Source organism: Aptenodytes patagonicus, chromosome 1, assembly GCF_965638725.1.
Source record: "Aptenodytes patagonicus chromosome 1, bAptPat1.pri.cur, whole genome shotgun sequence".
NCBI lineage: Eukaryota > Metazoa > Chordata > Aves > Sphenisciformes > Spheniscidae > Aptenodytes > Aptenodytes patagonicus.
The window spans coordinates 152,774,752-152,909,637 of NC_134949.1; the positions used below are offsets into that span (position 1 = coordinate 152,774,752).

General features: G+C 41.6%; 2 protein-coding genes across 9 annotated transcripts; one reads left to right on the forward strand and one right to left on the reverse strand.

The window, feature by feature from the left end:
• Positions 1-11,219: 11,219 nt before the first annotated feature.
• Positions 11,220-66,279, forward strand: UBE3A (ubiquitin protein ligase E3A). Of its 7 annotated transcripts, none has more exons than XM_076359031.1 (15): positions 11,220-11,567; positions 15,428-15,517; positions 19,867-19,934; positions 27,336-27,482; positions 28,099-28,217; positions 31,681-31,725; positions 42,196-42,506; positions 46,436-47,691; positions 56,186-56,330; positions 60,073-60,278; positions 62,457-62,621; positions 63,012-63,167; positions 63,262-63,335; positions 64,274-64,417; positions 64,631-66,279. In XM_076359031.1, exons 5-15 carry the CDS (start codon positions 28,198-28,200, stop codon positions 64,749-64,751), a joined length of 2,643 nt encoding a protein of 880 aa, XP_076215146.1. In that variant the 5' UTR covers positions 11,220-11,567; positions 15,428-15,517; positions 19,867-19,934; positions 27,336-27,482; positions 28,099-28,197; the 3' UTR covers positions 64,752-66,279. The 7 variants fall into 7 exon arrangements, with proteins under 7 accessions (XP_076215146.1, XP_076215172.1, XP_076215137.1 ...); XM_076359057.1 differs by lacking the exon at positions 15,428-15,517 and adding an exon at positions 28,850-28,930; XM_076359022.1 differs by lacking the exon at positions 15,428-15,517.
• Positions 66,280-77,888: 11,609 nt separating this feature from the next.
• Positions 77,889-112,675, reverse strand: CNGA3 (cyclic nucleotide gated channel subunit alpha 3). Of its 2 annotated transcripts, XM_076359089.1 has the most exons (8): positions 112,553-112,675; positions 102,163-102,294; positions 99,645-99,761; positions 92,951-93,130; positions 86,702-86,830; positions 84,442-84,549; positions 83,426-83,532; positions 77,889-79,931 (listed from the first exon to the last, which is right to left on the reverse strand). In XM_076359089.1, the coding sequence occupies exons 2-8, from the start codon at positions 102,261-102,263 to the stop codon at positions 78,523-78,525; spliced, it is 2,151 nt and encodes a 716-aa protein (XP_076215204.1). In that variant the 5' UTR covers positions 102,264-102,294; positions 112,553-112,675; the 3' UTR covers positions 77,889-78,522. The 2 variants fall into 2 exon arrangements, with proteins under 2 accessions (XP_076215204.1, XP_076215194.1); XM_076359079.1 differs by lacking the exon at positions 86,702-86,830.
• Between the last annotated feature and the right edge of the window lie 22,211 nt (positions 112,676-134,886).

A 134,886-nucleotide genomic window follows, 5' to 3' on the forward strand; every position in this document is an offset into this window, starting at 1 on the left:
ATATTCCATCATTCACATGACTTGCATATAGTCTGTGGCTTAAACAGCATAGAAAGTGGGCTTCTCTTGTGCTAAATATATATTTTTTTTAATTTAAGAGAGCGGAAACTGAAATATGAGCAGAAAGGACTCGTCAATGGGTGTCACTCTGTGAGGTGGCCTCTCCAGTTCTCCCTCACCATAAACACGTGTGTCTGTGGAAGGAAGATAAAGGTTGCATGCCCTCTGTGTCTGTGATGGGACAGCATGAGAGGCGTTTTCCTCTTCTAAGCGAAGTTCAACATGAAGTATAGAGCTGTTGTTCCTTATGTATTCCTTACCCAAATATTTGCAAATTGCCACAGTAAGACCGAGGATCACAACTTCACTTGGTGTTAAACTTCAGAGCTCATATCTAGTCCGGAGTGTTTTGACACTAATTTTGATACTATTTTCAACTACTTTCAGTTCATGATTTTACAGATTTGGCATCACTTTATTCGGGGGGGGGGGGGGGGGGGGGGAAGAAGATTTAGGCATGATAGCTAGTGTTTCGGCTAGTTATGTCTTAATTAGTAATTAAGTGTATGACGCACTTACAACACACTGTATGAAAGTACTATTTCCAGCATCAAAAGCATTATAGCATTAGAAATCAATCTACAACTCTAATTCCAGTTCATAAATGATTACAAGCACTTACTATGCTATATAACTCTTAGCTGAGGATCCTACATGCTTATAACTAAGCTTTTGAGAAGCCTGGAGTCTTGGCAGAGAAATCAAACCACAGTATTCACTCTCAGGGCAAAGATTTTCTTGTGTAAATCTTGCTTTCAGGTTCAGTAGGAGTGTTTTTATGGAGAAGGAAAAAAAAAAAGCAGGGAAAGCTACTTGCTACATTTAGGAACTCATTTGTTTAATTGAACAGTGGAGAGCATAACGGTCTGGAGTTATGGAATTAACCAAAATAATAAGATGAAAACAGAAGGATGTTCCTTCTGGAGCCAGTCTTAGAAACATCAATGTGGATACTTTAATGAAAGACAAACCCCCATCCTATACAACGCATCTTACCACATTTCCCCTCATTCTGAGGGACAGACCCTTCAGCAATTTCCAGCTGTTCACTCCAAGCTGGAGAGGGTAATTTGTGCCTTGAAGGAAAAGTTCCCATTCCAACACAGAAGTTCACACTGGTGATTGAGTCTCAAAGATGCAATTCTTATGGCTTTGGCTCCAACACCACACCAATTTAAAATTTACTGTACCTTTTCACCTCCTTTACGGTCATTACAGATAAGAAGTCCTAAATAACAGACAAGCATCCAGCCTTGCTCATACAGTAAGAACAAGAAACCAAAAACCGGCAGTCTACACTGTGATGTCCGCCATTACAGAATCTACATCGTGTAAGGGTCTTACCCTTGAAGTTATGCCTTGTGAGTGCTCATCCAGGCATACAATGCCTTTATGTCTGTAATGACATCAATTTTGATCAATTTAGAAACATGTAATGCTATTAATTTTCAATATCCTCTCTAGGACGGTGAGGATACCATGTGAGGTACTTCTTAAATCAGATGTCACTTGTGAAAAAGCATATAGGCGCTCACCCGCTGCTTCCTTTTGCAAAAGCGGTGTCAGTTCAACCTTTCAGGGTTACAGAATAATCCCTGGGCACAGAATCACATCTGCTCTGTGATTTTTTTTTTTAATATTTCTTTCCGTAATTGCAAGGCTGTCAGGGAACTTGTAGGCTTACAAAGGAAAACCTGACAAGAAGTCACAATTAACGTTTATTATATCTGTTTGAATCTGATCCTCATGTGCATGAAGAACATTATATTTCTTCTTCAATGTCTCTAAACAGTGTGAAGTAGCTGGTTTTTTATTTTTAAGTGCCTGCAATAAATGATCACTGTAGGTTTGTAAAGAAACTAGTTCAAAGGAGCTTGTCCGGTCTTTAGCAACACAATAATTTACTCACAAGTTTGGCCTTTCCATATAAGTAAAGTAAAATCAGTATTTCACAGTTCACACAGATTAAACATCAGCCTAGAAAATCAGCACCAAAAACAATACGCTGTTTCATACCTGAGCAGACTTTCTGAGAGACCAGAGAATGAAGATCCCGTTCTAAAAGATACTTATTTTTAGTTCAAATGAGTTCTGCATCCATCCAGCTCCAGTCATCATATTTGAAAGAGAAAAGCAATGGGAACAAGGACCTCTAAAGCACCTTGGTAAAACTCCAAGGTCTATTTCCATCCCAAGGGCCAAAACTTTCAGTACTTATGCAGGCAAAACTCCCACGTATTTCAACTGGATTTACCTCTGTCATGTAGGATTTCACTTTCTTGGTAAAAATATTTGTATTTCTTCAGCATGCCGGACAGAACGTATTATTTTCTAATATTACAAAATGTAAAATTAAGAAAGCAAAACTGTGAAAGCAAAATCACAAATGCAAAGAAGACCATAGGTCTATGTTTGGGCAGTGGTGGATTGACATGTATGGGATAGATGTTCAATGCTTTTCCAGACAAAACACTTATTGAATGCATTTGCTGGGTACATAATGACCTGGATGATCTCTTCTGCTATATGGGTATTACCAGTCCAGAGTATATTTCAGCTCTGGGGTCAAGAGGTGTGACATGGCCACATGCCAATGCCACATGGGGCTGAGACGGAGATTATATAGTAGTTTCCATAGAAAGGCAATGCAGGCACGTGGGTCAGACGCAGCCTGCAACACGCTCTAGCAGGACCCCAAGCATAAAATGACATACTCACGTAGATTTCTGTATGGTGCCTCCAATCCTACACTTCTGTGGTGAGCTCAACACTGGGGATGGTGGTTGTGTGAGGAGACAGACAATGGCTATGGTACTTTTAACCTCTGGGTTCAAACACAATTCATCCCTACCTTGGTAATAAATTAACATTTTCATCCCCTTCTCCCCAGCTACACTCTTTCAATGGTCAATGCCTCCAGCATCCTCATCCCACTGCCCCCTCCTCTGACGCTCCATGGAAGTAAGGCAGGGAGCAAGAGCCAAAACACAGGAATTAAATTTCCACCTAATACCAAAACCAGGCAATTCACTGGGACAAGGCATGTGAGGCAGCTTAAACTCTCCTTCTTCTCCCCCATCCCCTCTTACTTCTGTGTTTTCCTGCAAGCGGCAGCCAGCCAAGCATCTGGTGTTTATATATTGATGAAAAAACGTTGTGACTTGTATATTCTACCTTTCGGGTAAGGACATACTGCAGGGTAGGTCCCACTAGCTACAGGAGGTTGAACCTGGTATAGCTGACTCTGCAGCAGCAAGAGCTACAGTAAAATTAGTATTGCTGCTGAGGAAAGGAGGGGAGCTGGGCTTCTCTTCTAACATCTTCTAGCACCAGGGCCAAGAGAGGTTGGAGCTGTGGCTGATGCTTTTTCTTCTCAAGCTAAATTAGGTTTCATCTTCAAGCAGATACCCCTTGGGAGTGCCCTCCTTTTCAAATTAAAACCTCCCCAGACAACAGTATTACTAGTGCAGCTGTATAAAAATACTGGGTGTGGAAAGCTGCATATTGTATGCTAATTACTTGAGCCTTCAACTTTTCAATTATGTCATGACAACCTTTGAAACATCATTTATTTACTGGAAAAAATATGGATAGCTGGTTGGACCTTATTTCGCCAAGGTGCCGCTGCAGTGCTAATAACCAAACCATACTTTGTATTCAAGGAATGAGCTGTTTAAATAGGAAAGTAATTATGACATTAAAATGCCAAAGAAAAAAAATTGAATTTGTCACCCTGTAGTATAACCCAAGGGTAAAGTGAGTTTCTGGCATGACACAAGTTTCCCTTGGAAAAATAGAGTGTCTCGTCTCAAAAGCAATATTACCAATTGGGCATTGTGCAGTCCCTTGTTTTAGAAAAACATGTGCTGTGTTTGTGCTGGGATTGCTTGTAGAATATTTTTTTTAGCCTTGGCAGGTTGATAAATGCAGATGCCTGCACCCTTCCAAGCATTATTAAGCATGTCACATTAATTGCACAAAGTCATTTTGCTCTGCTCAGCGAGTCAGACTTCTATATATATCTTGGAAAAATAACGTAGGCATGTGGTCAGAAAAACAGCTGTCAGTCAGGCTCCTCTTTTACAACCGAAACAACAGTTAACCCAAACCTGCATAGCTATGTGACGTAAGGCAGTTTCAGCTGTGCTGCGTGCTGCAGAACATACCAAGATGTCCCCATGAAATCTCTGAGTAAACAAAAGCACTGCTCCTAAGCATCTTTCACAACTACAGCAACTGCTCAAGACTTCTTTCTGAAACCAGACACCACGTCAGGAACCAGGGCCAGGCTGTGAATGTAGAAAAGTGCGTGATACAGCACAGCAGAGAGCAAAAAGGCAAAAAAAAAAAAGGGTTGAAAATCCCTGCAGTGCTGGGGTCCTCATGGCACAGAACCAGGAAGAATGCAGAATGGCCAAAAAAAAGAGCATTTCCAGTTCATCTGAGGAGGTGACCAAAGGAAATATCGTGGAGACCTGCAGCGAAGCGCAAACTCCTCACCCCATGGGGAAGAACAGAAATGTCTATATTCTGCTCCTTCAAGAAGACTGGAGGAGGCAAGTGCAAGGCTGGCAGAAAGATGGTACACTAGACTTGGAGGCGAAGGGGTGTGCAGGAGCTGCTTCTCCTTTCACCCTGTTTCTTTCCAGAGGCCACTGTGCTGGGCAAAGCATTCAGGGAAACAAGACTCTCCCCTGACGAGCTTATTTCAGCAAAACGCAGCGGGAAATCTCCCTCAGCTCACAGGGAGGAACCAAAACAACCTCACTCGATCAAGATCAGTCTTTGGGCCAGAAATGAGAACTGCTTCAAGATAACATGAACCTCCACCACCTTAAACAAGAAACCAGTTCGCCTCTTCATGTGGGGAAAGGGGAGAACAAGTATGCTTTTCAGGACTCAGAAGCATGCACAGCCCTTCAGAAATGCCCACAGAAAAGTTCAATCCTTCGGGTTAAAATGAAGAACCGGAGGTAAGCAGCTCAGATCCTAGAATGAAATATTGAAAACCGCTCTCGATAGTATGTTCACTGATCACTCATCACCTTTTCCTTCTCCAGTGGGAATTTACGTTAATTGGAGGCATACTTGACAAAAGTGAATGTCAAGTTTAGTCAAGGAATGAAATAAACTTTTCTGAGTACTGCTTGCATTTCGCTTCTGTATTTTTCAAACTACTGTTTCTGTCTTGTGAATAAAAAGAGCAGTAATTTGGTAGAGTTTAAACATTCTCTTTGCCATTCCTACACACCAAACCAGTAACAAAAGCTAAGACTGGTTTCAGACATTAAAAATCAACACTGGCAAAAAAACACCCCTGTATAAAAACATATGGGAGGTGGGGGGAACCACATGTGGGCCATGCCCAGAGGACTTTGAAAAGTGAAGTGCCTGTTTCCCTATTTCCACTTGCTTCACTCATATCTGACTCCACTAAGAGTTTTACCACAGCTCTCAATACAAGGAGGGTCACGTTTACCGTAAGTGGCAAAGGGTGGAGTGGCCAGAAGGGGCTGGACAGGTTTTAAGATTTTGGGGGCACATTACTAACCACTTGAAATTAGTTAACTCCTCACCATCATGAGAGGAACGAGAGGAGAAAAGGTTAGAAGCAACGCCCACTTCAGTTGTGACCTGCCTTCTCCTACATCCAGGGCTCGAGCTCAAAGCATCTTGCTTGCCTGCCAAGGCCTGGCCATGCAGCTTCCACCACACTGTCTTAGCTTCGCCGCCTGCTTAAGATAAGGATTACACTGTATTAAGCCAACTGACTTGCAGTCCCCTATAGACAGCCTTAAGAGGTTAAGTCACCCTGTCTGTGTCGAAATTGAGGAGATCTGAGTCAAGAGTGTTATCCCCCCCCTGCTGCCCCGAAATTTCTACCAGGGAAAAAGAGAGGAACAGATGAGAGGACAGACCACCACAGTCCATCATCATCACCCAGTCACTACAGGGGTTTTTTATCTCCCCATTGCCCAGACTAAGCTCTAACTCAGAACCTCAGTATTTCATTATATTGCTGATGATCTTTTCCCCTTCCTTATCTTTTTATCTGCAAAGGGAGGCATAAAGCCTTCAGCTATCAGCAAGCCAAAGCATTTGGCTTGGGTCCCAAAGGCTCATAACACTTCAGTGTACTCCTTCTGTCTAAAAAGGATTAACTAAGGTAGATTGTTCACAAAAAGATGCCTATCATCTAAGGGGTTACACTTACAGAGCTTCACAATCTAATTTTCACTCACATAATTATTTGAAATCAACACAAAAAAAAAGTATTATCAGGTCATTTGTATTGGGGTTTTCACATGAAATGAGAACAGGATACACGCAGCATTCTGTGTGTGTTTATGAAGACATCTCCAGAGGAAACTATTTTCTACAAAGCTCTGAAGTGAGACATCAACATCTACTGAAATTAATATGCAGCAGACGGTTCACGATGGCATTTGTCCAGCATCACAAGTAAATGGTGAACAAGGCTTGGGATTCTATTTTTAATGTCCTTTTCCTCCTGCTGGAAACCGCTGCTTATTCCATACAACTTGTGTATGAGGCGAGTTGTATTTGTTCCCCTTCAGCAGTTAAAAAAAGACACTTGTTTCCAAATGTTCACATGCTAAGATTAGATTTTCTGCAGGGATTCTATGTAGCAACCAGGTTATTAGCTATAATTGTTGATTTTTACTTTTTTACCCAGCATTACTTCAGTCACGTAATTGATGCATCTCACTGGAGCCTGCTCTGCGGAGGGGATCGCTGCAAAATACAGCCTAACCACTTGTTCTCCTCAGCTGCAGTCCACACCCAGGCAGTAGAGCTGCAGCAGGGATTAGCGAGGAAGCAGGGAGGGAGTGGTGGCTTTTCCACAGGGAATTCCAATCAGATTTCTCCAAATTCGGAGTCTGCTCAGCTGGGCAGATCCAGTTGCTTTCCAGCAGCTGGCTATACCAATGTAAAGTAGCTGAAAGCACTCAAGGCAGCAAAAGCATTTCTGTACCCTAATATCTGAGCACTTCGGAATATGTAACATACTTAAATGAGGCAGGAAAGCACAATTTTGTAAAAGAAACAACTTGGGCACACCAATGGCCACAGTTAATCTATGGCAAGTCAAGCTACTTCAGTGTAAAAAAAGTTTCAGATGCATGATATAAAACCAAAAAGTGATTTAGTACTTCCCCCAAAATAGCAATTTATCCCTAGCAGAATCAAAGTGAAATCCATCCTGCAGCTTGGTCATCCGTGCACCACTGCTATAGAGCAATTTGCTTTGGGTATATTCCTTAATGTATCATTCTTCGCATGTCCACAGCCAACGTGATTTGTCCCACACCTCCTCAAACCAGAAGGAAGGCTGAGTCTTTTCATACCTGTGTCCTATTCAGAGAAGTCTCCTTCCCATACCTCTGCATCCAGCCAGTGCAATACATAAACCCCAGCATCCACGTCAGCCGGATCCATCCTGCACATTTCCTCCGTCTGCTATCATCTGCCTCTTCCTCACAATTGCATCGGTTTCTTCAGTGGAAAACCTGTGACATGTCTAAGCGATATTACCTCAGAGCTGTGATGGGCCGTGAGCTGCCCGTTACTAACCAGGGGCAAGATCTCAGGATTGCAATCAATAGTTCCATGGAAAAAAAATGCACTTGACGCTCTGCAAGGGCCAAAACACCCAACTCCGAACCAAGTGTCAGCTACTATATGGAAAGAAAGAGGGGTAAAAAAGACCATCGTCATATAAAGCCACAGTGTCCCTATCTTGGATATTTTGAGCAGTCCTGGTCCTTCCTGCTATAAGGATGCAAGAAGATGACCAAATGTCCTGATAAAAGTTACGGAGACAGCTTCCATGCAATGATTGACTGGAATATATTCCAGGAAGGGCTCTAGGAGTATCATCTAAGCATGCAGGGATAAAATAGTGAAGGTCAAAGCTAGGCTGGAGTTGAAACTGGTGAGGGATGTGAAGGACAGTAAGAGCATCTGTCGGTACACCAGCAGCAAAAGGAGGACTAAGGAAGTTGTGGCATTGCTGCTTAATGGGGCAGAGCACCTAGTGGCACAGGACACGGAAAAGACTATGTCAGTGCCGTGACTACTGGCAAGGTCTTGGGGCTCCCAGATCCCTATGGGTAGTAGCAAAGCTTGAGGGAGAAAGGTGCTGCTCACAGAAGAGGAGGATGAAGTTATGGACTACTTAGATAAACTGGACATATGTAAGCTCATGGGATCAGAGGGGAAACAACCAAGCACACCGAGAGCTGGCCAATGTCATCGTGAGGCCACCTTCTGTCATCTCTGAATGATTGTGGCGCTCATGGGAGGTCCCCAAGGACCGGAGACAATGAGGATCTGGGGAACTTATGGCTGATCAGCTTCATCTGAAACCCTGGGAGGTTATTTCCAGACTCAGTAAGAGCAAAAGGTGACTGAGAACAGCCAGCATGGATTTACCAAAAGCAAATTACACCTGACCAGCCTGAGCACCTCTGTGATGAGAAGACTGGCTCTGTAGGCAAGGGGAGAGCAGAAGATGTTGCTTACTTGGACTTTAGCCTGTGACATGCTTCCCCACAGCATCCTTATAGTCAAGCAGGAGACAAGGACTGGACACATGGGCTCTGCAACAGAGCAAGGGAAAAGCAGCAAGAGAGTGCATCTTCCAGATCCAGTTTTCTCAATATTATTATTTCTGAGGTAACAGGAAATCTCATGGCATAATAAACTTTGTCCTGAATCTGAAATTTTAATACATCAAAGTTGGCAGGTTTTGCTACTGTGTGGGAGACAGCCTCCGGATGCAGAAGTTTGTGTTCATTTCAGCGATTATGTTGAGATGAATACCGATGTCCATCTGAGCACAGCAATGCACCCTGCCTTCAGACCACACTGAAGTACGCCAGTGCTTCATTCAGTCCTAGTATTTCAGTTATGCATCTGCCCACCGTATTCTTTGTGAGCACCAGGACTCTCTGCACTGATTTGTAATGATGTAGTTTAAATCCACTGGTCTTACCAGCTATTACCCTGTAACACACACGTTAGGTCTTCCAAAACTGTGCTAAAAACTCTAATGTATCCATGTCTTAAAGATCTTAAACACACATTTCCTGGCCCAGAACAAATACTTGGCTTCAGTATCACGCTTTTGAGAATTTACGTTTATGGTTTTTAAAGCTTATTCTAACACTTAAGAACTTCTCATGCTTCTAGATTATACTTTTTTTTAAAAAAAAAGTATATTCTCTGCCAGGGTAGAACCACCTCTATTTAATTCCCTTTATTAAGGGATAATGTAAAAACGATTCAGATCTGTTTTCCTTTTTTCTTCCTACTTACTCCTTCCCCCCCCTTCTATGCTTGCAGCTCCACATATTCAATGCCTAAAAAAAGTCAACATCCCAAAAAGTCGAATTTTGCATGCGTTGCCCAATTTTGAAAGTATTTGATCAACCTGCTTTCAACATTGACCTGCCAAAACACAAATTTTACATGCGTTTTCAAATCCCTCAAAAAGCATACTTGCAACGCATGGGCCTGGGTGTAGGTAGGGGAGGGAAAGAAATGACCAGAGAGGCAACAGGAGAATTATTCGTAGGGGCAGACGAGTGAGCCAGGCAGCAGGCAGGGCTGTGCAGGACCAGAGGGTTTCCTGCCCACCCTTAGGGCCGCATGCCCGGGCCTCGCCGCTCGCCGACCCTCCCAGCCCCGCCAGCCAGTTCTGCCCTCTGTGCCCCCCAGGGTTGGGTTTTTTTAACATTTATTTAGATGCATATGTTACAAGAAAAAAATCAGTGATTCAAGAGTGAAAACATCGATGGTTTGGATAACATCAGGCTCTGGGTGACCTAAATTCACACCGTGGCGGCCCTCTGCCCACCTGCCCGCCGCTGCGGGCTGTGACGGCGAGGCCCTCCCTGCGCCTCGCCGCGAGCCAGCCGCCCAGCCCTTGCTCTCCCCGTCCTCTCCCCCCTCGCCTGCCGCCACGGCAGGGCCCAACACGGCTGGGGCGGCCAGGCCGGGCGCCGCCTGTCCCCGCGTGCCTCGGCTGGCCAGCAGCAGCGGCATATGGCTCGAACGCGGGCTCCCCTCCAGAGGTCACCGGCCATTCCCCTTCCCGCGCTCCCTCCCGCTGACCGGCCCTGGCACCCTGCCCAGACTAAACTTGATAAACCCTGGGCGGGCTGCCATGGGGGCCCGCCGGACAGGGCCGTCACCGCAGCGGGGTTTGGCAGTGGCGGGGCTCGGTGCGGACCTCGCCCGGGGGCTCGGAGGTGGCGGCGGCTGCTCTCCTTGCCGCAGCACCGACGGCCCCTTGCTGTGCCACCGCCCCTGGGCTGTGCATGTGCCTCGATGGCTGCGTGCCCGCGGGCCGGCAGCTGGGCACGTGCACGAGGTGTGTGGGCGTGGGTGTGTTTGCGTGCGTGCACGCGGAGGTACGTATGCATGTGCATGTGCACACGTGTGCCTGCACGTGTGTTGTGTATCAGTGTGCATGCACATCTATATGCATGTAACATGTGCATACACGTGCGTATGCGCATGCATGGGGACACGTATGCCCACGCGTACGCCTCCATACATGTGTTCCTGTGCACGCCCCCTGCATGTATGCCTCTATGCATGTGTATACGTACATGTGTGCGCCCACCAACGCACACACGTATATGTGCCTGCGTGTCGGTGCCTGCATGTGTACTCTTATGTATGCGCGCCTGGGCGCGTGCCCGCGGCTGCCCCGCGCGCCCCGCCAACGGCCGCGCTTCTCGCTCCCGCACCCCGCCCGGGGCTCGTCCCCGGGGCGGCCTGCGCACGCGCATGACGCGACTCCGAGCTCCGCCCCGCCCGGCGCGTCACCACCCCGCGCGCCGGGCTGACCGCCGCTCCATAGGGAAGGAGCCCCCGCCCCCACGCCGTCGCCCTCTTCCAACATGGCGGCTCCCGCCTCAGGCATGCAGGCACGCAGGCGCCGCCTCCGCTCCCTTCCGCCGGGCGCCGCGAGTGAAAAAGGCAGGAAGGAACCGGTCCGGGAACTCTATGGTTTCGCGCGGTGGGTAGCGTGGCGCAGCCGCCTCGTCCGCCCGCCCCCGCCCGCGTTGCACGCCGGGACACAGTGGGTCCTCCTTCCTGCCCCCCTCACCCCCGCCCGCCGCGAGTCCTCCGAGCTTGCGCCGCGCCGATATCCGCGTTGCTCCCAAGATGGTGGAGCGGGGCTCGGGCTGAGAGCGAGCGAGTCCGCGAGAGGAGGCGCACCCGCGGGCCCGGACCGTCCTCCCGCTCCTGCGCGCCGCGCCGCCGGCCTCGCCAGGCCGCTCGACTCTCCCTTCCCCGCCCCGCCAGGCCGCGGCCCCGTCTCCTCCGTCCCGGGGCCCCGACGGCTGCACCGGCAGCAGCAGCGGCGGCGCCTCCTCCTCCTCGCCTGCGGCCCGGCCCCGAGCGCGGCGCGGCCCCCGCATGAGCCCGGGCGGCGAGAGTGACCGGGAGCAGCAGGCCGCGGCGCCCAGGTCGGTAGGCGCTGCGCAGCACCCGGCCCGGGGGAGGGCCGGGAGGGGGGATGGCGCCCGTCTCACGCCGGCTCTGAAGGGGAGGGGGCCGGCAGGCGGCCCTGCCCGCTTCCCTCCGCCGGGGAGGTCCCCCACCTCGGGTGGGGAAAGCGGGCGGGAGGCGTCGGCGGCAGGGGTGCCTGGCCTCGGTGGTCCCTTCCCTCCTCCCCGTGAGGCACATGGGTGCGGGGCCGCCCCGTCCCTCCCCAGAAGCGGGAAGGCCGGGCGGGCGGGTGGCTCCGGGCTTCAGCCCGCCTCCCGGGGAGACCGGGCTTGCTGGGCGACCTTGGGTGAACCCAGCCTGCCCCTGCCTCAGTTTCCCGGCTCGGCCGAGCGGCGCAGTGGCCGTGCCTGCTCCGCGGGGCTGCTGTGGGCATGGAGTGCTCCGGTGCCTTCGGCATGGCCAGCTGTGGCGGTTGGGGAGGTTCGGGTATGTGAAGTACTGCCAGGGTGCATAACTAGTGCGCAAGGCCTGCTTAACAAAGTAGGTATGTTCACTTGCTCGTGTTACCTTCTATCCAGCCTGAAGAGTTGGATCTGCTAACCTGTGAACAGGCTGCTTTGCTGATAAACGTGATCTGTCACTCCTGGCTGCAGAACTTGCTGGGTTTCAGTTTTCAAGTGTACCTGCAGTATTTCTTTTAGAGGAACTCTGTGGGTTGTTATCGTTCACAGTCGATTTGTAAATCACATGTCTAAGATGATGTGACATGGTCATTCAGAAGTTACTACTGCTTGGGGAACAAAACATGTTCCACAACTCTCCTTTAAGTGGCAAGAACCTGCAATCTATAGACTTGTAGTTATGCTTTTTTTCCTCCGGTTAATGGAAATACTTGTTTATGTTTCCTTCTGCGTAAGCAATGTTCTAATTCTGAGACAAAGCCTGCGTCTTGCACATCACTTCAGGGGTGGTCCCTCTGTGTCTGTATGGAAACTTCCCTACCTCAGTAGGAGTCTGCAAACCTGAGGCTCTGTGAGAATCAGCTTGTCAGATTAGTTTTATTATGCCTCTTGCAAGTCTACCAAAAAGTTCCTCAGTGGAAATTGTACCTGATTTTAGCTTTGATTTCCTAAGGAAGTAAGACCTACGTGATTGTATTGTCAGTTTATCTTTTCTTTTTTTTTTTGACTGGTTTGAAAGGGAGAGGTCTAAAAGATAAGATTAAGTTCCTAATTCATGCAGATAGCATCCAGTTAGAGAGAGATTCCCTGCTAAGGGAGAAGCTACACTCTAAGTTTAACTGCATTGTTAGACATCTATGACTGGCTGGGAGAATAATGGAGATGGTGAGAGGTACCTCTTGATAAGAATGAAAACTGCTGGAAAATGGGCTTTACAGTTTTCACAAACTACTTGGTTTGGGTGGTGGCACTAAACACCCTGTGCCCTTTCATCTTCGAAACAGTTAAAGGAACTTTTTTCTTAATTTGAAAATATTATGAAACTCAGAGTTTATTGAGTGTGTTGAACTGAAAATATGTGTGTTACCAAATTGCTGTGGATATTCGGTAGTTTTCCTCACATACGTTTGTCTTTTAAAACAGATGCAGTTTGCAGTGCTTATGACTTGTCTTCATAACAGTAATGTTCTCTCAATTCAATACAGACAAACCTTGGAAGAAAAGCTAGACCACTACTTTGGTTTACAGGGCCAAAAAATACTTTTAATTGAAATTATTTCCATGCAATATTACAGATACTTCATCTCTCTTGTATGAATACCTTCCAGTCAACTCTAAATTTTTGCTATTTAATGTAGCATCTTTCATACTGGACTTAAGTTCTTTTTCTGTTTACCAGAGTTGTTTGCTATTTCTCCTCACTGGAGTATCCTGAGTATCTCCCAAGAATTTAGAAATAAAAGCACCAAGCTAGATGGCAAAATAAATGGTTTGATTTGTTTGGGGGTTTTAGGGGTATGATTGTGTGACTGTTAAAAAAAAAAAAAAAAGTTACTGAAGGAAAGACAGGCTTGAAAAAGCAGAGGTGTTAAACTTTTTCTCAGCAGTGAGTTTCAAAGCCTAGATATCTCAGTCCAGGTCCTGTTCAGAATTCTGATATTGTGGCGGTTTGATCCCGTTTTTAATAGCAAACAAAACTTTAAGCAGCAGCAGTAATTAAAAAAAAGACTAAAAGACATATGCAAATGATGATTCTTTTGTGAATGGAAGTTAAAACTGTGTGTATTTGTTAACTACATCTATGGATGTTCTCAGCTTGTTAGTCCCTGTAAGAGCACCTTGAGTTTGTCTGTTTTAATCAACTTAAGAAAATAAAACAGGTTCTCTTTATTTTCATTTAACTTTGCTTTTTGTAGGAGAAAACCTGCTTTGGAAATATGAAATGACATATGTACCCCACTGTAGAATCATGCTTATTTCACTATGAATATGTACTTTGTTGACATGCTCTTCACTAGTTCTCTATGAATTCATGGGTTCTACTTAACCAAATACATAATTGGGGGAGGAAATATCCTTGAGTCAAATTTTAATAGTTATAAATATGTTTAACTGTGAACATGTTTAAGCATATAACACTTTGTATAAACAATAATTAGTGTAGTACATGATATGACACTTATCATGAAATGAATTTAGTGTTTACATTTTGTAAATTTGCATCATCTTAGTTTTTGCTATGCAGGAAAGATTTATTTTTTTTATTGTTTTTTTGCCTCTGCTACTTTTGGTTTCAGTTTACTTAGTGAATGTCCAGAGAGAATTCATCTTTTTTTAAACGCAGGAAATGTCTTTCTCCCTCCCCACACCAGTGTATTCATACACTGGAAGGTAAAAGCCACTGATTCTTAAAAATAGAACATGCAATTGAGGGACGAGGAGAGAATTCCTAAAGTATGTAGGCATATATCTCATTTTAAGTGTCAATCTTCGTTTCTGGTACTGTGGGCCAGGTCTTTGCTTCACTTTAGTTAATGAATTGATATTGATTTTTAAACAAAGGAGGTGTGTTTTACACTTTTTCTGAACTATCCAGTATATTTAAGGTAGCTATGAGTTTTATAGAGAAGCATTGTTGAAAGATTTTCTGTCATTAATCAAATTCTGATTTGTACATGGAAGGAGAGGGGTAATACGTTTGCTATCAGGGTCTGTAACAATTTGCAGCAATGAGCAAATCGCATGTTTGAAGTGACTTTTGTCACCTTAAATACTTTGACCTTAACATTTACTGCATTAACTTCCTGTATTTACAGGCAGTGCCTGACAGCCTCGTAAGGCTGTATTGCCCATGAATGAAAGTTTTGGGGAAAAAGCTAGTTCATATGAATAGTGATGTGTGTAATGTATCTGGTTGGTTAGCAGAAAGTCAGCAAATACAGTGTAAAGGTAATATTTTGTAACAAAGCAACGCTTCGGTAGCTATACCAGCTGGTGAGACATTTCTTCAAGAAAATAACCTCATAGGAGAAATATAAAAGAGATAAAATCAAATAATGTTGAGATCCAGGATTCATGTTTGGCAATGTAACATGTGAACAAATAGCACTTTAAATGGCTATTTTTGAATAGTTCCACCTTCTTGTGGCTAGGAGTGACAGAACTTACTGATGACAAAATAACTTACTGGTTGCAAAATTACATTATAAATTAAATATTAGCATAGTGTTCTGTCTCACAAATACTCTTATGAATTAATCTCTTAAAGGAAGCATTAACTACTTCTTACTTTTAATAGGTTGAGCCTGCTTCCCTGTATTATGCAAACTGCTGAATGGAGGAAGGGGGCGGAAGTCAGTCTTTACCGATACTCTTTCCGTTACCATCCTGCATGGTTCTTTACCCATGTTTTACAGGGTGGTGAAGAATTAGGAGAAGCTGCAGTTGTTCAGCTGAGTGGAACTAAATGGGTGGCTTCCCTCTGGACCCTCACTTCACTGTCTTAGGTAAGAGGGGTGACCTGCTTCTTTTGAAGCAACTTGCATTTCCTTAGAACAGAGATATATGTGTTTTAAGAGAAACTTCTAGTTAGCAAAGTGAGGTTTGGACTCTTGGTTTTGGGGATTTTTTTTGTAATCTGGTGGATTGAAAAGGATATTCACAGTATGCAGCTGTTCAAGACTTTTCATCAAAAAGCGTTACTCTTTACATCCATCCGAATAGCTTTAAAAACATGCTCTGTGTTCACATACTTTACTTTTGAGAATCATGCTTATCTTGTGTAGTATGTCAACAGTGGGACTGTACCTAGAGGTGAATTACAGTGGTGATGTTTTAGCACAAACTTGAACTGATGTACCGGTTGGCTGCTTGATATGGAGGGTGCTACTTTTTTTCACGTTCAATCCTTGTATGACATAATTTCAAAGCTGTGGCCTAAGTAACTGAGTAACACAAAATTTAAGTGTCTCAAATTGTAAGGTACAGTATCTCAGTTTGAAACCCAATGGAAATTTGGTCTTGGCGGGCCTTGCATCAACTGGTGGGATCAAAGCAGAAAATCATGGAACCCATATTTGGGTTTGGTGGTTGTTGCATAATTGTCTGGCAGCGATTAGTCAGCATGGTTTGCTTTTCATTCTGGTGTCCTGTGAGGACTGCAGCAGGACTTCTGCTGTCTTGACCAAGCTAGAGTTCTAGGGGTGAAGCCTAGTTCTTCATCTTTCCTTCCTAGAGGAGACCATATCTTACTCCCTTTGGTGGACCCCTTTTTGGACTTGTTGATACTTCCTTGATAATCATTACACCAAAGAAATTGGTGAAATGAGGAGATTAGAATGACAAACCCCCCCTCTCCCTTACCTTTAGGAGCTGTGTGCAGAGGAGGCACAAGAGCTGTCGGTAACATGTTGCCAAGCTTGCGCAGTGCTGAGAGATGCCAGACTTGTCCAGGCAGCCAGGCTCTGGCACTACTTGTGTACTCCTGCTCTGGTATGCTCTGTGGGACCCAGGTTGGAGCAGCTGCAGTTCAGCAGGCTTGGGGTGTTAGAGGGTGGTGGAGTGGCTCTTAAAGGAGCTGAACTTCTAAAATGGGCTGCGGGTCAAAATACTTCAGGAAATGCTGCCATAGTTGTAGATGAGTTTTTCTTTTGCATTATGGTTAGTCATGTGTTTGAGCCGATTACTTTAATGCTTAAAATATTTTCATTTTACGGTACCGTATTTTTCGTTGTCTTAAAAGGTATCAAAACTTTTACAAAGCTAGATAATACCGAAGAGGTCTATCACTACTTCAGAATTTCTATTTCCAATATGATGTTTTTATCTTTCTTGTTTGTATAGCCATATTCAGATAATTATTACTTTTTATTTCACAGTGAAATCTCATGTCCAAAGTCTTGGTGATGAACATTGTGGTGTAATATGTGTATATACCCTATTTTATTTTTAGAAAGTCCAGGGTATACTAGCATACATTGGCTGCAGTAGCAGCACCTAGATGTATTTCAGCTGTTATAGCAAAACTTGCCTATTGTGGATGATAGAAATACATACTTGCAGTCCACACAACCTGCAAGTCCCATGAGGAGTTCAAGGACACGGGAGCTCTTAAGAGAGTGATCACTTCTGTGAAATATTGGTGTTTCTTGGTTGCAAAGGTTGAGCCCTTTACATTGTAAGGTGGTGATAAATACTCCATTTGCATGGTTCCTATGACCTGAGTATCTTATTGAAAGAAGGATGTTTGTAAATACTTGGTTTTTATTTGGCTAATGTTATTATATTAAGAATGTCAGTCATGGAAGAAAATTATTCTTATTTGAACTTATATATTTGAAATTGTGTGAGAGAATCTATAATATTAGGTAAAATACCTACCATTTTCTTTAGGGTAGTGCGCTCAGAATTTTTTCTTCTACTCCTGTCTTGTGACAGTTATTGGGGGGAAAAAAAAAAGAAAAAAAAAAAGGTGGAAAATGTCGTTTAAGCACCTGATAGAGGTGACTTCATGATGTCTTTCATCAAGCCAGACATGAGAGTTGCAAAGTATTTTTTGTAATTTATAATTCATTTCTTAAATGTTCTGCAGTTTTGTATGCTACAGTTTGGTTAATTCAGTAGTTTACCATCTTTGTTAATATCATTCAGTGTGCCTTGAAGTCTGTTTTTCTTATTGAAAATGTATGACATAGTTGTAAAAAAGCATCTCTTTTGGCTCTGGTCATGGAACAGATCAAGATTTCTTTGTTGAGTGGAAGCAATAGTGGTAGCCATGCTTTTAGTCACATCTGCCATTTGCGTTTTTTTTAGGCAGATGTGGCTTAATGCTAATTAATAAGTATACTAAAGGTGAATGTTGAAGCACATCTGACTTCATGAAATTATTTTCATTCCTTTTAGACAAGCATTACAGATTCCATATTTAATTTTGTTATTGTTCATGTAGCCTTTGAGCAAATTTTTTTTAGTAGACTGCTGAACTTCTGCTCTGCCTTGGTGGTAGCTGGTGGGGGGAGATTGAGGAAAGAGAATTGGAAGTCCAGGAGCTTCGGTTTTGTGCTGTTGGAATTAGTTACTCTGCTGCTAGCTACTTGTTATAAAGCAAATCCCCTGTCTCCATCTCCTCCACTGTGGTCCTCTTTCTTCTGTAAATTGTACTGTCTTAAACGACATAGCTTCAGTTATGTTGGGAACCTTTGCTTTCTTTTCTCCTATTGCTGGGCAATAATCATAAGATCCCTGATAGATGTATTTGTGATACTTTTTCATGCTGTACTTTGTGCTCTGCTCGTACTCTGTGCACACTGAAAGTTGGTGCTTTTGTACCTTAGAGGAGAGTGAGTGAATTTTATGTAGATGACATTGGTCTGTGTGTGTACGTGAACAAATATACATTGGCGTTTAAGCCAGAAGTCCTGTGATACAAAGTGTGAAAATACTGGTCACATTTGTCAGAATACTTTTAACTGAGTTTGCCTAATGGCGTCACAGTGAATGAAGAATTATTCTTTAATAGAATATAAGATGGATATTCTGGATTTCTGCTGTTGGTATGGAGTGGAAGTGCCACCTCTGAACAGGAAAATCTCATATTGTTCAGATAAATTCTTTTTTTTTCTTCTGAATGGTAGTAAAGCTTTATTGACACAGTTGCACAACGTTAACTCATTAATCCTAAGTGTACATAAATCCACATAATTATAATTGTTGAGATAACAATCTTGTTTCATGAAACAGGTAGGGTGCCCTATTTAACTTTTTTCTTTAAATACAAAAAATTGTGTACAAACTGTTAGTGCTGTAGAGCTTTACTGCCATGACTGTGTCAGTCCAGGATCACCCCATTTCACATCCCTGATAAAGAATTGGGCCTTTGGTACTGGATGGGTTCTCTCTGGTTTGACATCTTTTAAGACAAACCTGAATGTACTCTTAAGGTAACCAGATCAGGGTTTCCTTTGTGGGAATTCTGATCTATATCGGAGATGAGCCTAAATCAGCTGCATTGGATTTGTTTGTTCTTAATAGAGTTTTAGAACCAAGAAATTAAGTATTAAATCTTCACAGTACTAAAAATGTGATACTCTGTGCCAAATGAGTAACTTCTTGGAAAGTAATTATTAGATTTCTTTAGTTATATGCCTATACGCCTGTTTCCGTCACTTTTTCCCCTGAAATTGGTTGTGCTTTTAGGTGTTTGTTGAAAATGTTTGGCGTATATTTTAGTCATGCATCCCTTGTTAATTATAGCTTCCCTGAAAATGGACAATTTCTAGAAAAGCTTATCAAACTCCAGCAATTTTGTGCAGCTAGGACAAAGATGTTCTATCTGTGACTTCTTTTGAGTGTTGGTTTTTTTTTTCTTATTGTAAATACCAATTCTTAAAAAAAAAAAAAAGGGGGTGGGGGTGGGAAGGAGAAACCTTGCCAGAATCTTCCAGAAGAAGGAAATGGATACTTGTAATGAACTGGATGAATGGAATTGTAAAACTCTATTGCATCACTAGAGAGGAAAGAATAAGGAACGTTGTTTCTATGGACTTTCTGCTTTTGTAGTTTCCCTAACATACTAAGTATTTTCTGTTGTGTTTTTTATGGGAAGTATGATTTGGGAAGTCATACGATTTAGGTAGTCCTCTGAGGAGCAGGGAGTTGGACTCGATCCTTATGGGTCCCTTCCAACTTGCGATATTCTGTGATTCTATTCTATGATTCTATATATATATTTCCTTTAGTTGCAAACTTCTGATTAACTGAATGGCCATTCTTGAATGTATCGTTCTGAAGTTGCATTGAGTTTCAGATTGCTATGGAGCATAGTGCAAAAACTGAAATGTAATGTTTTGCATTATAGGTACAAGAACTGTAGAAGTCCGCTTTAGAATTTGAAAGAACAAGTTTCTGCAGCTCTGGAAAGATATGGTATGTTTATATTTTCACTTATATTGTGTGTATGCTAATAATCATAATAACAAATATTTATACTTTTGTTCCCTGGTTTTAAAAAAAAGTTGAAAATAAATTCAGGAAGAAACACACACGCACTCTCTTTTTTCCCATATTTTTTTGACTGTGATGTCTATTACTTAGGCATAGTTCTCTAGAAAACTGAATTACTTGGTTTTTCTTGGAGAAAATAAATACTGATGATACAACATTGGTGAATCCCCTTTTGATTTGTTTCACAAGCTCAGCATCACACTGCTACCATCCATCTATTTCTCCATGGATTGGATAAGAGTCAGTGCTGTTTCTGAAAGATTTTTTTCCTTGCTGCTGAGCATATTTATAGTGAGGCTTGTACAGTTTTTAGGTATGACTTGCAAAGTAAGTTCAGAACTACTAGAAAACTTAAGAAAACATCAGTGTAAGTCAAATTTGTAAATTGGAATGTTAGGAAATACAGAAATGTATCTTCGGTAGCAGTGCTAACGTGAGCCCATGGCACATAGTGTCTCTTTTTGTCTAGGGTCTTAAATGTCCAGCCAGCTTGAAAATATGTACATGCATTACAGCAAGGTTGGAACCTTAACTTGTAGTTATTTTAATTTCCATTTTCTAACTTTATTCTGGTGTAGTCCAGTGGAGATACCTGGTAGTATGGAATAACTGCACCACTCTGTAGTGTCTCAAGTCCCGTAGTTCTGCAACTTGGTACATAGGGAATTTTTGAAACTTTCTGCATTGCTGCATTCAGAATAACAATTATTGTTTAAGTACATTTTTCTACCATATTAAATAGGTCTGTTAATGCATATATAAAATTGTATGTAGTTACTTCAACAACGACATCTAAGCTGTGTGTGTACTTTCTTTTTTAACCACTTAAAATGTGGGGAAGAACTTGGTAACTGCTGATACAAGTTTTATACCCTGTGTGTTTATGTCTAGATTTTTCTTTTGAAGATACTTAACATAAGAACATATTTAAAGTTTTGAAATCTCAACCTTGCAGAAGGGTTGTTGGGTGTCTTTTTTTTTTCTTAAGTTCTGTTTCGTAGGAAGCTATAGACAGGAGCTAAAATGATTCATTCTAAGCTGAAATTTTAAATATAGTGTGTGCTAATTAAAAACTGTAAATCTCTTATAAAGCCATAATGTTACATTATCACAATCCAGATGTTCCTGAGAGAATTGTATAGATTGGTCCTTTACTCTAGCAGGCATCTGGCAGGTAGTATATATTCATTTTTGCACCCACAGCACCACTGGGACCACCCACCTGCTTCTTGCTCTCCAGTTTCAATACCAGTTGTGTGTATGATGGCTCTTCTTCAAACCTAAGCTGTTATTTCTTTATTGCCATTATTTCTGCTGGCTGCTTTTTTCTGAATGTTTAACTGCTTGCCACTGTATGTATGCGTAGAGTCTTTGTGATGGTATGTGCTTCATAAATTGATGAACAAGAATTCCCCTCTGATCCTCCGCAACTTGAGTAATTAATACTAATGGAACATCAGAAAAGCTGAATAATATGCTACAGAATTGCATGATTGCTTGGGCTTAATATGAACTATATATAAACAAATATGCTGGTGACACTGGAGAACTTGGTGAACAGAAAGGTACTTTACATGGAAGGCTGCATGGAATATGGATGGCAAAAGACAGCAAAACAACAAAGCATAAGCAAAAGGACAGATGGAATAAAAGTTTAAATATTAAAGCTGAAGTGAAGCTTGTAAAACTTACCCATTTGGAAAATAACTTAATGTGATACCTAGCCAGTAAAAGGAGAGCTACTAAAAGAAATTTAAGTAGATGATTGGATTTCACCTCCTGATGTAGGAGGGGCTTTCCATTCATAACTGTATATCATTTTGGAGGGAGCCTGAGGTAGCAGGCATAACTGAGAGAAACAAATGGTTCTGCTGCAAAAAAATGAGTGTGTGTAGTAGAAGAAAAATCAGCTATGGTCAAAGTGAAAAATGAAGAAGCTAAAGATAATTTCAGGTGTTTCCCACTTTTACAAAGGTGAATAAGGTACATCTATGATGTTACTGAAATAAGGTACATCTATGATGTTACTGAAATATCAAACCAAAAACAAATGTTGAAGGGAAAATCTAGTATCCAGAGTTGCGCGGGCAGTTGTAGAAGATGAGAATAACGCACAGGCCTTTAGCTTTGGGGTGGGGGGAGCGAATGGGAGCAAACACCAGACCTTTTTCTGTTACTATGTGATTTGTGGAGTATTGACATCAAAGCAAAGTAAGTATAGATTTATATAAAAGCTATAATATCTGTATAGTTGATCTCTGTATATTGAGATGCACTAAATTCTACCTTTATTAAACTCAGTAAGTTGTGTTGTTACTGAAATGTAAATTCCAGAATGGCACCAGCTTTAATTTGAAGATTCAGATCCCCACCCCAAATAATTTATTCAAGTGTTAATTGTCCTCACTATCCTGCATGCTTGTGTTCCTACTCTAATTTGAGTTTGTCAGCCTTCGGTTTCTAGTCATGTGGGGGTTTTATATGCTTTCTTTTAATTGGAGGATCTCTTTCATGTATTCTTTCTGTGCTATGAGAGGACTTAGTTTCTTCCAGTATCCGTATTGATTAGCTTGGTTAACTTTGAACTCTTTCCATTATCTAATCACAAGGCACTTTCTCCCATCTTCATGCTGTCTTTGTGGCTCTTTTCTGCTACTTCTGGAACACTTTTGAAGAATATTGAATAATTGGAGAACTGGGCTCAAGTTTTGTACATGTCTGAAGTACTTCGTGCAGATGAACAGACACCTTTCCAGGAACCCTTCATGAGTCATACCTGTTGTCCTAGCTGTAATACTGGGAGCATGTGTGTGTTTGCTCATCAGTTGTGGCTGCCTTAGTCACTTTAGGTTGGCATTTTCCAGGATAGAACCCAATTCTTTTGGTCTTCTAACTATGTGATTTTGTATTTGTTGTTGTTAGTTGGATGGTTTCGTTTGCCAGGCAGTGGAAGAAAATTCGTATAGATGGCAGTGGAAGAAAATTCATATAGATGCCTTATTACTGTTTTTTTTTTGCAGCACCATTAGCATTTATGTAATGAGGTTTTATTAGTGGCTGTTTTATTTTACTTTAGGACCATTGATGATTTGACCTGCTATTAATTGCATGAAGAAAACTTCTGGAATCTTACATCTTTTCATGTTTTCTGTGTTGGAAGCAGCATGCAGGCAACAAAAGCAATTGATGTTTCCAACCTTATCAGGAAATTAAAAGTCTCAAGCACACCTATTACTTTTTTTTTTTCCTGCAAGTGACAGTTAAGATTGAACTCAGGAATTTGGTGAATATTCTACAACTTCCTCCAGGCCATTTGGTGAATCAATCTCAAGTTATAAAAGGCCAGTTTGCCTATTAGTTGACACTTCCTTTTTTGAAGTAGTAAGCTAGCTAGGGTAGTTCCGAGGGCACCTTTTACTGTATAGATGATGACTGTCCGTTTCATCATGGTACTCAGTTATTCTGGAAATGTATCAAATTTGAGAAGAGCATTCATTCTTGGGGGGTTCAGAGGGATTCTTCAGAAAACATACAAAAGCTGTCTTTAGTTGTATCTTGAGAGATGGTTATTTTTAATTAAGCAACTCAAGTTCTGTCACTAGAAGGTAAGGAAGGTCATGGTACTTCTTTTGTACAGGTGAATCACCCCCATTTTCATTAGATCATCTGTCAAAAAGAGAATCTTAAAAAAAAAAAAAATTTGGATCAAAGATTGCTTGGGTGGAAACTTAAATTCTTTTGTAAAGGAAACTTAAATTCTTAAAAATGCCACCTCCCTGGGCACCCATCACTCAGTAAAGTCAGTAAGAAGTCATAGTTTAAATAAGAAAAGTGTTCCTTCACTCGGGGATCTTCCTAGACCTCAGATACTGGGTGTCAGCTGCCAGCTAGCTGTGCTGTCACAGAAACTGAACATCTCTACACCAGGTAACATAAGGAAAGTAATAGGTATAGGAAATCCATGTAAGTGACAACTTTCCATTAAATGGTTTGTAGCTGGAAGTTTTTTGGCTTTATTTTTGATTGCTGGCAAATAGGTACTTATGTTCTCCATGGTGTGGCTTTAGGTTCTGTGTTTTGAAACTGGGGGCCACTTCTTGGCTCATGTTTGTGATTCCAGACTTTCAAGATTAAATGAAATGTGCAAAGAGAAGATCTCATCAGGCTATGCAACAAAGTTGGTTTTCAGCCCCTTTTTATGCAGCTGAACTTGGTTTCTGACTTCTTGTTCTTTCACTGATTTATTATTTATTTCCTCCCTCTTTTTCAGTTGATAGGGGAACATTCTTTTCAGAAAATCTGCACTTTTGTTACCTTGGAGAAATGGGTGTAGTCTCAAAATACTGCATAAACATAGTTTATCCTGTTCGCTCTCAATGAGTGCTACTCCATGCTATACAGGGTTCTTTAGATACATGGTTTGAAGGCATGGATCTTGTTATTGTCTTGCTAATTATAACAGGGGTTGCTGCAGCCCTGGTTGAATCTACCTCTTGTAAATAGTCACTAGGCAAATGTAGATGTGTCTGTACTGGAGCCTGCCCAGTCCCAAAGAGCCTCTAGTGGCCGTCTTGGGTTTCTCAGACATACTCTACAGGCACAAACTGTGTTTGATACCTTCAGCTGCTCTGTGTGTCTGTGAAAGCCTAAACTGTAAGCCACGCTAATCATGACAGTGAAGAACGGAGAAGCCTGTTTGAGTAACTCTGCTCTAAGAATAAATACTTGTTTTGGGGCTGCTGTTGCAGGGTCCTACCTTCTAGAAGGTAAGTTACATCCAGAGATATTTTGTAAAGGAATTCCTATGACAGAAAAGCAGCTGGTTTAGGTCAGTTTCCTATTCTTCATAATCCTCTTTTCCAAGATGCTAGTCTATTCATCAGTGTGGTTTCCCTTTCCTGATCAAGTAGTGTCCTTTGACTGTCTTACCGTATTTTTTTTTCTGCCTTTTTTGGATCCAGCAGTCAAAATGTCCTTTGTTCAAACTAGACTCAGAATAAGGGATCTTTGATGGTAGTCTCCTTCACCACCCACCCCATGTTTCAACATGCTGGACTTTTTGCCAGCAGACAGTACTCTGCTGATGCATGAATGAGTAAGGTTTTAGAAAAATGAATTCTTTCATCTGTGCTAGGGAATCCTTGCCAATCATACTCTGTCCCACAGGAGTGGCAGCAAGGATAGGTGGGGAAGATAGGACAAGAAGGAGATAGAAGGGAAAATGATTCATTAAGATTTCTTGCATCTGGATTGTTAAAAAGGAGCACAAGATTTTTAGACCCCAGTACAGTAAATCTTGTTTTAAGGTATGTTGTACCAGATTAGAAATGCTGCAACTACCTGATTCAAAGCTCTGATCCACAATAAATTCAATTTGTAGATACAAATTTCACTACAAAACTTAGATGAGTTAACTTCAGCTCGATGAGATTCATGCCAGTTTGGATACTGCCTCTCTTCACGGAGCTGCTGCAGATACTATGTTCGGTGGTGTGGTAAATCTGACTAACAGAGTTGGATCTGTGTCAGGCCTGGGCACAAACTTGTCTTGGCCATGATAGTGGAGCTGCCACCTCAGTGCGTATTCTTTAACATTCCAAAATCTGATGTTTTTTTAATCCAGCACCAACACTTCATGTGTTCCTTCACTGTTGACAATCGTGTTCATGACCTCTCTCCTCCCATATGAAACAGCCTGAGGAAAAACCTGTTTTACTAGGGCTGCTGTCAGCCTGTTGTTCTAACATGCTTCCATTTGAATGGAAGACTACTGTAATTAGCTTTTGCCCATGGTCTGGGTGATAGCAGAGTCTAGGTAGGGAGTGATTGATTCGGCACACTCCAGAACATGAGCTGGTACTTCCAGCAGTCAGACAGAATGCAGGTTTCCCAACCAACGAGGCATTAGAGATTACACCACTGTCCTCTTTGACCAGCATACTAAAAGTTACTTGGGCAAAGAGCTACAAGGGGGTTTAATTTCTAAATGCATTTTTGCAGAGCCATTTCACATCAGTTCAGGAAGCAGCAAGAATTTAGAATTAACTTTAGAAGAAAGCACTGCCTTAGAATAGGCATCTGTTTCTTTAAAGCTAAGGCTTGCCTGAAAGTGGACATTGTCAGGTCTTAAACAATCAAAATGCCATAAGCAGTGTTTTAAGGCTGCTTAACTTTTTCTTAGTTTTGCATCAGCATCATGGGTTTTGCTGTTTGCTTTTCTGCACAGCTGATGGACAGCAAACATTAATTTGAAAATCTTCACCCTGTTTGTCATTTAATGTTGATAGATGAGGAACCTTTCCAACTGACTTTTATTCATTGTGCTGTGTTCCTGGCATTGACTCAGTTAAACTTTCAGAATTTAGACCTGTAAAACATAGGTACTAGAAAACCTCTGTTTTGTTTCGGAGGTTTTCGGTAACCTGCTTTTTCGCTTTCCTTATGTCAACTGCACTTGTGTTTAGATGAGAAGACTCAAATATTACTGATGCTAAAATAATTAAATGGCACTTTTCCTACCTCAAGGAATGTACGCGATAAACCTAATAAGCATCTTTCTGAAACTAACACAAATTTTGTTCCATTGCAGAGTTTGTAGCAGAATGGCAAATTGTAGTAGAACAGCAAAAATCAGCAGCTTTTCTGACAAACTTTAGAAAATCATGGGCCTTGCTTACTGATCAGTGATTTCATATCTCTGACAAGTCAACAGATACAAATTAGCATTGAGAATGCTTGATTGCTCATCGAACCTAAGACCTTACTGAAAGACTCTTGTAGAAGCACAAAAGCTTTCTTTACTGAAACATTTGAAGCTGTCTGATGTGCTCTCTTAGTATTTGCACCAGATTGTTATGACTGCAGGTGTTGCAGAGAGCTGCGGGTGTGCCCTCAATAGCTTGCTAGCCTTTGTGCACCTTGCTTCTGTATGAGGCTTCTGCTGCATGGCAACCTACAAATGTGGGGTTTCATCTGGGTTAGAGCCACAGGAATAAACTTCTCGGATACTGTACAGAGGTCTGTCTTTATAGCTACCGGCTGTTTAGAGAAAGTAAGATAACTATTTACTAAATACAGTAATAACATTTCAATTTTAATCAAAACTTTATATTAACAGAAAGTGAATAATGCTGTTTGTGATGTGACCCTCCATCAGAGGCCTTTTTTCTTTACAGTCTTTGTCCAGTGCACCTAGAAGCTTGGGTGGGAGAGAGAATGGGGTGAATTGAGCGTTGAGGGTTATGTTTGGAAATATTTTATCAGTTAACTTTAGTTTAGAGTAGATAATAGCAGTAGGTAAGAGACTAACTGGTTCCTTTTCAGCCATGGAAGTAATCAGCTGGGGTGGTCCCAGGGCGCTCTGGGCACGAGTATTGCTGAGTGATCATTGGCTGCCACCTGCGTGACAAAGTAAAGGACCAACCCTTCAATTTATACCGGTGGAGCCAGATCACGGGAAACAATTGACAGGTAAAATACACTTTTGAAAATTTAAGGGAGAGGAGAGAGTACATGTGGCATAAATGGAGCAAAGAACCTAAAAGATTGGCCACAGATAGCCAAGGTTGCTCCTCTGAAACTTTTACATAGCTTTAGCTTACTTCATTTTGGGGAGAGGCACACAGCAAAGCACAAGTTACATATTGCTCCCCTGGGAACACAGAGCCTCTTTAGGAACCAGTATTAATTGAGTTGTAGCAGGGAAACAACTAATGGAATTTTATTGTACTTAGAAATTACAGTTCATATTTATGCACATGCTTCCAGATCTTTGAATGCTTGTTGTCTTGACATTGGGTGCTTTCCACTGGTCCAAGAGATGGGCTTTGGTTTGGTTTTTTTAGAGAGGCTAAAAATAAGTTGATAAATTTTCAAGTTTACCAGTTGAGTGTACTGTAGTGAGTTACTCTAGAAGTCTTAGAATGCCATTCAAAAATGAAATAATTTTTGTGCAGTAGGTCTTAAATCTCACAGATAAAACAATGCTTAGCATCAATATTTTTCTTCTGGTTTATGTTTTTTATTTAGTGGACTGGCTGAAAATAATTTGTAAGGACTTTTAACTAAATTATTTTTACTTATTTAGAGTTGTCAAGCTTATGCTTAGCCCAGCGTGATACAGGACTGGTGTGACAACTCATTTTTAATCAGTGACTCAAAATTGTGATCACCCTGATGTCACCGAATGGCCACAGCTTGTAAAAGGTAAGCATAAAGCGTGTTGTTTCTCAGGATCATTTTTAGTATAATGGTTATTTTGAAAGTACTTCATTTGTATGGCTTGAAGTTAGGTTTTTTTAATAGTATTAATGTATATTGTTTGTTTAAGATAAGTCACCTGGCAAAGTTGACTTACCCTCTTGCTCAGAGTGATTTCAAAGCTCACTTAGCTTGTCCCTGACTGCTTTTTAAAATATGAGCACTGTGGTGCTCCGTGGTATCCCTCTTAAGAGCAATACTATCATTTAAAAGTCTCTGGTGGTTTTTACTGACATACTGAAATTCTGTATAAATTGTTCAGCATACCTGTTTAAGCAATTTGTTCAATTTTTTTAAAGTATTTGTCCAGGAGGCTTGATGATGTTAAAAATTGTAGGCTTGCATACCTTTACTTTTCTCTCCTAGGGTGGTACAGTGGAGGTAAAAGGAGTGGCTTGCAGAATGGAGAAGTTGCTCCCTGTGTTATTGGAAGTGAGCCACCATTTGAATTTGCTAGCTCATACTGCAGTATTCAGATTAGTTGGTGTCTTGTGATCAGTATCTATGATCTAATTCAAAGCTGAAATTTATAAGAGCATTTGCTCTGAGATTTTCTCTGAACAGAACTCTTGTTTCAGATTTTAAGCATGATGAAAGGACGTCTTGCCATACTATATAGTTGTTTTTCAGTACTGTTGCCTGCTCAGAGGAATAACAAGGTATCTTGTTTGTAAACAATTGGATATTGCAGAATAAATAGCTTCTCAACAAACTACAATGCCTGTAATTAGATTGACCTTCCACATTGTTTTAATGAATACTGAAAGCTCTTTTTATTTGGTGCTTACATTGTCATTTGAAACCTTTTAAAATCTGGTTAATATGTGCATTAATAGTTCTGCAAATCATAATTATGGTAGGTCTGCTCATGTTATAGAAAACAATAAGCTGAAGGAATTTGATCCTGTTTTCTGTAGAACCACTTACCTTAGAGGACCAAACCTTTTTTTGACTCAGCTAGGTGTTATTTTTTCTGAACTTTCCTGAAACTTTGTCTTCTCTTACATTGTTTGTCTTATAGAAGAAACGTTTTTTGCAGAATAGCATGTACTGAACTGCACTGTTCAAAGCTCAGATAAAACTCACACAAATGATAAGGATAGGAAAAGATTTTGGATATACTGATAGCTGTGTTTACATGTTTGTACTGCAGATCACCAGGCTACCTTTTTTACATGCTAAGTTTAGATGCCAATCTGCTCCTTTTCTGTAATTTTTCATACTGCTGTGTATTTTAAAGGCTCAAAGTGAATTAATACTCATGATGTTTTTGTTTAACACCACTATTTTGCTTGTATTTTCATAGCAACTTAAAGCACTACTCTTACCCAAAGCTTCATTGTGTTGTATTTCCTATGACTAAAACAAGGATAGCAACTGCCTCAAACTTCCAAGCTCTTTGCTATCAGTTTCTGAAGTCCTGGATGTGAATAGAGGAGCTAGCCACTGCTCTCTTTCCACTGCTCCTCAGGTTGTATGGCTTCTAGCACTTACATGCTTAGGTGAATAATCAGAAAAAAAAATAATTGAGGTTCTTTTCTCTCTGCTAAGTATTTAGTGACTTGTTTTGGTCACTGGAGTTGAAGGGAGATGAAATTTTGACTTGTTTTGCTGATGAGTGTTATTTTTGTCAGCAACTATCTCATCAGTCCTGAACTTTAATGAGTAAGGGAAACATCATTTGGAGGGAATAAATAGAGACCAAATTTTGAGATTGGCCAGTTTTTATGTTATTTTCCAGTTAGAGGGTGTTTGCATTTTAAGAATGAGTATGAAGTTAGTTGGATAGTAAGTTCAGAATTCCGTCCCTATTGTCAGTTGAATTTTATAACTTAGTGGAATATAAACAAATAACTTCTTGTGTTCTGCATCATCTGTCACTGCATAGTATCCAGCTAGCCTAGGAATATTGTCTGCCAGAAGTGCTTTCTGGGCACTGGGTCTGTTAATATAGTACAGTTTGGTAAAATCCAGAAAGTTGCTAAGATCTGGTATGTCAGTAGAGGAACTAAGATTTTAGAAAGAGAATTCAGAGAGCAGCCCAGGCTTTAATAGGAGGGACCATCCAGTAAGGTAGCACAATAAAACATAGGAAAAAAGGAAATGTTTCAGGCTACAGGTGGAGATTTCCAATAGCATTTAGAATAGTATAGATAGTCATATAGCAAATAGAGAAATTCAGAAATTCCATTCCTATAAACAAAGATTTTCCCAGTAAAGCTATGGCAAAGCCTGCTTAGCTGTGCTAACTGAAGTCCCCTAGCAAACTGTTGAAACCTACAAAGTGAGTTCTATTTGCAGATTTTAGCTCACTTCTGTTTTGAGAAAGCTCTGTCATGAAAGACATTTTTGTTCATATGAGCTACAGAGTTTTACTGTAATGGCTGTGCTCTATTTCCACTCGTCACGCAATATATCCAGCGTGGCAGTTCTGGTCAACTGTACCAAAATCTATACCCAAGTGAAGGTTGGATAAGGTTCTTCAGGATATGATTTCAAGGCAGCTTAAGATGATTGAAGTCAAAATTGCTGCATTTGTACTGCCTTGTCTCCTGGCTCATCCAGCTACAAACTCTCATCTGGCTACAAATTCACTGGGTAGGGGGAAGTCCCGAAGGGAGGAAAAAAATAATCTGTCTAAAAAAAAAAAAAATTAAATGTTAACTTCTTGAATCAGTGCTGGCATAAGGAAGAAGATGGGAATAAGGAAGAGCTAAACAGCTATAACTTAGCCTACTTAAGTTAATATGGAACTATACCCCTTAAATTACTCTGTAAATTAAGTCAAGTGGGTTGGCAAGCTGAACACAGGTGCTACTTGTGTGTTCAAAAATGCCAGGCAATAACACCTAATTCTGAATATTACTGGCTGACCTGTTGGCTGGAAGGAAGAAACAGAAAGCTGCCTGTGACATTATGTCCATAAATTCAAGTAGAGAGAGACATGAAATTTGTTTTGAGATTCTGTTGAGACCTGCTTCTGAGCTGCTGCTTCTTAGAGTCCAACTGCACAGAGAATCTGTTTGTAACAGTTGATGACTGATAAACTTTGAGTATACATTTTGGTTACAGAAACGGTTATGAAGGATTAGCCCAGAACTGGTGCACTATGCAACCTGAATACAGAAATACTGCCAGCAGAATTCTCCTCTAATGGCTGCTGTTGCATAAGCTGTGGGGGAAAAGTGCTGTCGTCCTTAGAGAAATTTGGCTTAATGATATTATCAGGTTTTATGTTATAAACTGTCTTCTAGAGTTTGGTCAAACAAATTAGATGTGCAAGTGCATAAAAGTTCATGCTTTTCATGTCAATAATACATTATCATCACTTTCCACCTTTCCTAACTCTTCATATTGTAATGACTTAAAATAACAAACAATGCTTAAGGTTTTGTGTCTATATTTGCAGATCACCAGGAGAACCTCACTCTGAAAACATTGAAACTAGCCGAATGTAAGTAAATGAGTGGATGAGTTTGGTCTATCTTGTTTAAAAATGTTTTGAACATACTTTAACAGTTACTCTTGCACTTGCTTAAAAAAAAAGGCAAAAGCTGAGTAGAACTGTGGAATTACGTTAGAAAATTTCAAGTTAGTATTTTGCTATGGAAAAATAATTTTAAGCCTCTGTAGAAACTGTGATGATTCTTTTTCTCTTTTTGAGGGTGAATGGGTTGAAGGGAAAGTTCAGAGGTTTAATTTAACATGAACCAGTAGATGGTAGCATAATACAGTGTCAGAAATCTTCAGGCCTATATTCAGACTTGACAGTAGGGGTGTAATTTTTACCTGCTATTCACTAACATCTTGCATGGGTTTGAAGACACTTTAGTACTAAGGCACAATACCTGCTAATATCTGTTGTGGCAGATGGATTGCTGAACTAAGAATATGAAAAATAAAAGGTCTGACTTAATTTGGCAAATTTATGTACTAGTTACTTCTAGAAACAAAAAACTAGCTTGCTTTCACTAAACAGTATTCATGTAGCATCTTGCTCACAGTTCTGAACCATGTTTTGGTCTGTCTTCATTAGCCTAGAAGCCAAGATTATCTAGAAGCAAGATTGGGATAGGCTGAAATGTTCATTTCAAATTCAAAAGGGTTGCAGGAATGAGAGGACCATTTTAAAAAAAGAAAAAAGTTATTTGAGACTTTATTCTTCTGTGAGTTAGCAAACAGATTCTTTTCTAGCTATTCAAACCATCCTGTCATAGAACTCACAGGGTCACCACAAACTCTGCTTTTCTGGCTTACAGCACAAGTTCCAAAATAATAAAGGGAGCGTAGCCCAGTGTTTAGGGTACTGTCTGAGGCTTCAAAAGATCTGGGTTCATTTCTTTTCTGCCACAAACAACTTCTCTGACTTTAAACTGTCTCCTCCATACCCTCCCCCCGAGTGGTCTAGCATTTTATGCACTGTGGGCTGAATGCCAGTTTCAGGATGTTTTGCAGGCTAGGGACATAGTGTGAATTCCTCAAGGACTTCTCTGCTGTAGCTGCCCAATGTGGGGAGGAGCAAAGCTGAGGTGAGCCCCTCCACATTGGACTGCATACCTAACCTTAAAAGTGATGAGAAGGAAACAAGGCATGCTTTTCCCATGTGTTTTTAGCAATTCACTGCAGTGAAGTCTTTTCTTGCAGTAGGAGGAGCATTTCTCCTGGGACGATGAATTTGCCTTTCCCTCTCTCATGCCATCTGTTACAGAAGTGCTGTCTAGCTGCTTTCTTAGGAGTACAGGCTGCAGTGATCCAGACCTGGGAGGTGACTGGCTGTTGCTACATGGACATGTGTTAGAGACAGAGGTTGCAGGGCAAAAACCCTACCATAGTCTCATCTCTTCTGCTCCAGTAGCAGCCCTTGCTGCATTATGTTTTATTGTTCCTGCAGCAAGTTGAGTTGTGTTCTTTTGTTTCCCTGGCCTAGCCAAACAGGGGGAACCAGGCCGTAGACTGGCTGTAGTCCCCTCTGGATATTGTTAGCTGAACTACTGCTTTTTACACATTGTAAGGAAAAATGTGTCAGAAACAAGGATTCTATAAAGACCTAAGGTAAATCAGAAGAAAAAGGCAGTACAACTATTTTTCCTTCTAGCAGTTTGACAATTCTTTTTTTGTGTGTGTGTTTTATCCTCCTTAAAACTGAACCTGAAAAAATAATCTACAGTAGCAAGCTTTTCTGTGTGAAAGCTGAATTTTTTTTTTTGGTGTAGAACGATATTCAGAGTTGCCCTGACTATGTAGATTTCACGTATCTGTCTAAAATAGATGTAACCCAGTCAAGCTGTAGGGATTCACATATTTGTTTGAGTAGTAGTTATACAGTATTAATGTATGGTATACTTGCAAAACTAATTTTTTTAAAACTATCACAATGGGATGTGTACATCAGCTATTACAGAGAATTTCTGTAATCCTGCTGCATAGTTGCTCTTGCCACATAAGGTGGAATGGCAGGCTGGGTAATACAGTGTGACCTGCAAGCCTACTGTGTAGCTAAAATAGTTACTATGTTATTTACATGCCTATAATTCATTATTAAATGCAGGGACTTAACGCTAGTGGTTTTATTATTCGCACAATGAATGGTTAAGTTGTTTTTGCTCTGGTTGGCTGATATTGCTTTATTTGTTTCTGTGTTTTGCACTGCAAAGCTTTATACCAAAAGCATGGTCACATGTGTGAATTAAAATAAATAAAAACAAAAAAAAATCTACTGACTCTTTCAGACTCTTATGCAGCAAATTCTTCCATGGATAAGTCTTGCTTATCCCAAGCTTTTCAAATTCTGGCTCTGTGTGATGAACATCTTGGTGCTAGCTCAGAGTTAGAAGTCTCTTTTCCTTAGCATTCATTCAAGTCTTTCAGTTTTTAAGATCAACATCTTCTCCTGTCTGCTCCTGTCACAGATCTGCTTTAGTTAGTATAACTTTCTTAAAACCTCTTTAGCACTAAATTACATAATTTTGAATTGTTTACTTTAACTTGGCTTCTTATCAGTTCGTCTATTTTCACTCTGCGTATTGTATGTTGTCATATATCAAGGCAAAGGTTTGGGTATTTTGATATAATGGCTTTCTGTGCATTCCTCTTTCCTTCTTTCTGTTTTTAAGGATGGGATGCTTGGCAATTTTGAATCTTCTCTCTCTCTTTTTAAAGTCATTGAACACCCTTCCATTTAACGTGGTGTTACAGTTATAGTTGATGTATAGTCATCTCACATTGGAGTAGATTTGATAGATGGTTTCTTTCCCTTGAAAGAACGGCAAAATAAATATTCTGCAGCAGCCTCAAAATATGCCAGAAAAACAAATTACAACCATTGCAAATATATACAGTAACTGTATAAGTTTTAGCATTTCATGATACATACTTTCAGATGTCATCCTAATGCTTTCTAGACATAGAATACCTTAAATTACTTTCCTCATAGCTGAAAACACAGGTGGGTTTGCATAACATATCCATGGGACATGCTGATCATGGCCTCTATATCAAACCTTGCCACATACAGGTATTTTTGTGGCATTTAGTGCTTGGTTTATTGCCATTCTTGGAAGGAAAAGATGTAAGAAGTATCTTTATGTACACCTGCAACCTTGCACCATGTTTTACTGTGATCTGTCTAGGATGAATCAAAAAATTTCTTCTCAGCCTCTTGCAATGCATCATTTAGCCAGGCACTGATTCCATTGAGGAAACTTCATCAGTTAATAAGACTGCATTGACTCTACTCAAGAATTATTACCTTCTTAAATTTAGCAACTACTTAAGTTACAATTAAGTATCTGCTTTACCTTTGCTTCCAAGAGCAAAATTACAGCAAGATAAGTTGACTGAATTTTATAATAATTTGAAAGAAAAGGAATTTCAGATTTTGCACTAGAAAATATAACTGAAGCATATGTATTATAGACCTTGGTTCCCATGGAGCTTGGAGGATGCTGTAAGTTTACCAGTTAAAAATAAAAAAAAGGAAAGCTTAAAGAGGAGATATCCACAAATGCTAGACTGTTCTTAAACTGGAAAGTCAAGTGTTTAAGTCTTATGATCCATGTTATTTGCACTTAGTTTCTGCGTGATCATGGTCATCCTTCTAGGACAGTGTCATGCAGAATGAAGGCATAGTAAAAGAATGCTGCCATGGAAACCTGACTTAAAAAAAAAGTTCTGGAGTTTTTAATAACTTGAGAACAGAGTTATGCGATTGTCCCTTTCCTGTACTTTGCCTCTCTTTTACAAGTTTTATAAGGACAGTACAAGGTTGTTCAGCATTTAGGTCTCTTCTCTGCAGGTTGGTCTTACACGTTGCAGTGGTCAGTCCTCTTCTTATATCAGTATTTTTGTCTGAAATGGTTTGTCTCTTATATCATGCTTTCTACTGAAACACTCTAGTGTTCCAGAAGTAGACAATCAGAATCAGTGTCTCCAAGTTACTGTCTGTATCTTTTGATATCTCACTGCAGTGCTAATATTACTCTCCTTTCTTTGGTTGGGCTGCTGATCAGAATACAGTGTATAAATGTCATACTTGACAAATTTAAGCTTGTTCAGTAGAGTACAACGTGAAGTTTAATTGTACTTGCTTGAGTGCCGGGACTTCTTTACCAAGGGAAAACAACATAGAAGGTGCTAAAGAATATGTATTTTGCTTAATATTTGATAACATATTCATTATTTGTTTTGTCCTGAATATAAAAGACAGACTGAAGGATTCCTGCAAGTATGTGAAGTTACTGTCATTTCATTTCTTTCCAATAAAGACAAAGTTGGTCTTATTGTGGCCTCATAGCCAGTACAGAGTATTAGAGTTTGGGACTCCTTACTTGATAATTTAAAACAAAATTTAGAGAACTGTTGAAATGTTTTGTGTGGTTAGATGTGACTATTCTTTGGAAGTTTAACAGCTGACAACAATTATGTACTTTTTTCTTTAAAATATTAAGAATAACAAATTTGTTCAAAGAGAGTAAGATCTTGTAAGTTTATAGTCAGTCCTAAACTTAGTAATAAGCTTATTCCAGCAGTAATTCAAGTTACTCTTTCTTTGTAGTTAAATAAATGTATGGGCTTTTTTATGAAGGCTATATTTCTCCCTGCCTTTTCAGAAGGCACTGATTCTGTAAACGTGAGCATAGTATTTAACAGTCACGCATGCCTACAGTCATTACTATTTACATACGTTGATTGCTTACAATAATTGCCTAGTAATTGTTTCCCAATAATCAGTTATTTAATGGCTTCAAGCCTGTAATGTTGGGGAGGGGGGCAGAATTGGGGATTTTTCCTGAAATTGCTTGGGTTGAAAAGCCAGGGTATAATTGATGCATTATTCATATCTCAATTTTTTGGCTAATTGAATATTGGAGGGATCACGTGGGTGACAGGGCACTGCATGCCTTCTTAAGAAGGACAGATAGGAACCAGGGTGTGAAACCAGTTGATCTGTGGAATGACGTTATCTCTGTAGAGTCCTGGAGCTAATAACCTGAAGAGGAAAGGGCAGTAATGAAGGGTGCTTTTCTAATAGAACTGTAGCAAGGTAATTTGTCTGTGAGACCAGACTGAGATACATGCTGACCATGTCCTTGACCCCCTCTCTCTAGCTGTCTTTCTGCATTGCTCCATAAAGCCAGGACAACTCTTGGGTTCTCAGGTTTGCCCTTCCTGAGGAAGTGCCATACCTGACTTTGTCAGCACATGACATTCCCAGAGGCATGGTGGATCTAGAATACGTGGTGGGGAGGGAGGTCCCTTGGGTGAAGCCAGTATGGTCCAAGGGAGTTCACAGTCTGCACCCCAGCTATCGGGGCCCACCACACTGGAAGGAACGAGGTTTGGAAAATGCGAGCTCCATGCGTGTGTGCATTTGCAGACATAACGTTCACTGGGGTGCCAGTGGCCAAGGGGGCATAAGGTGTTACAACACTGCTGGAACAGAGGACTCAGCTCCAGCTCTGAGTGGAGCATTTGGCAGTTCGGTGTGCAGGCCACTTCAAAAGGGTCTGTGCGGGCAGTGCTTTTACTGGAAGCTTGTCTTCTCTAGCACTGCTGTTCTTACTCTTAGCTAAACAGAAGCAGGGAACCAACATGCAAGGTTTGAAACTGAAACTCTCAGAAAGCAGTGTTTAACTTCACAAAGATGTCCATCCATAACGCACACTTTTTTAACAGTTTTTGGTCTGCTGGTCGTCTTACTTCCACAGCGTAGTACAATTGTTGCAGGTGTGTAAGTCTCTCTATGCTCCTGTCTGTTAAGGCATATACTGAAAGTTGTTTTACTATTAGTACTAAAAAAAACTGGTCCCTGTTTTTTTCCTATCCAAAAGACAAACACAAATTTTCCTTCAGTTTCCATGCGCATGAATACTTTTGTTGGGTTTTTTTGCATTAAGAAAGAAAACAGCTTATGAACATTTTGGCATTTCTGAATTACTAATAGTTTTGTTAAAATAGGCCATTGTAAATTTCCATTTACTAAAATTGGCCATCTTGGAGCAATGTGAGACTTCTGTGTAGAAATAATATAAAAGGTGTTGTGTCCCAAGCAGAAACCATTCAGAAATACATCATTTCATAATGATATTCCCAGACAAGTATGAAACCTTCATACGTATTTCTAAAATTTAGGTAAACTTAAAGCAAAAATGATGCATTTATACAGATATTTTTAACTTCAGGCAAGTTTTGAAACTTGGATGAAAATTCTTTGGTCTGAAGAATTATATGCTTCAGATTTTTCTACAGTTCCTTAAATGTTTAAACATCTGATTTTCTCTCTCGCAGAAGTTTCCTTTATGTAGCATCTTTCTGTATTTAGTTTCAGGTATTTGGGAAATGCAAATTTGATGTTGTTACATAGGAACTTTTGAATCAGTACATTCAATCCCTTGGTTTATATGTGGTTTAGACATTCAAAAGTTACTTTACAACCCAAAGTGCAGCCCAGTGCACCTTTGCCTGAGTCTCTAGAAAGGTAGAGGCTCAGTGGTGCACTTCTCTAGTGATAATCCACAGTTTTGGCGGCATTTCAATTACAAATGCAAAGTACTTATTATCTGGCTTTCTATGAGTTAAAGAACAATTAAAAAGTCTAAAGGCGTTCTTTTTTCGTTAAGTACTACAAAAGTAAGTCAGTGAATACTGTTTTTTTTTAAACAGAAAAATGTACTTGTGAAATTGTTGGACTTTGGGAAAGGAAGATGATGTCTATTTTAGATGCTTCTCCCCCTCACTGAAGTAGTGAGTCTTGCTTGAAGAGGTTATACAAGGCCCACTGTGTGGGAAGTTACCCTTAAGGCTTAAGGATATTCCTGTGATATGTCTGTGAAATGTTTACAACTGCAACCACACCAGTGCAGTTTCATACTCGGATGTGCAACGACAGTGTGAGTCTTTGCAAGTCAGTCACTGCAGCCTTAGCTACACTAGAAGGTGTCTGTGCTAATGTACAGTAAACTAGTCATTGAGTTTATAAGGGACCAGTTACTCTTCACTAGATCCCTGTATAGGAACTTAAAGGGAGCTGCAGTCTTCACTGTATAGCATGAGCTAAGAATAGAGAGGGGGTTTGTGTTACCTCGCTTGATGAACCAGTTTTAATGCCTCAGGCTAAGAACTTAAGTTTTCTACATACTAAATGAGCAGGGGAATGTAGAAAGAGATCAAGTTTTCACCTCTGGAGAACAGAAAAGGTATGCTACATTTTTTTCTGAATAATACAGAAATATGGGCTGTTGACTCTGGACAGTGTCAACAACAATAATCCCTCAAGGGATTCCACAATGGGAATGTGGTATGGAATATTTTACTGTTCTGTAAAATCTCACATTGGCTTACTCAGAACTGCATTCTCTGTAAGTGCTTTTATGGATGGACCCTCAGTAAGGGTAGCTCTTGTGGAAGGCTCAGTAAATTCTGTTCTACCATCTTAGGTCTGTATCCTCGCTTTAAGTCTCCACCTTTTTTATTTACTTAAATAATTTATCTGAGGCCCCATCAAAAGTCTGCAGAATAGCCGCCAGGGAGAGGTGGGGGGAAATTCTAATACTGTTGTATTCTAGTACTGTTGAACATTGTATTGTTTGCTTCCATAGTTGATTTAAAAAAAAAAAAGTCTAACTTTCAGTCAAACCTTCCGTCTCTAATAGAATTTCACAGAACTTGAGTCAGTGAGTCTGCAGCCATGAGTCAAAATGAAAATGTTTGTACAAACAGTGTTATTGTAGGCATGGCACAGTTTGAAGTAATTGGTAGTTAAAAATGGGAAGCAGTCCCTCAGAAGTTAACTGTTAGAGACAAGTCTAAGCTTAGCTTTGTCTCCTGGCATCTCAGATGTGACCTGTTAAAGTGGAGTGTTGTTTAATATGGTAAAATGTGTTGTTAATATATCAGTGTTTATACATTGAAATAACTTTCTTCAAACTAGATGTTATGTAAACTAGAAAGGTGTACATGCTTCTTTAAGACTAACAATTTCTCCAGTTTGAAAACATAAGTTCTCTCTTCTTAGGGAATTGATCAGCTTTTCACAATGTATTTAGTCTGAATAACAACTCCAGCTGCTTTAGGTAAATAAATAAATACACACACACACACCATAATATATATACACTTAGAACAGCTGTGAGAAATCCATTTAACATTTGTAGGTGTATTACATATGTCAGAAAACACCAAAATTATGGCAAAAAACTTGTGATCTCCATGTAGACTGCAATGAAGAAATAAGATGAGAGGAAAATGCAATGAGGAAGGATAAAGTTAAAATGATAATGTGTGTATGAAATAACTGCCTTTTTGTATGCACTGTGGAAAATGTGGTCAGTGAGAGAGGGAGGAAAATTAAAGGAACAGTAAGTTTCAATGTGAGTTGGAAAGAGCTTTTATGAAGGCATCAAGGTAATGCATAGGAGAGACTGCAAGAGGAGTAAATAAGGAACACATTGGTGAGACAGGTGGCCATAGCTCAGGTGCAAAAATTCAATGTTAACACAGAAAGGCTTTCACATTATATGCTTATCTGCTTACAAGTGACAGTATTTCACACTCTAAATTTGAAGGTCTGGAATGATTGAAAGTCAAGAATGATTAAAGCATGAAATCTTGGCATTCAGAAATAGATGTCTGTGAAATCATGTACTGGTCTAAGCTCTATTAAAAAACTGGGTTTTTTTTAAAGCCTCTATACTAAAAGCAGAAGTATGAAAGACAAGATCAAAAAAACCTTATTTTATATGTACATGGAGAGAGGCAGGTGTTCCTAAGTCCATATATAAAAATTGGAGAGGCTAGAACTCTTTCCTTGGATCAGAATACAGCTGTTCCGTTTTATACAGTAGTGGGTTTGATGGTATTGCTGGTGCTGCTTTATTTTTTTTAATGGTCTTCCACATCTGTCTCGAGGTGCCAGGGAAACCTTTCACTTCAGGGTTTTTTTTTTGTCTTGGAACTCACTGCATTTGGAAGGTCAGGCAGACATTGAGGTAGTGGTTTCTTTGTAAGAAATATTTTCTTCTCTAGGATCATGAGATCTTGAAGGGTGAAAGGGAAGGAGCAAAGTGTTATTGCTGAGTAATATACACCTCAGTAGTTGCTTTCAGAACTTGAGGACATTTTCCCTTGTGAAGCAGCTGCATTGAAACTGATGCTTAACCAGCCAGTATTAACACCAGCTAGGTGCAGCAAGTGCTGAGTAGTACCAGTGGGTCTAGCACTTAAGTTCTCAAGTACTTGTTCTGTGCAGAATCTGTGCATGCATCAACATCTGAAAAGGCAACTTTAAGTTAATATCACAATTTCTGATTAAAATCTTGCTTCCCATGTTCTAATCTTTATAGTACCGTATCACTAAAGTTAGGTAAAGAGCCTGCATGTTACACCTAATCAAAATGTTTTAAATGTTTCATAGTTGATATTTTTCATTAATAACTTGTTTTCTTAAATGAAGTGAAGGTTTGGGGGTTTCTTTCCAAAATGTGGTGAAATATGGTGCTCTTGGCACTGCACGCAGCTGCTTCTGTCCCAGTTATGTGCAGCTTTCCGGCAACTTCTTTACCATTTGCATGTTTCTGTAAAAGTCTGTGACCTTATTAATTGGCCAGCTAAATTTTCTTGTGTGTGTATATAGTACTGAGCACATTGACTTGTATAGTGATACAGTTGTAATTCTTCAAAATGCATACTTGCCATGCGTAATTGCAGGAGAAAGGGGAGGATTTGGCAAATAGCTTTTTTAGAGAACCGTATACCTTATTAAGCTGAGGAGAGATATATTCAGCCTTGAGCTCGTCTTTAATCGTTGTTTTGTCATCAGTTTAATTAACCAAGGAATATTTTTCCTACAGATTTAAATAGACTAAATATCAGGTAACTTAGTCATCTGGAAACTTGTTTTAAAAAAAAAAAGTTTACATTTTAAGGGTTTATATCCTATTGGTGTAGTATTGATAGTATTACTAAATAAATGCCTGGGTCATTTGTATTTCACGCCTCTTCCCTCTGTCAGTGGCAACCATACCTCAGTACTATACATCAGACTCAATCACTGTATGAGATCCAGTTCTGTTTCACTTGCAGCCTTGCTTTGCATCTAAATTGTTCTCTTTTTCAGTGACAACTGAGATTGTTCAGAACTGAACAAGATTGTGTCCACTGTAATACTAGAATATAAAGCTGAAAACTGCATAAACAGGATTTACCTTTCACTTACATAGGACCCACAAATTAAATTGTGTGTTAAATATATTTGCATTTGTCAAGAGGAGAATCCTGCATTTAAAAAATCTCCTGATGTGTCCTCTCTGATACAGAAATCTTGTGTTTCAGTGCCTGACTAATCTCTGCCTTGCTGATGCTTTTGAACGAGCTTTGTATGTGAAAGCTCTACTAATCCTTGTACTTACTGTTTGAATGTTTGCTACAGGAAGCGAGCAGCTGCAAAGCATCTAATAGAGCGCTACTACCACCAGTTAACTGAGGGCTGTGGAAATGAAGCCTGCACGAATGAATTTTGTGCTTCCTGTCCAACTTTTCTCCGTATGGATAACAATGCAGCAGCCATTAAGGCCCTCGAGCTTTATAAGATTAATGCAAAACTCTGTGATCCTCATCCCTCCAAGAAAGGAACGAGCTCAGCTTACCTAGAAAACAATTCCAAAGGTGCCCATAACAATTCCTGCACTGACAGAAAAATGAACAAGAAGGAAATGCAAGGCCCAAGAGATGACTTTAAAGGTAAGATGTTATTTTAGAATTTTCCTAAAATAAAACACATTTAATATGCATGAGTATATCCCTACAGAATTCACTGTGGTGGTATTTTGCTGACTGTGGTGGTGTTCTGCTGATTTCTTAAGTAAAATACAATATTCGGCAATCAAATATGTTACTAGGGATTTTGAAAAATGGCTGGATTAATGCTGAACACTGATTCCAAATCTGGATCTTTACCACATCTCTGTTTAAAATCCATATGCATTTGTTGCCTTCTGAGATTACTGGTTTTGCAAATACAGAGAGGTTTTTTTAAGTGCTGTTGTATGACTGTTTTAGTTTTGCTAGTTTTGTAACTTCTGTAGTTAATGAGTTATAAAAGTTATACTTTAACCAATTCCAGATTCTGTGTTAAGAAACTTAACAGATGAACAAAAAATGATACAGTGGATGATAGGCAATACATCTACCAAGCTAAAAAAAGTTTCAGCAAAGTGATTTCTAAGCCAGTGTACAAAAATGAAATACTGTTCTGTATGTCTTTTCTGACTCCTGTTTAGCTTTTCAAACTCTAAAATAGTAAATACGTACTACAAGAATAATTTTAGTTGTCATCAAAACCTGCGGTGCAAACAGAAATCACAAGCTAAATGAAATGAAAGCCATCAACCTTTGAGCAGACCTTTTTTAGGTATCATTGCAGTAAGTGGTATAAACACAGAAGTTTAGATTCATCCATTTTAGCTAAAGAAGGTGAAACTCTTTACAGCAAAGAATTAAAAAGGCCTACAGAATCAGCCATAAAACATAGCACTGTGTAATAAGGGACCTAAGATGCTCCAGTCAATATCTGCATCAGTTTGTTCTTTATCTGATGCAAGGATAAACTTGTCCCCAAATTATTTATGATCTGAGTAAGCAAAGAGGAGAACAGCAGGGAGGGGAGAGGGGAGCCAGTGTAGTGTTAGATGGGCAAGAGGCACATTACATCTGTTGTGTGATTTGTCTTAGTTTTGTGTATTTTTAATGGAGGTGTGCACATACAGGATTTTCCTCTTTTCTCCCTGACCCTACTGTCCTCTATCCCCAAGATAGATATCTAAGAGTCTTCTCAGCCTATCTCCAGAGACAATCTGTTGTCTAAAGTAATGACTCTTCTGACTTCATCTGTTGCAGCATCACAAGTATTGACCTGTCTTTGTAGCTGTATGGACAGAGAGCATTAATGTGTTCTTAAAGCCTATCTGAGACTCTTAGTTACCTTTGGAATTGGATGATGTCTAAGGAATCTAGCGCTCTGAAATTTTTCAAGATCCATCTGCAGAAACAGTTACTGGGAAAACTGCAGTTAAGTTTAAGAAAGCCAAGGAAAAGGATGTGCAGCTTGGTTTTATGCTTGACATAGGATTGAAAGTTCTAAATAAATTGAAAGAAATGCCCTTCAGAAAGAATTATTTAAATTACTTTTCTGTAGTGCTAAGCCCTAAGACTATTACCTTTGGGGGAAAAATGTATCTGGAGACCATTGTCAGCATCTTGGTACTATCTTACATGGCAGTCCAAAAAGAGGAAAGAAATAGAGAAATTGCAAATATGTAAAAAGCATGGGTTACAAATGTAGTCACATATATAGAGAGCCATTTCAAAATCAGTCTTATAATTACCTGGGGAGCTATTTTCAACTTCGATCGCCAAAACATTAAATTGGGAACAGAGAAGGTCAGTGGACAGGCAGTGAGTTCACAATCGTAACAAAGCTTCCATAAGAGATAATGAAAAGATAATTAATAAATTTTCTAATTAGGGAGTGTGTTGTTGGCAATATATAGATCACATGCAGTCTTTTTCACAGTCAAGGATCACTGTTAAAGCTTGACTTCATGTACAGATTTGTCATGAAGTATTACTGAGAACAAGGTCTGAGAGGAGATACGTGTACTTCGCTGGATCACTTAGTTGCAATAGAAAGGGTGAGAGGAGAAGGTGTGTAAAAGCTCACATGCTCAGACACAAGTCAGCTGAAATTGACTTGATTTAGAAGAAAGCTTCACTTAGGTTTGTTTTTCTCCAGCTGTTCTCCCTGCTGTAAAGTAAAAATGGGGCAGACCCTTATGGCAACTCAGTTAGAGGATGGTCACAGGATATGACTTAAAAATGTTATGAAACTGCTGATGGTAATACTAAATATTTTAACTGGAAGTAGCACATGGTTTGTTCCTTCAATACTAAAACCTGTAAAAGAATGACTGGGGAATTCCTGTTGTAAGTATGGAAATCTGAAATGTGTTACGTTGTTAAATTGTCAACTTTGCTGATATTTTTTATCCTATGAATAACCTCTGCAATCCAGAGTCAGTGAACTTGAGGCTATGGACCTCATTTTGAGGAGCTGTGGAATGGAACAGCATCTGTATCAGCAGTTAAATTTCTTTTAGCCAAATCTGCTTCTTGAGCATGCACTGCAACAGATAAAGATAGGAGATGTTGCACTACGCTTGAATCCTTTCATAATATTTTCAGTGCTGTTTTTAACAGGACATTTCAGTTTTGAAGCTTTTTCACTGTCTTCAGATTGGTTGGAAGTCAACCTCAGTAGCATGACATAAGCTTAATCTTTCCTGTGTTATATGTGCTCTAAGAATGGCTTGGGCCTCTGAAAATCAGTAGGTTGTCTGTTTTTGCATCATTTAGTTTGTATTTTTAACTTAATGACTGCTTGGAATGAATGTTAGTGTAGACAATCACATTTCAAAATACGTTAACGTATAACTGTATTAAAATGATATGCTTCCTTCTTTCTGCAGAGGCAGTTGTTCTAGCGTGGTTGGTGAATACAGTGCTGTGATGTGTGCTTTTTAGATTTCTAGAGATGCTATTAAACAGATTCAGTTTTAGTTCTAAATTATGTGTCAGTTTAGAAGAATCTGCTTAAACTAGAACATCTTTTCGGAGTCTGATCATGTGGTAGTCCTACTCTAAATCATCACCTGATGAGAAAGCACCTGTGGGTTCGGTTTGAGAAGTAGCATAGAAAGCTATAAATAATGTTTTCTCCTTCTCTTTTCTAAAGTGAAAGGAAGATTTCAAATAACAAATGGACTTATTCCATATCAGGGGTTTGGGGGGGAGGGGGAACAGACAGGTATTTGGAACCCCTGCAGATGATGTGTGTAAAGCAGTTTGTTCATCTGAATAGCATGTTGATGAGTATACTCAAGTTGTTTATCTCGGTAAGGCCTAATGTACAAAGAAATAACCCACATGCCCAACTGTGTGTGTAATTTAGAAGGCAGCATAAATTCCTGAGCATGTATTGTGGGGTTTTGGGATGATTTTCAGGCATCAGTTTAGTATAAAAACAGTTGCAGAAAGCCTTAGAAATAAGAAATCTAATATTCCCATTAATATACAACAAAACAAATTATTGAATCTTTTCTTCAAGATCTGTTTTTAAGGGAGAAAGAGCGTGTGAAGTCTATACGCGTGTGCTATGTTTTGAAAAGAGAGGTTGATACACTTTAGTTTGTGTATAGTTGAATGACTTACGCATTGATTGTGCAGATTTACCAGAAGACCGTATTGTCACACAGTCTTATTCATTAAGTCTTTTAAAGTTTAAACATCTTACTGATTGATTTAGTTGCTCTAGTTTAGATGATACAATACTGTTAACTGCCAAATGTAGTTAATTGGCTGCAAAACAGTTTTACCATTAAGCATGTTCTCTGATCGACATCCATGAATACAACATTTTACAAAATCATAGTGAATGAAGTCATGTTTCTTCATGGTAATGGAATTATAAAGTATCTGTCTTGACTTTATCTACCACTGACACTGTTTTTTCCAGTGTTAATGATGATCTGATGCACAGATTTCTTGAGTAGAGCAAATTAGAAGTATTTTATCTTCTAAATTTTTATCTTAAAATTAATTTTATCTTTTTATAGATGTGACTTTTCTAACAGAAGACAAGATATATGAAATTCTTGAACTATGTCGAGAGAAAGAGGATTATTCCCCTTTAATCCGGGTGATTGGGAGAGTATTTTCTAGTGCTGAAGCATTGGTACAGAGTTTTCGAAAAGCCAAGCAGCACACCAAGGAGGAGCTCAAGTCTCTTCAAGGAAAGGATGAAGACAAAGATGAAGATGAAAAGGAAAAAGCTGCCTGTTCGGCTGCTGCTATGGAAGAAGATTCAGGCGCATCGTCATCTTCGTCGTCAAGAATAGGTGATAACACACAAGGAGATAATAACCTCCAAAAACTAGGCCCGGATGAAGTGTCTGTAGATATTGAAGCAGTCAGACGGGTCTATGATAGATTACTTTCTAATGAAAAAATAGAAACTGCCTTTTTAAATGCACTTGTGTACTTGTCACCTAATGTGGAATGTGACTTGACTTACCATAATGTGTACTCTCGGGATCCTAACTATCTGAATTTGTTTATTATCGTTATGGAGAATGGCAATCTTCATAGCCCAGAATATCTGGAAATGGCTCTACCATTGTTTTGCAAAGCAATGAGCAAACTACCCCTTGCAGCTCAAGCAAAACTGGTCAGATTGTGGTCTAAGTACAGAGCAGACCAAATTCGGAGAATGATGGAAACATTTCAGCAGCTTATTACTTACAAAGTCATAAGCAATGAATTCAATAGTCGTAACCTAGTGAATGATGATGATGCTGTTGTTGCTGCTTCAAAGTGCTTGAAAATGGTTTACTATGCAAATGTAGTAGGAGGGGATGTGGATACAGATCATAACGAAGAGGAAGACGAAGAACCCATCCCAGAATCAAGTGAACTAACTCTTCAAGAGCTGTTGGGTGAGGAAAGAAGAAATAAAAAAGGTCCTCGAGTGGACCCACTGGAAACTGAACTTGGTGTTAAAACTATAGATTGCAGAAAACCACTTATCCCTTTTGAAGAATTTATTAATGAACCACTGAATGATGTTCTAGAAATGGACAAAGACTACACTTTCTTCAAAGTAGAAACAGAAAATAAATTCTCTTTTATGACCTGTCCCTTCATATTGAATGCTGTTACCAAGAACCTGGGTTTGTATTATGACAATAGAATCCGGATGTACAGTGAAAGACGCATAACTGTGCTCTACAGCTTAGTTCAAGGACAGCAGCTGAACCCGTATTTGCGACTTAAAGTGAGACGTGATCACATCATAGATGATGCGCTTGTCCGGGTAAGTCATACAGCAACGTGGAACTTAGGTTTGTTGGTTCTGACTAGTGTGAACTACATGGGCTTTGACTAAGTGAAAAGGACTGCGTGTGAGTGCAGTGTTTTACGTACTAGACTTCCTCTAGAAGAAACTCAAATAGCTTTACCATACTGAGTTGAATTATAAGCATGCTGCTGAAGATTTGTATGTTCAGCAGAACCACTTCTACTCAGAGTGGTTGCAGACTTAGAAGTTTTAAAGTGTTATTCACCATTAACAGATTCTGCACTGTTACAGCTCTTAATGGTGCAAGCGACCAACTTCTGTTTCAGTACTTTGTCCTCTGGACTGTCTTGGATCATCTTCTGATAGTAGGGTTTTTCAAATGGAAGTTGGAATTAAAGCTTTTCAGTTGTGTACTCTTCTTGTGGACTTCTGAACTTCTAGATATAAAGTGTGTGGAGTGACTGTATGATAAGTAGAACTTCTCACTTCTCTGAGCGTTGTTGCAATTTGGTGTAAATACTGGTAAGACTGAGAAAGGAGAAGTAAGACCTGTTAGTACCTGAGAGCTGAGAGCAGCCTGTTTCTGGATATGCTGGCTTCTTAAAGTAAAACTTAAAGCCGTTTGTTCACATATTTTTGGAAGATGGGAATTCATAGAATCATTAAGGTTGGAAAAGACCTCTAAGATTATCGAGTCCAACCGTCGACCCAACACCACCATGCCCAATAAACCATGTCCCTAAGCGCCGCATCTACATGTCTTTTAAATATTTCCAGGGATGGGGACTCAACCACTTCCCTGGGCAGCCTGTTCCAATGTTTCACCACTCTTGCAGTAAAGACATTTTTCCTCGTGTCCAATCTAAACCTCCCGTGGTGCAACTTGAGGCCATTTCCTCTTGTCCTATTGCTTGTTACTTGGGAGAAGAGACCGACACCCACCTCGCTACAACCTCCTTTCAGGTGGTTGTAGAGCGTGATGAGGTCTCCCCTCAGCCTCCTTTTCTGCAGGCTAAACAACCCCAGTTCCCTCAGCCCCTCCTCAATAAGACTTGTTCTCCAGACCCTTCACCAGCCTCGTTGCCCTTCTCTGGACACACTCCAGCACCTAGAATTTATACAGGCTACAAACTATAAAGAATATTTCACAGTAAACTTTTTCATAAATATGTCCTTTAATTTTAGGACTCTTCCTCCCTTTATTTTTTTGCTAAAGCTGTTGTTTTTCAGAAGCTCATTTTTCTGTGTTCTGTTATTAAAGTACAACAATGTTTGCAAAATCTTAATTTAACCATGGCTTTAAAGCTTGTTGCTGAAGAGCCAGATGGGTATTTGGAGAGACTCAGGGGAAAGTATCTCTTTTTGCCTCTCAACCCAGCTGTTACTGCTAGTTAAATTTGATGACTTTAACTGCTACTGAAGGTCAATTGTGAGAGCCCTAAATGAGCTCCCACCTTAATTTTTCTGTGTACCTCTGAATTTCCAGATGGGTTAGCTGCTTCATGGGAATTGCTGATATTACGATTTATCAGGGAAAACCTTTGTCTCCAGTACCAATAGGAAAAATAAAATTGCAATGCAGAAATGTCTTCTGTCTGTAAACCCAATTATTATATTAGGCAAATGAGAAATATAGTGTTCTAAGATTAAACCCTACTGTGTACCAGTTTTCTAATTTAAAAATACTTTTTGAAATTTCACTGCCTATCAGACTTACAGTTCTATCCAGTTATGTTTTGTCACATTATTGTAATGGAGTTTATTTCCATTTCCAAAGCTCTGTTCAGCTTTGGGATACATAAATACTGGAAAAAAGGGAGGGACAGTACTATCTCTTAAGGAGAGGATGGGCTAAAAGAGGGTAAGAGCTAGTTTTAGGGAGATGTTCATTTTAATGTCAGTTCCATCAGAGAGGAAGCAGACCTTCCTCCTCATACAGATTTTCCTTCCCATCATCAGTAAGTATGAGAAGGCATTCTTCCACATGTTGCTTGTTGTGGAAGGAAGCTGAAATCTTTGAGGACAAAATACATGTTTAGTGTTGCTTAGAAAGCTCGTGGGCAACATCAAGTTGGTGCAGCTACTATATCACGAGGGCCACAGCAGTCATCGCTGTGCACACTCTTGGTCTGTTGGAAATTTAGGTAGTTTAAATCAGATTAAGCTCAAACGTACTAATTTAAATTGTGTTGCACTTGCAGCAGCCCTTGCACAGCCTAGCAGTCTACGAGTACATGGCTGGGCAGTTGCCATGGATCCTCTTATGGCTGTTAATTTAAGCTGTCAGAACATGCTAGATTATGGTGATCTGACTCTGTCAAAGGCCCAAGGAGAGTAAGAATTTTAAACTGTTTATTCTGGGACAGAAAATAATGGAAAAAGATAAAATTGTTCTAAATTCAAGCAGTCTGAGCTGAACTGTAGTGTTAGTCAATGAGAGCAAGCGCAGCCCAGGCATTTCTCGAAAGTGGAAAATAGATTGTATTCAGTAAAATGGAAGTGAATGAAGACTTGCCATCCTAGCTGGAGGATGGGAGCTGTATGTGCCACTTCAAACAGATGCAACAAAGTAGCTGTTGTGAGATGATGTGGACTTAGAGAAAATTGTGTTGATAAATATATGTAGTGGGTACAGAAGTCACCTTTTAACTATTGATACGTTTTAACTGATGGATGATATGAAGTATCAGTGTTCAAGGAAGAGATTTTAAATATTCCTGAGGAAGTGTTAGAAGTTAAGAAAGGAGTGAATGAAACAATACAGTGTTCCTGTTTACTGTGGTGTGCTTAGGTCTTTTTTTCATTTGTTTGTTGTCATTTTAATATCAAAAAGGATGCAATAGGAATACATTTGGAGAGCTCAGAGTCTCTTCAGAGAGACTGTAAAGTCCTCTTGATGGTAAAAAAGATGACTGAGAGGACATAAAAGATGACATGGAGAAGTTGAATAGGAAATACCGGTTTTCTCAACTGGTAACACCCAGTCATATTATCAGGAAGCAGGCTTAACATAAGCGAAAGGACATTTTTTTCCGGACAGTGTACCTTAAAATCATGGATGTCATTGCCCAGAACGTGTAGCTCTTCATGAAAGAAAGATCCATCAAAAGCTAATGGGCATTACAGGCATTTTGATGTGACCCACGCACAAACCTCAGGAAGTCTCTAAGCTGCAAGTCTTGCTGGTAGCTGGAAAAGTATCGTAGGGAAAATACTGTTCCACACTGTCATCTTGCACTTTCTTCAGTGGGTGCCTGATCTGTTTGAATTGCATGCTGTTGTTACACAGGTACTTCCTGTAACAGGTTGAGAAGTGATTTTTTTTTTTTCTTAGTAAATTTCACAATTTGTTTCCACTTCCTAATTGGCCAGTAATTGGTCTGGATGAAGATCTTCAGTCTTATCTCCTAATCCATCAAGTGACTTGCTCTATCTCTGCTTGCAGTCAAAGTTGGAACTGCAGGTCAAAGATGGGTACCATGTGCTTCCATAGTAGCACTGACAGCATCAAACCTAAGTGAAAGCTATGTTGTATGAGTTTGCTTTGGTGATGGCTGCAGTTTGGGGTGCAGTATTGAACTTTGGAAGGGTCTCACTGAAAACTATCAGAAAGATCTTGCCAAGATAATAGTCTTCAATAGTAAAAGTGTATTCTTAGATCTGTTCGGTGACAAAATGTTTCCAAACGTGCTTAAATTACAGGTAAGTAATTATGACTTCCAAAATCTTTACCCTTGCATTGTGCTTCTTACTTTTGGGGTTTGAATACTTATAGACTTGTTTGAATTGTAAGTAATTACATAGTCATGTTACTAGACCTGTGTCTTTACAGAACATCCACTGCAGACTTTTTTGACTGTATGTAGAATAACTCTGATAATTTCATGATAAAAGCATTTTCAGAAATATTGATTAAAACTAGGCTGAGATGGTCTTATTCATATTTTCCTCATTGCTGGATATTTTTCAAGCAAATATATCGATCAGCCTTCATAATTTCTTTTTGCAAATGGACTAAGTACAGGTCTTTGCTAATTAGTCGAGCTAATTAAGTTATCACCAAGCTGTTTTTCTCTTATCAATATTTAATATTTAAACTTTTAGAATTCATTATGTACATCTTCTCATTTTTTGGACTTCATTAAAACCGATATGAGCACTGGTAAGTGATTTTTGTTTTTAATTACTGTAGGATTTTTTCTTTTACTAAGAATTTGAAGCAATACCTTTTAAATACCTTTGAAGCCATAATTTGTTTAAAGCCGCTATTAAAAGAATTGTAGTTCACCCTGGAACAAATATATCTAAGCAAAAATTTTATTTACACATTCATTATTCGATTTCTTTGCATGCATGAAACTTGCATCAAAAACTTATTTTTCGTTTTTTTAATTGAAATGGACTTAATGAAACATGCTTTCTTTGTACTATATACTTATTGTATACTTACTTATATGTATGTTAGTCTGAAAAGTCACTGGGGGGGTGGGGTTGCAAATAGTGAAGTTCTAGTCCCCATTTTTATTAAGGAACCCTTACGTTTGGGAGTTGGTAGCTGAGTTTGCAGTTCTTGAAAGCAGTTAACATGCTTTTTTGTGTCTAACAGGTTTCTTTTGAGATGTTTACTGTACTCCTGCTGAGTCATGTTACCTGAATGTGGTAGTAATGAAAGGAAGTTTATCCTTAAATCCCCTCTTCTGCCTTTTCATTCCCCAACAGCTATTTCTTTCATTCCCTTCCTCTGAGTTTACTTTTTTTTTTGCATAGATTTTATGTGGATTTATTCTCAGGTAGCAGTAATTTAAAGGGGGTGTGTTATGACACACGAGTTCCGCAAGTGAAAATGTGGTGGATTCCTTCAGCAGAGTCTGGCTGGTACTTGCTCGCAAATTAGAAACTCACTCTGACAAATTTCATATTGAATGTAGACGGCTGGCAGGCAGCAAGCCTCTCCTGCTTGTAAATGACTGCTAAATATATTGATGAGCAAAAACTCTTCTGTGACAACTGAAGCCAGTAGGCAGATTCTTGCATGGTACATTAGCAACAAAGTACTCCAGGAGCTTTGAGGTTTTCTTAGACTAAGTCGATGTTTATGTGTGTTCAGTTGAAAATCTCAGCACTAGCGTGCCTTGGTTGCATGCAGAATATGTCTGACTGTGGTGATGTATGCATGAACCGTAAAGTACAGCTTGAGAGGATGCTTCTTAGTCTGTTAAGTATTGCTTCACATGCAGTTTTGCAGAAAATGTAGTGACTGACTTATGTCATGATGTGTCACTGGTACTTTCAAACTTAAATTAGTTGTGTTCATGTCATTTTTGCCTTCTAGCATGGAAAGTATTCCTGCCACTGCCTTAAAGAGAACTTTCATGTTACATTGCTAGAACTTGAGGGGTTTTTTTTTGATAATTTTTAACTGAATAGAGACTATTTCAATTAGTATCAATTTTAAGAAGGAAACCAAACTCTGGTATTACATTAAGCTTTTAAATGTTGTCCTATTTCTGTCATCCAATGGAAGACTCCTGTCTCTCAGGAAAGCACAATTTGTTCTGTAAGCAAAGTAAATCATACAATCTCTTATGCTGTGGCACAATGTCATGTTTCAGCCAACAAAATACAGATGTTCTTTATAATGGCATGTCTCAGCTTTCAGCTTTTCAATTCGTAGATACTCAATTTTTGATGCTACTGCTTCAGACTTGCTACACACATGCTTTCTGGGAAGTCCCTGGAAAATGTAATGACAACTTCATCTGCTTGGCCAGTCAAACCATCATGACAGAAAACATTAGCTTCTAAAACTTCGGGAATTCACACACACACACACACACATTGGGTTTTTGTAGCAATATCTGTGTTGACACAATTGGGGTAGCTCTGATTATTTAAAAAAAAACCCAAACAACTTTAAACTGAAGTTCATACTTCCTTGCTATAGAAACACTGCTGCAGTTCTGCTAAAATTCAGTGCTGTCATGACTAATGCTGTTTTCTGCTGAGTTCCAGTTTTCTTGTGAAGCATCAGTGTTGAGAGACATGGATGTTCAAAGGAGCAGCTAAATTCGCAACCTTCAGTTGAGCAGCTTAGCAACATTGTCCTGGTTATAGAAGCTACTTCAAGGAACATTAGGCTTTGACTCAAAATACTGGCTTTTTGGTAATCCTTTATCTGACTCCCTCACAGACATCAGCACAGTGTTCCAATCTGCCCAGCTGGCATTGCTCAACTAAGAGTGTTTCCTTCCCCTTTTTTAATACTGCTTTTCTTTTACATCACTCATTGCAGTGTAGTTCTCAGCCAAAAAATCATTTTGAAATAGTTTTTTTTAAATTGCTTTATATATATAAAAGCGCTCTCCTTAATATAAGTGACACAATGACACAAATGGCACAAGAGAGCCTTTACACGATGACAAAGGGTTGCTGTCCCAAAAGAAACGTAGAGGCAATACTTGCTTTCTCAGAACTCATCAAAATCCATAAAACTTGCAAAGTAGTGAATTGCTGGTGGTATATATTACAAAGCCAACAGTCATGACTGGGGAGAAAAAAACAAAGTATTATTAGTACCAGTTGTAAGTGGAAGGGATTCAAATAGGAGAACTTCTGTCTGTCCAGCTTGAATGTATAACCTGTACTTATGGTCTTAAAATAAATGCTACTTCTCTGTTTTTAAAAAGTCTCAGTTGTATTTGGAACATGGCTTAAGCTCCATTGTCCTCCTATTCAGGAACAAAATTTTTTTACACATCTCTAAGATACATAATTTGAAGATTTACATGAAAGGCAAGATGCAAAACTACACTGTTATGGGAAGCATGTGATGAGAATAGCAATGGGGGTGGAACTGCAACATGTTTTTGCTGCACAAGTATTGTTGATAAAATACAGTGAACTTCAAACAATAGATGTTATTTGGTCTCCTTAGGGGCAAAATAGTTCATTGCAAATTATATGCAATAGAATACCAAATGGACAGACTGCTTTAGTACATAACTAAGTTTTCCACATAATCTTGTAATTTAATATACATCTCAATCTGCTAATCTGAACTCGCTTGCTCTTGTTCTTAGGGTCTTCATGGCTTAGCTCCATTTTTTTAACTGAGCTTTATATGCTACAGAGTTACACTTCCTCTTCCTGGTTGTAGTTTTCAATACCAGTTAGTGCAGTTCTTTCCCCGCATACTCCTTTTGCATGAGGAGCTTCAAAGTCTTCAAATCCATTGTGCTAACCACCTTAGCTCTGTCACCTGGCTACCCCTGCTGTGCTGCTTGCAACATAGCTGGCTGACTTGGCGGTTACTGGGAGAAAACATACCTTACTGGTGGTGTCATTTTATGAGTTGATGGTGTCATTATTGCTGCCTTTATCCTCTCTGTTCTGTTCCAGTTTTCCTTTACGCTTCTGTAGTAAAATTCTGGGACGTAAACGATGTGTTGGCATGTGTGTGTGGATAAGGTAGGGTAGTGAAATAAAAAGAAATGGTTTGGCATGTTAAGGACACCTGCTGGTAAATAGTTTGTGCTAGCCTGGATTAGAGGCGAATCTTGCCAGTAATATGGTGCTGGCAGAGGGACGTACAGGTCCATCTGTGCCTTACTTTACTGCTGTTGAGTTTTCTTTGCCATGTAGGTATATTAAATGTAATCATGCTGCACAGGTTTAACCAATATGTTTATGCTTTTAAGCAGCATATTCCTTATCAGCTGCAAAATATTCTTGTATAACTTTTGATTTACTGAAAGGATACGTTTTTGTTGGAAGAAAGTGAAAGACCTGTAATGGCCTTTATATAGACATGAAACCCTTTCCTGTGAAATGTCACAACTTCTATTTGACCTTAACTGAATTTTCACTTTTGTGGAAGCAATGCAGTAGATCTGTTTAAAGGCACTGAAGAAATAAGAGCAAGAGACTTCTGAGACTTATTCATTCGGGTCAAGAGGAAAGGGGATCGATTTGACTGTAATATTAGTATCTTTTTATTTCTGGTTTTTTTTTTTCCCCAGCTCTTTGTTTGTGACTAGTCAAAGGCTTGTCTTCTGTCTTCCACCTCCACTACATGAAGGTTCTGAAAACATATCTGTGTAAGCCCTTCACAAAACCGTTCGTTGTCAAACATGTAGATCAGATTGCAGTCTCTTTTCGTTGTCAGATGAATTTAATTATCCCAGTAATACATCTTGTTTTCATACTGTTTTCTGTGAATTTTGTGCAACACAATGCTAACTTCTTTTAAATAAGTGCTTAAAAGAACAGAAATGGAGAAGGCTAACAGATTTAATTGGCTAACAGATCAGAGCTGTGGTAAGTTTGCTGTGTTAATCCCCAAATTCTAATACGCGTTTAGAGTGATTTAGCATTACTGTTGGTTTCTGATGTTTTACTGTTGTTGCTTTCTTCTTAGGTTTGGAGGGTAGTTTTTCATTATTTGATACTCAGTTGACTCTTCTAGTAAACAGATTTCCTAATGAAGTACTTCTATCTGTTCACTCAATAGCTAGAGATGATTGCCATGGAAAATCCTGCAGACTTGAAGAAGCAATTGTATGTTGAATTTGAAGGAGAGCAAGGGGTAGATGAAGGAGGTGTTTCCAAAGAATTTTTTCAACTGGTTGTGGAAGAAATCTTCAATCCAGATATTGGTATGTGTTCTAATAACTTACTAACTTACCAGATTTTTCCCATGAAAGGTTGGACCAGATGATCTTTCAAGGTCCCTTCCAACCTGGGCTGTTCTATGTTTATGCAGTGCTTTTCTACATCTGCTGCTGCTTCTCTCTGAAGCTCTCCAGGTTTCTTGGTGATCATGAGAGTACTTGACCCATTGAGGCTCAGTATTTCATCATCAGTCATCCTCCTAAGGAGGAATGATGAAAGGAATAACTGTATAGTTAGTGAAAGCTACCATTGCTTGTTTAGATATAAATCAGTAGTATAGGGTTTCTTTGCAGGGTTCCTTTGTTTGTTCTCTCACCTTTCTCCTCGCTTTGCTTTGTGATTAGCTTCTAGAATTAGTAATCAAACCAAAGAGGAAGAGCTTCTGCAATAAAACCAGAGTAGGACTATGGTGAGTTTTTGAGTTATTTCCTCCCCTTCCTCCAGCTTAAAAAATCTGATAGTCTCAGTTCTTCTAATGATTTCATCTAAAAGGGGTACAGATCCAAAGTGTGGCAGTAATGTCAAGTTTGATTGTAGTTAGTTTAGAACTAAGAGTAATTTGATATATCAGAGCCAAAGTTTTATATTGGTGTTTTAAGAGTCACATTTTCACCTTACTGTTTCTTCCCTTGCTCCCTGCACCAGTCTTTTATGCTTCCGTTTTTACACATGCAAGGATGTGCTGCTTTTAATATGCAGCTTGTCTGCTGCTCTGAAAAGATTAAAATGTTTTAAAATGTTACAAATACTTGGTGTTAGAATAGAAATGAGACCTACCAGGTTCCTATACTAATTTCATAGTTTGTGAAATATGATGTCACATTGTAGTTCCTATAATGGCTTCCATTAAAGAAGCTCAACAGCTTATGGCCATTAGTTAATTTGGGTTCATTGAACTGTTTTAAAAAAGAAAGCTGTTGTTTTTGTAGCTTAGAAAATTGATGAAGCAGCACAGAAATTCATTTTGACCGGGTTAAAGAGGAAGTCCCCAGAATCAGAATCTTGGCACTTGCCCTTCACTGTACACAAGCCAGTTCTTGTAACAAGTGTAAGTAACAAGATCCATAGACAAGTCTTACTCTGAAAACTGCTATTAACTTAGAGAGATTTGGAATCTGAATTAGCAAGGTTACTTGGAATAAGTTAGAGTATGGCAAAATAAGGAAGTCTTAGTACTTTGACTGACGAAGTTGTACTTCCAATGCGAAATACATTTTTGACCTGAGTTTATCTAAACAGAAGTTGTGTGGGGTGCCTATATTGAAGTACTTCTATTTAGTAATTGAAGTCTGATTCAGCTAAGATCCAGCCAGTGTATATATGCTCCCTGTGTGTAAAGATGGGTAATAGATTAGATATGCATGCATGTTTTAAATTTTACTTCTGTATTCAAAATACAAAAAAATATGTACACTTTTTGTATTCATATCAACTTTGGGAAAGAAAAAAGGCATTTATTGGCTTTTGGCATAAGTGTGTAAAAGCAGAAAATGTAGCTTGCTTTCACAGTCTTTTCTTTTGCACCTATTAATATGCACTGCAGTATAACAGTTTGCACACCATATATACCAGCTGTGACTGTTGATTTGTAAGTCCTTCACTTTCTCTGGTAAATAAAGTAAATTCTTTAAATGGAATTTAAAATGTCTGTCCTCTGATAGGTATGTGTGGAGTGATACTTATTGCTGTAATAGTTTCTTTGCCATTACATTTCAAGTGTTTTCATATTAAACTACCTTAAAGTTTTATTCAAAGGAGGCAATAACTCAGACAAAATATTAGATTTATGACCAACAGTCACCATCGTAAAAGGGAAGAAGGAATAACTTCATATAATATTCCTAGCAACACTGTACAATTGTTTTCCCCTTATTGCAGCTTCCAGTTTCTTCTGGTGTTTTGTTATGTTTTTAATGTACTATAGTTTTAATTTTGGTCAGTGAATAAAATATTGTATTTCGCATTAAAGTGTTTCCAGATGTGGATCTGGGTAAACTGTTAGTCCTTCATTATTAGACACTTGCTGGAGTTGTTTGTTTTGACTGTTTAACTCTTCTATCATCTTCCAGAAAGTACAAGTCATTGCTCTTATTGTGCCAGTAACCCAGAAGTTACTTCAGTCAATTTCGAAAATGGAATACAGGCTTCTATTTAATGTTTCTCCTATATATGCTTGTGTTGCTCATCCATTTCTGATTTCCAGTTGCCTACCTGATGTGTTAGTCTGTTATTTGTGTGCTCCTCTAGTAGCTGACCCTGTCCTAGTACCTTACTGAGATAAATAATCTTCAATTTTGGGGAATAGCCAGAGTCTCTTAATGAGTTTGCAGTTCATTTCCTTACATTGAATGAGAATTCAGGCTTTATCTCTTGGCTGAAGGTGACACCTTATTTTCAGTCTTAGGAGTCATTTTGTGGCTCTGTTCATGTGGCTTTGTAATCAATTTGTACATCTCCATAGGCTGTAAATAAGCATATCTTTTAAGAGCTGACAAGATAAATCCTTGTGGCAAAGGTAGTTCATGTTCTTGACCACATGCATCTAACTTCTGGTGTGTGGGGAGGAAGGAGCCTGGGTGCTTTTCCTTGGATTCTGCCTGGAAATCCTGAGACTTAGCTGTACAAGCAACAGGTCACTGGGACTATACTTGTCCAGGGTGGTCTCTCTCCCTCCACTTAAGTCTACGGGTTTTGCATTTGTCTTGCTTCTGTATCTAGTCAGGTAAGCAATGGATTTTACCGTGGGACTCATTTAAATAGTTTATAGCCTGTACACAAACTCCAGTTTCATAAACGAGCTGATCAAGTGGCTTGCTACAGCCAAAAGAGTAAGGAACTCTTTGCCCTTCACTTGTCTGTACAGTTCTATCAGGTCACTCCAGCTCCTGGCATGTGTCAGTTCAGCTGTTTGTTTGAAGCCTTCTGTGAAGGTAGTCAGCTTGTGAACTTGGCAGGAAATTGGTCACCTGAAATAGTGAGCTGAGTCAGATGAAGGGATAGGGGAATAAAGCAAAAGCTCTCCCTTTTAATGGTTACAAGCTGTTAAAATTGCAACTCCTCCTGTGAAACAACAGTCCCATGTTACATTTTCCCCTCAAGTTAAGATGTATGTGGTAGCTGCAGCAACTCAGTGGACCTTGTTGAGTACCTTTAAACAAACAAACAAAAAAAATCTGTTAGGCGTCTAACTCATAAGTTCATAAGTGATGGTTGATCCCTGCTCCATCATCATAGCTTCCAGTTCAGTAATAGGGCTGCATCTAGTCCTAGTTTCCCAGGAACCGGCCTGGAAAAGCCTTTGGGGAAAGGCTATCACTTTATAGTAATTGGAGTTCTTCAGGCTTATTTCATCCACGTGGGTTTTGATTGTGTTCTTTTCTTGCACTGTTATATTTATCAAAGTTACAGTCTATGCTGACAATGTGCTGCTGCTTCCTCAGTAATGGAAGGGGATGAAAGGTTGTGTATGTACAGCTTCAGTGGGCATTGCAGGATGTTGTATTGCTGGTCTCCTGTGTGCTTTTAGTGGTAATGTGAGTAACAGTATTTTGAGCAGCTCCAGTTACCCTAAGGTAAGTAGCTTCTCTTTTGCCATTAAATTCAGTATAATGTTAAGTTAAACATGTTTTAGAGGTATTCTAATGCAAATGGGTTTATAATGGTATGTTTTACATGTGATTTTTATTGAAATGCAACCATAATTGTTCAACATCATTTTTTTTACAGGGATGTTCACATATGATGAATCTACAAAACTGTTTTGGTTTAATCCGTCCTCTTTTGAAACTGAGGGTCAGTTTACACTGATTGGCATAGTACTGGGTCTGGCTATTTACAATAACTGTATACTGGATGTACATTTTCCCATGGTTGTCTACAGGAAGCTTATGGGCAAAAAAGGAACTTTCCGTGATCTGGCAGACTCTCATCCTGTAAGTTCATTATGTTCTTTGAGTTTATTGATGCAATTTCCATGAAATAACTTAATCTAGATTTAAATTAAGCACAAGATCACTGTCAGAAGTGGACATGGTCACTGGAAGTGAAATAACCAGTGACTTGTGTGAAGAGTCTGTATTTGTTAAAATAAATTAATAAGCAATAAAACCTCTTACTACATCTGGTTTGCAGGAGGCAGAATTGTCAAGTCAACAAGTAGAGCTGGGTATCAATAAAGCTTTATTCTATTTTTTTACATACTGCCTAAATTGCTTAATATCAATAAGTGCTATTAAGCATAAACTGTTATTAATAGTATCTTACCAAAGAGACTTCTAAAATTAGGCTGTTTATATCTATTTATAGAAGTAGATTTCCATAAAAAAATGCAAAGGTAGAGGTAGACATGCAAAGGTGTGATGCTCATATTGGTTTTTGTCTAAAGCAAAAGACAGATGAGGCAGTTCATGAATATCCCTACAGTTTGGGAGCAGTGATCAGTGTCCATCTTCCCCCACCCCTCCCCAGCCAGTGGCTACACAAAAAAACTAAGCCGTGTGCATGCTTTAGTAGATAGAGCATAGAAGCATGTATGCAGGATGTCTTGGCCCTGCTCCATCTTCAAAGATCACCAGTGGCTTTCCCTCATGCTAGCTAGTATGAGTTATTAGTATGCTTCATTTCATCTCAAATGGTGGGACATTTCCCTTTTAATAAGCAGTTATGCAAAGTCTTCAGCTATTCAAAAAAGATGAGTAAAATGATACTGTTGAAAAAGAACTTGCCTTTTATTTTTGTTTAATCAGAAAATGAGGCATGTGTAATCAAAAGAATAGGTTATCTGGTCTGCTTTGGATGGCTACATATAATAGCATGCCAGCTTTGACCAGTTTCTTTGTGAAATAATGTTGAGAAATACACCATACTTCCAGTTTCCTGTAATTTTTGTTACATAGTCACAATTTTTTTATGACAGAAAAAGTGGATTTATTTCTGTGGAACAAGGCAGGGCATTTCTTAATTTTTCTCCCCTACTCTTATGTTTCACCTCTGACACCTACACTGACTTCTTCTAAAATAATCCTTTTTAATCTCTTTGTATTCTAATATGACTTAAACACTTACTTCAGAACTTCTCAAACCAAAAATGAAATTCGGAGTAGTCAAGCCTTCCAATGCTTTTTCTAACGCTATAGGACGTGGAGGATAGGGTGTTCACCAGCCCTCACCACCAACGGTTCCAAGTCCAGTCATTTTCAATGCAAGATATTTTTAAAGGTGCTGTGGAAGAATCAAAGGGGTACAGATAGTGAGAGGATGAGGCTTACATGTAAACTTTCAATAATTAAAACATTGAGGGGAAATTTATTACTTTTACTTCACAATAAAAATACAGTTGCACTCCGTTGTTGTTTTTACCTTCACTTTGTGTTCCTGAGTCCTACACCTCTGTCTCAGCCAAAGAATTGTTCCGTTTCTGCATAGCCTTTGGTTTCTAAGAGAGTCTTGGGCTTTTCCTAAGGCATAGCAGGGAAGAAGGCTGGTTGCTCCTTTGAATAGAGCAACTCTTACAGGTAATTTCAGATTCCACTTGGCAAATTCTGACCTAAACTGTGATTTATTTTTTTTGTGCATAAATGTTTTCTTACTTTAATGACTGCCCCACCTGTGTTGCTTCAAGATTACTTCCTAGTTTGTCTGGGTTTTAAATCAAGATGTAGGAGATAAAAGCCTGCTGCCTGAATTTTATCTGATCTAAAATAGCGTTTTCTTTGATTTTAACACGTGTATGTTCAACTTACTGGTGTAACATGTTCTGGATACCAAAAGTAAATACGGTTTCAAAAGAGTTAAAAGAGGAAGAGGTAACCAGTGGCTCTTAAGCTACGGGTCTGACCATTGCATTTAGGAAGATTCCTGGGCACTGGTAGGCTCTTCTGAGGGAGTTATCACTCATTGCCATGTTTCTTTTTTGTCTTTCCTTAGTATCTGCTATTGGTTGTTTTTACAAACATTGAGCTTTGGTTGGACTGTTATGGCAGATCTTAGGTGACTTGTGTCATAGACTGTAACAACCCTTTTTGAGGCAGATGATTTCATGTCTTCGGGTATTACTCAGTGAAATCTAATGAAACTTATTTATGACAGCTATGTATTTCTTATTCTGTTAGGTTCTTTACCAGAGTTTGAGAGACTTATTAGAGTATGAAGGAAGTGTGGAAGATGATATGATGATAACGTTTCAAATATCTCATACGGATCTCTTTGGCAATCCAATGATGCATGATTTAAAGGAAAACGGTGATAAAATTCCTATTACAAATGAAAATAGAAAGGTACACTCGCATAATTTTTTTAACGTAATCTGTAATTTTTAGATACTTTATGCAGCATGTAGGACTCTATAAAGGTGTGGTCTCACTTATAACTTACGTTTAAAAGCCTTTTAAAATTGTCATAGTGCAGTGTAGTTGTAAGCAGAAAAGGCTTCTCTTCTAAAGAAAGCATCGATACATACATGCGTACATAGCTTCTGGGTGTGGTGTTTGACCTGTTTGAGAAATATTTGAGACTTGTTCTTTATTATTGCTAAGTAGAAGCTGAGCCCAGATAATCTACATAGAATTATAGAATTCAATGTATTTCGAGGTCTTATATTTTTGGGAGGTACTTCAAGTGGCACGTGTCAAAGTACTAAGGTTTTTTTGGGGATTGTTTCCTTACAGGAATTTGTCAATCTGTATGCCGACTATATACTCAATAAATCAGTAGAAAAGCAGTTCAAGGCCTTTCGGAGAGGATTTCACATGGTGACCAATGAATCTCCTTTGAAATATTTATTTAGACCAGAGGAAATTGAATTACTTATTTGTGGAAGTAGGGTAAGAATCCTGAATTTACACCAGAACAAGTGGAGCTTTTTTGATCCTAACTATATAACTAGTGGTCGTTTTTAAAAATGTCATCTTCTTACAGAATTTAGATTTTCAAGCACTAGAAGAAACTACAGAATATGATGGTGGCTATACAAGAGACTCTCTTATTATTAGGTAATTTTTCCTAATTTCTGAAAGGTTAAAAGCACTTTACATGCCTGTTTCTTCATAATGAATTTAATACTGTAAGATTTAGTATTTTTGTAGTACTGGAGATGCACGTGCCTTATGTATAATTTCACTTTACTCAAGTACTGTTATTAGAAAAGAGCAGACAGTATAAGCATTGTTGTTAGCTTCCAGTGAACTTTGGTAAAGCTTAAAAGGGATTTTTCCCTGGGTTTTTGTCTTTCTCTCATACCATATAGTTAAATACTCCCCAGTATAAACAGGGCTGTTTCAATAAATTACCACTGTTCTGTTGTTGTTTAAAAAAAAAAAGAAAAAAAAATTTGACGAACACTGAATTGTTTGACTAGGTCGCATGTGTAGAACTTTCTTCTCTAATTAGAAATCAAGTAAATTCAATGTTTTTAAGAGGGAAAATGTTTTTAACGTCTTTACCTTCTTGTTCCCTTTGACTAGAGAACTCTGAAGACAAGGGTCAGAGAAGTGTGCATCTTTGGTCCTCTAGACTTTGCCAACTACTTAACTAGTTCCCGCTAGGGTAGAAAACATTTGACAGCAGCTGCATTTGTTTACTGTGGTGTTTTAAGAAGGTAGTGGAATCGGACAGTGTAGTGGAACCAGTATAATTCCATAGGAAATAGGAATAATAAAGTAAAGGAAGAATATCTGCAGATCACTTATCAGCCGAATTAACATTTAAAACCAGTTAAACTGCAGTGTTTTGGTAATGTTTCTGATTTTTACTTCTGATTCTCAGCAATTGGTAAATACGTTACTGTTAGGTTTTTTTAGGAGTGCCACTTGTAAACTGATGTTAAGTTTGATTAGAATTACTAAACCTTGCAAGTTCAATTACTTTTGAAAGTTTCATTTATAGCAAAGACAGTTTTCAGTTTACTTACTCTTTGATTTCTTCTTGATAGGGAATTCTGGGAAATAGTCCATTCATTTACAGATGAACAGAAAAGACTATTCTTACAGTTTACAACAGGCACAGACAGAGCCCCTGTGGGAGGACTTGGAAAGTTAAAGATGATCATAGCCAAAAATGGCCCAGATACAGAGAGGTAAAAAAAAAATACATTTTGCTTGTTTGTCTATAAATGGAAGCAAGTTCTGTGCTTTTAATTTATTAACTTAGTTAAATCTGAAGGTTGAATCTTTCAGCAAAGTAGGTTCTCTTTAAATTCGTTAGTTTGGATTTGTGAAATAGTGGTGTATTTCTTGGCAGGTACTGCATGTTCCCAGATCTGAATTCTTCTTTTTTGTTTTCCCCACAGGTTACCTACATCTCACACATGCTTTAATGTACTTTTGCTTCCGGAGTACTCAAGCAAAGAAAAGCTTAAAGAAAGATTATTGAAGGCCATCACGTATGCCAAAGGATTTGGCATGCTGTAATAAATATAACAAAAGGGATTAAAAAAATGATGGTGGTGATGTCCCTGTCCAAAAAGGCCATAAGATAGTGAGCTACAGTAGTCACCTGTGTTTGCGCCTCCCTTCTTTACTGGGGACATTGGGCTGGAACAGCAGATTTCAGCTGCTTATATGAACAAAATCTTTATTTTTTTCTTTTAGCGTGAAAGTGTTACATATTCTTTCACTTGTATGTACAGAGAGGTTTTCCTGAATATTTATTTTAAGGGTTAAATCACTTTTGCTTGTGTTTATTACTGCTTGAAGTTGAGCCTTTTTGAGTATTTACAAGAAAACAAACTGTACTCTCCCAAGGAAAATATTGCCATCATTTGTAGACCATGTAACCTTCAAGTATGTGCTATATTTTTGTCCCTGTATCTAATCAAATCAAGAACTGTACTTTTTGAAGAGTTTGCTTTTGAAACTTGAAGTCTTGGAAAACAGTGTGATGCAATTACTGCTGTTCTAGCCCCCAAAGAGTTTCTGTGCAAAATCTTAAGAATCAATAAAGATGGAAGGGAGAACTTGGAATGTTAAATTGCAGCCTTGAGAACTTTACTTTAGTCACAGCACAACAATTAAAATTCATTTCACTATATGTTGTCTTCACATGTCTTGTAATAAATTGTGTTTTTAATTAGGAAACATTTCTTAGCATATGAAAGGGTAGAAATTTTAGTTACTTTTTTTAAAAAGAAGTTTACTGGGGAAAGTGCATTTTCAACTGAACAGCTTTAGTTAGAGTAGGGAGTGAAGTGTTTGGAAAAAAGATAGGAAGTTTTTGCTATATTATAAACAAAGCATTGTGGAAGTGCACTTAAAATGAAGTTTTATTCTTAATTGCCTATTATGTTGACATTCTAAATAGACAATCCAAAGTCTTCCCTACATGTTGTCATCACCATTTATTTAATGAATCGTTGTTCCTACTTATCAAGGCACATGATCAGTGTTGCAACATAATCTAAAGGGATGGCTACTGCATTTTAATCTCATCTAACAATAAGCAAAATTGAACAATATTAAACGTAAGGCCTACTTCATGTTGTACACTTCCAACCATTAAATAAACTGTTAGAAAGTAAGTACTAAGGTTATGTTCATCTACTACATAAAGTACTCGGTAGGTTTTTAATTTAACTCTACAAATCATATCAGAAATAAATCCTTTACCTTTCGTAGTCTGTGTTTAATGTTAATTTCTCCTGTTGCAATATATGATAAAGGGATTATGCGTTTTTAAGTGAAGACGTAACTGGCATATCTCTTTTATAATACAGGCTGCAGCGGATGTGCAGAGCTGAGCTTGTGCCTTGACAATTGCTATAACTGACTACTACCGATCAAACCCGTGACTGTGTGGAATTGGCATTAAAAGGCATAGTTTTGAAATCATTGGAGAAAGAAAAGATGTCTTTCAGGACTATTTTAATAAATTCTTTCTAGTAATAGAAACAGACAACTGTTATGTAACTATGATGCTGAATAAAACAGTGACCTTTTTTCACCACGGTTCAGTGACAAAGAAAACAAGTGACTTCCTTACTTTGATAAATTGGATATTAAATTATTTGATTAGAAGACGTCGTAGTACAGCATAACTTGAGGGTTACAGGTACATAAAACTCTCTAGAAGTGAACTGTAGCGATGTGGGGTCCAGTGATGTTCCCCTCTCAAATCCAAGCCGATGCAAGACAGCCTGGACGTGGGGACTGAAACTTGCTGGGGAGGGAGAGATTGCTGTCTGTCTTCTGGTCTTTGATCTCGAGGTGGCACTTAGGGCATGCCTTCCTGAATGTCCACCTCATGGCATGTCCTTGAAGAGGAAAACACACGATACCCTGCCTCTCAGTAGGGCGGTTGACAACGGTGCTTGCCGATTCCTTCGGGTTTGGGGCTTCTTTTACTGTAGGTGGAGAGAACAAGATGTGCCGAGTGCCTTGAGGTGTTTTGTTACAAGTATGAACCACATCACGGTACTGCTGTGTGGTATGTACTAATCCTGTTAAAGCTATATACCTATAACTTGGTTTATTCTGATGTAGCTATGGATGGTGGTTATGCCCAGCTGACAAGTGTGTAAGATTCATGTTGCGTGTTTTATATAGGTCCAAAAGCTGGGCAGACCGCATAATTGGATAGCAATACAAAGTTCTCTCACTGAAGTGTTGACGTTGTCAATATGCTTTTTCTGTCTTCCTTTAGCATTAAGATTAAAATAATATGTAATTGTATTGGCCTTTAAAAGCATAAGTTGTTTTTCAAGGAATCATTTTCAGGTAAGGTATAGAAGTACTTTATATTTGACAGATTTCCCGTTTAAATATATACTGCCTCCCCCAAGATGCCACTGTATTGAAACCTTATCTCCTTAGCGGTGTTACAAATGTCCTAACTGTCCAGCAGCAGCAGTTGATAAGGTTTAAAATAAATCCTGGAGTTTTGTAGCTGCAGGCTGCTCTCCTGCCCTACAGAAGTTCCAGTCAGCCTTCTGTTGCTTGAAAGGTTTGTCAAAGTGGGGAAAATGCCGTTTAAATTCTTTTTTTCTGGGCTTCAGGCACATGCAGAATGTCTTTCACCCTCACTTAGTCTTTCCGCAGGGTTTAGTGAATTTTAGGTCTACAAAACTTACCTCGGAAACTTGGGTGTCCTTATGCGTCACTCAAATGCCTCTCTCGAGTGAGCCAGAAGATTCCTTTTCCGAGGTAGCAGTCTGATGCCAGGATGCTGGTGCTCTGCCCTCAAGGGTGTCCTTAACAGGTTAACGAGAAAATATTTTGGGCATTTCAGTATTGTCTCACTTGACAAGTGATAAATGCCTCTGAGCGTTTCCTTCTGCACCCTAACAGACTGCCAAGATGCTTCCAGCCTTGGTGCGAAGGGGATATCAGGCTTTTATCTGCATTTTGTAGTATCTTAAGCCTCAAAAATAACAGTAATGCAAGATACGCTGAAAAGAATCATCTCAAGTACTGAACAAATACGGATTTTTTTTTTTTCCAGATCCCATTAGGAGTGAAGGAATAGCTTTGTTTAGCTCTAAAGGTATGTTAGCATGTGACTCTGCATGAACAGAGCATCACCTTTTAAAAGATGAAGGCTTTTGTTTGTCGCTAAAAAAAATTTTGGGAACAGTCATCAGGAGTGAGCACAGTACATATAACTAAGGAATAGTGTTTTGTGAACTTCTGACTGGGCTTATCTTCTGTTCAGCAGGCAGTAGCCTGAGACGGGACTGTGACAGCCAAGGAGACCCTCTCCAGCCCTGTGTTTTGAGGAAAGCCGATGCTGGAATGGGCTGGCGATGAGCCCGGGGCTCCAAGCAGCTCTGTTACATTAGTCAATCCATGCCCCTCGTCCAACGGTGGTCTTCGCTGCTGAAGCAGGAACTTCATACCATGTGTCATACCACACAGATGCGATGTACCTGATGGGCTCAGCCTCCAGGTAGCCCATAGTGTGGGCTACCCAGATGCTTGCCCTGGGCTTCTGCTCTGTGGAGCAGGCAGGGGGACGCAGGTTTCCGTGCTGCTGATGTTCAGCAGGAGGACAACCCCCACAGCATCAGCTTTAAGGTGCTTCCCTGGCACTGTTGTAGCCAACTGCTGCCAGGTAGATTTTTAATCTCACCAGGGGATTAAAAATTTCCTGGTTGCCTCAAGAATTTTCAGGATGAAGATACTTCAGTCAGGCTGAACGTTTGAGCTGTGCCTTACTTATTATGCAGAAAAACTCCAGCATTTCAGCATGCAAGATGGAGCAGGAACTTCTTCCAAGTTTAGCTATGCAAAATCAAGCCTTTCCTGACAGAAGCTTAGTTTATTACAGTTAGTTTCAGAATCACAAGGGTTTGTGACAAGTTACCTACAGTTCCCATTTGTACTTGTGCACAACTTTAATTAAACTTTCAGAATTACTGAAGTGATCGAAGTTGTCACCAAATTTGTAAGACCATCAGGGACTTGAAATTAATTTTATTAAGAAACTCAGTTTTATACCATATCATAGAAGGGACGCTGCTTTGGAAATAGAGTTGATGCTGGCATTTGCCTTTAGACAGGTCACTTCTGATCCAGATGAATTCATTTGGAAAACCCATGAAATAATGGCATGTATTTTTCTCCAGTGCTCCACCTAAAGATGTCTTCAGCTATTGATTATTATTTTTCATTAACAAAATTGAAAGGGGTGTCTGGCTGCTGGATTTCTCTAAGCAGTAATTTTAAAAGTTATTTGCTAGGTGACTTTGAGCTAGAGCTGCTGCACAGCTCTAAGGTTTCTGTCTTCATAGCTTTGCTGTCATTAAATCACCAAGTGAGGGGCTGGCCTGCAGTCAGAGGGCTTTCCTGCCACCGACTTTTTGTCCTGACGTACCACCTTGTGACTGAATGTGGGAATCTCCCTCCTCCCTTAGTCCTAGAAGTTTCCAGTGCGTCTCTGGTTGTTTCTGGTAAGTGGCATCATGGCCAAGCCTGAAATGGTGCAGCTCGTTCACTGCAACTGCAGACCAGGTGGACCAGGGACTGCCCAGCCTGTTGAAAGCTGCTGTGACAGAATCCACGGGGAGCAGAAAAAGCAACTTTTCCCTTGATGTGTCCGTGGACTGTGCCTCCTGCAAGCTTTGCTCTCTGAAGCGCGGAAAGTGGGGTATGGTAGGTTTCGGTTTGGGATCCCACGTTCTCCTTGAATGGAAAGAAGGAATTTCGCAGGTGTAAGATTGCAAGTAGAAAAGGGCTTGTGATCTTTGAAAGCCACAACCAATCCTTTTTTCGCGCCCCCTCCCCCCCCCCGACCCAAATACAGTATTTCTTTCACTTGGATACAAATTCCCATTTCTCTGAAACCTACTGTATGAAACATTGGTGCCTCTTTTGCAATGGCTGGTTTATGGGATGGGCCCTGAGCGGGAGCTGGGCTTGGCTGGAGAAGTTGCTCGCCTTGGCTGGTGGGGGGAACAAGTGAAAGGGTGAGATGGGAGAGGAGGAGAGGGGATGGGTTGGCAGGAAAAGTAACAGTGGGAAGAGAAGCAGTTGGAAAACAGATTTTGATTGAGAAAGAGACTAGGGAGGATGAAGGAAGTGGAGGTGTGTTTTGGTTTGTTTGGGTTTTTTAACTGAAAGGAGGGTTGTAAAGGATCTTGGGAAGACAAGGGGTGGTGGGAAGGTGGTTTTAATTGCAGATGTGCTGCTTTGCGATATGCAAGCGTGGTTTGGTTTTGTTCTGTTCTGCAGTATCTAGGATACAGCCAGAGAGCGGTCCTGATACGTAATTGAAGTCTACGTAGTACACTTGTGTTTATGGATATCTGTTGCTCAGTATATATCCTGTTTCAGGATTTCTATGCGGGGAAATTTCTAAAAGATGAGGGCATCAGAGATACAAGTAGAGAGCAGGAATCGTTATTCTATTTTAGGATAATAAAACAGCATTAGGAACTGCTATATTATCTTCCTGGGTAGGTTTGTGCATAGTTTTGAGACTAAAAAATGGAAACCAGAGCTGACTCTGAAAGTCAGCCAGTGATCGCTGGAATGGGACTTCTGCCTTTAGAAGGACACGCAGCACAACTAAGCTGTACGCAGCTACGCGTGCAGGGCTGCTGCTGCTCATACGGGCTTGGTTAACCACTAGTACTGAGCAACGTCAAACTGCAGCGGCTTGAAGATTTGTGACTGAACTGTTGTCATGCGCAAAGCTGATGTGAAACCTTTCTTCTTAAAAATGTGGCCGAAAGCTCTGGTGTACGTTTCCGTTGTGCCAGTGGGTTCACGCATGGAGAAAATCCCTTAAATCTCTCTTCCCACTACATCCTTTTGCTTTCAGATCTGTATAGTACAGCAGTGCAAGCAACGATGCTCACAAGTAACTGTCTAGAAAATGGCAACTAATTGAACATTTCTGTTCTAAGTTTTGAGCTGCCCTATGTTATGTGCTGCTACATTTGATTTAGTTATTTCCTGTTGCAAGCACTCGGTGTTTGAGCAGCGAGGAGTAAAGATCAGGTGAGCTAATACGACACAGTTAAGGAGGTTTTATTATTTCCTAATATAATTGATTTTAATAAAAAATGGGAAACTCAGCACTAGGGTGTTTCCTAGATGAAAGCATGTTTTGAAAAGAATCATCTCCCTTGTGCTATGTGCACTGATTTTTTTAATTTTTTTTTAATTGTCATCTGCGCATGAAGAATCCTACGAACTTTGTAGCAAGTCACCTAAAATAAAGCGGGTGACATTTTGGCCTCACCAACACTGATACTTTCTTTTCAAAACACAACACAGACTTCTTTATGAGTATCTGATAAGGGTTGCTCTTGGGCCAGTTTTTTTTCACCTTGATTCTCTCTGGGGAGGGTCTCGTATTCCCAAACTAAAATCCCCAAGTGGATATCCCTTCTAACAAAATTCCTGTCCGGCTGTTTTGGAGTAGGGCCGCAGCCATTGGGCTCTGCCCTTGCCCTGGCTGTACACCCCGCAGCCAGCCCAGGTGAGAGCATCGCTCCGGTGCCAGGAGTCATTCCAGGCGGCAGTCCTCCAGCCTTTCATAGGCAATCCTGCTCCAGACCTGCAGCTTTTTGGATAAGCAGTTTGACTTTGTCATCCAAGCCAGTTTCCTTGCTGGTTTTGCTTTTGGAGAAGAGAGGTCTTCTCAGTGTCCCAGCCCTAGGAAAGGTTTACTGGGTCTGGAACTCTGTTTCTGGGACCACCCGCTGCTGCTGTTGCCACCTTCAGAGCACAGTTTTAGCCCCTTTTCTTTCATTCTCTTGGCTTCTCCCAAAGGGACAGCGCTCTCAGCTGCCGTGTCCCGCTGCAGACCAGCGGTTGCAATGGGAGAAGCTGGAGGTGCAGAAGCAACAGTGATCCACCTGCTGCCTCTGAGCCTTGCTGCTGCAGGGCTGTGGGTGTTAAAAACAGGCTGTTTCAGCAGTTTCTTCCCAGCATCTGCAAGGTGGGAGCCTCCAGCAGCCGTATTCTGCTGTTTTTCACCTTTCCTCTGGTAATCTCCCATCCCAAGGCTGGTTGCAGCCTCTGGAGTCTCCCAGTGGCTGATGGCAGCATCAGTTGGTCTCATCACCTTTTGAGTTTCCTCTGCAATTTCTTTCTCCCCTGTACACGGGTGAGAGTGAAGCCCTATAGGACTGAAACCTGTACGGTAGCTCTGCTCTGCTGCACAACGCTTCTCCCACCCTCAGCACTGGCAATGGCTGGGGAGGGAGAGCGTGCTCGGCCAGAAACGTCCCTGTCACCCATCAGTCTGGCATGGGCCCCTTCTGGCCACCAAAGTTTAAGTGTAAATCAGTTGTAGAAAACTGCCTGGTCAATAGAAAGGGGCTTCCCTGTCTGCTTTGTCCGGGGCTCCAGGTCACTGTGTCTCTTCTGTAACAGCCTCTCTTCCCCTGTGGTGGCAAGCTGAACCTCTTGGTGCTTCTCCCTCGCCCAGGACGGGTCTGTCGCCCTTGCTCTCAGCTGCAGTTTTGAACTGCCACCACTTGCCCCGAGGTGTTGTCATTCTTTCCTCACCCCTCTCCTTCCTCCTCATGCTCATCCTCCTTCAGCCACCAGCACTTGCGGCTGGTGCAGTTAGGTAACAGCAGGTGAAACCTTTTCAAAGCAGTCAGCCTTGAAACCCTGAACTGAAAGTGTTTTGCTTGGAGCAGCTCCTCTGTCAATCTACCTGGTAGCCGGGGGCCTCACCCATACTGTCAGTGCTCTGGCCTGAACCACGCATGGAGAAGCCTGGCCGTGGCTAACGGGATAAACGGGCTGTGGTGGCAACTGAGGCGCTTTCCTAGAAAAGCTCTGCAGCTTTCTGTTGCTAGACATAAGCTTTTTTCCTAACCATCTAAGTGTAGTCAGAGGCAGCTGTGTTATTGCAAGGAGATGAGACACTGGGTTTTCAGTAGTCAGGATCCATTAAAAAACCCACCTCTGGATCGTTTCCTTCGCTGTGGAGTGTTCAAAGCCTCTGCTGTAAGAGAGGCTTCCTTGTGCTGAGTATTGGACGAGTACCCATGAACAAGCAGCCCCAAGGACTTACTTTAAACAGCCTAAGTCAGCAAATAATTTGAAAATAGAGGGAATCCCATTGAAGCTTGTTGGATGAATTATCTGCACCGTTCTGCAAGTAAAATATTTGCACTTCAGTGGGGAACTGGCAAGTGGTTCTCCTAAAAAGAGTAGATCTTTGCAGCGCAGTCGGTTTGATTCATCAGCCCTGGAGGCAAGCTGTGCCAGAAAAAATCCTTTCATGCTTCTCTGTCTCCTCTGGAAAGGCAGGTAGTGCCCATTGGTTCTTGCTGTGCTACACACCTGGAGGGGCTGCTCAGGTGTAGTAACTGCTGTGGGGTGGGCTCCCCTTCCAGGGGGACAGGGGAAAAGAACTGTTGACATAAGAACAGAAGTTTGGGGTTTTTTCTTGACAGGAAACTGTCAGAAATGACATGTCAAAACAGACCAAAAGCTGAGAAATTAACAACTGTTCATCAAGCTGCCCATCAGCCTAGAATACAGTTGTGCTTTTCTGCTTTTCCATGTTACTGTTCTTCAGTTGCCCTGTTACAGAAAGGTTGGTATCAGCCACTACAAACATTAGGGAAAGAAAAATGGAATAGCAACTATTAGTAAATTCCTTTCATGTTTCTGCACTTCTGGGTTTATAACCTACCCCCAACTTACCTATACAAATAAGACAGGTCTCTTAGAGCTGGACGGTGTCCTCCTTGGCCTCTTGGGAGGACAGCCTTTGGCATGGGAGCTGCAGCCATTGGCACTGCGTCCTGCATTCTCCCTGCAGAAGTCAAGCAGAAGTGGTAGAGCTGATGAAGAAAATCTCTTTGTGAGAGCTGCTGCTGCTTCTGGGGTAAAGCTACTGTTTGTGCTCATCCTCGAAGCTGAGGACACCCTGCTGTCCTGCTCTTGAGGTTGCAGAAACCAATTTTGCTTAAATAATGTGAGTCTTCCCTCCTCACTCTGCTCTTAGGGCATGGAGGATTGCAAACACAGAACGGCACAGTTTTATTTTCCATAGTGAAGCTGCGAGGGCAGTTGGCAGCAGCAAACCTCCGCCTTCGATTTGTGAGCTGGAAACGGTTGCAAAATCTGAATTTCAGAAACAAAAGGCCTGACCATTTTTAGACCCAGGGCTTGCATGTGTTTCCCTCCCCTTCCACCCAAGGCAGAATGGAAGGGAGTGGGGCTTCCCCATCCTCCCTGTAAGGACTCCCCAGGCAGCATCCTCCTCGGGCTCCGTACTGTGGATGGGGCTGGGGGGGAGAGGGGGATTCCCAGATTGATGGCTTCCCTCAGGAAAGCTGCCACAGCTGAAATCTTGTGCTGTAGCTGCCTGTACAGTTGCCAGATCCATTTAGTGCATAATTCATTTTGCTCTCAGGGATACACAAAGGGTTTTTATGAATGCTAAATTATGTAAATAAGGGTTTGATTCTTTGTCTGTTCCAGGATGGAAATGTTAATAGAAGAGCCGGGGGACTTTGAAGCCAAGTACAAATGCTGCCATCTCACAAATCTTCAGGAAGAAGAGCAGCTCTCCTTTAGTCAGCCTGACTGCATTATCTTGTTGGACAACCTGGACTAGGTTTGGCCTGTGAAATCCTCTCTCAGCCTCGCCATCAGTAGCGATACAGAAACAAATGTGTCTTCCAAATCAGCAACGTACGGACCAGCTCAGAGAAAGCACTAACGCTTTTGTGGGGGGAAGGAAAATGAACAGTTTGTTTCTTAATGTAAAGCAGAGCCCTCTCTGCTTGTAGGTTAATAAATATTTGGCAGGAATAACACTGTAAAGCAGATGCCTAAGAAAAAAGAATTAAATGCAGGGTTGTTCCTTCCCTGGGCTGTTTTCTGCAGAAAGAGCTGCACAGTCAAGCTAACCCCGACCCTCGGCTGTATGTGAGGGGGGGCTGTACACATACACATGCTGTTCTGCTGTCACCACCATTTCTGTTGTCTAATTCAGTCCATTGAATTTTCCAGAGCAGAGCTTTCTACTGTAAAAACTGTTTAAGTAAAGTAATAGCAGGAGATGAGGGGAAAAGGATGGGGTGCTGCTACTGACTGCGCTCCGAAGTGCTCTAAGACTTGAATCATTTGCCGTTATGGAACAGGGCCCATGACTCGAGGCCCTTTGCCTGGAAAAGCTCACTCCAAGCCGCTCCACCAGCTTTAACCTCCTTTTGCACCTGCAGCAGATGTTCAAACACCTTGGGCCTTGTCCATCTGGTGTCTCGCTCAGCACAGGCAGCTTGGAGCAACAGTACCACCCCATGGCAGCCTGCTTTGGCACAGGTTGGCTCCTGTACCTGTGTGAAGTGAGCGCTGTGGCCATTAAACCCCTGTGTAGGGGACACCTCTTACTGAGCTGTCCCATTCCTTGCTTTCTCTTGTGGTGGGGTTGAAGGACCAGCCCAGCCCATGCCAGGTACTGCCCAATGCTTTTCGGGGCGGGATTTTTGGTAGGTGACATGTGCAAATAGCAGAAAGCTGCAAGCACACTTCTGGACGAGGTGCCGTCCTCGCTGTGCCTCCCTCCATGGAGCCGGGGAAGGGGAGGACAGGAGACGGGTGGCAGTGGCACGAGGAGCCTGGCAGGCTCTGCTCCCCACAGGGCCTGGCACCGCTGGGGAAGCGGGGTGCTGGGGCGCTCGTGCCTGTGCGGTACCTGCAAACACGGTGACGGTGTCAAAACTGGCATGGGACCAAAGCTGTATGCCAGCTGCCCTGCGGTGAGGGGAGAACACCGCCATTCCCACTTGATTTTCTGTCACTTCAGATCTCTGTTCCAGCTAATGATTTTCTGGGCCATGTAATATTGGCATTATCAAAGCCTGTCATTAAATGCTAAAATCCAGGGGGATATGGATAAGAGAAAACACAGAGCTGCTTGAACGTTACTCAAAATATTTTAATGTACATGCTGTAGCCACATTAAAGAAGGGGAAAAAACATCTTACAGAGATGAAAAACGTCAAAGGATGGGATTTCATGCCAAAAGCTATATATTTCGAAGTGACTGAAGCCAATAGCATCAAAATAGCTCTTTTTCTGGCATGTGAAAACCAGACCAAGAGTCACGGAAAAGGGAAGAACAAACGTGTTTAACTGATAGATTAAGCTGTTCTGCTCCATCAGGTAAAGAAGCATTCTTGTGTTTGTGGGGTTTTTTAACAGGTATAAATTTGGTATAAATAATACTTTCAACAGTTCTATTTGTATACACCTAGTAGACTGGAACAGCAGTAGTATGTTGGGTAGATATTTACAGAGAATAATGACTGATGTAGAACATGACGGTAAGTATGAAACTCCTACCAGATATGGTGTTTGAATAACACAACAGTGAACGTCAGCCACGGGCGAGTGCGGCACCTGCCTTGGTTACAAGGTGAGAGTCGCAAGTTCAGCAGCCTGTGACTGCACCGTCTGTCCTTAACAGTGGTACGCTGCAACTAGCCAACACCCAGCCCCACCTCAACCCTGCCTTCCTGCGTGGGAGCGAGAGTGCTAGACCCCTGCCAAAAGCAGCCTCTCTTACCTCTCCCATTTGTCTCAAGCCCTTGGAGAAAATAAGGACAAGATTCAGCTGAAGGACCAAAACTCCCGAACTCTGCTGGCCGCATATAGGTCTCAGTTGCTTTCCAAAGCCCTCCTTATAGGCAGTGGAAATCTTGATAATAGAGGTTAAGCCCAGTCTACAGTAGATACCTAAGTCTAGTTGGCTTCCAGGCGGATGATAACAGGAGTTTAGACATGGGCCACGTGTGGACATCTACTACCTGGCGGTCCCTTTGCCAGTGTTGCTGGCAAAGCCCCATTCCGTACTCACTGTCAGATTTGTCTCTCTCACCAGGCTCAAAAGCGTCAATAGGAGGGGGACAGCTGCTTGCCCAGAGATGAGTGCTTACTCTGAGCAGTTGTACTCAGTTTAGCAAAGGAACTGCCTCTTTTCATTTCACTACCATCTATTTAAACCAGTCTCTTCTCAGTGGGTTTCTCACCAATTTTCTAACAGGCCATCTATTCCCACATGCTGTTAGTGCTCCTAAATCAGGGCTGAGGACAACTAAAAGGCAGAGCACTGACCACGGTAATACCTAATGCCGCTGGAGGATCCAGCCCCCGTGCCATAGATGCTGAACAGCCTCTGTTACTCCAAACTGTTCTTTAGGCAGTGAGGTATCCCAGGCTAAAAGTAACACAGGGAAAGCTACACAACACAAAAACACTGTACAGAAAAAAAATTAAAACTAATATCTTCCTAGTGGGAGAATATTAGAAAAATCCTCTCAGCGGGAGGGAGAGAAGCCTGGAAAGAAACTGGAAGCAGTGGGGTGGAGGAGGCCAAGAGGTGTGTGTAAGAGGGAAATCCTGAGGTTGCAGCGTGACAGAGCAAGAAACCTCCTCAGTACCGTTCTGCCCTGAATGTCACGGCAGGCTGAGTGGACCAGACCTGTGTATTCACCTCAGAACCAGACTGTCAGCAGAGACAACTATTCTGCAGCAAGTAGAAAAGCAACCAGCACAACTAGGCTCCTATCAGCAGAACCTGAGCAAATGTGGCCTTCATTCTCCCTAACTAATGGAAACACGGTAGTGCGACAACTACTTCGGAGAAAAGCTGGCACTAAATAGTGGAAGGACGTGGAGCAGGCATCATTAAATGAAATAAAGAGGAAGAAAACATAGGCCTAGTAGCAAGAAAGACTGCAACACAGGGCTTGTTCTCATCTTGCAGAAACCCTGCTGGGGGGGAAAGCTGGGGGGAACAGGCTGTCCCTGCCTGCCAGCCCACGCAGTTTCTTAGTAGCCTCCCTCTGGGACTGCCCACTTGCTGAGAGGGAATTTACTCAAGACCCTACATATAAGGAGCTGCAGGCACCAGGGCCCTCTTTTCTCTTCCCAGGTTTAGTGAAGCCGTATTGCCACAGATGCCTTCCACCAGTGAGCTTTTCGGGACTTACTTCCAAGTGAGGGTTTTACCAGTGTGGATGGGCGGGGGGGGGGATGGGGAAGGGGATCTCCCACTCTCTCCCCAAGCGAAGCAGTTGCAGAGCAGCAAAGGCTGTCGCAGACCACGCCAGAAAGGACGTGAATGAGCACTGCTACTCTGTCAGCATGGTCCTTTGTGCAGAGCCCAGCTGACTAGCAAGAATCAAACTAAAGCATCCGGGTGCACGGCTATTTCACACACGTGCAGGGCCACACCGCATAGGCCAGGTACGTGCTGCCGCTTAGCTGTAGTCCAACTGTTTGCGCAGACGCTTCACTGTGAAAGAACGAAAATTTTTGAGGAGCCTGGATGTGCGTCCATGCATTTAATCGGCTACTAAGGTAGCAAGGTAGAGCATGTACCCTATAAATATTTTTTAAGCCCTTAAAAAAAACCAGTCTCTTCTACTTTAAGTACAATGCCTTCTTAACGCAACATACGTGGGACGAGACAATGCATCAAGACCTACGCGTACCATACATAATAGACGTTCCGAGCATGACTTGTAAGAAACCCACTCCCAGTACAAAAAAGTACCCAAATGCCAGACCAAAATCTCCCCCTAAGAAGGTGACAATGTTCTATTTACAAGAAAATACCGCTTCAGTTAAAAATGCTAAAAACCATTCTCTTGAGTTCATATAAAAATAATCATGTCTATGTATGCACACACATATTTACATACATTTATGGCTTCCACATGCTTCAACCTTCTCCAGTAAATGAGGAAATATAAATTCTCCATTACTGCTTTTTCTCCTCCTCAGACTTTTCAGCCTCTGCTTCTCCAACTGATAAGGTGCCACTACCATATTTTTTCACTCGGGTTTCTACTCTGGCAAGTCTCTGCTTCACTTTTTGTTGAGATGAGGTGTATTCTGCCAAGAGCCTAGCAAACCTAGTCTGCAGCGTATCCAGAGATGCTTCAAGTCTTTCTAGTTTTTCTTCCAAGTCTTTTGGGTCAGCTCCTGCTTTTGCTGCTTCCTCATCTATTAAATTGTCTTTCATCAGAATTTGTCGCCCTTTCTCTTCCAGAGCCTTTTTGGCTTCTGGATATTCTGTGAGGGCTTCCATTAAATCATCTTTAGACAAGCAGAACAAATCAGAATAACCAATACTCCTTATGTTGGCTGTCCTCCTGTTGCCAGATTTGCTACCTTTGATGTTTAGGATGCTGATTTCACCAAAGTAGCTGCCATCGCTTAGGACTACAAATTGGGTTATGCCATCATCCGCCACCACAGCCAGTTTTCCCTCTTTAATAATGTACATTTCTCTCCCAATATCGCCCTTTTTGCAAATGTAGTCCCCAGGACTGAAGACCGTAGGTTTCAGTTTCAGTACCAGCTCAATGAGAAGTCCAGCTTCACAATCCTGGAATATACGCACTTTCTTCAGTGTGTCCAAATGGACATTGATGGCAATTTCAGCCTTCAACTTGTCAGGCAGATTTTTGAGAACTTCCTTCTCATCCACTGTTTTCTTGTTGGTCCAGAGGTAGTCAAACCACTTAATAACCCTGGCTTCCAAATCCTTAGTCACTTTTCGGAAATGCATGTACTGTTTAATGGAGTCGACCTTGGCCTGGAACTCTGCCCTGGAGGCATTCATGTTGGAAATCATGGAGCCCACGTTACCGACAATGGTAGCGAAGATCAGCACACCCACCAGGAAGTCAATGACCACAAAGAGATACTCTTCATCTTTCACCGGGGGAGGTGTTTCTCCAATGGTTGTCAGCGTGAGCGTTGACCAGTACAGACTGTAAATGTACTTTCTAGACAGGCGCCCGTACTCTGGAACGGACACGTTGGGGTAGACCCAAGAGTCAGTTCCAAATCCGATGACCTTCGAAATTGCAAAGTATATACATGCGTTCCAGTGGATGATGATAAGAATGTATAAGACAAGATTTCCAATACGAAACATGTTTGGATAATTTGTCCTGGTTTCTGTACGGTCAAAAAACTCAAAAAGCCGAGAAATCCTCAGCAAGCGGTTAAATCGCAGTTCAGGGTAGTTCAAACCAAGCTTCAAATACGCCAGGTCTGTTGGCAGAAGAGACAGCACATCCAGTTTGAACTGGGAAGTTTTGGTATAATGTTCTTGTAATTTCTTTTCATCCCGAACTAGCAAGCCTTGTTCAAGGAAGCCTTCAAAGAATAAAAATACATATTTTACTTGTTAGAATAAAAGCACAGCTCACAATTACCATCACCAGTACTGAGTGACTTACGTTTCAGATACCTGAGAACATTAAAACTTGCACTGTTATGCATACAGACATTGATACACTATGAGTTCACTTAATGAAAAATATTTAATTGCAATTTTAAATATCTCAATGAAGTTTCAAAGCTAATATATAATGATGTAGAGCAATGACTCTGTTATTACCACAGTGCTCCCCACAGTTTTCCACGCTATTCTGGGACAGCGGTATCTTTGTCTTTTAGGTATCTTTGCAAAAAGAAAGGGGAGATTTGAATGTCTCATTTTTCATGAATCATTGTCATGAGTCATAACTAAAGTTAAGCAAGTGTTAAGCAATTGTGTATAAAATCGGAGTGGAATATTTTTAAATAAATACCAAGAATAAGTAGGTATAATGGACTGTTGGAAATGTTTTTAGAACAATATAGATACCCTTGAGTTAACGAAATCCAGTTCCCCCCCCGAGCCATGTTTTTCCTCTTTTGTCCAATGTTAAAGCTGACAGGATTTTCCTTTTCATTTGGGGAAAATGGTTTGCACTTTTTTTGTGTTTCTAGTGAGAGAGCTACTAAGCAGAATTTTGTACGTTGCTATTTCTTCATTCAAAAGACTTTGGAAAGTATTAGATCTTAAAAATTATCAGACGACGTAAACTGCAGTAAGAGACCTTAAAACAAACTGCATCTGTGTAAGAGTTCTCATAGAAAGGCTGCCTGAGCGGTACAGCTGCAGCGCTGTTTTGTACCTCCGAAAGCTCAAGGCATTGAAAATGTTCCAGAGGGAACAGCCTATGCACTGCAAAATACTTGCTGCAATTGCAAGTGGAGGTGTCCGACTGTCTGCCTGCTAGGCCAGCCAGGAGGAAAAGTCCACTGAGAGAAAAGCAAAACATTCCCTGTGTATCAGGGATTATCACATTTTGCTAATCCTTTAGCAATCTACAAGCAGCAGTTTTCTCAGGGAAGCATCTGCTGAGGAAGACCAAGCTGCATTTCTTTGTGCCCCACACAGCACGGCTGTATTTCTGGAATGTGTGCGTATCTGTGCAGCTGCCTCATGTGTATGTGTGTATCTGTCTACGGGTATCTGCAAACTGATGGTGACTACAAATGGAAGTAGTTCCTGTGCCATGAATGCGTTACCTCCCAGAAAACTGCTGAAAGAGCTGGTCAAATATGCCTTTAGTAACAGAGTTATGCACCTAATCAGAAAAGTTGGCCAGGCAACTGAATTTCACACTCACAATTATTAAAAATAACTTTGAAAATACCTTCCTACTGAAGGGATATAAAAGCTCCTCAGCAATTTTTTGTCCCCTCACAGAACTGGAGTCCTATAGTAAAACCTTTATGAAAGCATCAAAACACAGGGTATGCTAAACATGACCAGCTGCGCAGAGACACGAATCTTTTCTGTTTCACAGCACACAGTCACTAAATAGGTGAAATACAGTGAAACAGGCCGTGCAGCTAGACAGTAGTGCGCCACAGAGAAGCCGCCATGGGTCACGGCAGTTGTGGGGCTACCTACATGCCAGTTCAAAGCCAGTCCCTGCCCCTAGACTGCAGCAGGGTCACGCTCTTTCCCAAAAGCTTCCAGGACCTTTGTCCCCAGGGCAGATGGACCTTGCAGACTTACAAAAGGCAGCGGGCACTGACAGAGCCAGGAAGGGTTGTTAAGGGAGTTGACAAAGATTTCAGCACTTAAAAGATGTGACTCCCATAACTGAGTGCCTGAAGCTGCAGCAGACACCTGCGCTGAAGCGTTCAGGAGACCTCTGTGCCAATTCTGCAATCCAGGCCTGCAAAGCCAGCCTTCTAACCATGCTTTAACAGCTGTACAATCATTACCAGGACAGCCCTGGAAATTTTGTAACTTGCATTGCCTGTACATGCCCAATTTCTGCTTGGTTCTTCCCCGTTACAATAACAGACGTAACTGCAGAAGAGAAATTTAGTGGGCACGGCTGACTTTTTAACTACGCAAAGAAGATGAAGGATGACCCCCACCAAAAAAAAAAAAAAAAAAGGTCAGTCTTGTGATTTAGGCTGCTATCTGAAATAGACTTTCCTGTTGAACAAGGTACTGGCTAAGTTTAAGAATTTGGCTTGCTGTGAGTTGTGTGCTTCCCAAAGTGACAGCATTTTTAGCCTCTGTCTTGTAATTATGTTTACAACTTGTCACAAGCCATATTTAATGTCAAGCTGTCAGCATGACTTCAAAAAAAAAAAAAAAAGAAAATGTAAAAATCAAAGATTTGAAAGAACTCTCATTTTTATAATGATCAGTGCAGTATTGGACCCTTTCAAGGGACATTTTGGGGCTGCATCTGTACCAGTAAATAGAACAAGCCAGAAAATGTTTTCTGGCCCTGAGATCAGCTACCATGACAGCTTCTATTCACATGTAAGTTCTCCCAGCCCCCTCCAAAAATGACACCATGAACAACACCCAACCTCTGCTGTCCTCCCAGCTGTGCCCAGACACTGCTTGTGAGAGTGCTGGCTGGCATAGACCAAAGGGCATGCACCAAAGTACATGGAGGACTATTCTAGCAATTTACTGGTATGGATCACTGTATGCCATTGCTTAGGCCTATATTATGACCTTGTTTAGTTTAAAACAGATATCCCTTTAAGGCTAGAATCTGTATCAATTGGGCACACTCAAATACAAAATTTTCTCAGCCTGTCTGGACTACAGAAACAGGGGTGGGAAGCCGAAGAGAACCACTTCACACATGACACAGCACGGTCCTCACAGATCCTTTAGGTTCACACTTCCTCCAGGAAGGCAGGACCTGAGCGGAGGTGCCTGGGTTAATCCCATCCTACCACCCCCCTGGGTTAACCCTATACCACCACCAGGCAGTGGGAGACCCAGCCAGGACCTCGAAGAGGCTGCAGGAATTACAGCCGGTGGCAGAGGGGCAGCACTGCCGGTTCCAGGCAGAAGTCTGCAGACTGGAGGCCGAGATGGGTGCCAGGTCTCGCACTTGACCAACTCAGTAATCACTTCTGAGCAGGATGCTGCACAACTTGGCTAAGAAAGCAGCACTTGTGGGGTGCAGTTGGTTTCTTGCCCAATCTAATGAGCACAAGCAATATGTCATTCACAGAGTGATCATGACATGCAAAGTGCCTTACTTTCCCTTCCCCACGCAGCCTGTTACAGTGGCTATTCAGTCAGCATTTGGGATGCCTGTTAAGCACTGACAGAACTGAATTTAGAGACCAGTGAAGTGCAGGTGGTGGGATGTCCAGCCTTAAAACAATCCAAGCTGGTCAGACACTTCATCTTCCCAAAGCCTCCACTGTTGGGTTCTGCCGTAGACAGGACACTACACTGGTCAGACCCCACAGGGGAATTTCTGCTTCCAGCCTTTATATCCATGCTGTATCTGAAAACACTGTAAAACCCCAGAAAGACTCACCTGTCCTGAATCTGACAAACATGTCAAGAACATAGATGACATCAGAGCCATAATCCAAGAACAGCCATAATTTAATATGGTTAAATTGTAGCTCATCAAAGCAGGCTCTAAAGAAACAAAAAGATACAAAAAAGAAAAAATTACACCAACTGCGTAAGCAGAGTAGTTGCAACGTGCGTCCTAGCAGCATGTTAATGCACATTACTGGCACTGAAAAATTAAGGGCAGCTTATCTCCATGCCTAGACATCTGCACGCTAGAGCTGTGTCTAAACAGACACTAGGATCTTTCAGAATTCAAAGGTGTTTAGGCCAGGAGCAAAACTCAAACACATGTATGCCACACAAGTGCACTTATGGAGGAATACACGTAACCCCACAATTAAACATGGATCAGATTTCATGGGATACACATCTCCACTACGATAATTCCCAAAGAAAAGATTTGTTTCTGAGTGGCAAGCCATCCTCATCTCTCCCTGCCATCTGACGCAGCCTAAGTGAACCATTTCCACAGCACTCTATTACTTTGACTCAAACAGATTTCCACATTTTACAAGGGAAAATAACTACTCGAGCCAAATCCTCCTGCTCTTCAAGCATCTATAGAGGCATGATATTAATTTAAGATGACCCAACACTGCCCACACCCCTCCCTTCTGTTCTCTGCTGGGTGATTAGAAGACCTCTCTCTAGCAGTGGTTACCGAGCCTGCAGTGGCCAAGGCACATCTCTGCAGCTAGCCAGTAGGTGGCACACAAAGGCCACAGCCAGCGCTCACGGGGACGCTCATTGCATGTTACAACAAACTGGTTTTAGACAAAAAGATAAAAAGAAACACTGGCCATCTGTTCCCAGTGGTATGTATACCGCATATCCCTAAGGGTACGTGAACTCTAAATCTTCTAGGTAAGCCACCCAAAAAATACCACAGGGAGGTAAGAGGATGATTTATATAGGAAACATAACGAGACACTAAATTTGAAACCTAAAATTATTATTAACTTAAATCCGTACCTGCACACTAGCATACACCAGTTATAGAACACGGGTATTGCAATTATGGCCAGCCAGTGGTAGTAAATATTGCTTGAAGGATCTATCACAAAGATCTCTTTTTTCTTCCTGGAAAGCAAAACATGCCGGTTTACACTGGAAATGTAATGAAGTGACCTGCTGGATCTCCCTCTTCTGGAGGCTGCTCATCTGATGATGACAGCTGCCTAAGAAGAGAAAGTACCCACGCAGGCAGCTCCAGATGAGATACCAAATATTAGCTTCATCCCATCTGACACGCTCTATTTATTTGCTTGACCCAACTTTGGAAAAAGTAAGTAAGAGTGGAAAGAAAAACACAGACATTCACATTGCCCAGGCTGAAAACCACAGCCTTTCTGCATATGACCCCCACTGAAAAGAAGTAAAACGTTAAATGTGTCTTATTATCATTCCAGCTAGAAGGCTATGGTCCATCGCTAGAGAAAGAGCCTTCCTTTGCAGATTAATTTTGATGTTTTGGGCAAATCCTATTATGGAAATGACTGTATGAGCACGCATTTAAACAAGTAAAACACATGTATTCAAATACACATTTACACAAGTAAGACTCTTGTGTGTGCATACACACACATAGTGCGTGACTAGAACTAAAACACGTATTATTATGCAAAAGCAAATTTCACATATTCACAGTCCTGGCTCCCTAGGCCTCACAACGATGAGAGATGCTAAATGAAGCATACAGGCCTGGAATTTAAAGAAGATTTAAAGAACAGCATGGCTAATGGCACATGTGGAGTATGCTCAGAAGTGCCCTTCCCCAGCATGAGAAAGGTTGATATGGAATAGACAGCAATTAGGCATGTTGTACGCAATCAGAGGAAATAGGTATTAGTGGATTGTGAGGTCCACAGCTGCAGAAGTTATTCCAACAGCAACATGTGATAGTGCAATCTGTAAACTGTATAATAGTGTGGGGAATATGTGACCGGGCAATGCTTGGATATGTATTTGTGTGACTTCTCCTAATCTCCAAGAATGTAAATATATTAAAATGCAATGATAATTTATTTCATATTTGTGTGTATTTCTGGCATTATCCCTGCTGTCAGCTGAATGTCCAGATGATAATGTTAGTAAGGAAGCAGCTTTAATCTAAAAAGTATTTACTTTGCCATCTTCACAACAGGTTTCGAGCCATTTCTTCTAACAAACTGGTCACCACCTCAAAACTGGTGACCATGAAATATGGTCTTCATATGCCAGAGTACACTACCTTCTAGACATTAAAACATTTATTTTCTTTGCTGAAATGTTTTAAACCACTTTAGGCTACTGCAAAGCTCAGGGTCTCACTACAGAGTAATCAAAGCTGAAAGAGAATCCTTAGAACAAAGGCTTTCTAATCAAATAAAGCTTTGATTAAGAAAGTCAAGACCTTGAGATGAAGCAGATACCATTTGGAAGCGATTCCCAACTACATGTCCCCACGCCTACATAGCACATGCCACCATATACATACATATAAACTTGCAGTATATTACTCTAACATACTCCATAACTGTGAAGTCCACTCAAATGCATTCTCTTTTTATCTGCTATCATTGTTATTTTTAATGACTGGTAATATTAAATTGTACTATGTTTGGGTCAGCTTTGGGGGAACAAAACAAGAGCAGGATCTATTTCTGTCAAAAGCATTCAAATGATATCATTTTGTTGCAGAAATACAGCATCTCCTAATCAGCAAAAGCAAACTTTAGTGATCACTAGTAATGAACTGCACCGTATTAAGTAATTAAATATGCTAGTCAGTGTAATAACTAAACTTATTAGTAAATCTGTAATTTTCTACATGTAAGATTTTCGCTCTTTGTCCAAACCAGACTTTTGGTTCATCTGCTCTGAATAACATTATGGACATCCTGGAACAATGAAAAGCCTGTGCAGATCTGCAAAGCAGGCTGCTAACCTAAAATGGCCTCATAGTAAAAAAGTGATCTTCAGCAGCAAATCAAAATGACCAGGGGTAGCTGAATTTCCTTTTAGTGACCTAGGAAGCTGTTCATGACAGGTCTAAACACAGGTCTTAAAGATGCAACAAGTTTGTGGAGCAGTTGCACCTTTCTAAAGAGGAAAACGTATTAAAGATTTGACAGGCTAACATTCTGCAGCCTACAGAACAGTAATTGTTGTGGAAGAGGTACGATGAAATGCCACACCATGCTTTGTAGTGTAGGAAGTGTGTTACAAGCACACATTCATTCTTTATACTTACTCTTCCTTTTTTTTATCATCTTTTTTGTCATCTTTCTTTTCCTCCTTCTTTTCCTCCTTCTTTTCCTCCTTCTTTTCCTCCTTTTCCTCTTTTTTCTCCTCTTTAACCTCTTTCTTTTCTTCCTTTTTGCTGTACAACATAATGTAAGGCTTAGCAATATTACCAATATTCTAGCAGTTAAGGGAGAGGGTGGATGTTGAGGTACAGGAAACCAGACTAGACTCCAGATAGAGTAGGACAGGGTTTCTCAGTGGAACCATTCATCCAACTGGTAAAAATGGTTTACAGGCTGAGGCCTCTCGAACTGACACCACCACACTTTACACCAGGTAACCAGCTGGCTGATTCTGTGCATTAGTCACCCACGCTTTCTTGACCTGTTCAGGCATCAGTGTACCAGGCTGATTTTAATTAAATGCTTCCCGTTTGTTTCATTCTTTAGAACTCAGGCATTTAAAAAGAAATCTATCAAATGATAATAGAACTTGAAATGGCTTAACAAACTGTCACCATTCTTTGCCTATCCAAAACCTCACAGTGACTGTCTGAATCTTTAATGGTAATTAAATGAAATGAGGCTGAATTTCCTCTCACAGTTCTTTAAAACCAACATAGCTATAATTAATCAATTACCTCTGGCTTCAACAATTGCCTTGGAAAAGAATCCCAGTCAATGTTTGAACAAAAGCAGCAAATGCAGAGAAAAGAGGTGTGTCTCATTTAACTACATAGTAGTCATTTTATAAATGCTTTATAGTCAACATGATTAAGCCAACCTATTTTAGACCTCTACAGTAGAGATCTACTGTATCTACAAGATAGTCCGTATCTCATAGTCCTTATCTACGAGATGACTTGTGCCCCAAAAGCATTTTTTCTTTTCATCAACTGTAAAGGAAGAATGGATTGCCTAGTTCAGATGCAGGTGTCTGCATGATCAGAGGAGCCATGCCCAAGTTGCTCTGCCTGTATTCAATGGCCACTGTATTCAAAGGATAAGCATTAAGCATGAAGTTCCACCCTTGCTAAAATCAATGGGGATTTTGCCTAGACTTAATGGAATCATGATTGTCCCCACGTTTATTAATCGCTTTTCATGCAATAAAGTAAAATATGGACCATTTAATATAATTATATCCTACAATTCCATATATCTAGCACAGACCCAAGCTGCAAGATTTAATTCCAGATATGGATTTTCATATTGTTTAAGTATGTACAGCCTTTAGCTCATTAGAATGTGATAAGCCAGATATAAAGATGGATCTGACTTCCCCCATTCTTAGGTTTGTCTGAACAGAAGAGTCTTGAGCTATGTTAACTTATGCAGATAGGCCCACGCATCCTCTTCAAAACAGCAGAAAGTTAACATCTTTCCTAGGATTCTGTCAATACTTAATCTTAGAGCTAAATTTGCTACATGCATTGGTCAAGAATCATGCAAGCTGAAGAACTGCACTCACTTGCACAAGCAGAAAGTCCATCGTCTGAGATCTCCCTGTTTGGTATTTGAAATTTCTTTATTCCTTGAAGCAGAAAGTGTCCCCATTGGTTAGACAGAAAAGACTAAACGTTCCTGACACTACAGTGTATGTGTATAATGCATATATAAACATAACTCTCCACACATAGAGTCTGGTTTGGATGAAAGCCATGGACTCCTGCTCCCATGGGAGCTACGTGTTCTCCTCTGAACTGCCAAGATTGGGTCTGATTCTCTCCTTGCACTGGTGTCAATAAAGGACAAATTAGTTCAATGACAGCAACATCCCACAGCAAAGGCAGAATATGTAGTAGCAGTTGAAAAAGTGCTGCTTACAGGTTTTGAACCAACAGGTAAAAAGTTCAGTGAGCTCACTTGTGCTTTTCATGTATACTTGCTCGTATTACGCAGATCAGAAAAAGCCTATGCCGTGAATGGCAGTCCTGTCTATGAATATGCTTGTTACAGGGAGAAAGAAGCACTCCAAGGGAGAAGACAACAGTCACCAATTTTAAGACAGTAGTAGCTTTCACCTATCCACAATGAGCACCTGTTCCAGTTCTTACCCTTAGACATTTCCTAGTGATGCAGCACCACAGTGTAATTTGGAAAAGCCCAGACTCATTTGCTCCAAAATGCCGAGATCCTACCCTCCTCCATGTCCAGGGAAATACCTACCAAGCTGACACCACTGAACCCTTTAAAATTATACAGCTCAAGGGAGCATAACTGGAGGAGAAAAGAACCTTTGGTTTGACTGATCTTCTATTTATACATGCATCTCAACTCAAAGAAACAGTTTTTCATTTACCAAGGCTGATTTCTACATGGCAGTGGGAACTGCCACTCAAGTATTTATTTGTCTCTGTCACTGACACCCCTGGACTTTTGCGGCTTCTCTTTCAAATCTGCCCCTAAAACTCCTTCCTATTTAAAAAACATGTCAGGAGTTCACTGCACGTTACTATGCATGGTGCCTGATCTAAAGGCCAATTCACAGTTGCTGTTGTTAGCATTAACATAGCTCCTCAATACTTCAAATGTGTGGCATTCTTACCAGAAAGGAAGAACTACGAGTAACATAATTTTCAAAGGGTAGGGCCACTGTACATTTGTGGATGTTGCTATGCAGGGAAAAGTAGGTTGAGATAGAGAATCAATCAAAAAGTCTCAGTGGTGGTGAACTTTTGGGGGAGTATTTTGACAATTCCAACTTCCTCCTACATTTTGTTTTTAAAAAGAGAAAAAACATTATTTCACACAGCATCTAATGCCAATACTTCTTTTTCTCTGGCCTGAGATCTCCTACAAACTCATCTGTCAACTACAGGTATCTTTCATAAGTGAGATTCTTCCATTTCTGTGGCCTCTGTTCATCTCTCTATTGTGGTAACTCCCAACTTATCATACTCCCACCTACTGATAGTCTGGCAGTGGAAGTCACTCATAGGAAAAGGTTGGCCATAATCAAAGACTTGAAAGCATCACCTACAGTTCCCCAAGGGCAGGCACTCTTAGGTCTTTAACATAATGAAAAACCCAAAGCTTCAAAAAGACCTGCATCTTTTTTTCTTTATCAGTGCTACTGAGTAAACTGGAATCCAGTAACTAACAAGCAGTTGTTTGTGCCTGTCCTCTTTCACAGCAGTACAGTGGCATCCATTCTGTGTTTCCAGCACATTAAAGAAGCATGCATCCTCAGACTTAGAAAACATGTCTTCATCAGCCCCTATAAAAACAGTCATAGTCTTTGAATGAGTCAAGTATTTGCATTTCTCATCTGTCAAGTACTTTGCAAATCAAGTATGTTTCAGGCTGTCAGGCAGGTAGACAGACAGGTGTTGTCTTCATTTAAAAATAACGAAACATTGGAAGGATGAAAGTTTTGCCCAAGGTACGTGAGTCATTGTCAGAAACAGAGTGAAAAAGCAGTATTTCCATCCTAATCAGTCCTTTGGGCCCTGACTAGCAGGCTAGGCTCCAGGCTTTTAAGCACTTTTTTTATACCAGTCTAAAGAAAATTCTGCATGTTTCTGTCACTGTTCACTGCACACTGATTTTCCTTTTTAATAGAAGTTATGCAAACCAAACCAAAAAGTTGCTTCAGGAGCAGGAAGACCTCTTGTTCAGGTATGTGCACAAAGGTTTTGCAGCATCATTTAAAATGTACGGTTTGAGCTCGCCCGCGATGGAACTATTTGGAGAAGAAAATGAGTTTCCTAAAAGTATTTCTGACATAATCAGAAACCGTCCTGATCAATTTTTGTTTTCATCTGGAAAGCAATGAAAAAAATTAACTATCATCATGCGTGAGAACAGATCTGCTGCTGGATACTACAAAGCAGGTATGTCCTCAGATAGCTGTGGTCTAAGACATCCAACGAACATTGGTGTTGGGTGATTTTAAATTACAGGAGCTCTTCACCTTTTCAAAGAGATTTCTCTTTGGTGTAACACTGTGAAATATCTTGTCAAATATATGAAATAGACTCCAAAGGACAGCTTCTGTCAGGGCTTCTGTTGCAATGCAAGCCTTATTATGTTGCCTGTCACTCTCTCTACATCTACACCAACAATATCTGCTGAACGGAAACACACATTTTAAAAAGATGGTTAGTCTTCATTTAGACTGCACACATGAGTGTTTTCTTGGTACCCTGATCAGTATACACTTCTCATTTGACAACCTGAAATTTTTGGGGCACTTGATTTGCAAAAAGGGACTAGTATGTTAAAAGAGGAAAATCACTATTAGAAAATTAATACATGAATCTCATTTAAAAGCTGAAGAATTAATAAATCAATTGGCAATGCAGTAAAATCAGCCAGCTGAACTAGAGGAGGTAGGGACTAAATGCTTAATCAAATTCACTCCTTGAGAGGTAAGGGTAACTTCAGACAAAAAGAAGTTCACAGGGAGCATGAAGGATGCTTTTCATACTAAGAAAACTAGATCTTTCTTTATAATTAAACTATATTCTTAGGAAAGGCTTAGGAAGAGATAAGGAGTTTATACTACAAATGTTACTAGGCTGGAAAGGGAAAAAGAGAAGGAGCTAGTAGTAAAAAGGTGTTTGGAAGTTACCAGTACTTACTCTTCGTTGGTGTTGTTGCTATAGTTGACATTAAACCTGGCCAAGGGCCAGTGACTGCACCAAGTTAAATAAAACACATTAAAGAGTGTAAAGACTGTTGGTATTTCATACACATGTTTACTGACATGACAGACTGACTTACTAGCTTCTCACATATGCACTGATAAGGTTAGGAAGGTCAACTTTGACTGCGGTGATAAGCCCCTTTGCATAACTATTTCAAGGCACTAGTTTCTTTTTACCATGTGCTTGGCATACACATTTGTGACCACATCTGATGCCCGAAGCTTGTTCTCAGGCGTATTAGTGCATGGCAACATGCATCTCACTATTTTTAGCCCTGTACTCATTTGGCTACTATTTTAAGCTTTCTTCAATCCTTTCAAGTCTTCTTCACAGATGCAGTGCCAAGGCTTGCGGATAAGTAACAAGCATACCTACCGCTGCTGCAGAAATAAGCCTTCATGATAGAACAACTGGGAGTTACTGTCACGTGGCAACAGTATAAAACTGAGAAGGCAAGGATGGATACTCCCAAATTCACTTCTTCTAATAGCCTCATATACAGGTTTGTTGGCCCAGGATCAATGTTGTCCTCTCTTAATTACTTTGAATCTGCAGTTGCTACTGCTCCAGACGTCTGAAAAATCAGACAACAGTCTGGCTAATTCAACAAAACGTGCTTTTGAGCTGAATTTCTAAGGAGTAGATCAAGTGAAGATAATAAGGCTGTGCTGGACCACAACAAATCAAGGTAACCTGTATCATGCACAGCCCTTCAAAGGTTCTTGCTTTAATCCGAATTACTAGCTGAGATTTTGAAACAAATCAACTTATTACTTGCTTACCTACCAATCTTTAACTATGCAAAAAATATGTGAGTCTATGCTTCAAAGCATAATGCCAAACAGAAAGTCAACTTTTGTCTTGGGACTTCATTTTCCTCTTTTAGCTGGAGTTAAATTTAAAACACTGTATCATATATTAATAAAGTAATAATAATTCATCAAGTCAAAAGGCTGTAAACACATAAAGGTTTCTCTTGCAAGCCTCTGTTATTGGAAAAATTTTGAGGTAAGACTGAACCTGCCTTCCATACCAAAGGCCAAGTATGTGCTAGTAAGTTGAGTCAGCAGCCAAAAGATTTTCTCATTTCTGCATCAGAAGCCTTCTGTAATGTTAGCAGCTGAACTCCTGAGTAGGTGTAACAAAGCAATGACACATTTTGCACAACTGCTTGTTTGGAGTTGCCTAACACTCGCAGATAATGTGCATAACGTTAATGTCCTGAAAAGCCACAACCAGCAACATCCTAGATGCTTGAAATAGAAATTGCATTCGTCCTCAGTAGAGAGGAGTTTAGCAACATCAAGTTGCACAGGTAGCATATGATAAAATGCCAGTTCTGAGAAACCATTCTGCCTGAAGCAGCATGATCAAAATCCTTTACTTCGAGATCTTTGCCACAGTACGTTTGAGGGCGAAAGAGAAAGCCTGCTGAAAGCCATAATACTTCAGTTATGTGAAGATTCCTGGGCAGCATTAGATACTCTGTTCATCTCCCATGCTAAGGTCCTTACCCTCTTCTTAAAATAAAATTTCCATCCCAATCACCAAAAAAATACCATAACCTCAGTCATCTTCCTTTAAAGTATAAACACATCTTCTTACCTGTTTGCTCCCCCAGGCCGCTCACGGATACCCAGAAAGGAGCGGATGTTAGTTTGCCTGCTGGACACCTCTATAAGCTCTGGCCCTCGGATACGTTCTAGGAAAGAATCAGGTCTTTGGTCTTCATGGTGCAAATGTCTTGTGGCCCATGACCTCACAGATATGACAAATCGTGATAGCCTGCATGGAACAGACACACAACATTGACTGAACCAGACAAGAACATCAGATGGCTTAAATCATCCCCACAAAGAGCAGCCCAGGAGGATTTTTCTCCACTTCTCCACCTGCCATAAAATTAAACTTGATGGATTAACTGTGTGAACCCAATCACTTCCCACAATTTCACACATCACCTTTTGCAGTGGATCAGGAAAGTATCTCACACATCAGTTCCTACTCCACTGTACCAGCACCACAGGAGCAACAGAAGAATATTCTTGCCAAGTGAAGGCAAACCAAGTGGTTGGAGTGGGGCAGTTGACTTCCAACAAACTTCTGATATTATGTGATAATGGGGGAACCCTGGACTGACAGAATTAGGAGATACAAAATACTCACAGGATCACATGCTCAAGGGCTGGTACGCACAGCGGAAACAAAAGCTGAATAGTTGGTGAGGGAGGATGGACTGCTAAGAAAAAAAGGAGGGTAATTGTCATAGACGATTCCCTTCTGAGGGGAACAGAGGGCCCAATATGCCAACCGGACCCATCCCACAGGGAAGTCTGCTGCCTCCCTGGGGCCCGGGTCAGAGACATTACTAGGAAACTCCCTGGTCTGGTACGGTCTTCCGACTACTACCCGCTGCTGGTTATACAGGCTGGCAGTGATGAGGTTCCAGAGAGAAGTCCTGCAGTGATCAAAAGGGACTTCAGGGCACTGGGGCGACTGGTTGAAGGATCGGGAGCACAGGTAGTGTTTTCCTCAATCCCTACGGTGGCAGGGAAGGATACTGAAATGAACAGGAAAACACACCTGATCAACATGTGGCTCTGGGGCTGGTGCCATCGGAGGAATTTTGGCTTTTTTGATCACGGGGAGGTTTACATGGCACCGGGCCTGCTGGTGACAGACGGAGTCCAGCTGTCTCACAGGGGGAAAAGGATCATTGCTCATGAATTGGCAGGGCTCATCGAGAGGGCTTTAAACTAGGTTTGAAGGGGGAAGGGGATAAAACCAGGCTCACTAGAAATGAGCCTAGGGGTGGCATGCTGATGCTGGGGGCGAAATCGATAGCCCAGCTTAAGTGCATCTACACCAATGCACGCAGCATGGGCGGCAAACAGGAGGAGCTGGAAGCCATTGTGCAGCAGGAGAGATATGACTTAGTCGCCATCACAGAAACATGGTGGGGTGACTCTCATGATTGGAGTGCTGCAATGGATGGCTATAGACTCTTCAGAAGGGACAGGCAAGGAAGGAGAGGCGGTGGGGTGGCCCTGTACGTTAGGGAGTGTTTTGATTGTCTAGAGCTCAATGATTGTGATGACGATACGGTTGAGTGTTTATGGGTAAGGATGAGGGGGAAGGCCAACGAGGCAGATATCCTGCTGGGAGTCTGTTATAGACCACCCAACCAGGATGAAGGGGCAGATGAAGCATTCTACAAGCGGCTGGCAGAAGTCTCACAATTGCTAGCCCTTGTTCTCGTGGGGGACTTCAACTTCCCGGACGTCTGCTGGAAATACAACACGGCAGAGAGGAAGCAGTCTAGGAGGTTCCTGGAGTGTGTGGAAGACAACTTCCTGACACAGCTGGTAAGGGAGCCTGCCAGGGGAGGTGCCTCACTCAACCTGCTGTTTACAAACAGAGAAGGACTGGTGGGAGGTGTGGTGGTCGGAGGCCGTCTTGGGCTTAGCGACCATGAAATGATAGAATTCTCGATTCTTGGTGAAGTGAGGAGGGCGGCCAGCAAAACCGCAACCATGGACTTCCGGAGGGTGGACTTTGGCCTGTTCAGGACGCTGGCTGAGAGAGTCCCTTGGGAGACGGTCCTGAAGGGCAAAGGGGTCCAGGAAGGCTGGACGATCTTCAAAAAGGAAGTCTTAAAGGCGCAGGAGCAGGCTGTCCCTGTACGCCGTAAGAAGAACGGGCGGGGAAGACGACCGGCCTGGCTGAACGGGGAGCTCTTGCTGGGACTCAGGAAAAAAAGGAGAGCTACCGCTTGTGGAAGAAGGGGCAGGCGACTCAAGAAGAGTACAGGGATCTCGTTAGGTCGTGCAGAGAGGAAATGAGAAAGGCAAAAGCCCAGCTCGAATGCAATCTGGCTGCTGTCATTAAAGACAACAAAAAAAGGTTTTACAAATATATTAATGACAAAAAGAGAGCCAAGGAGAATCTCCATCCTTTATTGGATGCGGGGGGGACCATTGTCACCGAGGATGAGGAAAAGGCTGAGGTACTCAATGCCTTCTTTGCCTCAGTCTTTAACAGGCAGACCAGTTATCCTCAGGGTACTCGGCCCCCTGAGCTGGAAGACAGGGACGGCGAGCAGGATGAACCCCCCATAATCCAAGAGGAAGCAGTCAATGACCTGCTACGCCACCTGGATGCTCACAAGTCTATGGGGCCAGACGGGATCCACCTGAGGGTGCTGAGGGAGCTGGCGGAGGAGCTCGCCAAGCCACTCTCCATCATCTATCAGCAGTCCTGGTTAACAGGGGAGGTCCCGGATGACTGGAGGCTTGCCAATGTGATGCCCATCTACAAGAAGGGCCGGAAGGAGGATCCAGGGAACTACAGGCCTGTCAGCCTGACCTCAGTGCCGGGGAAGATTATGGAGCAGTTCGTCTTGAGGGCGCTCACAAGGCATGAGCAGGACAACCAGGGGATGAGGCCCAGCCAGCACGGATTCATGAGAGGCAGGTCCTGCTTGACCAACCTGATCTCCTTCTATGACCAGGTGACCCGCCTAGTGGATGAGGGAAAGGCTGTGGATGTGGTCTACCTGGACTTCAGTAAGGCCTTTGGCACCGTCTCCCACAGCATTCTCCTAGAGAAGCTGGCGGCTCACGGCTTAGACAGGTGTACCCTTCGCTGGGCAAAAAACTGGCTGGGCGGCTGGGCCCAGAGAGTTGTGGTGAATGGAGTCAAATCCAGTTGGCGGCCGGTCACGAGCGGTGTTCCCCAGGGCTCAGTTTTGGGGCCGGTCTTGTTCAATATCCTGACCAATGATCTGGATGAGGGGATCGAGTGCACCCTCAGTAAGTTTGTAGGCGACACCAAGTTGGGCGGGAGTGTTGATCTGCTCGAGGGTAGGAAGGCTCTGCAGAGGGACCTGGACAGGCTGGATCGATGGGCCCAGACCAATTGTATGAGATTCAACAAGGCCAGGTGCCGGGTCCTGCCCTTCGGCCACAACAACCCCATGCAGCGCTACAGGCTTGGGGAAGAGTGGCTGGAAAGCTGCCTGGCGGAAAAGGACCTGGGGGTGTTGGTCGACAGCCGGCTGAACATGAGCCAGCAGTGTGCCCAGGCGGCCAAGAAGGTCAATGGCATCCTGGCCTGTATCAGAAATAGTGTGGCCAGCAGGAGTAGGGAAGTGATTGTGCCCCTGTACTCGGCACTGGTGAGGCCACACCTCGAATACTGTGTTCAGTTTTGGGCCCCTCACTACAAGAAGGACGTCGAGGTGCTGGAGCGTGTCCAGAGAAGGGCAACGAGGCTGGTGAGGGGTCTGGAGAACAAGTCTTATGAGGAGCGGCTGAGGGAACTGGGGTTGTTTAGCCTGGAGAAAAGGAGGCTGAGGGGAGACCTCATCGCTCTCTACAACTCCCCGAAAGGAGGTTGTAGCGAGGTGGGTGTCAGTCTCTTCTCCCAAGTAACAAGCGATAGGACAAGAGGAAATGGCCTCAAGTTGCGCCAGGGGAGGTTTAGATTGGACGTGAGGAAAAATGTCTTTACTGAAAGAGTGGTTAAACATTGGACCAGGCTGCCCAGGGAAGTGGTTGAGTCCCCATCCCTGGAGGTATTTAAGAGACGTGTAGATGAGGCGCTTAGGGACATGGTTTAGTGGGCATGGTGGTGTTGGGTTGATGGTTGGACTCGATGATCTTAGAGGTCTTTTCCAACCTTAAAGATTCTATGATTCTATGATTCTATGACTTTTAAATAAGGAATGATAAAAATTCAGCCACTTTCCTCGTGATTTTAAAGGGTCTGTCTGCAGACATATTAATTGCCTATCACATATAAAGCTGCCTACTGCACAGGAAGCATTATTTCCTCATCCTAAATTTATAGCAGAGCACTGAAATGAGATAAGAAAAAAATCATGACAATGTAATTAATTTATCACTGTATCATTATGTATCTTCTTCTCTACCCACTAATTCACATTATGAATCCTTATAATGTTTTCTGTCAAAGTTCAAAAGGAAACATGTTTCTGAAAAATTGAAAATAATGGAGACTGAAATCTAGAAAAGTGATTATATTTATTACCCACACAATATAATGTATTATTTCCTATCAGCAGTCTAGTTTGGACCAAAGTGGTGTTAATTCAGGTTTCCCAAACTTGGCCTCGAAAACAGCATAATGAAATCCTGAGCAATGCTTAACTTCTTACAGAGACCTTGGGCTACTCAAGGAAAGCTCTTTACATTCTCTCTGCATCAGCTAGTGTTACATATGCTCAGAATCCACAAAGAGGTTGATATGAACAATTTAAATTTTATGGTAAAGTACATCTGCCTCTTGATTGCAGTTCTCAAGGGCCTAACTACAACTCCTCATAGATCTTGCCCAGGTTCTCTTACCCTGAAATAAAAAGGACGAAAAAGACAGGAATAATACCACATATCAGAAATTAGAAAAAGGTATTTCTAATTCTTTAGTGCTATACCAAGATAGCATCATATAAATCATCTACAATTTCCAACAATTAAGAGAATCCAAAGCCTACCAAGAATGCAAAAGAAAAGCTCCACATAAAAGCCTGAGATTATTTAATAGATTCCTCACTCTATTCAAAAAATGCTGCATAAAATTAAGCTACAGAATTTTTCTCTCTGCCTGAGCAGAACTCAGCTTTCAGATAAGGAGTGGTATGGAAAACTATGAATATGGATGTTCTTACTTACATTAGAAAAGAAAGCATTTTGATGAGACCTGTTAGTTAAGGAACAAACAGGTTTTACCAAATAAGATTGAGAGCTTCTCTATTGAACAAAGAAATAGAACTTTCTGATTTCTGCCATGCTATATTATTTTCACATTTTTGTCCTTTACATCTCGAAGTAAGATACTCAGTGAAATCTATCAGATGCTATTGTCTTAGGTCCTTGAGAATTTGCATTCAAGAGGCACGTTATGTTACCATATTTAAATTGCTAAGCATTCACGCTTTCGTCACAGTCTTCCCTGTATATTCAGAGCATAAGTAACTGTAGCTACACACGTGTAATTCAAACTATCCTGAAAAAGGGTAAAGAACAATATAAACAGAGATTAAAAAGGAAGTTCTCAATATGGGTTTATATATTCATGTGCTTTATGTTTACACAAAACACACACCTATAAATCTTTTCCACCTAAAACCAGCTTCTTGCAGCCTTTGTAATCTACATGCAGTGGTGTCACTATCTGACAACCAAACAGGGAAATACAAGTTTATTCTGTACCATCCAAAAGGCTGAAGTGTAAACAACACTCTTTCAATGACTCCAGTTTTATAATAATTTTTTTCTTTGCTCTTTGAAACACACTATCCTTAAACTGAGTATGGTCTGTATTGTGTATAACAATGGTATCTGAAGACAGAGCTCTGTAGTCTCAGCTGGAAATATTTAAAGCAGACACAGTAAGTTTTTGAAGCTCCACTTCAGGTTTATATTTAAGTCATAGAATCATAGAATCATAGAATCATTGAGGTTGGAAAAGACCTCTAAGATCATCGAGTCCAACCGTCAACCCAACACCACCAGGCCCACTAAACCATGTCCCTAAGCGCCTCATCTACACGTCTTTTAAATACCTCCAGGGATGGGGACTCCACCACTTCCCTGGGCAGCCTGTTCCAATGTTTCACCACTCTTTCAGTAAAGAAATTTTTCCTTACATCCAATCTAAACCTCCCCTGCCGCAACTTGAGGCCATATAAGTCCCATAAGTCCCGGTAAAGTAAATGACTTAAGCAAATTGTTGACTTGAATTTTGCTGACTAAGGCTCCCAATCCATTATAAACATAACTGGATTCTAAAAACTGAAACTCTTGCAGTCCCAACAGAAGAGCCCCTGCCTCCTCCCTTGCCAGAGCCACCTACCAACTAGGGAACAATCATTATGTCTTATTTGACAGGAAACAAACATTGCATCACCTATCAGCCAGAACCAAACACTTATCCATTTACTTTACAGTCTGGCCTCACTTCATGCATCTCCTCAGTGTTCAATATATTTTCAGATCTGATCATGTAAAAATACTTTTTTTTTTTTTATTCAGACTAATTTGTGTGAGCTCATTCAGCATCTCTAGGATTCTAAGGTTTTTATTAGCAATGAGTAGAGCAATGAGTTCAGAATCAAGGTCAAAAGCAGCTTCTGTTACTTTTTATAGACTTTCTTCAGCTGGACTCCATCCATTTTCTTTGGAAAGTGATGGTTCTTCTTACTTTGCCTCCAAATTGTCATCGGTCTCTTTCAACAATTTAAACTTAATACTGGAAATTGTATTAGTTAGCACGTTACCTTGCCATCGCTCCCCTGCCTGTGAATGAGCTCGTCTGCGATTCAGATGGATGTCTTCCCTCCACAGAAATGACTCTCTGCAGTTCTGAAGATGCATCCTCACACAGTGAATGGGTTCTGCAAAAGCAAATTTTTTTTAAGAATTCCATGCAGCCTCCAGCAGACTTCCCCCCATCTGATTTTTTCCACCACTACATAAGGAAACAATGCAGCAAATTGTCCTCTTCCTAGTAATATGGCATACATTTGGTAAACATAGAGTTAAGCCTATATTCCTACTTTTCTGGAGCCATCCAACACGAAATGAAGTCAGTGGAGGCTCTGCCATCCGTTCCAGCAAGCTCAGAAGCTGATTCCTTACTGGTCAGTACTACTCTGGTGTGCAGATACACAATTATGGGAAGCATGTTTTCTACTCTAACACCTCCTGTAAGGCATCAGCAGCTTTCCTTCAACATAGAGTTCATCCCCAGGGGGCTTTAAAGTAACTGCCCACTGCTTTTTTCAGTGTTGTTCTCCTAGCCATTGTTTGGGTTTAACAGTCCGGAATTTCTACCAGTGCGGTTCCTTTTTGTGACTCAAAGCAAATACGCATCTCTTTTTGCTTTCACTCTTGCTTGGATTGAAAGGGAAAATGGTGATTTTTAGTCCTGAGCAGCACCACTGCTGTTCTTACCAGCCTACTGCCACCAGCTGCACAACTAGCAGGCCTAATGATGCTCACTTCATAACTGAAACTTCACCTGTCGCATAGCAAAACAGGCTACAGATCTTCAGGGCTGCTCTGGCAGCGATGAGATGAGGCACCTCAGGCTATTGCCACACATGGAAAACACTACAACAGCCCAGTTGCACGCAAGTGCAGACAGTGATTGTAACATTAAGCTACGTGCAGTGTCTGCCAACTCCCATGAGTTCCCGTAATTGTAAGACTACTTATTAGCACTGAAATAACTAGCATTTGAGAAAAATACATGAAATTTTAGCTTCATCTTTCAGTAATGGAGTTTTGAAATTGACTTCACTGGAACCTGGACTTTACCAGGGCTCGTTCTGGATTTTTTTATAAGACTCCTATATACTTACTAGCAATCACTTCAGCAATCCAAAAACCTTAAATATGAGATCTCTTACAGAGTGAGATTGTATCTTTGTACTTATCTATGAACTCCTGTAATTAATGCTGATAACAGCAAACTTTCTTTTAAATAAATGGCTCTTGAAGACCATCACCATCATGATGAAGTGCAATTCATATTTCAGTCCCTCTAGCTGTCATAAGCAAGCCATTGCCTCTGAAACTGCAGATGACTGCAGTGATTTAATTCTACATTTAAACCTTTATAACCACACTCTCACATCCCTGCCAGTAATTCCATTCTGAGCTGCCAATCACTGATATCCTCTACAAAAAGGACGTTAAAAAAAGGAAAGGAAGAGGCTCATTTCTCTCTGTGTTTTCCCTGTTTCTGAGATATCACTGTAAACGGAGACAAAGGGACACGGCTCTTGCAAATCTCCCTAAGGAGACCATGGCGTAGTATAACTAAGTCAAGCAAGCCATACTGTGCTGAATAAAAGCAGCTCCATTGTCACAAGTGTAGGTACACCCACATGACAGAAAGTACCATGTAAGCAAAGCAGAAAGAAAAAAAGGACCAATTCAAACAGGACAGGGATCACTTCCATACTAGATGCTAGGGGCATGCAATCCAAAATTACCGTAACAGCAGGATTTTACATGCTCTAGTCTGGGTACACATTTGAACAGCAAGAGACAGCATGACAAGGTCCACATAGCGGAGGTGGTTGACCGTAACCAGCCAAAAGCTGAACACTTTTTCCAGTCTGTACAGGCGGTGTGGATCATCAGACACTTTCCTGCAGGCCCAGCAGTGTTTGCCCAGTCTGGACAAATGACTGGAACTGTGTAAAATATAAGTGCAAGCTCACTGGCACATTTTAAACAGCCACTTTAAAACTATCAAAACAGAGAAAGGTGAATGTAAAGAAACTGTTACAGGTCCACTGTACAGTGAGAGGCTCTGAAAAGCCAGTACAAAAATGTCGATATTCTTTATACACTACAAATGTTCCCTATCACAGGAACTAGGTGATGTGCAGAGGCTACTTTTAAAAAAAACATCCTGAGGCTTTTCACTGCATGGCACTGTGCGGATGCCTTTTTCTCCAAATCCCACAGACTGGGAGAAGAACAGACCCTGCTATCTGCGTGGTGACCTGAGAAAGAGGTTTCTCCTTAATGAGTTGGTGTAATTCCCACTGATGTGAAAACGGGGTTTATTCCTGAGGTAATACAGATTCTGGTTCCAAAACTGCAAGCCATGACAACCTTCCTGCTGCTGTCTCTTCTGTACTTTGGCTATACATTGTTAAGGCAGTTAAGTGCATTGGATCAACAATATCGGGATATAACACTCCCATAATGCAGAGCTAGAGAGTGCCACAAATTATGCAGCAAACTGTCCTCTTGACTGCGATGAAAGCAATATATTACCTGATACAGCCATTTTCAATCCTTTCAATATCTTCATCGGTAGTTCTGACAGACAGTCTGTGCATACCGGGGTAGGAGTGCTGGGTGTTGATTTTTGCCATTTTGCTTTACACATCAACATCTAAATGACAGCTGAAAGACGGGAAAAAAAACATTTTGCGAAGGCTGCAAAAGAGATGTGCTCAGTACTTAAAAAGAATGGTTTATTAAAACATTGGAACAGCAAAAAGCAAATTCAACCATTTAAAGAATAGCCAGTGATACTTACACACACAATATGATACCTGTTTCTTGATTTATTCGCACTAGACAGAAAAAAGTGCTAGTAAAAGTGTAACAAAGAAAATTCATCGTGACCAAAGAAAAGGCTTACATGACACAATATTCTTTTTAGTCTCTGGGCTTTCTGAATCCCTACACTGTCATATCTATTATCTGTAGTGAAATTGCATTTAAAATCTCATTAAAAGAAGATTACAGTTAGAAAGCCAACTAAAAAAAGCTGGGTCATACATGTGCTAGGACAACCCATTTCACTTTAAGTTGATCCCCTTGTGCTAATTTTATCTATTTTATCATGAAGTTTTTTATTCTGAAAATGCATATTAACCAAGCAGATAATTAATGAAATGTATCTCTCAGTTTAATATATGCTATGCATTAATTCTGTATTCTCTAAACTCTGCACTAAACACATACTAGGTTTGTTCCCATTTACTTCCAGATGTCATTTTTGTTATAATGCTTCAAGACAAGCTCTGCTAAGATATTTAGCAGCCCAGCTCCTACAAGATTTAGGAAATTCACCTAAATTCCTTTCCAGATTTGGCCTTCAGTGCCTTAGCAACATTAGTAAGTCAAATTCATACCACAACTACCCCTGCTAAACAGCTTTTAAGACTCAAGACAAGTGTCTCTAAAAATGAGGGACCGAAAGACTGTCAGTGAAAGTTTTGAATTTTGAAACTTTTTTTCAAGTTTTGAAACTCCATTCAGGAACCTTTTTTGTTTGAGATATGACTAGAACGAAATTCTCTTGGGATCATTCAACTACCTCAGACCATCTACTGTCCCTTTTTCACCTGTAATCCTCTGTCTCACTGACCATATAACATTTAGCTTTAGCAGCAAACGAAATACAGAAACTAACATTCTGCCCTGAATTATTCCTGAAGCAAAGCTCACAATCCATCATTAGGTCTATGTTATGCATCCAGCTTCTTAAAAACCAGATACTTGATTTACCCTCCACTTAACTCCCAGAGAACTAAAGGGCATCATATTTTTTTTTTTAAATTATTTAATATATTTCAAAATATAAAATAGATTAACTTAATTTTTGCATCCAGAGATAATGAAATTAGTCTAGAAATAGCCCCAGGGCATCATTTAACACCTGGAAATCTGGCTAGTATTTCCCATTTCTAATTTTACCGCAGTGCAAGTCACTTGATGTATAACTGTGTCTCATCTTAAACTGAGCCCTGTACATACTGGTTAACTTAAGCTTTATTGGGGAAAAAATGGGCATTTCTATGACACATTGATATATAAAAAAAGGGGGGGGGTCTTTCAACCCGCTCTCAGATTTGAATGTTCACTCAGAAGAATTCATTCCTAAAGGGCAGATAACTTATGCTAAAAACATGACTACGTATAAAAATGTTAACTGGAACAGTCTCACAGAAGGAATCTATTTTGTCTGTTCAAAAAACATCTGCCAAATTATTTCTATGTTTCTGTTAATGTATATGCATTATAAATATCAATGAATATGATTTCTTTTAGGATGATTCAGCCTTTGAGAGACAAACATTGCTATTAATAAGTTAACCAGCCAAATGAATAGGTTTCAGAATAGGTATGATGCCAAAAATATCTCATTTCCAGGAAAATTTTTCATAAATCATTTTTTAGTTATAATTACTGTTTCCATTACATACTTCGTTACACAGAATTAGATAGATGACACGCAATAGTGCTTTGGTGATTAGAACATTTATTTTGCCGTAACAGTGTGTATTACGGTAACTCGCATTTCTCATATATTAATTTGAACATAATTCAAGGCAAGAAGAAAATGTGTTTTTCCTTCTGTTATTACTGATTTCTTCAAAGTTCCGTTTACCAAAATCTGCAAAAGTAGCCTACAATTTACACTCTGTCTCACTGCCCAGGTTCTAAGACTTGAAGTTACAATGGGAGGCTACAAGGCAGTAGCCAGGGTGTCACAGACGCTTCATTTAAAAACAGAGCAGCATGCTTCCTGCTGACAAATTGTTACACACATGCATAGAGGAAGGCACAGTAGCAAATTGGTTCTTCCTACTAATAGGTGCTCTTGCTACCTATTTCGTTTCCACTGCTTTGAGCTATACTAAGTCTCGCGGAAGATAACTTTTAAGACTAAGGTGGCATGAGCTGCTTGGATTTTACTGCTCCATATAGCCCCTCCTCTCCTTTAAAGCTCAGCCAAATAATTTTGTTTGGTTTTTTTTTTTTAATCAAAATAGAACTCTCTATCACATTGCAGAAGGGAGGGGTAAATTGTCACTCTTCCACTGAACAGCATCATGTATTCCCCGTGTACCCCCATTAAACTTCCACTTTATTCTAGTTCAAAGTTTTATAAGCTTGATGGTGGGAAAAACAGAATGATTCATAAGACATTTAACAAAGCATTAACTTTTTCCTAAGGATGTATTTCCAACACGAAGTTAGTACTGAGTTAAGATCTTGACCAGTTCTGCCACCTAACACAACAATAACCCTGTCCTTAGTTCTGGTGATTCACAATAAGATTGATGTCTGTCTACAGCAGTTCTTAAACAAGGGTCACCTGGTTTATAATCTCCAACAAAATAAATAATTCTTTTAAAACAATAAAAGTATGAGATAATAAAAACCTTCTGAAGTCTAGGGATGATTTAGATAATTTGCTACCAACAACATGTAGTATCTCACTGAAAAGACACATTGCTTTTGAACCTGGAGAGTAGTGAACAATGCCTTTCTACATTTCAATCACTGTAGGTGGATTTCCAGACCTGTCACTTCTGCATCAGTCCCTGAAAGTTTGGTTAAAAACCATTAAATACAGTATTTCTTTAAACTTCAAACTGAAATGGCTTCTCCAGATGTTACTAATCTCCTGAAATTAGATATTACTAGTCTGGAATTAGACACTACTAACAGATACTGGAATTAGATATTCATAATCTCCTGGAATGGTTTGAGTACGCCAGTGGAGCACTGAATACAGGAAACAGTTGTATACCTTCTTTAGACTTCCAAAAGCTCTGCCACTAAAGAAAGCAAGCAAATCATAGGATATGAAACCAAACACTATTTTGGATTAAAAACTGGCTTCTTAGAAGACAGAAAGCAAGAACAGACTTAAACGGTCACCTTCACCCCTGCAAATGTTTAAGAACAATATTCCTCAGGGTTCCATAGGAAAACCTCTCATTAATGATGCTGATGAAAAGGAGCAGTGAGACAAGAAGATCTCAGGATGGCAAAAAGTACTATGGGCAGGAGAAACAAAAGAGGAGTGCAAGGAACTTCAGGGTGACGCCCATCAACCAGATTAATTTCTCAATTTGATGGCTAGTGACGTGCAATGTAGGCAAATGGAAATCAATGAATACTGGTGAAAAGCACATGAACTACTACCTTATATGCTTCCAAATTAACCGTATGCTCTCAGAAAGGGAACTTGAACACTATATATGTACAGCTCAGTGAAATGCCCTGCTCAATGCAGGGCAGGCTTGCTGACACAATAGCTAACAAGGTGAAGGGATGTACACATGGAAAGTGTTGATGACACAAAGAACATTAAAACTGCTCCATGAAACAACAGTGCGGGCTTATCTGGAACACTATTAGTCCTTCTCTTAAACAGAAAGATACTGCAGAATAAAAGCATGGCAAGAATGATCAAGGACATAGCAATGGAAGAGAAAGAAAAGCAGGGCTTGCTCACCCTAGAAAGGCAAAGAATAAGAAGCTATAAAAAAATATGTAGGCAAAACTGGAGGTCATTTCAGAGCCCTTACAATGATTTCAGCTGTAAAATCCAAATTCAATATACAGTTTGGTCTGAACTCTTATTCTGCACTTAGACTGGAGGAAAGGAGGAGGGAAAAAATTCACAGAAATACTATTAAGCAATAAAATACATTAATGTATTTTTTGAAGGAGGTAGGGAGAGTGAATGAAGGTTCATTATTAAATTGTGATTGTGCCACACATGCCCAGCTGTGGTGGAGAGTGACAGAACACAGGACTGGTAGAAATAAATAATGAAGTAATTTGTGTACAGCACAGGTAGTGAGACCTCCTGAAGCAACATGGTTTGACCCTGCATGAAGCACATAAAATTCTAACAAATTACTGGCTATCTGATAAAGGAGAAATATTTGCTCCTTCTAGGCCTCCAAGGTTCCTAATGATAAATGTGATTAACGGTCTAGGGAGGAGATGAGCATTTCAAAACTGGATCCAAAACCTGGCAAGCGACTGACTAGGGAGCAGCTTAAAATGAGCATGGAGCTATCAGGAGTCAGCCAGCAGGAAAATGCTGCAGAGGCGTAAGATTCTGCAAACGCCTTTTGCAGGGCTGCAGAGAGACTGCACCAGCCAGCTGGGATCTACAATCCTAAAACTGCCACTAAAAGCTGGTGCTTACAAGACAGTTTTAAGAACTGAGTAGAGCTAAGCTTTGTATTTAAAAACACAGTTGTTACAGTAGTGTGGTGGGTTGGCCTTGGCTGGCTGCCAGACACCCACCCAGCCGCTCTCTCACTCCCCCTCCTCAGCAGTCCAGGGGGAGAAAGTGAGAGGAGAAAGCTCATGGGTCAAGATAAGGACAGGAAGATCACTTACCAATTATCATCATAGGCAAAACAGACTCGAATTGGGGAAAATTAATTTAATTTATTGCCAATTAAACTAGAGTTGGATGGTGAGAAACAAAGACAAAAGCACCTCCCCCCCCTCTTTTTTTCCCCTGATTCAACTTCATACCTACATTCCCAACTCCTCCACCCCACCCAGCAGTGCAGGGGGTGGGAAATGGGGGATTGCGGTCAGTCCATAATGGTTCCTCTCTGCCACTCCTTCCTCCTCACACCATTCTCTTGCTCCAGCGTGGGTCCTTCCCACAGGCTGCAAGTCCTTCACAAACCACTCCAGTGTGGATCCACTCCATGGGCTGCAGTCCTTCAGGATAAACCCGCTCCAGCATGGGTCCTCCATGGGCCACAGTTCTTGTCAGGAGAACCTGTTCCTGCATGGGCTCCTCTCCACTGGCTGCCATTTCCTTCAGGAAGTATCTACTAGGTCCGCTGTGGGGTCCTCCACAGTGGATATCTGCTCCAGCATGGTCCTCTCCATGGGCTGCAGGGCAATCTCCGCTCCGGTGTCTGGAACAACACCTCCCCTCCTTCTTCTTTGACCTTGGTGTCTGCAGAGCTGTTTCCCACACTTTTTTTCCCCTCAGTCCTCACACACTGCCTATGCGGTGTTTTACCCTTTCTTAAATACATTCTCCCTGAGGTGCGACCACCGTGGCTGCGGGGCTCAGCTGTGCCTGTGGTAGGTCCATTGGAGCCGGCTGGAACCAGCCGTGTCTGGCACAGGGCAGCCCCGGCCCCTCCTCACAGAGGCCCCTGCAGCCCCCCTGCTGCCAGCCCCTGGGCACCTGCACCCAACGCAAGCAGGTATCTGCCTGTTATCTTTGAAGTACACTCTCTGCTCTGAATATTTAAAGCTAGTAAATACACTGAGGGTAAAACGTGATTACCTAAAGGCTGACAAGTCTGATAAATCCATGTTAGGCACTTAAAACAGGTATTTAGCTCACAAGCGATTTAACGAGAGAGAGACAGACAGACAGACAGACAGATATACAGAATATATCTGAGCCTGAATCTAGTTGCCCAGTTTTAGGCAACCAAGCTGGGGAACTGGATCATTAAAGTATCCTTGTAATTTTTAACTTTCCAGAACTCAGTGACTTATCTTTAAGCACACCAAGTCAAACTATGGAAAACAAAAACTGCCTCAGGTTGAAGAATTTTCCAGTGTCAGACAGCAAAATAAAACTTACCTGAAACAATCCTATCTCTTGAAAGATTGACATCTTTACCAATGACTTAAGCAGAATTTTAACATGCTTTCTTACGTAGTATTTCTTTCCTTGCTACCAATTGTACTAACTTGAAAGAGATGAATAATAATTCCACACTCAAGAATATTGCTTTTCAGTGCATAAATCATTGAGACCGAAACTAGAACTAAATGAGAAAGATGTATTATCCTACTAAAAATATAATGAATTATACATTAGCGATAGCTCTCCCTACTCCAAATGCAAATAGTTGATGTACTCTTTTATCCTCTTCCTTTTGGACTCAATAGCAACTGACGTTTTGTGTCAAATTATTTTATATGCACTGTCCGGTATAAAAGACCTGTTTTATTAAGACAGCCAGTTGTTTGACAACAAATACAAATTCAAGTAATGTACAAAAACTTCAGATTCACATAAGCATTTCCAAATTTTGAAAATCAGGTTCTACTGATCTCTTTATAACATTAAAGACTTAGAACTAGAGGTACGAAGGCTGCAGTACCTAAATTTTAGGAGCTCTGTCATCCAGTGGATTTCCTACAGAAGGCATGTAGAAAATCAGGTACCCAGGAATAAGACGCTGAGAAGGAAGCTACATATGCTAGCCAATACGAAACGACCGAAGCTAAAACGGGAGACTGAAAATAACTGGGCATCTAACTCCAGGCCAAAAGGAGGTGGCACCCAGTTCACAGCCGTAACTCCCCCCTTTCTCAAGCCCATTCACCCATTTGCAGCAAATTGCATTGTGCTTAGGAGCTGCACCTCAAAAATGAGAAACTTTTCAAGTCTGCTTCAAATTAAGCAAGCCAAAACCAGTTTTCCCCCTTTCTCTGGAGCCTCCTACCAATAGATTATGGGATACACTCACACATACTTTCTCGTGGGCTTGCAGTGCTCTGAGAACACGTATCAGAGCAGCTGCGGGAATGCCTGTTTTCAGCACCCACTGCAATCTAGACACAGTCAAGGCCTCTGAGCAGCTTCGTGGCCTAGGTTTCAGACAATTTTGCACATGCTCAGTAGCAAAAAAACCCCAACACGCAGGCACACGTTTAAATATTACAAATTATATCAAATTTAGGAAGTTGCTGGCTATCAGCTAAGCCACTAAAATGAACTCTGTAGCCTGTCAAAATTGTCCAGCAATGCATATTAGTTTAAACATCCGTGAAAGAAGTTTGAATTACTATAGTCTCAAGAGTATTAAGAGTTCCCATTTGGGCTACTTTAGCAGCTTCCCTTTTGGGCGGAATATGTTAACTCAGCCTAACTTAATTCAAAATTGTTAACCAAACAAATATTAATACTTCTGATATGAAGTAAACGTAGTTGTTTATCAAGTAATGATGGCAGATCACGTTGTTTATACCACCACTTTTCTTAAAGCTTATTTATTTAGATTAAAAGGACTACAGACAGAAAATACGGCAGAATTCAAAAAACAGCTTTTCAAGGTGAAATATGTATCACTGTCACAAAGTAAAAGGTGACTTTACGTATGATTTTATAATGGATCTTATGTATTTGTGTAGTTGGTAATATACTGTTGCTCTTGAGGCTTTTAACAACATTTTACTTATTGTAATGGAAGCAGTGATAAGCTGCATAGGATCACTTACATCATTTTAGTTAAGACACGTTCCAAATCCTCACACAGCCTCTCAGGTTCAACCCTGGTAAGTCTTTGGGATTTATTTTGGGATTTGACCTCCACCTACATGATCCTTGTTACATCACTTTGTAATAGTTGCAGTTCAGCTGTATGTTATGTATGTTGTATATGTCACGTGTGACAGTCTGCAGTTCCAATGTATCAACCCGTACAGGCAACAAACGGACTTCGAAGACTGGACACTGGACCTTTAAGCAACTATGTGATTTGAAGACAAGGTGCAACTTTTTTCTTCAATGATTTGAAGGTTTGTAAATTAACCTGCAGATTTAACTCTGGCACACTCTCATGGAAATCAGCTTTGTATAAAGGCTACTGGATCAAGCCCAAGGGGGTGAAAAAATAATAAGCAGGCTGCACCACCTTACCCTCATCAATCATTATGCCTAACAGATTAGATCAACAATTCTTAAATCCTATGACCTCTTTTAAAAGTACATCTTCCATATTTTATTACTACCTGCTACATCATATTGCATTTTCCATAGTCTCTGGGCACTGATATCTCCTGAAAATGCACATAATTTATATGCATAGCCTAGTAACCTCAGTACTAAAGATCTGTCAAACAAATACGCTACCTTTCACAGGTACTCCAGGATGTGCATATACCTCACACAACACTGCATGTTCATATATGTATAATTTATGGTTTTAGAATGAAATCCATATGATTATCCTTGATCCATTTGATGGTTGAGTCCCTGGCACCTTGTAGTAGCAAAATAATCTTTTAAATAAATTGAATTATTTGGACTGAGTTTCCCTTCTATATCTATGAATTATTAGTAACACAGTTCAATTTTCTAAGATTTACCAAATTTTTTGCAGACCATTTTCTATGAATGTATTATTTTTTAGACTGGAAACTGTTCAGGAGCAACTAGATGTGTATATTGAACAGAACGTTGTAAATTAAAACACAGTAAATTACAAATTACAGTTCACTGGACAACCAAGTCACATCGTGTTGTTTCTGTTGCTAGTATGGGTTAACATGATGCAAGCATCCATGTTTCTGTGCAGAAAATAAGCTCTGTGCAAGGCTTCTGTAACCACTGTCTAAAATTTACCAGTTCTGCCAACATCTCTGTCCGTGCATTCATATGCCGAGGCAACTCTTAAAAGTGAACATAACAAGGGCACGAATGCAGGTAAAACGCAGCAGGTTTACATTTCCAAACGAGTGTCTATAAAATATATACATGTTTACATGTGTGCACGTGCGTACATGTAGATGTTACCCATTCAAATTCACTCCCTGCCCACTTTATGTAAACTATCACAGCCATCCCATCTGGCTAGGGAAGGAAGACATGAGAGGTAATCAGTGTCACATTTCACATGCGGTAACAAGGCATTCGACAGAAGAGGATTTAAGAGATGCTAATGAAAAGAGATGGCAACATTGGAGATGGCTGCAGGATAATGTGCTGAACCGAAATGATAGAGCTTGGGTGCAAATTGGATGACAAAGTCTGGGATGCGCAGAAGGCTGAGCTGAGAGACGCTGACATGGAAGGATGGTGTATAATTTTTTAAAGCTGATGTGCTCTTTCCTCAAGTCATTCACTGCTTGTTTACCATGATTACCCTTGCTGATTAGACATCCTGACAGTCCCATTGTCATCTGCACGGTCTATTTTTCTAACCAGATGGTTTTGTCATGCATACTCAAAGAAAACGACATAAAAAATATCAGAGAAAAAAAAAAACTGTGCTGACTGAAGGTAAAGTTATGCCATTTCAAAAACTGTAACATCTGAAACTACAAGTTACTCAGTTGTAACAATGAAAATTACAGATTTTAAATACAACAGTCCTCTTACTACTTGCTTTGATTGTAAGAACTCTGAATCTGGAAAACAAAATATAGTAAAAAGTGTCCACTACTAACCATACCAACATTTACATTTAACATCATTTCTTCAGAGATTTAAAGTAACGTTCATGTCATTTTTCCTTGTCTTCTTTTGGCCTTTTCCTCTTAGCAAGCGAGTGGATCACGCATAAGAGAAAGACACTGATTATAGTCAGTATTGTATCTTGCACATTCTTAGGCGCTCTATGGCCCAGTTTACACCGCACAAATTTTACAAAAGATGTCATATTGCTAAAAACAAGGTCAATTTAGCAGGAGCACCAGGAATCCCAGGAAAGTGATTTCCTTTCACCGCGCTTGGAGTATTTGCTAGCATTTTCTTTACACAGGGTTTGACAACCTCATGCTTGTACCACAGGCACCAGACAGCAAAGAAGCTGAGACACATTGATCAAACTGGTAAAGCTAAGACTCAGTCGACAGGAGTGGGGTAATTCCTCTCGGCCCCACTTCTGTACAGATTTGTGTCCTGAATCCAGTTTAATTGTGGATACACGGATCTTTGTGTCAATTAATCAAATTAACGCTTTTCTTAAAAAAAAAAAAAAAAAAAAAAAAAAAAGAGCTTGTAAGTTGCGTTTCCATTTCAAGCTTTTAAGTTAATGTTTAGAACTGAAGTCAGATGCAGGACACGATCCCACTCTCGCGGGCACAACAGAAACGGAGGCTTACTTGCCTCCTCTTTCAGACTCACCTTTCCACGCTTTCCTCCGCAATATCCGAATTCAGAAACTAACTGTCTGTCTGTCTGTCCGTCTGAATGCAGGCGCTTCGGGGCCGTTATCCTCAAGCAACACTGACAGGGGCAGCGCTGCCCTTCCCCGACGCGGTTTCGGTCCGGACCCCGCTCCCGGCCCGCGGCGCCGGGAAGCCCCGGCAGCGGCAGCCCTCCCCGGCGGGGCGGCCCGGCCCGGCCCGGCGGGGGCGGCGGGACAGGGCCCGCCGCGGCCGCCCCTCCGCGCGGCGCGGGCGGATTACAGCCAAAACCCGCCCGCTTAAACCCGGCTCACCGGGAAAAGCCGCTCGAAGGGCTTTTTGCGATCCTGTTAAGTTCTCGGAGAGGATCAAGATGTCAAAGCAGCTCCGCGGCGCCCCGGCACGTTTCTTGCCACGCCGAGGAAAGTTGGGAGCCCGCCGCGGGCAGGGCACGACCGGCCCGGGGCCGCTGGCGGGGAGCGGATCCGCAGCCCCGGGCGGCGGCGCCGGCCCCACGCGAAAAGCGACGTGACCCTGCGAGGCGGCTCCTCCCGATCCCGCGGCGCCCCCCGGCAGCGACGCACGCCCCGGCCCCCGAGGCACTCGCTACCTGCGGGACGGAGCTGAGCCCGGGCGGGCGCTCATCCCCTCCCCGCTGCCGGGCTGGCGGGCTCGGAGCCGGCGCGCAGCCCGCCTCAGCCTCAGTCCCTCTCGGCCAGGCGGGGTCCCGCCGCCGACGCCATCCGGCTCCCGGCCGCGCTCACGGCTCCCGCCGGTGCCTCCGCGGCTGCCTCAGCCGCCGCCCCGCGGTCCATGCTGCGAGGAGAGACCCGGCGGAGGGGGCAGGTTCCGCGGCGTCCCCGGGGAGCCGGCTGCCGCTCGAGAGGAGAGGTCCGTGCCGCCAGAGACAGCCAGCTCCGTACCGCCGGAGAAGAGCCGGCTCCCCGCCGCCCTCCCCTGCCTCCGCGTCCTCGCACACGCCACCCCCTGCGGCTTCACCTGCCGCCAGCGGCGGGCGCGGAGGGGCCGGGCCCGGCGGGCTGCCCGCCGCACCATCCCCCCCAACCCCCGCCTCGCGCGCGGGGCGGTCCGTTGAGGGCGGCGGGGCTGAGTCGGGCGGCGGCGGGGCCGGCGGGAGCGGGTTTGGTCGGGCGGGGAGCGGGGCCTCGTCAGGAAGGCGGGTGGTGGACGTGCCGCTGCCGACTGGGAGCGTGTCCCCCCCCGGGCAGCCGTCAGGGAGGGGATTTCCCTGGGAGGGCGGCGGGTCTCTGCCCCGCCGTCCCGCCACATTCTGCCCGAGGGGTACCGTGAGGAGATGATACTGTTGTGACCGACACCTTCTCCTTGATGAAGAGGCGTTTCTCCTCGATGTACCGCTGAATAGGTTTCTTCTTCAATACTTTGGTCCTCTCTCCCTGACCTCCTGGAGGGAGCTCACCCTCACGCTGACTCAGCCTGCGGCAGGCAGCCTGCTTCCTTCATCTTCTTGTACTGAAGCTCCCTGAAGGCTTTTTCGCACTCCCCTGAACTTCACCTGTTCAATTCTGACTCTGCTTTTCACAGGGTCCAGAAAAGCTGGAAAGAAAGACGGTGTATGAAAGCTCCATGAAATGATTCTTCAGCTGGAAAAAGAGTCAGCAGAAGCCACGTCATCTGTAACTGAGAGGCCGCTGCGCTTTGCTGCACAATGTCAATTCAGCTAGATTGAACACAACGTGACACTAGAAATGCATTTAAGTGCTTGGGTTTATGGAGGAGCAGAGTTACTCACTGCTCTCCCCTCGCTAAGAATTATTTTACATGTGAGAAATGAACCACAACAAGCACTAATCAGAGGAAAAGGCCATGTCTAAAACTCTTAAAACCCTATCAGAACCTCAAGGTCTCCTTCTCACACAGCTATCACATCGGTCTTCAGAGTAACAGGTTTTTGGTGGCATCAAAATAGAAAAGCCTGGGCAGGCAGAAAGCATTTGAAAAGCATGCTTTTTCGTCTCCTTTCCTGCTGGATTCTCCCCCTGGGAGAACTCCGGGCAGTGTCCTGGAAGCGCTGGTAGGGGAGCTAGCTGACCAGGCGTGCACCAAGTGCCAGGTTGCTATTGTCCCTCAAAAGACTCAAGCACTGGTTTCACTTCCCAGGCACCACATGTAGATACGCACCCTTTGCAGGTCCTGGCTTCCTACTATGACAAGGTCTAGCTGTACACCTTGCCCCCATGTTCTGGTTACTACGTGAAGGAAGCCTGGGAAGAGAATCCAGGAAAAAGCTGTGGAGATTTCCAAAAAGTCCCAGATGTGGACAATAATGAGATCAGGCTGAATCAACAAAAATGAATGTCTGCATCTAGAACGCATCACTTCCCAAAGTCTGTCACAGTATTCAGTGGTATTGGTGCAAGAAAATGTAGAGAAAATACTATGTTAAAGTTATAATACATCTTCACAACACCTCAATTTACCTACCTTAATCAAAGTTGTCTTTTCAAATCTTTTATATCATAGAATTAAATCTCTGAGAGAAAAAATGTTTCATAAAGGAAAAAAAAAATTAACTAAATTTATCTAAGCATTTATCATAACATGCATGTTTGCTTAAAAATACTATTTTCTGTTCAAGAAAATAATGCATTGTCAATATAACAACTTTTTTAAAAAATACAGAATTATTTCTCAATTTTTAGGTGAAGCTGAATTACATAAATTTTAGAATAGGTAGTTGATTTCTCAGTGTATAAATATACAGCCTGCACTGACTGTTTTCCTTTCTCTCTCCTGGGTTCTTCCTGGAGTCATCATTCTCTGTAGCAATATCAAACCTACACTTACAGTTCTGTAGAGGGGTAGAAGCCTTAATTAAAGCCTAAAATTCCAACACCAATATTCTTCATTTTATGTAGGTTGTTAAAATGTATACTGAAGGCATAAGCGATATTAAGCTTTCCTGTTGCATTAGAACAAACAGCCCTTTCCACACTAAAAGCTTTTGCATAGCAAATACATAAAAAAAATTCTGGGAAAATATAATTTGTAGTAGTACCAAGGAAAACAGTACCCACTCTTCAAATTTGTGTGGAGCCCTTTTGTCCTCTTCAAGAAGTTGCGTTCACTGAGAGACGCTGCATGTTCCTCCCTTCAAACAGGGCACTACCTGGAACGACAGAGCTGTTACTGGTACCAAATCACAACCACTGGTTCCCCATCAGCCCTCTCCTTCCCGCCCCTGTAGCACGGAACTGTGCTTAGCCAGCTCCTGCTTCCAGCTACGTGTTCCTTGTCAAAAAAGCCGGAGGTCCTCCAGTCACAGATTCCATGTCAACTATTCCTATTGATTGTAATCACAGAAGAGAGAGACGTGGTTAAGCTCTCAATAGCTCAATGACTTTTTATCAGCCAGTGACCATCTGCTACCACATGCACCTGAATGACTGGGGGAGCGTTTAAATGCTCCCCTGGGAAATAGGGTACATCTTCACAGAGCACTAAATAGAGCTGAGAGAGGCCAACTACTCTCCAACTGAAGCAACAATTTGGGGTGAGAAGCTGCTCAGAGCAATTACTGTTGCTAGCACAGGGTAGCTGGGACAGGGTGCTCCATAGAACCTCCTGGAAAAATATGCAATAAAACCATTTGATGTCCAAATAGCAAGGCGTGCCTCACTAAAGCAGCACGATAGCAACAGAGGTGAACATGGAGCAAAGGGGGGACGAAGCTGTTGGAGAGAGGAACTGCAAGGAAGAGAAGGGGAAGAAAATCAGGGAAGGTGGGATTAGCTGGGAGTTTGTGAAGAGAAGGACAAAGCGGTAGCAAAGCTCCTCACAGCAAGAAAGAGAACCACCGTTACAAAGGATGCAGGCATCATTCAGGCTTTGAAAAACCCCCAAAAAGGGCAACAGAAGGTTTAAACTTGCTGCAATTTTAAGAAGGCTTATTATACATGCACCCATTACATGTCAAGTCAAACAAAAGAGCCCCTTTCCACCATACATACAAAGTGTGTGCTGGGGACATAGACAAGGCGAGAGGGGACCAAAATGGCTCCAGTGCTTTCCATGCTCTGGCATGGTGTGGTCAGCATACGGGAGGGAGCTGCTGAACCAGCTGCCCCTCCTTCTGATCCTCTTGCATCGTTTGCTTCTGAGGCACAGGTGCTGCTGAGAGCTTTGTACAACTCCTAAGCACCACAATGTTCAGCTAATTCACTAAAGATGCTGGAACAGGCTTTTAGTTGGCATAAGTTTACCCAAATGAAAATCTGGTTTGCTAAATGTAACGCTTTTCTAAGTATCGGTGACTGTTCCAGACATTGGTATCAGGACTATACCTCTTCAACGGCAGCCTCAGTGATGTGGCTAGTAATTATATTCGAAATTATGTCCTAAATGAAATGTAACTAGTTGCAAAGCTCACAGATTTAATTCTGGTAAATAATCCCCAAAAGAGATTGAACAAACGCATTTAAAATGTAGAGCTACACAGTCAAAATGAAGAGACGTGTTGATATGGAACCACTAACTCTCTAAACACATTTGGCTAATAGTGTGAAGTACGCACAGCAAACTGACAAAAATGTTTAATTGCTGTTTACAGTCATCAGTCATTGTCAAAGTAGTAGGCACTAAGAGGCAGAAAACCATCCTGAGTGCTGTAGTTAAATTTGGCAATATTTTCCAGTTCTCTTATTAATTCCTATGTGCTAATTATGTTCTTATTCAAACCTACTTACTAGCAGGTTTCAACCTACTAGTGGCAGAGTTTGGCCAGTTGCCTAGGTATTGAAGATGACAGGAAAAAAGAAATACCGTTTCACTTTTCCATTTTCTGAATTGTTAGATATAAGTTAAAACATGCTTATTCAGGGAACAAATATTCCTTCTTTCCAAAATTTTCCTAATTCCCATGACATTTTCTTTTTAAGTTTAGCTCTTGTTTCATTTGTACAACCATTAAACCAGTTCTCTGAGAGCCATCAACAAGTAGGTTCAACATGCTGACAGCCGCAAGACATCATCCATCCAAATAGTTATGTTCAGCAAGGCACTACTGATGACTTAACTCAATGACCTGAAATTATTGGTCTCTGATAGACACCTCTTGAAAACACAACCGCGAATTATCATGACTAATTTTGACAAAGTATTTTGTAGTTTTATATGCAAATTAAATATCGATTTTGTTCCACTCTGTCCACAACTAAGCAAAGCATCAGTGACAGTTTGCAGCTGGAAATTATAATTAATAAGAAAAGGAAAATCTGGAGTTCCAGCACCTCAAAATAGAAAAGAGAGAGGAAAAAAAGAAAGAAAAAGCAACCTCTTATGCTACAGTCTTTCACCCTCAGCTACCTGGCTATTAAACACAGTCTTCTCTCTCATAGCTTACTTTCTCATTTTATTCTTTTCCAGCTTATTTCATAGAATCACAGAATAGTTTGAGTTGGAAGGGACCTCTAAAGGTCATCTAGTCCAACCCCCCTGCCGTGGGCAGGGACATCTTCAACTAGATCAGGGTGCTCAGAGCCCCGTCCAACCTGACCTGGAATGTTTCCAGGCATGGGGCATCCACCACCTGTCCGGGCAACCTGTGCCAGTGTCTCACCACCCTCAGCATAAAAAATTTCTTCCTTATATCTAGTCTGAATCAACCCCCCTTTAGTTTAAAGCCATTCCCCCTTGTCCTGTCGCAACAGGCCCTGCTAAAGAGTTTGCCGCCATCTTTTTTATAAGCCCCCTTTAAGTACTGATAGGCCGCAATAAGGTCTCCCCGAAGCCTTCTCTTCTCTAGGCTGAACAACCCCAACTCTCTCAGCCTTTCCTCATAGGAGAGGTGTTCCATCCCCCTGAGCATTTTTGTGACCCTCCTCTAGACCCGCTCCAACAGGTCCGTGTCTTTCTTATGCTGAGGGCTCCAGAGCTGGACGCAGTACTCCAGGTGGGGTCTCCCCAGAGCAGAGTAGAGGGGCAGAATCACCTCCCTCGACCTGCTGGCCACGCTGCTTTTGATGCAGCCCAGGGTACAATTGGCCTTCTGGGCTGCGAGCGCACATTGCTGGCTCCTGTCCAGCTTTTCATCCACCAGTACCCCCAAGTCCTTCTCGGCAGGGCTGCTCTCAATCCCTTCATCCCCCAGCCTGTATTGACACTGGGGTTTGCCCCGACCCAGGTGCAGGGCCTTGCACTTGGCCTTGTTAAACCTCATGAGGTTCACAGGAGCCCACTTCTTGAGCTTGTCCAGGTCCCTCTGGATGGCATCCCGTCCCTCTGGCATGTCGACCGCACCACTCAGCTTGGTGTCATCTGCAAACTTGCTGAGGGTGCACTCCATCCCACTGTCTATGTCATTGATGAAGACATTAAACAGTACCGGTCCCAATACGGACCCCTGCGGGACACCACTTGTCACCGATCTCCATCTGGACATTGAGCCGTTGACCACTACCCTCTGGATGCCACCATCTAACCAATTCCTCACCCACCGGACAGTCCACCCATCAAATCCATACCTCTCCAGTCTAGAGAGAAGGATGTTGTGGGGAACCGTGTCAAAGGCCTTACAGAGGTCCAGATAGTCAACATCTGTAGCCATTCCCGTGTCCACTGATGTAGTCACTCCATCACAGAAGGCCACTAGGTTAGTCAGGCAGGACTTGCCCTTGGTGAAGCCATGCTGGCTGTCTCGAATCACCTCCCTGTCCTCCATGTGCCTTAGCATAGCTTCCAGGAGGATCTGTTCCATGACCTTCCCAGGCACAGACGTGAGACTGGCTGGTCTGTAGTTCCCCGGATCTTCCTTTTTTCCCTTTTTAGAAATGGGGGTTATGTTTCCTCTTTTCCAGTCAGTGGGAACTTCACCGGACTGCCACGACTTCTCAAATACGATGGAGAGTGGCTTAGCAACTTCATCCACCAGTTCCTTCAGGACCCACCGATGGATCTCATCGGGTCTCATGGACTTGTGCACCTTCAGGTCCCTTAGATGGTCTCAAACCTGATGATCTCCCATAGTGGGCGGCTCTTCATTCTCCCAGTCCCCACCTTTGCCTTCTGTGGCTTGGGTGGTGAGGCTCGAGCACTTGCCAGTGAAGACCGAGGCAAAAAAGTCATTGAGTACCTCCGCCTTCTCCATATCCCAGGTAACCATAACCCACCATAATGTCACCTGTCCCTGCCATCCCTTTAATCCTGACCCATAAGCTCTCGGTCGGCTCCTCATCCATCCCCAGGCAGAGCTCCACGCACTCCAGCTGGTCATTGACATAGAGGGCAACACCCCCTCCTCATCTCCCCTGCCTGTCCTTCCTAAAGAGCCTGTATCCCTCCATCCCAACACTCCAATCATAGGAGCCATCCCACCACGTCTCCATGATGCCAATAAGGTCGTAGCCCTGCAGGCGTGCACATGTCTCTAACTCCTCTTGTTTATTCCCCATGCTACGTGCGTTTGCATAGAGGCATTTAAGTTGGGCCCCCGATGAAGCTGTCTTACTGGCTGGAGTGGCTGGAGTTCCTTTGTGCTGCTCTTCAGGCGCTCTCCTGCTGATGGTGCTTTACTGCTTGCAAGTGAAACTCCTCAGCTGTCAGTCCACTCTCCAAATTCTTCCTCTTGTTTTCTTTCATCTTTCATGTCATGAACTTCTCATACTTACCCTCAAGGCCCTGTTCAGCTCTGCCCATCTACTTCTCTCTTTCATGTTTTCTTGTTTTGTTATTGTGCCACAAATTCTATTTTCTAGACTTTTAGTCTGAATTCACTGTATATCTAGTTTTATCTTCACTTTAATAAAAATAGAACATAGCTGCCAATACCCACTTTTAGACTTTCCTACCTTATTTTGAAGTCCAGGAAAATGCTAACTTTAAGTACTACTTAATCAGTGCCTTTCTGTCCAGAAACTTGTTTTATTAGTGTCATGGTTTAACCTCAGCCAGCAACTGAGCACCACGCAGCCGCTCGCTCACTCCCCCCAGCCCTGGTGGGCTGGGGGAGAGAATCGGAAGGGTAAAAGTGAGAAAACTTGTGGGTTGAGATAAGAACAGTTTAATAATTGAAATATAACAACAACAACAACAACAACAACAACAATAATAATAATAATAATAATATACAAAGCAAGTGATGCACAGTGCAATTGCTCACCACCCGCCGACCGATGCCCAGCCAGTCCCCGAGCAGCGGCCCCCCCGGCCAGCTTTCCCCAGTTTATGTACTGAGCATGACGTCACATGGTATGGAATGTCCCTTTGGCCAGTTTGGCTGTGCCCCCTCCCAGCTTCTTGTGCACCTCCAGCCTTCTCAGTCGGTAGAGCACGGGAAACTGAAAAGTCCTTGGCTAGTGTAAGCATTACCTAGCAACAACTAAAACATCGGTGTGTTATCAACTTTGTTCTTGTCCTAAATCCAAAACACAGCACTGTACCAGCTACTAGGAAGGAAATGAACTCTATCCCTGCCAAAACCAGGACAATTAGACACTAGGCCTCTGCAGCTGATGCCTGCTGTCACTCGGGGTTTGCTTCCTAGATACCTTGGAGGAAGAAGAGACTTTTGAGTAAGGCACCAGCTGGACCATGGAAGATCTGAATTCTGGCTCTCTGCTTTTTCACAAATCTTTCTGTGCCTCAGCTACTGTTTTTCAAGTGAGAATCATTTGCCAACTTAGAAATCTTACCGGAATAGCTCTAGTAATGTCTATTTATTGTAAGGAATAATACTTCAGCTACTGAGCACAGGCAGCAACATAGCCCAGTGGTTAGGTGCACACTTGCTCCCTAGAGAAATGGCTTTAGTTTCTCCCTCTGTGAGAAAATTCTTGTGACGTGTGGCAAATCGCTCAGGTCTGTCTCCACAATCAAATATGTGGGCATTGAAGTCCTGTGGAAATCAAATACCTCTGCGGCTCTAACCTTTAAATATCCTGATACACCTTAGTTCTTGAGCTATAAAATGTGAGACAGACACCGAGACTGTAAACTGAGCATATGTGAAGACTTGTGTAAATTACATAATTACACACACAGCTACCCTTGATACTTTCTAACTTGGAATTTGTACTGTTCCAGGCAATTTGAGGCAGGGCTTAAATTTCAATGAGATGGACTTTATAAATTTATCTGGGCAGAAGAAGAAGTTAATAGAATCAGAGTAGGCATCAAAATTGTAAAGCATCACTCTGCCAGCTTGCACTGGTATAGTGACTATAGAGGATGGAAAAGAAATTCTGTTTCATATCTATAATTAAAGTATAGAAGTTCAATTAAATAGTAGCATATCTGGTAGCAGAAGAATTAAGAGGTGGGAAAATTATAGCACTTGGATTGCTGTTAAAAAAACAGGTGAAGGAACGAGCTTGCTGCACAAGAGAAAAATAAACCGGAAAATATGAGAGTTAAACAGCCAGGTTAGGAAAATGAAGACAAATAGTTGAGGTGCAGTCACGCGTACCACCAGTAATGAGATTAATTTCCACAAGGATCCACCAATTACTTCACACAGGTGTAGTAGATGGAGAAGAAGGCTCAGGCATCCAGCTGTCACCAGGAAGGTAGTATCAGACAGCTGCTCCCTACTAAAACTGGCTGGCATCAAAGAGCTTTCTGTTGCATGCAGGGTTTCTCAGCAGTCCACCTCAAAAACAAGCACTTCTCAGTCTCATCCAGCAGAGGCTTGAAGAGCATGGGGCTAGCAATGGCTCCCTCAGGAGTGGCAGGCATCTCGTGTCCTTGAGTGTCAGTGCAGCCCAAGGACTTTTTATTTCATTCCTATTCCATCCACTTTTCAGACCAGTTGGCTGTTGAGTTGGAGAACTGAGAAGATTTTCCTCTGACTGCACATCTATTTCTACAGATAACTACAATATCAGTCCATGTGTCCTGAAAACAGGGCCTTTCCTCGCTAGCAACCTCTGGTCAAAAGACTGCCAAGATGAAATGTTCTTATCCTCTTGCCAATCACCAAAGCAGACGCTGCAGGAACATTCTGCACCAACCCGAGGAATATGATGAAGGGTGCACATTCCTTTGGCTTCCCCTGAAGAGATTTGCTTCTTGGAGCTCTCCCATTCTGGTTTTGCCGTATCCCCTTCTTCCTTCAGGGCGTAACACACAAAGAATAATCTCTCCAACACCAATTCAGAGTGAATATCTGTGCTTTAAAGATTCTATCGCTGCTAAAAAATGGCCGGTGAGCTGAGGTGATATATCTCAAAATATTTTCTATTAATCTTTTTTTCGAACAATACATTTTAGGAGATCTTTGTCTTCAGTAAGTTAGTTGTTGTGCATGACACATACTCTATTTTCAGGAGAGGAAATGTTTCTAAAAGCAGCACTGGGGAATCAGCCTTCCCCTTTTTCTGTGTTTTGTGACACTGCCTGTCCAGAACGGTTATTTGCCTTTGCTTGCATATAATGAAATTGCCTCTCATATCATGCTATGCTCTTCATATAGGTGCATTTTATTGCATTCATTAGTTGTCTGTGAGTTAGAGAAATACTGTCAATAACACAATGGCTAAATGACCATAAAAATTATACATAATCTTGAGGTATTTTCTTTGAAATGGAGAAAAGAAACAAAACTGGAAAAAAAAAAATCACAATCACTGAGTCCATAAATTGCACTTTTTTATAACATGTACTTTGACAATCTTCTGAGAAAGAAAGAATTTTGCACAGATATCTTTCTCCAGCTGCTTTCCATTTCTCCAGAGTTAGTCTGTCAAGTTGAAGCTCCCTTTAACCAGCTGGCTTGTGAGTTTTCAGGTTAATCATCAGTAGCCTCTGAGAAATAAAGAAAAAAAAAAGAAGACAGATGATGCAGCAGTAACTTCTCCCAAATGCACCAGAAAAACAGGAGTTAATTGCAACAGGAGTTTTCAGAGCCTTGACTTAGTCCATCGTAGAATGAAATCCTGAGGCCACGGTCGACTGGAGGCATTCAAAAGTCACCACGTGCGGGAAGATACACTGCAGTGTCCTCCTGCATCCCGCAGCAGGACAGCATTTTGAGGAACGTCTAATCTGTAAGGCAAAAAGTACTTCTGAGAAGAGGCTCAAGCCAGCTGAGACTTGCGACCTTAGCTCTGTAAATCCACCCTGCTCTCTGCTAGCCTGGGCTCACAACATTGATGCGGAGTTCAGTTTCATGGATTTCACTGAGTTGAATGAGGCCCTGAGCTGGAAGCAGACATTATGTCAGCGCTGTCCTTCCACGCCTTGAGGCCAATCCCTGGCACTAGTCATCTGAGCATAAACCCCGGTTGTTCAGTCAGCTGAGGCAGTACACCTCACACACCATCTGTTGTTACAATCAACAACCAAAACACAGAGAGAGTCAGGCCCTGAAGGGGAAGGTGGTCAATAGCCAAAGCAGAAATTCTGCTACATAATCATCCTTTGTTGTCAAAAAGGAGTAAGTGTTCAGTGGCAATTAGCGCTGCTAGAAGTCTCCTTCTGAATCTGTTAGAAGATTAATGGTATCATGTGTAATGATATTATCGAAGTGATATCTCATCCTTTTATGATAGCCTTGTAACTCACTCCACTGAACTTCAAGTTCTCAGCTGCTCTAAACTGGTGTAGGTCCAGGGCAGTCAACAGAGCTGAGCTTATTTACAGTACCTGAGGCTTTGGCTACGTGGTTCTGCTGTGAGGGGCATTAATATTATTCTAATAGTTCTCTCAAGACTGCTATGGTCTGCCATAAAGAACCAGCGGGATGCATGACAGAAGAATAAGGCTTTAAAAATAAATAAATGAACGAATGAATAAATAAATAAATAATGTGTTTTAAAATCTCATTTTCTTCAGGTTGAGAAATCATCATTTCCTGTTTGCACTGTAGTTCTGACCCAGTTCTTCTGATTGTTCCACTTCAGAGGAATTAAATGAACAAAGATCTGTGAAATAATTGGACTGAATTGCAAACCTGAGGAAAGCTCACTTGGTTTCATTCCCAAGAGAAACACTGATTGGATCTGCTTTAAAAAGCCACTCACATTTAAAGAGTTTGAGTTATGATTTGGGGCTGAGCTACGGAGTGGGAGCTCAGCTGAACAAAACCGTGCAGTTCACATGTGCAAATGCAAACCAAAAAGATTCAAAAGACAGAAAAAACAGAAACAAGGAATAGAAATGTTCAAATGGTGCATGTGAAATCCACATCACAGGTATTTTCACGGTTCTGAAACAGCCTAACCCTGTGAGGAGCTGACTACTGTAGAAAACTGAACACGGCCAAGCTGTTTGCAGAAACTAGCCCTGCTAGAGCAAGAGATGTCCTGATAAATAAAAGCAAAAGGGCGCACATACCTGTTTAGTGTTCCGCCCCGTAATCTCCATGTTGTTCTGATTATAAGTGAATAAACTCCATTTATTTTACCTTAATCGGCACCACGGGGGGAGACGTACAGTAAGGGGAAAGGATAGGACTGTGTGCAATCCTTTTTTACCCAAAGTGAATGAGCTTTTCCTTGGCTTGCATAAAAAGAAATGCTGAATACACAGCAGTCGGCGCTGTGTCCCACTGAAATCAATGGAAAGCATCCCACACATTTGGGTGTAACAGGATTGGATCCTTGATATATAAACGAAAGCCTTAGCATCCACCTACAGCCAGTCATTTGTACAAGCAAAATCACAATACAAGCTATTACAGGCTAAATTTTCCAAAGAATGAACGGTAAGCCTCTCGTATTGTTTGGTGTTCGGCAAATAGAGGCATTTGCATAAGAGTAGACCAATGCATAGATAGGTAAGGAACCTTCCTGCCTCTTGCCCGAGCGAGCACTCGGCTGTATCATTTCTGCAGCACGGCCAGTTTACAGAGCATTTCCCAGAAAAGCAAGTACCTGCCCGTGCCTTGTTCTCCGTCAGAAGAGAGCCCTGAGGGATGGGGAGCACACGGTCGCTGATCAGCAGGGACAAGGCTCCTGGCCTAAGAGAGGTGGAAATTCCTGCTGACTGCAAGCCTACCTGTGAATTCACTTCCGAGCTTGTGTGAGTCAAACTGCCTGAAGACACAGGCTCGGTGAGCCGTGCAGAAGCACTACAGATGCTCAGGGAGCTGTGGAGATTTTTCTGTGAATTTTCATGCTGCTCTGTTTAAACAAACATGATTGCAAATGCAGCCGTGTTAATGTTTCCCCGGTGACTAGCTTGGGATAATAAGTGTACAGAAGTACACTTATTTTTTATGTTGCTTCTCAGGACAATTCTCTCAGTGAAAATAAAACTACCCTTCTCTCTCTAGGGGAACTTCAGCAAAATGCTAGTCAGGCCTGAGGCACTGATAGGGATACAGCCCAACTCCTCCAAACAGAATAAACTGGCATTTTCAGTCACATAATGGTGGTTCATCAGCAGCAAGCACAAGGAAGGAGAGACACTTAAGTGAAATACAAAGCAGGGCTTAAAAGCTTTTCTCATCCTGCTTTATGAAGGCAGTTGCTGTCATTGCTGGGCCTCACTAATGGGCTGGAGGAAACTCGGTTGACAGTCTGCAGCCAAATGTTGGTAATCACAGATTAAAGGTGTCTCTTTCATGAACTCATAAATATCTTTACTTGGCTGTAACAGCAGTCTGCGCAGACTCCGAGATGGTCTGTGTCCTGAGATACATGAGACAAATGATGAGTGGTAGGTCTCCAACTGCTTTCTGTAAGTCCTGTGCCAAGTTGTAAACTTAGAACTAAAGAAACTTAACAACTAAAGAAAGTGTATGGGAAAGCTACCAGGGGCTAACAGCTCCAGTGTCCATGTGCTCACCCCCATTTCAACAGCACTTCGAGCAGTCTGATGCCTCCTATCAGAAAGCAGTGACTTACCTCAACCACTGAGCAAAGAGGAGAAGAAAAAATCCTATCCTCTTCGTTTTGCTTTGGAGTTATTTTAGCCAACACCGTTTATTTCCATTTACTGTATACAAGGCTCGAGGTGTAAAGTATGCCTTGCTAATACTGGTGTTAATAATAGCCATAAAAAGCAAGCATTTGAAAATGCGACAGAAAAAGCGCTGAGTCCTGATGAATCTTCATTTATCTGGCACTGTTAAATGTCTTTATATGACCTTCTGCGGACCAGAGAGTAAAGCAGAGCAGCAGCAGTCTGGCACGGTTCCATATGAGCAGCCCACAGGCAGACCTGCAGTATTCAGACTACAGTATCGCTGGAAGATATGGCCAGCCCCAGCTCACACAAATTAGATGGGGCAAAGCTGAAGTCCTGAAGAAAGTAAAAAATTCTTTCAAAGAGCAAATATCACTGGTTGGGGCAGGTGGGAATTGTTGTATTATGGTATCAAGATGACCACAGACAACAAAGGCAAAGACACCAGAAATCTTTGCCAATGAGAACATACTGTATGCAAGCTTTGCATAAACAAACAAGCTGTCTGAGAGCTCAGGTCGGTGATTAATGTGCTCCCTCGCTGATTTACCTGAACTGAGCAAGTTACTGACTCTCACTGCTCTCTTGATAAGAGAGACAGGTTCTTGTTAGATGGCTCTTCTGTCTTTCTTTGGAGGAGATAGCTTCTTTTGGAGTGTGAGCGCTAGGCTACCTGTGCCCTAACTCCTTTCAACTTACACACACATGGTTAAGGCGTGGTAACTTTTCATGGACTGGCATAGCCTGTCATAGCTTATCAGGATGCATATATTTGTCAAGACAGTGAAAACATCCTAGTTTTGGGCCAGCTTGTCCTAGTTCCATACCAACAGGAGTTTTGTTTCAGCAAACTAATAACATACTTAAAAATCCTATACAATGGGCAAAGACCCTCCATAGCAGTAACTATCAGCAAAGCCTAAGTTTGAAAGTTGATGCTGCCCGTGCATAAGGAATGAGGAGGGCTATGCATCACCCTGTGCCTCGGCCTGAGCATGTCTCCGGAATTGCCTTGGGGGTGTTACAGCTATTTCAGTGGTACTCAAGGCAGGGGTACCAACATATCTTTGCTAATATCGCTGTAGCACCTGTAAACACTATTCTGCTTATTGTCTACTTAATGTCATATTCAGAGGGACAGCAAGGCATTGTAATACAGCGCTCTGGATTAGCAGCCTGCAAAGAGATTGCAACTAGCCTTCTGATGCCTCTTGGAAAGTCAAATGAGAAGTGGCAGCACGGCTGCCACTGGGAAAAGGGATTTCCCAGAGTGGTGCCTCTTTTTTCATCACAGAGGAAACTCAGGGAAAACTTTGGGGGGTCAGCAAACCTGAGGGCTAGAGACAAGACCCGGAGAGTTTTTGGAAATAGCTTCAGAGGCTGGCAGTAAGACAGAAGAACTCATGAGATTAATCCTGCTAAAATCCAGTATGGCTGATAAGAATTAACCATGCTTGCACCTGCCTATGCACAGAACAACAAATACAGGCTGATTTGATGCTGGTAATGGTGAGAGGGAAAGGAATGTTTTGGCAGACTATATTCCTAAAGGTTAGCTCCCCATTTAGTGCCTTACATAGCACTGAAGGACAAGTTGCATGCCCCTAGAAAATAGTATGCCTAAATTTAGGTTATCCTTAAACCCTTTTCTTGCCAAGGGAGATGGGGATCAAAGCATGATGTGCCGGGTGTTCTTGTGCAGAAATAAGGAGACTGAAACTGAGCTTCAGACACTTGTGTCATGCTACTGAGAGCTACTGAGAGACTGGGGAGGAGAGCTCAGCAGCTTCTCCTGCCTCTTCCACTGCCATGTAGCTGTCTTTCAAAGAGAGAAAATAAGTCCTTTTGATTTTAGCACCTTTCTTCCAGTGACAAATAATATTTTATTCTAGGGATATTTCATTTGCCTTGACCTTATCCTTAAAGCACGGGCTGATCAATCTGACTACACTACTGCATAAACAGCTGGTGAATGGTGCGTGCCTGTAATTCAGAGGTAGGCAAGCCCAGATGTCTGTTTTACATGGTAATTCAGAGTCTGATAACTCATCACATGGATTCTTTAAACACAGAAAAGGAGTGTCTTCTCCAAAATAAAACCTCTGAAATGTGAGCAATCACCATTCACAACGAAACTCCGTTCAACTTTCACAGCTACATCGAATAAAAACACAGCATAAAAAATACGAAAATCAATTTCACAAACTTCTGATTGCTAAACTAAGGCCCCAACATTCAACAGCATCGAAGTGTGGTCAGGCCACTCTTGGCACTGCAGGAATGGCAGATATTTTCAACAATAAATCCCAAAGTTGTATACTACATCAAAACTATTGAAAAGTGACATTGCTGCATGTTATTTTTTTCTGAAAGATGTACAAGGTAGGTCAGGTGACTAAATCACTGCTGTACTAGTTTCAAAGAATAACAAAAATAAAATTAGTAGTCCAGAAATTTCTGTACCACACAGAAGTCAGTAGTCACTTCAATCGTGGCTACATTTTGTTTATGCATAATATACTGGAGTGAACAGTAGAGGGTGTTAGCTTAAAGGAAAGCTTGAGTTCACTATATGGAATATGTCCTGTTTGCCACAATTCACAACAAAAAAATCAGGCCCTGGGACGCACAGCTGTGGCTCAGTGTAAATGACAGTGGGGAACCTATCCATCGCCTCTTCCGCAAGACCAAAGTAAAGAAATAAAAGAATTGCAAACAAACCCCTCTTCCCACCTCAAATCTTACTCCACAAATTCTTTGTGTCCAAAGAGAGTGGGGTGGTTGGGGTTTTTTGTACCCTCACATCATAATGATTCAGCAGGGCAAGCTCAGGCTTCAGCTGGGCTCGGGCAGCCAGCACGGTCCTCGTGGCCTCGCCGCCGGGAAGGGTGTTCCCCAGCAGGGCCTGACCGGAGCTTGGGGCTGGGTCCTGCCGGGTGCCAGACCACCATATCCCTGGTGGGAGCCCTGAGCCAGAGTTTTAGGGTTACTTACACATTTTGTGGGATTTTCAGGAGCACCAGCCACTTAAATCAGCAAGAAATAAGTATTTTTGAATGTCTCTGTAAGCGCCTGTCTCTTTAGGCACCTCGATGCACCCCAGGGCATGCACTTGCACTGCCTCTGAGCCACCTTACAGGAGCGTTTGGCCCCTGGCAGGGCTGAGCTCCAAGCAAACAGCCCCAGTGCTCTCATATGAGAGAGAGGTGCTCCCTTTCTCATTTGCTTTCCCATACTGATAGGAGAAAAGAGCCATGGGGGCTTCTTTCTTCCACTAGCGAAGTACTGTTTGAACAAACGTAAAGGGCGAATGTGTCAAGTACAAAAGCAGGCCAGCAAGGGAGAACGGCACTGACAGGGCCTGAAACTCCATGCACAGCTAAACCCACCTGTAGGTTGCAACAGATTATAAAAGGTGCTATTTCCTCAGCCAGGAAGCCTTTCTCTCTGTTGTCCAGCTAAAAGACCTGGCTTTGCCATCAGCAAGTTTCAGGATGGTAGTTATGTTAATGTTTTTATGACATTTATGACTACTTTTTGGACTTGAATGATTTTTCAATGTACCTCGCAGAATGGGTAAATGTTCTTGTGATAACTTTCCGGGCAGCAGCTCAGAAAATGTTTTTATTGAGATTTTTTTTGCGGCATGCCTTGGTGTCAGTAGGTGTGCCTTTGTTTTCTAAAGCTTTCTAAGGGCAAAATTATTTCTTCCACTCTTCACATAATCAAGCAGATATAAATGGTAATGGATATAAACAGACAAACCTAAGCGTCTCCTGCAGTATTCACCAAAGTGAATTCACCAGAACGACTTCACTGACAGGGCTCAGTGCTATTTTAGGTGCTGTGGATTATCTCACCCAGCATCTAGCAGCCAGACCAAACAAGTCTTCCATAAGTCTTATGATGTCTTGGAGACCCTTAGCTATCTCAGATAGCACTGGGCAGATGTGTCTACACAACGGGACTTCATCCAATTAGTTTCAATTCTCTGTGTGTCTGAAGAGAAAAAAAATAGAGATTTTTAAAGTTCCTTAATTTATTTAGACTTCCTCAGGAGGCATATTTGTGGCTACGGTATTCATGAGCATTACATCTACATCCTGAATCGCTGGATTTGCCTCTAGCTCAGCTCAGTTAGATGCTACATCTGTATCCTGGACACACACCTACTCCTCACTAAGTGCTTGCATTTAGATTTCAACTCTCAGATGAAAATTGTCAAGCTTGGGTCTTACCACTGACTTGACTAACTTTCTTTTGTACATTTTAGTTCATAAAAACCCATTTAGGTGAAAATGAGACGCATTTTTAAAGTATTATATAGTAATAAGTGCCAGGTGAATATTATGGGAATTAACTGAAGTCATGTACATTGGTGTCTAGAGTGCTTGTAACAACCACCCCTTAAAGTTGTCTGGGGCTGCTGCTGGAAAGTGCCATTGAGCTCAGTATTATACAGCTTATAAGAAGACCAAAGCCCTTGTAGAAGTACTCATAATCTAATTCAAGAAAAAAAAGGCAAACCAGCAATAGATGTGCACATAGATACGATGTATAATAAAAGAAAACTTTCTTTTTGATCACCTACTCTACCTGAGCTACTACATAACTATTCTCACATTTGTCTTTGCCGGTTTCTGTGAAGGAGTGGACCTGACCTCTCAGCTTCTCCCTGACTTCTTTGAAGTTAAAAAGCGCTTGCCACAGCACATACAAACCACATACACACAAGTTCACATATGTACAGGAACAAAAGTTTCAGCGGGAGACACAGTCGATGGTGGGAGGTGAGGAATATTGTGTTCAGTGCTTTGGCATGCTGTGAACTTCAAAGCTTTTGCGGTCAAATTGTACAGGTTATGGTTAAAACTGGTCAGACTGGTCATTTGAATGTATTGATCTCTTTTTAAGCAATACAGGGTGGGTAGGATTGGAAAAGGGACAAGAATGGACCATGAGTTACTTGTCGTGGTTGTCACTAGGAAAGTTCCTCTCGGTGGACCAGATTCCACTCTGCACAAAGGGTCACACATTTACAGGAGAAAAGACACCCAAAATGCCCAGCAACTACAGAAAATGATGGGGCTTTGCTCTTTTGTGCCATTTAAAAAGCACATCCTCTTAAGCTTTTCCCTTGAGTGTAACCCATTTCTCTGTGGCAGTAAAATATGCAATCCTCTGCTGCTCTTACAGCCAGAATTAGGCAGAAGATCCATGGTACGAAAAGGAGAAAGAAGAGGCAAAGAGAATTAATTTTGTCAAGGAAGACATGAAGGAAGTCTATGTGTAGCTTTTGTGCTTGGGATGACAGCACACAGTGACAGCGTGTAGCTGCTCTTTGACCATGAGGGCTGGCAGAGCTGCATGGCACTAGCAAGCACAGCACCACTTGTCCCAGCCAACGCTAACGTGGCTAAATGCATTTAGCCCGATATTTAATTAAGAGAACAAACAGACCAACACTCAGCTGCCAGCACTGCAGGCATACTCATAATGTAATTATCTGAAAACATATTTTTAAATTCATGTGCCAAAAAATATTTAAGCACTCAATACCAAGCTGTTAAGTTGAAGTGCTGCCTCTTGTTTGGCAAGGAAGGGTCTGAGTTTCCTTCATCTGTAAAGCAGCTGCATAAAAGGGTGGTAAACCTCGGCAGGAACTTTCTTGCAAAAGACTTTTTTCTCCAGTGATAAACCTCTTATAATATATCCACAGGCAAGTTACATACTGACCCCCTGTCACCTGTCTTGATGTGAATGAAAAACTGGCCAGTAAGTACCCAAATATGCTTCTGCTCAGGAAAAAATGGATACCAAAATAAATACTGAAAGGTATAACACACCCTGCCTTGGTATCTAATCTGCCACCATTCTATGAGTTATCTATTCAACCCAACGGCATCTTGCCTTTTTATGGACAACTCAGATTCAGCATCCGTGACCTCCTACAACAGCAATCCCTACAAAAACTTGCCTAGCCCCTGTATTTTGTACGCTTATTTTTATATTTATTTTTTTTAATACTTTGCATGCCTAGCAAGGGCAAAGCTCTTTCAGTTCAAGGTGACTTTCGTGTTAGATCAATGAAAACATCGGGAAAGAATAAACAGCCAGCATCTGTGGGTGGTAAATGAATGCAGTACGTGTGAAAAGACTTTCAGAACAAAGCCAGGCTCTGCAGACGGGCAAAGAAGATGAAAAACGTGAAGAATAGTAGAAAGAAAACAAAATGTTTTCAGCTATGTTCCCCACCTGTGTTCACCACATTGCCTGAATTCACTCCCCACACACACCTCATTGCTCTCTACAGCTTCCTGAGGAAGGGGAGAGGGAGGTGCTGATCTCTTCCCCCCGGTGTCCAGTGACAGGACGCGTGGGAATGGCTCAAAGCTGCATCAGGGGAGGTTTAGACTGGACATGAGGAGGCATTTCTTTACCGAGAGGGTGGTCAGACACTGGAACAGGCTGCCTAGAGAGGTGGTCGATGCCCCAAGCCTGTCGGTGTTTAAGAGGCATTGGGACAATGCCCTTAATAACATGCTTTAGCTTGGTCAGCCCTGAATTGGTCGGGCAGTCGGACTAGATGATTGTTGTAGGTCCCTTCCAACTGAAATTATTCTGTTCTGTTCTGTTCTATTCTATTCTATTCTATTCTATCTTGGTAAAAGGTTTGGTTTTCTGTTTTAGCCATGAAAAGTGAGTAGATTCACAGTGTATTGTATCAGAAAGAGCAGGGGGAGATGGTAATTCTATGAATTGCTGGTATGTAAAGAGACTATCCCCCCACAGAAGTCCCCCCTTGTGTTCCTAGCAAACACAGTCCCACTTCATCTCAGCAAGCAGGGAGACTAATGTCCCAAAGACCGAAGGGCCCCATACTGCAGAGCTAGACCCTGCCATAGCTCCGGCCAGAGCAGTACCTGGACCGCAGGCGTGGTAGTGGCACTGTTGCACCACGTACTGCACCAGCTGCGGCTTCAAGTAGATGCTAACAGGACAATCCAAGGAGGACATAATGTTAGTGATTTAATCTGAGGAGAACGCTGAGCTTGAAAAGTCAGTATCCACAAGTATTTATTACTTACTGCTGACCCGGATTTTGTTTTCAAGTACAAGCAACGAATCTCTGCTTCAACTCTGAATCTACTAGTAGCTGCGTAGCTCTAGCAGTGCAGGGTGGATCCCAAACCGAGGCAGGCTGCTTATCGCCAGGGCTCATCCATGCAGGCTCAGTACTGCAATAGCTGCCTTCATGTGGCTTCTGGTTGACTTAGGGCACTGGCAAAGCTGTTTGCAGAAGTCTGCCTGGAAAAGTTAAAAAGGATAAATGGGAGAGGCAAAAAAATTGTAACCTATGTGTGAAGTCAGGTGTGCCATGCTGTGAACTCAAAATACATTCCAGGATTAGGGAAAGGTTGACTGGAGCTTGTGAGCTCCTGGGAACAAAGCTTGGTGGAGGGTCTGGTCTGTTCTGTACCTTTACAGCAAAACCAGGGGAGATCTGCCAGACTGTTCACGTTAGCCTCGAGTTTTACAGCTCTGCTGGTCCTGAAACTCACAGCTTACCTCAGGGGAACTAAAGGTGTTGTAATTAGCCACAGTCCTAAAAGCAAAAGCCTTCCATCTAATCCTGCTTTAATCATTCCTGTGAAATTCAATGGCAGTAATTATTTTTTTAAACTACCGAAACTGAGGACAATAGTCCCAATGCAACATCACAGAAGAACCACTCAGACACTGGGGAATAAATGTATCAATGAGATCAAAGGTAAGCTCTAGGAAGAACAAAAAGACCACCTTGGCAAATGAGGCCCTGTAATACATCACCGTACTTCTTTTTATGCTGAACTATAAAATCGTTGCCTGGAAAACCTTGTATACCTGTCCATAACCATTTCTCTCCAGATGAAAGGCTATTTCCAGAGGAAAAAGACATGAGCAGTCTGAGGAAAAGTTCTAAAATACCCCTGTCACATCAGCTTCCCTGAAAGCTATGGCTTCTCCTGTCCTAAATCTCCATTCCTCTTTGACCTTCTTTCCTCTCTGCTGGAGACACACAACATAAAACAAAGACGAGGTGTGCAGGCAACTCCAGTCTCCTCATCACTGTCTGACATAGAGTTTACAATCACAAAACTGGGCTCAAGACCAGGGCATGCAGGTAGCTGTGACTACCTGTCACAGCCTGTGTCCCGAATTTCCCTGTATCCTGTCCACAAAAGCCTCAGGCAGCTGAAGATCACATGGAAGACAGGGAGGCAGAGAGGCAGCTGCAGAGATGCTGCAATGCTCAGCTCTGAGCTACCTGTGGAGGAAACTGTCTGGAGCAGGGAATGCCACCGCAGATGGACGATTACCTCTTCTAAACCTGCTAAGGACTGAGACGTGGGGCAACTTTCAGAGGAAGGGGTGGCACTGTCAGTGCTAAGGCCCCAACCTTAAGAGCTG

Bases quoted from the DNA above. Each gene is read 5' to 3' on its own strand.
- UBE3A (XM_076359031.1), top strand. From the start codon at position 28,198: ATGGCCACAGCTTGTAAAAG. The intron at 63,336-64,273 runs GTAATTTTTCCT...TCTTCTTGATAG, and splicing joins AGAGACTCTCTTATTATTAG to GGAATTCTGGGAAATAGTCC. The intron at 64,418-64,630 runs GTAAAAAAAAAA...TTTTCCCCACAG, and splicing joins AATGGCCCAGATACAGAGAG to GTTACCTACATCTCACACAT.
- CNGA3 (XM_076359089.1), bottom strand. From the start codon at position 102,263: ATGGCAAAAATCAACACCCAGCACTCCTACCCCGGTATGCACAGACTG. The intron at 99,762-102,162 runs GTAATATATTGC...TTGCTTTTGCAG, and splicing joins ATTGAAAATGGCTGTATCAG to AACCCATTCACTGTGTGAGG. The intron at 86,831-92,950 runs GTAAGAAGATGT...TATGTTGTACAG, and splicing joins CGGCCTGGGGGAGCAAACAG to CAAAAAGGAAGAAAAGAAAG.